Genomic DNA, 127,579 nt, shown 5'->3' on the forward strand with positions numbered 1-127,579 from the left:
TCAACAGCCAACTGTTGTACACAGTTACTTTATGTAATAATTGAGGAACTGGTAATACACTGGCTAAATGCTTCTCTAGTGCCGTAAATCTTTCAGTTTTGCCAAGCAGAAATGTGCAGTTCCTGTGACATAGCTGCATTACGTCTAAAACTCCACACTGGGGATTTCTTCAGATTGCATTTCTCTACTTCTTGCTAGAAATAAGACTTCGAATGTGGTAACACTGGTGGTTGTAAGAGTGTTGGGATGTGCTCATTTAGCTTTTTTGGGGGGGTGAAGGGGATTAATTTGAGGTTTGTTTTAGACCTGTGGCATGTATAGCAGTTCTTCTCATGTATTTGGTGTGTATGTTTTGAATGAAGGTTTGCACTTTTTGTACTCCCAGGAATAATCATCTAAGTTGTCACCTTACTAAGACAACTAATGCACAATGTGTTAAACTTCTACTAAAGTGCTATTTACAGTTGCATATAAACATGGTTTTGTTGATTAGTCTATTATAATTTTGAGCAACAATGTATGTAGAGTCCACAATTACACTAATAAATATTGCCTGTTGGTAACCATGAAATACTCCTATGTTGAACAATTTTTTAAAGTCTTAAAAGAAGTGGAGGAGAGAACAAGTTTGTGTGCTGAGATGGCAAAGTAGATACAGTATTGTTGTTACCTGAATTAATACTTCTCAAAAATACAAAACATTTCCAGGTGTTAGTGTATTCCAGCTTGAAAGGGCATAGAAACAGACAGAAAAAAATCAGTGAACTATGTACACAGGAGTGAGTAAATGCATAGACTTCTGTGAAACTTCACAATTCACCATTCTTGGGGGAAAAATTCTGGCAGGCAAGAAGAATATATTTTGGAGGCTTTTATGTACCAAAAAGTCACTGTGGTATGCTTTAATGCAGGGTAATGATTTTGACGAAGTAACTGTTGACATAAAAGTTTTTTAACTGGTAAGCCAGTTTGAGGGTGAGAGTTAAAGAGCATTCCTGGCCATTCCACTGCAGTGCTGTATCATGGCACTAATACACCATAGTGTACGATGTTTGTGGCGCACTTGGGGGTTTCTCTTAGACATAGTCTTTCTACTTCTCAGATTAGGTTTCCTTTTCCTGTTACGTGAAGATTCTGAATGATACAAGGTGAAGTAATAAATTCTGTAAAAATGTGAGAGGTTATTGGCACAATTGCATAGTCATGATGCTGGAAAGAGACAAATCCTTCCTTAGTCAGAAGCCTGGAAAGGCAACAGTTCCTTTTCTGCTGGAGCTCTTCCAGAACTTTGAGAAATCACTTGCTTGCATGACCAGATCAGTATCCCTGTTCCACCAGTTCTTGTAACTTTTTGAATGGCTCAAGAAGAACTTACTTAGAAGAACATTGGACAATATGCAAGTCATCTGCACAACAGATAACAGGACAAAATTAATAGGAACTATGAAATAAATAAGATGCAGGTAATGGGACTAATTTTTTATGTAAAAGAAACATTTTTGTTTGTTGAGTTTTTTTTAATAAGTCCTATATGTAGTAGGTTGCTACTACTTGATGTTGGATTTGGTTTTATTTTCTTTGTAATTATTATTCTCCCCCTTAATTTAAATCAGCACCTTTGGTACTGGAAGATATCTCCAGCTATACCATTCTTGTGGGTATACTGGCTGCATAGCTATTTATTAGTCAGATTTTTTATTAAGCTAAAATATTACAGTTTCTTCTTACAGAAGAATTCCATAGTTGTCTGATACCATAGAATCATAGAATCGATTGGGTTGGAAAAGACCTCCAAGATCATCGAGTCCAACCCTTGGTCCAACTCCAGTCCATTTACCAGATCATGGCACTCAGCGCCACGTCCAACCTGTGTTTAAAAATCTCCCGGGATGGTGAATCCACCACCCCTCTGGGCAGCCCATTCCAATGCCTGATTACTCTCTCTGCAAAGAATTTTTTTCTGATATCCAACTTAAATTTCCCCTGGCAGAACTTGAGCCCATCGTGCCCCCTTGTCCTATTGCTGAGTGCCTGGGAGTAATGGAGGAATAGGCACCCTGTGTGTGTATGTGCATGCATGTGTAATGCACATCTACACAAACCACTGTGGATCTGAGTACCCTTCCTGCATAACGGGAAAACCTAAACCAACCTCCCTCCCTCCCTCCCTCCCCCCTTCCCTTCCTCCCTCCCTGCCTTTCCTTTCTTTCCTGTCTTCCTTTCCTGTCTTCTTTTCCTTTTGTTTTTCCTTTTTCTTTTCCCTTTCCTTTCCTTTCCTTTCCTTTCCTTTCCTTTCCTTCCTTTCCTTTCCTTTCCTTTCCTTTCCTTTCCTTTCCTTTCCTTTCCTTTCCTTTCCTTTCCTTTCCTTTCCTTTCCTTTCCTTTCCTTTCCTTTCCTTTCTTTCCTTTCCTTTCTTTCCTTTCCTTTCCTTTCCTTTCCTTTCCTTTCCTTTCCTTTCCTTTCCTTTCCTTTCCTTTCCTTTCCTTTCCTTTCCTTTCCTTTCCTTTCCTTTCCTTTCCTTTCCTTTCCTTTCCTTTCCTTTCCTTTCCTTTCCTTTCCTTTCCTTTCCTTTCCTTTCCTTTCCTTTCCTTTCCTTTCCTTTCCTTTCCTTTCCTTTTTTCTTTTCAGTCTTCACTGACTCTTCAGTATTCCTCAGATGTAGAGCAGCTGGAGGTAAACATAAACCTTCAGAAAAACAATGTACATGTATTTCTTTGCAGGAAGACAGTGAATTGTGAATTATATAACAATAGTATGTCTTTTCCTATCCAATGTAATGCCCAGTCTAGAGAGTTTGGCTCAGCTAACTGCTGTCACAGATATCCCTGTGTCAGATATGGTCCTGAGAGTAGGTATGTTCTAGGTTAACCATCTCATTTAGCTAACCAGGTTTTGCTCTTCCCAGACTGAGGAACTCAAGTCTGTCCTTCATTTCCCATCCTTTATTTTCTAACTCTCCTTACTTTTGTGCATCCATCTCTCTCTGCTGTCTTCTACCCTTTTCCCAGACAAAGCCCTTTTCCTTGCTTCCAAATGCCCAGGGAAAAGCCACTCTCCCAGCTTCCTTTTTCTCAGGGTTATATTTGCAGCTCTATACCTCCCTTCTCTTCAATTCTCCTTTGACCCATGTGATCCTCCTATTTTATTACAAAATCCCTTAGTCCTCATTAAAAGTGAGATCTCTCTGCCTGACCCACAACCCTGTCTGCAAGCGTTAGCTACACCTTTGGTTTCCTTGGTTGACACTGCTAATCAACTCACTCTTACCTCATCAGAGACTCCCGTCTTTTGAGGTGCCCAGAACAGTCACAACCATCTCTTCAGGCTGTTAAGAAGGTGATCCATCACTGACAGCTGCCTGGTAACTGTGATCTTTATCTGTCTCCACCATGCAAATAAGTTATTCCTTGGAGATATGTACGACTGTTCAACCCAGCAATGAACAGTCATTTCACCAAGCATGGGTGTGGTCCTGCTGCACTGAATGGTGTTTCTGGAGATACCTGAGCAAAGAATGCTGAAGACGCCTTAGCTGTCACCACTAGCTGTTCTCGGAGAAATCCGACTGGATGACAGCTGTAGAAGAACTTCTCCAGAGAATTACTCTACAGCTGTAAAGCATTCTTCTCAGATGCATAAGAGATGTGGTAAAGAGCAGAGTGAAAAACCTCCCCTGGTTTCTACATTGCTCAGCTTTATTATATTTCCACATAGAGTCTGGCAGGTAGGTGAGGAAGTATTGCTTTGTGGTTTGTGGATTTTGCCAGTTTGTGAGTTTTTTTCTTTTTAATGATCAAATCTGAAACTCATCAAAGTTAATGAAAACCTCCAGGCTTCAGTGAACTTTGAGTTAGGACCATAAAGCATGAAATAGATCCTTCTGTCATAAGAAAGTGAGTATTCTGTCCATTTTCTGGTAATAGCTGTTCCTACTTTAGATTTTTAGTTTGAAAGGACACATAGTTTAATTCCCCAGACATGCCAACCCCCAGACATAAGAAGGAGCTTCATCTGAAAAACCATGCACAAAAGGGTTCTAGCTGCAGGAAAAGAATATAAATATGCAGTGGAAATTACAATTTTTAAAAAGGAGATTTCCATTCTGCCCAAAGGCAAGACTGTGCCTGAGCTCCTGCAGACTCTTACATCCCACCCTGATGCTGATGTACCACTGGAGAGCTCTTCCCTCATGAAGTGATCTACAGAGTCATAGGACAGACTATGTACCTCTGAATCCTTCTGCACATAAAAACACAGTCAAAATGTGAATCTTACCTCTGCTTAGATGAGTTCATACTGATGGAGTGGAATATATAACATAAATTAAGGCTTGTGTATATCTTTGCACAAATGTCTATAAAAAAGAGGAAACCAGTGCTTGTATTTCAGTGGTAGCACTAAACATTTGTTCACTGTCTGTAATTTGCAGGAAAGATTTCCTAGTATAAAACAAAGATTATGTAACTTCCAGGAGGTCAGCTTAGGCTGTTGCTATTAATGATGTTTAAAATTCAGACAAGTTAAGCTAAGCAAAGCTGTTTAGGAGTCTTTGGAGAAGTCCATGGGGAGAAAGGAAATGAGAATGAGGAAAACTCTCTACCCTGTGTTCTGTGTCAATGTTTTTATTCATGTAGTAGTTCTTACACTGAAGAATTTAATACAAATTACTTTTACGTCCTTGCTAAACTGAGTAGCTAAAAGTTATGTAGGAAAAATAGAGGCTATTTTTCAAAATCTTTAGTATCTACAACACTTATTGAGGAGCAATTGGAACTATTACCTATCACCAGTAGTTACATTTATGAACAGATGTGAGAGTCTAAAGTGGTGATTGTGATGTTCAGTGTTTAACTCTGAAGTACCTTATTCTACACAGGCTGTTGAAGCTGGCTCACTGCACTCTGCCTGTGCACTGCAGGGGAAGCCTTGCTGTCTAATGTGGGTCTTTGAATTGTGCTCTGCAGCAAGACTACTAAAATTTGTATCTTAAACCTCTCCCCTCTCTTCTCTCTTTTCCCCAAATCACTCTAGTGAAGTTTTCTTTAGGTCTCTGACATTTAAGTCTTACAAACACCATGTGGATTCTCCTGGAAAAAATAGAATCCATAAAAAAACCCTGGATTTTTCTGTCTTTTTATGTTTGCTGCTCTCTCTGAGAAAACAGTGCAGTCACAGTAGTTTCATTTGCTCTGTGTACTGTAACAGCTTGAGTTATTAGGAATGGCTGGGTCTCACCGGGTTATTTTTTTCTCACATCTGAAGCACAGCTTTACTGTGCAATTACCATGGAGGGAACAGCAGACCAGACTATTCGTGGTTTATATGTAAAACACAAAAATCCAAGGATATTTCTGACATTGGGAAGAAGTAGTCCGTTCCCACCAGAACTTTATAATTCTCGCTGAAACCACTCTTCATCATTATGATTTAAGAATAACATGCAGCAGTGGTATGATGCAGCTGGAGCTTCACTCTGGCCAGACAAAAGCAATGAAGCTGGTGGAGGGTCTGGAGCACAAGTCCTGTGAGGAGCAGCTGCAGTAGCTGAGGTTGTTCAGTCTGCAGAAGAGGAGGCTCAGGGGAAGACCTTATCACCCTCTACAACTACCTGAAACAAGGATGTAGCCAGGGAGGAGTGGCCTCTTCTTCTGGGCAGCTTAGGAACAAGACTAGAGGAAATGGCCTCTAGCTGTGCCAGAAGAGGTTCAAGTTGGACATCAGAAGGAATGTCTTCATGGGAGGGATTGTCAAACTTTGGGATGTGCTGCCCAGGAATGTGGTGGAGTCACTATCTCTGGCAGAGTTCAAGACTGGACATGGCACTTTGTGCTGTGGTCTAATTGACAAGGTAGTGATCAGTCAAAGCTTGTACTGGAGTATCTCAGAGGTCTTTTCCAGCCTAAATGATTCTGTAATTCTGTGGTTTTGTTATATGCTGGAATTATTATTTGCTTGCTACAGATTTGCTACAATGTCTATCAAGTTACAATATACAACAATTTGTCCTAATATGTAACAACTTTCTATTGTTTGTTGGTTTGTGTGACTTTCTTAGTCAGGCTGTGGCAGTTCTTCACCTGCATTCATGCACCAACTTAAAATCTCTGTGGGAGTTTCACTGGATGTCCCCAGACTTTCAGGAACAGGCAATTGCTGACTCAAAATGTGAGCATAAACAGGGCAGAGTAAGAGAAAGTTTCTAAACCTTTTACATGGCAATATTCTTTTATGTTTGTTTTCCCATTGTGTAAGTAAATATTCTTGTCTTGTTGGTTTTAGCTTTTTAATGCACTTGGCATTTTTTGCTATAGTATAGATGTTTCTGTTGCATTATATGCACAGTGCACATGCACACACTGGACAATTACCAGCTTATAGGCATTACAGCTACTCTGACAAACAAACACATGTGTGGAAACTTAAATATAGAGTCTCCTCTGCCAAGGTCACACAGACAAAGTGTTGCAGATGGAAATAATATTCAAGAACTATTGTCCTTAGTCTCTTCTATTGTACCTTGTAAATCACACATTGTCCCAAAGCAAATATGAATTATACTTCTCTTGATTGCAGAAGTCCCTTTGCATTGCCAAAGTAGCATGAACAGAACTGCATGTTAATGTCAGATTTCACAGTTATAAATTCTCTGTAGTGCAGGTGCAAGACCCTGGCTATGGTTTCTCAAGGCAGTGCAGGGAATAGACTCAAAGGTTGTAGGCTTTTGAAAAAAAAGCCTGAAGCTTGTCAGGAGTTGCAGATGTGGCACAAATTGCACCAAATATGATGAGATTTGCAAAAGGACAACTGCTAGGCCCTGCTTCAAATTGCTTCATGGGGTTGTCTTCTGGGTAGAGAAGGAGAATGACTAAATTTGAATGAAGACATCTCAAGACAGCCTGGATCCGCTTTCCCACCTGAAATGGCAATCGCTCAGACAGCAGAAATAGGAAAATGTTACAGGTCTATCTGGGAAGTCCCTGTTTATTCTGGGGCATTCCCCCCTCCCCCTCCCTGACAAGGTGGTCTTGTTATTAGAGAAATTTTGAAAATTTTGGGTTTTTGTGAGATAGCAGAGTAACACTGGCAGCATGAGTGGCACACAGATCATACCTAACAGTAGGTCTGCAGACTTGGAGCACTGCTGAGCAGCCATTGTAAGGGAAAAAAAGAAAAAAAATGAGAACATTTTTGTGTTCTTCCTGTGTCCTGGAATATTCTGGGGCAGATATGATTCTGTTGGCAGCAACGGCTTGGAAAATGTTTCTCAGGCCTGTGATTGGTTGTACATGCAGCCAATACCAGAGTTTTAAGGTTCATTTTCACACTATCAGGGAAGAGAAACAATGCAATTAGTCCCTGCTTATAGCTCCTTAGGCAGCAAGAGAGACAGTCTGTACTGAGCCATGCTTCATTGGGCTGTGACATTCTTGTTTGTAGTATATTATTTCAAATACATTATTTTTAGAGCCCTCAAGTCTATGAAGGCCTATGGATGCTGGACTAGGGCCAGGTCTGACTGCACTTCTAAAAGTGGTGGCCACAAAGAGCTATTCAGGGCAGAGCAGCAGGTGACATGCAGATCTAAAGCAGATCTGATCTATTTTGGGTTAACTGTGCTTTTCTGTGCTGCAGGGCTGCCAGCTCATGAAAGGTGCTGGTGTGCAGTTTATTGCTGGACTCAGGCAGTCCATGGCTGTCAGAGGAGTATTAATTTACATCAGGAAGTAGCCTTAGTGGGCCGTAAGCAGGCAAAAGGTAGCAAAGCCCCTACACATAGTTGTTTTTCAACTGTTGTAGTGGTTCCTCCTCCAAGATACAGCAACAGGATCACATCACTGTGCCATGTGTGATATATTTACCACTGCTGCTTCAAATAGTCTTTTGCTGTCTGTTTCCCATACAAATTCAACTACAGGATTACCACGGCTAGTATTGCACTTTTCACCACTGCTACTGTCTGTATTGGGCAGTCCTGTGGCGTAATGGGGAGCACTCTGGACTCTGAATCCCAAGGACCTGGGTTCGAGTCTCAGTGGGGACCATCCCCTGGGCAGTTCAATGCCTCCCTGCCATCCCATCCTGTCGGATCTCGGATGCTCAGCAGGGTCAGCCCCGGTTAGTACCGGGTGCTGTGACAGTCCTGAGGATTTCACTGTCACTGTCCAAGCTCACTTGGCTGTGACAGATGGACCTTAGGACTGAAACGGTGGGGCCAGTTCTGTGCACGCTGAGCCTCACCTAAAAAACCCACTGTGCAGGCTGGAAGGGCACGAGGGGGAGAGCCCTTCCCAAATCTTTGTTTGCAAAGTCTGGCCATACATACTGTCTGTATCATTAGTCTTCATGAAATAATTTAACCTTGTAGAGATATGATGGAACATAATAATAAACAGTACCTCTTCTCAAGGAAAACTGCAGGCACTGGTAAAGAGGACAGGTGCAGATGTGCACTAACCTCTGTCATCACAAGGAAGGTGGAAGAAGCAGGAGCAACAGATTATCAATAGTAAAGTCCACACCTTTCCAGCTTCCACTAGAATGAATCATTGTTCAGAAAGCAACAAAGCAATCCAAACAGAGCATTACGGAATGTAGAGGCTTTGATGGGGTCTTGCCACGAGGAGTATATATTTCCACAACAGCTCTGCTGGGTGCCACTGCAGTATCAAGGGAAGAAGTACAGATGAGATCCAAAAGAGGACAAGGATCAAAAAGAACTTGGGAGACAGCCAATTTTCACCAATTTACCGATACATATAGATACCCAAACTCTTATTTTTGCATACTTTAAAAAAAAAGGATCCAAAATTATATCTCATGGTTCTGATATGAAATGTCAGTCTTTCAGAGGCTTGAGTCACTTGAAAAGTAAAGTAGTATTGATATCCTTTGTGCAGAGGTGGTAACGACTTTGTGAACTCTTCAAAATCCAGCATCTTCTTTCCTGTCAATATGTCAACTCTTAAGCCAGGAAGTTCTAGAAACAAAGTAACAGTAATTCTTGTAGTGGTGATGACATATGATTCAAGTGTTGGCTTTTGGGTTGGGTTGGGGGATTTTTGTTTGTTTAGGGTTGAGTTTGTTGATTTGGTTTTTGGTTTAGTTTAGTTTTATTTTGTTTGTTTCTTTGTTTTCACAGCTGGTGTTGATAACCCTTGTAGATGTAAACTTTGGCACTTCACCTAGAAACAGAGTAAAGGAAGTTCCCAAAAGGCCTTATGCACTCTCCTCATGTACACACTCAGTTTTGGAAAGCCTTGTTTCCTAAGTTTTATGCTGTTCCAAGGTCTGGGGAGATTGTAACCATAGAAATATCATGCAGAAGTGTGATGTAGGTATGTGAATTAGGGTCAGCAGAAATGTAATAAACTATATTATTTGTTTACTAGTTTAGTATTTATTTATCTGTAGAAAGGGCAGATTTTTATGTTTGCCTAGAACAGGCTAGAGCCCACTGTTGTTTTCATGAACAGATGGTATTAGCATAGAGTAGTGGTTGAACAGCCTGAAAAACATTCTTTCACTGTACCTCATTCATTTCTACAGTATTTGTGCAGAAGATATCAGGCAGAAGAGTTTAGTCAGCACTGGAGTTTTCTTGACTTTAGATTGAGGATAAAATTTGGCAGTGGAACTATCAGTTGTCTGAAGACTGCTGTCAATCATCCTAATTTTGTCTCATCTCATTGTCAGAAGGAACATGAAGGATGTGTTCTGCTAACAGTAGCAAAGTGACCATGAAGGATGTAACTCATTGGTGTTCTTTTTCTGTAGAAAATTTTGAGCCATTGTTCACAATTTATGCAGGTTTTTTACAGATCAGCCTGTTGAGATCATGTTTGATACATGCATAAGTGTTCATGCTTTCAAGAAAACAAGTATAACTGAGAAAATACAACAGATACTCATACCACGTGTTGGCTACCATCTGGTGGCTATCATCTCCACACACTGTTTTGTTTGCTAAGTATTTCTGTCTCTTCAAATAACAGTGATGCAAAATTAATTTATTGTTAATGTGCCCATGTAGAGTAATAATTCTTGCAGGTTTGCAGTTGCAAAAGACTGTCACAGAGGCCGTGCCTAATATGAATCTTCAGAATTTGCTGTGGCACCCATGTTTCTGTGGTGCAAAAACTGCAAAGGCTGTTGATGTGACCTGTTTCAAAGGTGATGCCTTCTCATTCCTGCTGTTGTATTTGGAATTTAAAAACCCCATTTGCTCAGTTTCAGTGGGATCCTGTACATAACATCTTTGAACTCCTGACAAAAGAGGATTTGACTCATGTAGCCAGTGAGTTAATGCTGGCAGCAATCTCCAGTCCAAGTGTGGACAAATATCTAGCAGCCCCAGTGGAAATGCTTTGCTTTGTCTTGGTGCTAAATCACTGGTAAGGCTGTCACTCTCAATTAGCTCCCTGTTGTGACCCAGATCTGGTTCACACACAGACGCTTGTGCCGCTCAGGCATCAGTCCCAGAAAACACAGCATTACCTTCACATAAAATGCCATTGTATGAAACTTATGTTTTGACCCTCTGTGAATTCAAGAGAAAATACTTTTTCTTTTGCCTTACTACTACTGCATTTATAGGTAGACTGCCTTGCTGAATATTCCTTAGTTTCCCACCTTTCAAAGTACTTCTGGCAGTTCCCACGTAACTTTCATAATTGTTCCCCTTTTTTGCCCTGCACCTGCATATGTAGTACATATATTGTGTACAAGGTAGTGCAGAATTCCTGTAGAGAGGTATAAATCAGCCTGTGCTTTATAGACAGCAGAGCCCTTAGTGTACCAAGGTGCACCACTGGAGCTAAAACACTGCGGCTTTCACAGACAGTCTATCATTCATCACCATGTCCTGTTACCTAGTGTGAGCCTCGGCACTAAGAACTGATAAAACAATCCTTATATCTTCTACCTTCCTATAAGCGAAGTGAGACAAGTTAGCCAAAACTGTACTTGCTACCATGTCAGTTACTACTGCCCTTCCCTGCAGAACTGCAGTTTTGTGTCACTGGCAGTTTTTTTCTAGAAAGTATGGGCTGAGACCATTCTTTCCAGGGTAGATATTCAAGATCCAGTGAGAGATTTTTTTAACTTTTTAAGCCCTGGTCTATGTATTTATATTGGACTAGACATGTGCTGTCCCTAATAAATTAAGCCTCTCAGTGTTGTCATTGGGTGAAAACAGCTTTATTGTTCTGACTTACTGAAGACCAGAGAAGACTGATTTGTACAGTAACTGTACAACAGAGGTCAGGCTAGATCCTTCACTTTCTTAATTTCAGTCAAATAAGCCTAAGCTTTGCCAATATCAGTCCATGTTCTATGAAAAACAGATTCAGTCTGTGACCTGTGCATGTAACTCTGTATGTGTGCATAAGGTTGTAGCAAATGCTTGCAAATCTGGCATCCCTCTTTGCACACACAACTGGTCTCACAGAAAGCTGTCCATCAATATAACACCCACAGAAAATAATCTGTTCCTTTTGTCTTAACTGCTTTACACATATGGAAGCTAAAAAGGTTTGAAAATATAGGTCTCACTCTTTTATATATAATTTTGTAAGAGAAAAGAATGATTTAATTCTTGCCCAATGGGCATCCAAGCCCAACCATTGAGAATGAATACAGCCATTGCCTACAGGTAATATTTTTCCCAAGAAAATGGCATCAAGCAATATGGAAGAGTAACAACAATCAGTGAACCTTCTAAAGCAACCTTTAGAGGCATCCTGTGAAGGAAAAACCTATTTTCCAGACCGGGACAAGGTAGCTGCCAAAATACCAAAACCACAGATGTAATATGAAGAAAAGGAATTCAAGCAGTGAAGCTGACAGTTAATATGGTAGGGATTCTGGACAGGGATATCCAGCTCTCCAAGTCAACACACTCTCTTCTAAGGTGGGACTTTGCTGCTTTTACAGTAGATGTTCATTTTTTCTGAGCAAGACCAGCCTGCCTATCTGTAATTCTTGCAGCTACTCTGGATTTCCCATGAATCTGTATGTTCTCATATTAGAGCACACAGGGCATTTTCTCTAATTGAGGCAGTGAAATTAAGCAAGACAGATGACACTTTGAGGAAACTTCTACCAAGCTGAAGAAGGCAGAATGATGTTGCCATTTATAGAAGTTATGCCCAGGGACAGCATCCAGAGTTATTCAGAGAGAGTATACAAAAGCTGGGAAAGGAACAGAAAGTCTCTTACCATTGTCTGTGCTTCAGTGATGCAGGTCAGATTTCAGCTGACAGTTGCTCTGAATATCACCATAGATGAAAACCAGTGATTCCCTGCTTCCTAGTCATTGTTTGTTTTGTTTGTAAATGCATTATTTTGATTTAACTTGACAAAATGATCACCTAAATAGATAGTTTCTATCTCTGCAAACGTACAGATGAGTTGGAACCCAAATCAAGCTCTCAGAAGGTTTTCTTCTAAAATGGAAGTAGAAAATATCCCCTAACTCTAAATAAGCACATATTTACTTGCATTTCCCACTAGCAACAGAATTACAGCTCAAAACAAAGCACTGCACATAAACCCAGTTCTAAAAAGTAAGAGCATTAAAACTTGCACAATACTAGGCATGCTGCTTGACCTAAGTAGTGAATAGTGATGTCAATTCTTGCAGTATGTATTCTAGAATTTTCTCACTTCATAAGTGAATGTCAAAGCTTGTGCAGATTCATTAGTTTGTGAAAGGGTTAGTTTTTATTCATTGTTTCAGCCTGTACTCATTTTATTTGAAGATTTGTTGGATATATATTTTCAAGGACAAATGATATCACTAGGGTGTACATCCTGCAAAATACAGGCCATTGTTGGAAGAAATTTGAACTTAGAAGTTTTTGTGCACAGCCCAGGCCATGGAGAGGGAAACGGGGCCTCTGTATCCTTGAACCTGCTTCAAGAAGAGCAGTAAACAATAGAAAGAATGCGGCAGCTGCCAGGAGAAGCAGGTAAACACATTGATACAGAAAGGCATAGCTTTGAGAAAAGCACTAATCCAGCTGGTAGCACGCCCTGGCCATTGACCAATGATATTCCTGTACTATTCGTAGACTGAGAGAATATGTGATATGTGTGTGTGTGATGTAAACAATAAATCAGAACACTGATCATACTCCCATGGAGGTTACGTCTTTGATTCTCGCGCCAGAACCCGGGGAGCTCAAAAAACTGACATTTCTTACTTTAGGCCATAGTTCAGCATTCAGTAGGTGGATAGCCTGCAGGTCTTTTGATGAAAAATCAAACCCTGAATGCACATATAAGTCACTATGCAGTTGCTAACACTAACACATGCATGTGTGTTGTGCAGAAGAAAATAAATAATTCACATTCCTTTTTTTCTGCTATTGAGAAAGGTGTTGCCAATGTGCTCTTTCATACCCTGTAATATGCTCAGCACCTGTGAAGCATGTAGCATGGATTTAAGATGTCCCCCTTTGAGAGCAGGAGACAGAAGGCAGGGGAGATCATCCATCTTCCAGTGGTCATCTTCATCATCTCAGGCTCCTCTGGCTTTGGTGTTTAGTTCTTACTTAATGAACTTTTTAAATAAATAAGACAGTGTGCTTTCATGATAATTATTCCGAGTAATTTTGTAAGTCTTCTGGATGCTGTGAGACACTGGATCACTTGTTATTAGTGTTGTCATATGGATCCAAGTCAGCACACTGCCATGTGGCAGCCTCGGCCCACAGAAGACACATGGCAGAAGCTGTCAGTCGAAAGCCTCTGAAGCTGAATCACCCTGAAGCCTCTGAGTGGCTGAATCACCCCTTGCTCTGGCCTGGAGGGCACTGAGTGGTCAGTCATCCAAACGTGCCTCCTGGGAGGGGTGGACATGGAGGCCGATGCTATAAATACAGCAGCACAGGGGCTCTATCTTGCATTTTCTCCTGAGACCTATTGCTGAATTCTTTGGTGATAGCTATTTAATTCTTTATTATAATCTCTTCTTCCTTCTTTCTTTAGTCTTTCCTAATCTCTTTTGGGTAACTTAAAACCAAAGGCTTGTCTTTTACTAAGATATATACTGGGTGCTTTGTGCAACTTCAAAGACTTTGCAGAATTTCAGTGGGAACTTTGGAGCCATACCTATAAGTAATACTCCAAGTAAAGCTTGTGGCTTTGGGACTGAGGTGTTAGAGATGCCTAGACTACAAGAGTAAAAACCTTCATTTCATCCAGTCAGGCTGAACATTCAAGAGAATCACATCCTCGAAGGTGGGATACTCAAACTCTACAATGCATGACTTTGCATGGATAAGACTTGCCAAGAGTAGCCAGAGATGCCTGGCAATTTAAGTTAATGGTATATGGAAAAAAAAAGGAATGTGTTAATCACTGAACTTTATGGTGCACGGTGGGAAGTCAGACTTCTGTTGCTTGTGTTCTTTAAAAGTAATAGTATAGTAAAGCAGATGACTAATGCCTTTCTTGAATAGTTTGAGTTTTTTCGCCTCTGCTGTCTGATGCTGGTCTTCTGATACTACTTTAACTAGAAGTGTCCAGAGGATAACCTCGTAACCATGGAAGCCAGAAGGAGAGGTATTGTGCAGATCAATGTCTGGTTTCCTGGCTGGTGCCATTTGAGAGAGTTTTGGCTTTGATAGCAATGGGTTGTATTTTATTGACTGTGGCTTGTTAGGGAGGCACAGGATCCACCTGTTTAAGGGCAAGAGAATCTTTGGCAGCAGACTGACCAGTTTGGTGAGATAGGTTTTAAACTGAAGGACTTGTGAGCTAAGGTCCAAAGTGGTAATGTTTGTGCCATTGCATATTCCAGGGGAGTAGGCCATGCCAACCACTGCAATGGCAGACGTTCTTTGGCTGCCTCTCAAGAATAGTAGGGCTAACCATTCCAAAAGTGTTGTCTTAGTTTAGAAGGAAACTAAGATATTTATATGGACCACAAAAAGGGAGCCTCCTCCAAAAAAATCTCCACAATCTTTGAAATTAAGGAGTTTAATCACAAAATGTATAGAAAAGGATAAGAGTTCCTAACTACAAATATTTTATAGAGAGCGAGTTGGATGGCCCTGTGGTGCAGTTCTCCTTACGGACAGCAGGCGGCAGTGTCACACCCGGCTGCCCGGGGCGGTGGTTCCCCCTTTCCCGGAGAAGGGGAGGCAGAGGGCGGGAGGGACACCGGCTCTGGTGACGCGGGTGACAATGACGGCTGCAAAAGGCCACGGGGCAGGACTCTCTCCGGGCAGCGTAGACTCCTCCTTGTCCTCTCGAAGAAAGAAATGCAAGGAGTGGGAGGTGGCAGTTTTTTGTAACTCCTCCGCCGCTGAAGTGCTGCTCCAGAAGGTCTGCAGCCACTCCAAGGTGGGGAAGAGTGCTCTCTCTCTGGACAGCACTGCACTGGGCACGCAGAGCCAATGGGGGAAGCCTGAACTGAGGGAGCCCTGAATGCCTCCACCGATCCAGCAAAAATGGAGCTCTTATCCACACTGCAGCCGAAAAACCCTGCAGTGTCCCAACAAAACCTTGAAAAAAGAAAAAACTTTCTCCCCCTCCAACCCACTCCACCTCTACCCAGAGATCAAATTGGCATGCCCAGCAATTAACCACTCTATTGTTAGCTAAACTCCAAGAGTGAGTAGTGGGGAGCAGGGCCGCAGCTCCCAAAACCTTCTGTTGGTAAGGAGAGAAAAAAATTCCATGAAAGATTCCAAACCTATAACAAGTGTGAATGACTGATGGATCTTCTTGGGAACTTGCATACTTGATTGCCTCTCTGAAGTGCCTGTTCACAAACACACATATCATGGACAATAAATAAGAAGAACTACAAATCTATGTCTGGTCACAGATCTCATTGCATTTACAGTGACATGGTGGGATTGCTCACATGAGTAGAATGTTGTTATGGATGGCTGTGTGCTTCTTAGAAAGGACAGGTCAAGTGAGGTGAGGTGGTGGAGTTGCTCTTTATGTGAGAGAGCAACTGGAATGTTTCGAACTCTACTCAGGGACAGACAAAATTACTTGAGAGCTTATGGGTAATAATTAAGGGACAGGCTAATTTGATTGAAACTCTTGTGGGTGTTTACTACAGGCCACCTGATCAGGAGGAGGAAGTTGATGAGGCTTTCTGTGGACAACTGGAAGTAGCCATACGATCACAGGCCCTGGCACTCCTGAGGGACTTCAGTCACCCTTGTATTTGTTGTAGAGACAACATGAGTCAGCATACACAGTCCAGGGGGTTCTTGTAGATCACTGGTGATAACTTTTTGATAGCAAGTGGTGGAAGAGCCAGTAATGGGACGTGTGTTGCTAGACCTTGTACTAACAAACCAGGAGGGAGTCGTTGAAGATGTGAAGGTTGGGGGCAGCCTTGGCTCTAGTGACTGTGAGATGGTGGAATTCAGGATCTTGTGTGGAGCAAGAAAAACAGTAAGTAGGACTAGAACCCTGAACCTCCTGAGAGCTAACTTTGATCCCTTCAAAGACCTGCTTAGAGGAATCCCTTGGGTTGGGAGTCTAGAAGAGAAGGGGATCCAAGAAAACTGGTCAGTATTCAAGTATCATTTCCTCCAAGCTCAAAGCCAGTGTATCCTCATGAGCAAGAAATCAACCAAAGGAGGCAGGAGAGCTGCATGCATTAGCAGGGGTCTTCCAGAAAGAATTTCATGGGATGTGGAAAAAGGGGCAGGTCGCATGGAAGGAATATAAGAACATTGTCAGAGTATGCAAGGATATGACAGGGAAGGGCAGGACACACTTGGAATTGAATCTGACAAGGGATATCAAGGGCAACCAGAAGGACTTCTTAAAGTACATCAGCAGCAAAAGAAATATTAGGGAAAATGAGATGCTGCTGATGAATCAGATGGGTGTCCTGGTGATGGAAGTGACAGAGAGTGTGGAATAATTACTGAATGCCTCTTTTGCCTCTGTTATAACTGCTGAGGACAGCCCTCAGGAATCCTGGACCTCAGAGGTAAGACATGAAGGATGGAGAAAGGAAGACTTCTCTTTGGTTGGCAGTGTGCCCTTGCAGCCAGGAGGGCCAATGGTATCCTGATGTGCATCTAGAAGAGTGTGGCCAGCAGGCTGAAGGTGGTAATCCTGCCCTTCTAGGGCCTAGCGAGGTCATATCTCATGTATTGTATCCTGTTCTGGGCTCCTCAGTACAGGAAAGACAAGGAGCTACTGGAGAGAGTCCAGTACAAGGCCATAAAAATTATTTGGGTGTCTGGAGCATCTCTCTTATGAGAGAGTGTGGGAGCTGGGACTGTTTAGTCCAGAGAAGAGAAGGTTGAGAGGGGATCTCATCAATACATAGAAATACCTCAAAGGCAAGTGCCAAGAGGATGGTGCCCAGGGACAAGGACAAGGAGCAGTGGCCATAAACTAAGACACAAGAAGTCCCACCTCAACACTGACTTTGAGAGTGGCAGAGCACTGGAACAGGCTGCCCAGGGAGGCTGTGGAGTCTCCCTTTCTAGAGACATTCAAGACCCACATGGAAACATTGCTGTTTAACCTGCTTGAGGTGATGCTGTCTTGGCAGAAAGGTTGGACTAGATGATTTCCAGAGATCTCTTCCAACCATAATGATTCTGTGGTTCTGTGAATTGTTTTGACAGTCTTGTTCTACTGCAAAGATTTCAGTATCTTGAGGAAACAGAATGATGATGATTTAGATGAGGAGATTGAGTCCATCATCAGCAAATTTGCTGATGACACCAAGTTGGGAGGGAGTGTTGACCTGCTGGAAGGCAGAGGGCTCTGCAGAGGGATCTGGATAGACTTGAGAGATGGGCTGATTCCAATGGGATGAAGTTCAACAAGGCCAAGGGCTGGGTCCTGCCCTTTGGCCACAACAACCCCCTGCAGCGCTCCAGGCTGGGCACAGAGTGGCTGGAGAGCAGCCAGGCAGAAAGGGACCTGGGGGGACTAATTGACAGGAAGCTCAACATGAGCCAACTGTGTGCCCAGGTGGCCAAGAAGGCCAATGGGATCCTGGCCTGTATCAAAAATAGCGTGGCCAGCAGGACCAGGGAAGTGACCCTTCCCCTGGACTCTGCGTTGGTGAGGCCACACCTTGAGTGTTGTGTTCAGTTCTGGGCCCCTCAGTTCAGAAAGGATATTGAGGGGCTGGAGCGAGTCCAGAGAAGAGCAACAAGGCTGGTGAAGGGACTGGAGCACAAGGCCTGTGGGGAGAGGCTGAGGGAGCTGGGGGTGTTCAGCCTGGAGAAGAGGAGGCTCAGAGGTGACCTCAGCACTGTCTGGAACTCCCTGAAGGGAAGTTCTGGCCAGGTGGGGGGGTTGGTCTCTTCTCCCAGGCACTCAGCAATAGGACAAGGGGGCACGATGGGCTCAAGCTCTGCCAGGGGAAATTTAAGTTGGATATCAGGAAAAAATTCTTTACAGAGAAAGTGCTCAGGGATTGAAATAGGCTGCCCAGAGAGGTGGTGGATTCCCCATCCCTGGAGATTTTTAAACACAGATTAGCCGTGGCACTGAGTGCCATGATCTGGTAAATGGACTGGAGTTGGACCAAGGGTTGGACTTGGTGATCTCGGAGGTCTTTTCCAACCCAATCGATTCTATGATTCTGTGATTCTATGATATATTAGATTTTTCTAGTTAGTATATTTTTCTTAGTGAAAGGGTAATGAGAATTTGGGTTAGGTTATCATTTAGTAGAAAAACATGTTCTGGAATAAAAAATGGTTCAAGGCAATCTATTCTTTTCTGCAGGATTTTGAGAGCTGCCCCTTCTCTGTCAGACAGAAATTATGCATGAAATCCACCTCCAGAACCCTTCTGCAAATTTCTTTCTTGACCATGCTTTTCAGACACGGTATTTTGGCAGCAGAAAGTAACTAACACTCAGCCCCATTATGTAGTGTTTTAAGTACTGTAAAAGGACCAAACCCCCTGTCCTAGTTCAGCAGGAGGGACCAGCTAACCCTGTGTGGGGGTGATCAAAGCTGTGTATTCTACCCCCTCTATTCATTCCCAAGGTCAATGGGCCATTAGCAGCAGCTGCCCAGGGAGTCATTATCACCTTCACACCCAGCCTGAGGGGGCGGAGCTGCTAATGGGCCATCAACAGTTCAACACCCCCTGGCTCCCAGAGTTAATCACCCATTGTGTGAGTCCCCGCCCAGGGGGAGGGACTGGGTGCTCCCTGAGGGTACATAAGTGGTGGGTAAGAAGACCTCGGGAACCTCTTGTCGGATCCAGAGCAGCAGCAGGACCTTGACAGGAGGAGATCCCCGCTCTCACCCAGACCACAGCCCTCGCCTGCACCAACAGGTTTTTCTTTTCCTTTTGCTCTGGACTTGGGGGAGCCACAGGGGTCTCAGCACAAGGGCAAACAAACCCCCTTGGGTTTGTGCCCCAGGACACTGGGTTATACTGCTGGGGTTTTGTGAGTTGAAAGCAATTTCCCTTTGTGTCAGTGTTGTTATTGTAATATTATTATTAAATTTTAGCTCTGACTTATAATCTCTCTCGTGGTGAGTTCATTTCCCTGCTGGTTCACCTTCAAACCAGCACACCCCCTAGTATTGTGAAATTTCTAATTCTGCTCTGTAAAGTATTTGCATACCAAGTACACTTAATTCACAAAACATAGCATGAAGTGATGAGTCGCTTTGTTCTGGTACAAACTGTGTAGCCATTATTAGAGGCCAGTGTACCATGTATTAGGAGTCGTAAATTAAGGTAAGCTGGACACTTCAATAGGATGAAATAGTAAAGAGCCAAGATTTTGTACAGTTAAAACCAAGATGTTACAAGTTTGATAGGTAATGTCATTGAACAAAGAAAAGGCATAAATCCAACAGTGATGAAGATGCTTCAAGACCACCCAAGAGATGAAGTCAGGAGACCACCACCCAAATTTCAAACCGAAAGGAAAGCTCTGCCAAAGATTTTGCCTAGTCATTAATATGGAAATTAGAAGGTGTGACTATGAACCCAAAACTGTATAAATGGCTTATTTTACACAAACAAGGAAGGCAAGTTTTTGCCCAGTATGAACTGGCTTGCCTCCATCGTTGTTAATAAATACCTTTGCTGCTAAAAGAATAAAAAGTCTCTTAGAAGTGATTTATTTTGAGGCAGTTTTTGCTATCAAGTACAAATCTGTCTTCCTCTCAAAGACAGCTCCATCCTGGCTTAAGGGTCACACTGTCTTGTGAAGCCCACATAAAGAAGTATCTTTTTCAAAGTATATTGCTTCCAGTACTGGTCCCCAGAGATTGTGATGAGACCCTTAACTTTTCCTCAGTATAACATACGTAGATGCGCCCTTGTATTTTTTTTAGTTCTCTATTAAAATACAGGGCTATTTAAAAAAAATATATATAGACACCTTGTCATTAATGTTGCAGTTCCCCCTTGGGAAATCACTTAACTCCCTAACTAGTGGGACATGATCCAGCATGAACTTGTAAGAAATTTTCTGCTTCTGATCCAGACAAAGCTATAGTATGTGTTATTTTAAAAAAATAAATATATAATAATAAATGTATTTTTTCCCATGAGAAAGCTAAAATGCAGGTGTTACACCAATCAAATTTTAAAGGGTCTTCAGAGGTGGGAAGAAACCCTCATTTTCCGTGTTATTTTCTGATGTGGGAGATAATTTTTGTTAAGGTTTTACTCTTTGTTCTTTTAGAAATTTTGTGATTTTTTAAAAATCTACAATGTCATTAAAGAAACTGATCTCAAAATAGTAACTTCTACCAAAAGTTATTAAACTCTTTTGCATCTTTCATAGCCTGCAATTGCTTCTGCAGCACTTTTCTATTCTTCTTTCATTCTGTATTTTTAACTTCCACTTGCAAAAGCTAACATGCAGAAACAATATGCAGATCAGACTGAGAAAGCTGAGGCTGTTCGGCCAGAAGAGATGATTGTGTGAAGACTTCATAGCAAACTTCCAGTATCTCAAGGGGGCCTAGGGAAGCTGAAGAGAGACTCTTCCTCAGACACTGTAGTGGTAACACGAGGGGGAATGGCTTCAAGGTGAAAGAGAGGAAATTTAAGTTAGATATATGGAAGAAATTCTTTACTTTGAGGGTGATAAGGCACTGGAGCACATTGCCTGGAGAAGTTGTGGATGCCCCATCTCTGTCACTGTTCAAGCACCTAGATGATCTTTAAGGTCCCTTCCAGCCTATACGTTTGTATGATTCTATTCAGATGATGGAAAGCTTCTGGCTCAAGTTAATGACAACCATGGAAGAAACAGGCTGGCTTTTTATGTTTTTAATTTTGAACTAAGAAAACACCAGCATCATCCGTTGGGCTGTCAAATGCAAGTATTAGAATAGCATTCCTGAGTTTCACGTCGTTCCATCTCCGATGTTGGACACTCAGTTTCTTCTACAAGTTGCTTTCCAGAAACTCAAGCGCTTGTGGCCAGGACTGGAAGTTTGGAGCCCGGCTGCACCGCTGATGAAGGGCTCTGCTGATGGGGCGCCGAGCCGGGCTGGGGTTGAGCTGGGGCTGGGGCTGGGGTTGAGCTGGGGCTGGGGCTGGGGTTGAGCTGGGGCTGGGGCTGGGGTTGAGCTGGGGCTGGGGCTGGGGTTGAGCTGGGGCTGGGGCTGGGGCTGGGGTTGAGCTGGGGCTGGGGCTGGGGTTGAGCTGGGGCTGGGGCTGGGGCTGGGGCTGGGGCTGGGGTTGAGCCGGGGCTGGGGCTGGGCCGGGACCGGGCCAGACTGGGCGGGCGCTGCCCCCGCTCCGCCCCGCTGCGCTCCCGCTCGCGGCTCTGGCTCCGGGGCTGCAGCAGGCGCGGCAGGAACTCTCCCTGCGCGGCGGCACGGCCAGGTGAGGATGCCGGACCGGACCGGGCCGGGCCGGGCCGAGCGGGGGCGGGTCGGGGGTCCCCGGGCCGCGGCTCTGCCCCGCCGGCGGCGCCTCCGGGGCGGTGTGCGGGGCGATGTGCGGGGCGGCGCCGGCGCTGGGCCCCGCAAGGGGCGGCCCGGGCGGGCTCTGGCCCCGCCAAATTCGCGCTCGCCGCCGCTGTGCTCGCGGAATTGCCGAGCCCGCTGACCGGGGCTGGGCCGGCGTGCATACCTGACTTCGACAGCACTTAATATTACTGCATTTTCCTGTTTCTTCAGCCAGCCTTCCCTCTTCGGGTCTTTTGTATATAGAGAGGCGTCTCGCGCCAGAAGTACCTCTGAATGTTCGCCGCGGAGGTAGCAATAATATTGTTAGAAATCAGAAAGGCCGCAGCAGTGCAGGTGTGCTAGAATCTCCGCTCGACTGCCCTTCCCGGGAAGGGTGGGAGTAGCTGGCTTTCCGAGCTCGCTCCCAGCCGGGGCTGTGACCCGGGACTGTTCACCCTCCTCCTGCTCCCGAGGTCGCACGCGGCAGCTGCTCCCGGCTCTCCCTCCCGCGGGCAGGGCTGTGCACCGGGGCAGCCTGGGTTCCTGCTCCCCTCTTCCCCGGCTCCCCTCCTTCCCGGCTCCCCTCTTCCCCTGCTCCCCTCTTCCCCTGCTCCCCTCTTCCCCTGCTCCCCTCCTTCCCCTGCTCCCCTCCTTCCCCTGCTCCCCTCCTTCCCCTGCTCCCCTCCTTCCCCTGCTCCCCTCTTCCCCGGCTCCCCTCCTTCCCGGCTCCCCTCCTTCCCGGCTCCCCTCTTCCCCTGCTCCCCTCCTTCCCGGCTCCCCTCTTCCCCTGCTCCCCTCCTTCCCGGCTCCCCTCTTCCCCGGCTCCCCTCCTTCCCGGCTCCCCTCCTTCCCGGCTCCCCTCCTTCCCGGCTCCCCTCCTCCCCGGCTCCCCTCCTCCCCGGCTCCCCTCCTCCCCGGCTCCCCTCCTCCCCGGCTCCCCTCCTCCCCGGCTCCCCTCCTCCCCGGCTCCCCTCCTCCCCGGCTCCCCTCCTCCCCGGCTCCCCTCCTCCCCGGCTCCCCTCCTCCCCGGCTCCCCTCCTCCCCGGCTCCCCTCCTCCCCTGCTCCCCTCCTCCCCTGCTCCCCCCTTTCCCTCCCCCGAGCAGGGTTGTGCACCGGTACCCCTGCTCATGGGGACTGACGGCCTCTCACAAGTTCGTGCCTCCAGAGGCCTTCCTGCTTTTTCTTGGAACAGCATTACCCTCACCTCTTCAGAAACTTCGGTCTGGCTCTTGGGTACACAGACAAGACTTGGTTTGTCTCCTGCACCCAAGATGTTTGCCTTGCTGTGCTTTATCCTATTCTTTTGTCAGCTTGAAGATGGGAGGAGTTGATCAGGTTTTTAATTAATCTTGCTCTTGAGTTTCTTCTTTGTGAATGGCCTTTCATCTTACATCTTAACAGCACTTTGCACTAAAAGAACTGTTTGTAACGTTGAAATTTCCTTTCTACTGCGGGAAGGTGTACATGAAACCATACAGTGAAACTTTATGTGTAGTTTGGTGGTGGGGAAAGGGTAGCAATTTAGTGGCTTTCTTATCACATATCTAAAGTTACTGTACTCTGTTTCCCAGTCTTTGCTTAAGATAAGTGGATGGATGTCATATTAATTGTGGTACTAAGATCCTAAGATAGTTCATGTTGTATGGGAAAAAATACAAGCAATGAAATATTTTCCTTAAAAGAAATAAACAGTCTGACTAACTGTTGAGATTATTCTGGTGTATAAGTTTGGTTGTTTATTTTTGATTTCATACACAGTATTTTCAGGTAGTGGTACTGGTTTTTACAAGTACACATAGGCAGCATGTCCAGAAACTTTGTGCAGGTATTTTAGAAGATTTTGTCAAGTTATCTTTGATTACCTAATTTCTGTCAGCAGAATAGATACCTACCTTAAACTTTGACTATCTGTTTTGTCACACACCTGTTTGGGTATTCCCTTTAATCATATAAATGGCATTGAAGGTGTTTAGTTATTAGTTTCTTGTAAAGTAGTCATTTGAAAGAAGAGATACTTCTTGAGCTCAAAAATAATTAGTGGACAATTGGTAACAGTCACCCTCCCCTTGAACAGATAGCCCTTTTTTAGTGTTTTTGTGGTCTTCTGATATGTTACTGCTAGTTTAAAATCTATTAGAATAGGAAGACAAAAGATCTGAATTGATTATCAAATGGTTATTCCTGAGCAGGATGAAAGTGCAGTCGTGGAATGTGTTGTGAAAATGCCCTTCCCTTTCTGTTCCTGTTACTGATAATTTGGGTAAATAATGACTCAGTGACGTTCTGTGGCATCTGTGTTTAAATTTGAGGGTTTTTTGGTGGTTGTCACTAAGGTGACCCAGTCATACAAAGTATGGGAGTTTGAATAGTGGCTGTTGCTGAATGTTTCAGAGTGGCTTGTGTTTTGGTTTTTTTCTGCAGTTTGTAAATCCCTCTGAGAGTTTGTGATCAGCAGGCTTGAGTTCAGGGTACAAACTTTAAATCTCTCCTGGAAAAACAGTGTTGCTGCAGAAGATGGTAAGAAATCTGTATGGTGTGTTGTGACAGTGTACAGTTCCTGACCCATGTGTTCAGTTTGTGTAACCTTGAAAGCATAAGGGTTGCTGCTGGCTGCAACTGGTCTTCTCACCATGTGGCTGCAATTTGGGGTACTTGGGAGTAAGATCCCGCTGTGAGTGAGAACCAACAACTGGATTTCTCTTTCAAGGATAATCTCTACTGTGTATTAAACATTTATAAAACTAAAAGTGTAAGTTTTTGACTCATTTTTGTCACCACTCCATTTCCACCCACCTGCAGGCCATCATCTCTCTTTTGGGAGACGGGGCACACGAATGTTAGTTCTCCACTTTGCTTTTTAAAGAATTTTTTATTTTTTTCAGTTTTATTTAATTATTTTTTCCCTTAATGAAACCCAGTTTCTAGCACCTTTTAGCCTGATTTAGCCATGTCTGGGTATAATTCACTTATTAATGGAAGAAGTTTTGATTAGCTTGCTTGGTTAATTCAGTATATTTTTATTCAAACTGTCAGACATAGGAATTTCATGACAATATCTGAATAAAAAGGCAATTTCTTCTAAAATCTCGCTGGGTAATTGGAGAGAAATGTGTAAAAGGTGGGGATAGCACCGTTGTCTGTCTGGGGGGACCCTTAATGGGAGGAGATTTCCCTATTCTGGGCTGCTCTGGGTAGGATGGGGTCATGTGTCCTCTGTGCCATGCTTTAGCCCACAGGTCCTTGTTGTTTGGGTTTTCTTTTCCTGTGTTTTCTTTATTGCTTGTTTGGTTTGGTGTTTTTGTGGGTTTTGTTTTTGTTTGTTTATTTTGTTTTTGTTTTCCTCTGGTTCTGGCCCTGCCTTTCCAAAGACGTGTGCTTTGTCATTACTCAGAGTTCCAAGTACTCAGACCTCGAAGGTGTGCCTTCACTTTTCAGTGGCCACTTCAGCTGCACTTTACCTTTAGATGCTGCTCTGGCTTATGCTGGCTTTGTACCATGGAGTGGCTGGGTGGTGGAGGATGTGATTGGTAGGCAAATGTGCTGGCAGGGCATAAGGGACCCCTCTTGCTTTTTTGCCTGCTGTGTGCCTGTTGAATTTTTTCATCTTTTCTGGTTGTTCTGCTTGGCATGTCTTATGGAAGTACACAGAGCTGAACCCTGTGAGCAGAGAGACTTGCTTTTCCTCTGGGAGTCTGAAATACACCATTTTGCTCTGTCTTCAACTGTGAAGTCTTAGTTTTGAGACTTGTTCAGTAGAGTTGTGACTTACCTGTAGTGGAATACTGCTGGATACCAGGTATTCTACTTCACCTGAGTGAAGCAGAACGAATTGCTCAGACTGATAGTGTATTAGCATGAGAAGTAAAAGTATGTATGTTAATGTGCTTATCTTAGAGTCTAAAACAGAGCAGCACCACTAGGTTGGCAAAGCAGAAGGATGAAATCTCCTGTTCAGAAGTCAGGAATTTTATGTATGTGCTCATTTTTATATCTGTTGTGGACATTGGTGAAAGATGGATTCCTTCATGTTCAGTAAAATTACTTTCTTACTCATAAAATCAGAAACTTATTTTAATTTCAACACAAATAACTCTGCCAGACCAGATGTTTCCTGGAAAACAGTGTGTGCAAGCACATTTTCATGTGAATGTACTTACTGAGCTGATTTGCTTATCTCTTGTCTATAATTTCTGAGTGTATATCCGTAATAGAAAGCAAAACAGATTTTATTTTTAAACTGATGAGCGAGGAAACATCAGTATTGCAACTCAGGTATAGTGTTGGGTCTGTACTATTGGAATGGAAGATCCTTCTGTGTGTTTCATCTTTCTGCTGCTTCGTTTTGCCTTTCCTTCTGTTCAGTATAAAAATGTATTCCTAATTAACATTAATTATTTAAGGACAAACCACACTAGATTTGCTAGAAAGATCAAAGTCAAACGTGCTTTAGTGAAATCAGCACTTTCTTGCCTGTGTGTTTTTAATAGCTGAAAACAGCAGCAAAGATGCTGATGCTGCCAGAATTGTGTTCTCTCCAAGTGTATTGGCATTTCTTTAACATAGTTTTGTACCTGTGCTTTTAAGCTGCATGGTGAACTCATCTTTCTTCCTTTGAAAAATAGAGTCCTTTTACCTCTGAAAATTTTTAAGCTAAACAGGTAGTCCCATATTTATCCAATAGATAAATTCCAGTGCAAGTTGTTAACTACTGAGAACATGGACTACTTTCTCTATTTCTGACAGCAATAACAAACATACAAATTATTTTATTCAAGTAACACTTGGAATGATGCACTATGTGTTGCAGTGCTATGTTTAGGGTGTTTTCAAGTGTATCAGTAATACTCTTAGAGGAAAGAACAGGATATGAACTGACTTCTTAACAGGTTCCAATATTCCTTTTTTGAAATGTATTATTTTATTCCGGTTATGCAAAGGTAAATCAATTCTCTCATTCTTAGCTGATGTGGTGGTGCTGGTCATCTCCTTTTTCCACCTCTCATTTTTGCTGTTCTGGAGGTCTGCGATTTTTGGTTTTTAGGGATCCAGTGTAAGGCAAGGTGGCTCTGTACTTCTCAGGCTCTCCTCTTAGGATGTCACAGCAAGAGAATAGTCTGTGCAAGATGTGTGTGTTTCTACAGTTCTTGGCTTTCTGTGTGTATCTCTGTATGTGTGTTTTAGTCTACTGCATCTATAGTTTTTGCTTTTGTCTCGGTTTGAGGGAAAAAAAAACCAAAATGTTTTACCCACAAGCAGGGGAGGGGCCTCCTCCACGATAATCACACCACTCTTTATCAAATTTAAGAAAAGGAATTTTAATACAAGAAGGATAACTGCTATATATATATATATGTAAACAGACTAGTGCAACCCACTTCCCCAACACCACAAGAGAAAGAAAAAAAACAAAACAACAACAAAACCCAGTGTCCTAGTTCAGCTGGAGGGACCAGCTAACCCTGTGTGGTGGTGATCAAACCTGTGTATTCCACCCCCTCTATTCATTCCCCAAGGACAATGGGCCATTAGCAGCAGCTGCCCAGGGAGCCATTATCACTTCACACCCAGCCTGAGGGGGGCGGAGCTGCTAATGGGCCATCAACAGCTCAACAACCCCTGGCTCCCAGAGTTAATCAACCATTGTGTGAGTCCCCGCCCAGGGGGAGGGACTGAGAGCTCCCTGAGGGTACATAAGTGGTGGGTAAGAAGACCTCAGGACCTTCTCGTCGGATCTAGAGCAGCAGCAGGACCTCGACAGCAGGAGATCACCGCTCTCGCCCAGACCACAGCCCTCGCCTGCACCAACAGGTTTTTCTTTTCCTTTTGCTCTGGACTTGGGGGAGCCACAGGGGTCTCAGCACAAGGGCAAACAAACCCCCTTGGGTTTGTGCCCCAGGACACTGGGTTATACTGCTGGAGTATTGTGAGTTGAAAGCAATTTCCCTTGTGTATCAGTGTTGTTATTGTAATATTGTTATTAAATTTTAGGTCTGACTTATAATCTCTCTCGTGGTGAGTTCATTTCCCCTGCTGGTTCACCTTCAAACCAGCACATCTTTTGGCGCCCAACGTGGGGCACGAGAGAGAAGTCAGAACTACAATTTCATTTTGTGTATTTGGGTACAGAAACTCCCTGACTACCATGTTGCTTGATGTATTCATGTGGATGGTGTATCTGGGCCTGTTCATATTTCGACACATGGGGAACCATGTGCCTGTTTTGATGCTCTCTTTAATACCAGGGAGAAGGATCAAAATTGCTTTATTAATATACTATGTTTATGTTGTCATAACATCAGAAGCAATGAATTTCATTGTGAATGTATATTCAGTCTGGTCTGCCTGTCCTGGTTTGGGTTGTTACCTCTGGGGTCTCATTAAAAATAGCACCCAGACTGTGGGGAAAACAGGCGGAGATGGTTACTTCCACCTTTTCACCTCTGCTACAACAATCATTGAAAATATTGAGCTTCCTTTTGATGTTAGGGACAGCATAATCCTGCTGTTAGTGTTGCTTTGTCTCCTCTGTACTGTATACACCATGTTTAGGGTCAGAACTGGGCTCTCTAAGGAGACTTGCTGGAGGCCTACCCTGGGAGTGGATGATGTTGAGTGGCACGGGAAGTGGGAAGATATGGGCCAGTATTTGGAGACCTTCTCTCCTCAAATGATCTGGAAATTCACCCCGGAACAACTGCAGGACCCTGCCAAAATGCTAAGCTATGTGAAAGGAAGATGCTCTGGTAGTCCCAGAGATGTGCAGCTCACAGCAACCTGCTGGGCCCTGGCCACTGCCTACCGCACACTGCTTGGTGTGGTACAGCATCATCAGGAGGAGGAGAAAAGGAGCAAATCCACAGGCGCCATGTCCACCCAGACCATGACTGAGCCAGAGAGGAAGAGAGATACATCAACTAGCGCCATGTCCACCCAGACCATGACTGAGCCAGAGAGGAAGAGAGATACATCAACTAGCGCCATGTCCACCCAGACCATGACTGAGCCAGAGAGGAAGAGAGATACATCAACCAGCACCATGTCCACACAAACCATGGAGGAGCCAGAAGGACAACAGAAACCGATAGCAGTTGCCCCTGTCCAGAAAAGAAAATCAAAGACCAAATCAGTTCGTATAGTGCATGACGAGGAAGAGTCAGGACCTTCATCTCAAGCAGAAGAAATGGAGCCAGAAATAATCACCCGGTCCCTATCCCTGGGAGAGCTGCGTGAGCTCCGGAGAGAGTTCACACGACAGGCAAATGAGTCCATCTTGACCTGGCTACTTCGAATCTGGGATGCTGCAGCCAATGATACAATTCTAGATGGGAGTGAGGCAAGGCAGCTGGGATCCCTGTCTCGAGATGTTGTCATTGATCAGGGCATTGGAAAGAGACAGGAAACTCTCAGCCTCTGGCGGCGACTGTTGTCAAGCGTGAGGGAGAGATATCTCTGTAAGGAGGACCTCCACGTACAGCAAGGACAGTGGAACACGATGGAACAAGGTATCCGGTGCTTAAGGGAATTAGCCGTACTGGAGATAATCTTTTCAGAGGATGAGAGATTCCCTAAAAGTCCAGATGGTGTCCAGTGCACATCCCAGATGTGGTTAAAATTTGCACGACTTGGGCCAGAAATGTATTCTCGCTACCTTGCAACATTGCAGTGGAGAGAGGGAGAAGACAAGGTGGGTGCACTGGTCAGCAAACTCAGGATTTATGAAGACACTGTCACTGCTCCATTACGAGCCCATGTCTCAGCTGTGGAAACAAAACTGGCTGAACTGGAAGAGAAGATTAAGGAAGGACTCTTCCATATCTCTCCAGAACAAACAAGAGTCTCCGCCATCAGAAGCAGGCGTCTTCCAGCTAAGGAGAAAGGGTACACTCCACGCGGCAATCTGTGGTTTTACCTCCATGAGCATGGAGAAGATATGAGGAAGTGGGATGGGAAACCCACCTCTTCCTTAGCAGCTCGGGTACGTGAATTGCAAAGAGGCACAACTAACACAGGGAATTCTTCAAGGTTGAAGGCTGCTCCGGTCTCTCGTGGGCAAGGCTCCAGACAGTATAGGAATGATGATGTTATGCCCGATCCTCTTGAAGGAACCTCCCGGTCATATTCACAGGGAGAGCGCAGTGAATACCATGACCAGAACTAGGGGGGCCCTGCCTCTAGCCAGGTAGAGGAGAGGGACAATCGGGTTTATTGGACTGTGTGGATTCGGTGGCCTGGCTCATCAGACCCACAGAAATACAAAGCTTTAGTGGACACTGGCGCACAATGCACGTTGATGCCATCAGGATACGTCGGGGCAGAATCCATCTCTATTTCTGGGGTAACAGGGGGATCCCAACAGCTGACTGTACTGGAAGCTGAAGTCAGCTTGACTGGGAAGGAATGGCATAGACACCCCATTGTGACTGGTCCAGAAGCCCCATGTATCCTTGGCATAGACTACCTGAGGAATGGATATTTCAAAGACCCAAAGGGACTGCGTTGGGCCTTTGGCATAGCTGCTGTGGAGACAGAGGAAATCAGACAGCTGAGCACCTTGCCTGGCCTCTCAGAGGACCCTTCTGCTGTAGGACTGCTGAAAGTTGAAGAACAATTGGTACCGCTGGCCACAGCCACAGTGCACCGTCGGCAATACCGCACTGACCGAGACTCTGTGACCCCCATACACAAGATGATTCGTGAGCTGGAGAGCCAAGGGGTGGTCAGCAAGACTCACTCACCCTTTAATAGCCCCATATGGCCAGTACGAAAGTCCAGTGGAGAGTGGAGGCTGACGGTGGATTACCGTGGTCTCAATGAGGTCACACCCCCCCTGAGTGCCGCTGTGCCGGACATGCTGGAGCTTCAGTATGAGCTGGAGTCCAAGGCAGCCAAGTGGTATGCCACCATCGACATTGCCAATGCCTTTTTCTCCATTCCGTTGGCAGCAGAGTGCAGGCCGCAGTTTGCTTTCACCTGGAAGGGGGTGCAGTACACCTGGAATCGACTGCCCCAGGGGTGGAAACACAGTCCCACCATTTGCCATGGACTGATCCAGACTGCATTGGAAAAGGGTGAGGCTCCAGAACATCTACAGTACATCGATGACATCATTGTATGGGGGAACACAGCAGGGGAGGTTTATGAGAAAGGAAAGAAGATAATCCAGATTCTCCTAAGAGCTGGTTTTGCCATTAAACGAAGTAAGGTCAAGGGACCTGCTCAGGAAATTCAGTTCCTAGGAGTGAAGTGGCAAGACGGGCGTCGTCAGATTCCAACAGAGGTGATCAACAAAATAGCAGCTATGTCCCCACCGACCAGCAAGAAGGAAACTCAGGCTTTCCTAGGCGCCGTGGGCTTTTGGAGGATGCATATCCCTGAGTACAGTCAGATTGTAAGCCCTCTCTACCTTGTGACACGGAAGAAAAATGATTTCCAGTGGGGCCCTGAACAACAACAAGCCTTTGAGCAGATTAAACAGGAGATTACCCATGCAGTAGCCCTTGGGCCAGTCAGGACAGGACAGGATGTGAAGAATGTGCTCTACACTGCAGCCGGGGAGAATGGCCCATCCTGGAGCCTCTGGCAGAAAGTACCTGGGGAGACTCGAGGACGACCGCTGGGATTCTGGAGCCGGGGATACAAAGGATCTGAGGCCAGCTACACCCCAACTGAGAAAGAGATCCTGGCAGCGTATGAAGGAGTTCGAGCTGCCTCAGAAGTGATTGGCACTGAGGCACAGCTCATCCTGGCACCCCGACTACCAGTGTTGGGCTGGATGTTCAAAGGAAAAGCTCCTTCTACCCATCACGCCACTGATGCCACATGGAGTAAGTGGATCGCTCTGATCACGCAGCGAACCCGGATAGGGAATCCTAATCGCCCTGGGATTTTGGAAATCATCACCAACTGGCCGGAAGGTGAGAGTTTCGGATTGTCCTCTGAAGAAGAAGAGGAGCAGGTGACACGAGCTGAGGAGGCCCCACCATATAACCAGCTACCAGAAGAGGAGAAGCGATATGCTCTCTTCACAGATGGCTCCTGCCGCATTGTAGGGACAAGCCGGAAATGGAAAGCAGCTGTATGGAGTCCTACACGTCGAGTTGCAGAAGCGACTGAAGGACAAGGTGGATCAAGTCAGGTTGCAGAGCTGAAAGCTGTTCAGCTGGCTTTGGATATCGCCGAACGAGAGAAGTGGCCAAGACTCTACCTTTACACTGACTCGTGGATGGTGGCCAATGCTCTGTGGGGATGGCTGGAGCGCTGGAGAAAGGCCGGCTGGCAGCGCAAAGGGAAACCCATCTGGGCGGCTGAGATGTGGCAGGACATCGCTGCCCGGGTAGAGAAGCTGAGTGTGAAGGTCCGTCACGTAGATGCTCATGTACCCAAGAGCCGGGCTAATGAGGAGCATCGTAACAACGAGCAGGTGGATCGAGCTGCCAGGATTGAAGTCTCTCAGGTAGATCTGGATTGGCAGCATAAAGGTGAATTGTTTCTAGCCCGATGGGCCCATGATGCTTCTGGTCATCAAGGCAGAGATGCAACATACAGATGGGCTCGTGACCGAGGGGTGGATCTAACCATGGACAGTGTCTCACAGGTTATCCATGACTGTGACACATGTGCTGCCATCAAGCAGGCCAAGCGGGTGAAGCCTCTATGGTATGGTGGACGGTGGTCGAAATACAGGTATGGGGAAGCCTGGCAAGTTGACTACATCACACTTCCCCAAACACGCCAAAGCAAGCGCTATGTGCTGACCATGGTAGAGGCAACCACTGGATGGCTGGAGACATACCCCGTATCTCACGCCACTGCCCGGAATACCATCCTGGGCCTTGAGAAACAAGTCCTGTGGAGACACGGCACACCAGAAAGAATAGAGTCTGACAACGGCACCCACTTCAAGAACAGCCTCATAGACACCTGGGCCAGAGAGCACGGCATTGAGTGGGTGTATCATATCCCCTACCATGCTCCAGCTGCCGGGAAAGTTGAGCGATGTAATGGACTGCTGAAAACAACCTTGAAGGCGTTGGGTGGGGGAACTTTCAAACACTGGGAGCTGCATTTGGCAAAGGCCACCTGGTTGGTCAACACCCGGGGCTCCATCAATCGAGCTGGCCCTGCCCAATCAGAACTCTTGAATACTGTAGATGGAGATAAAGTCCCTGTGGTCCATATGAGAGGTATGTTAGGAAAGACTGTTTGGGTTAGTCCCACCTCAAACAAAGGCAAACCCATCCGAGGGATTGTCTTTGCTCAAGGACCTGGTTGCACTTGGTGGGTAATGCAAAAAGATGGAGAAACACGTTGTGTACCACAAGGGGACCTAATTTTGAGCGAGAAGAGTTTGTAATGTTTCATTGTATACATGTGTATATATATATGTATAGGTAAAAACGGGGTTAATTTGGGAATGACTAGATGGAGTGGAATAAGGGGTGGATAATGTCCTAGTTCAGCTGGAGGGACCAGCTAACCCTGTGTGGTGGTGATCAAACCTGTGTATTCCACCCCCTCTATTCATTCCCCAAGGACAGTGGGCCATTAGCAGCAGCTGCCCAGGGAGCCATTATCACTTCACACCCAGCCTGAGGGGGGCGGAGCTGCTAATGGGCCATCAACAGCTCAACAACCCCTGGCTCCCAGAGTTAATCAACCATTGTGTGAGTCCCCGCCCAGGGGGAGGGACTGAGAGCTCCCTGAGGGTACATAAGTGGTGGGTAAGAAGACCTCAGGACCTTCTCGTCGGATCTAGAGCAGCAGCAGGACCTCGACAGCAGGAGATCACCGCTCTCGCCCAGACCACAGCCCTCGCCTGCACCAACAGGTTTTTCTTTTCCTTTTGCTCTGGACTTGGGGGAGCCACAGGGGTCTCAGCACAAGGGCAAACAAACCCCCTTGGGTTTGTGCCCCAGGACACTGGGTTATACTGCTGGAGTATTGTGAGTTGAAAGCAATTTCCCTTGTGTATCAGTGTTGTTATTGTAATATTGTTATTAAATTTTAGGTCTGACTTATAATCTCTCTCGTGGTGAGTTCATTTCCCCTGCTGGTTCACCTTCAAACCAGCACACCCAGCAGGTTTTCCTCCGGGAGGAAAGGTTATACTCAAGTGTCCATGTCACAGCCCGGCTGGCTGCAGAGTGAGTTTCAGTCCCTCTCCAGCGAAACAGACGAGCAGTGAGCTTTCAGATGGACTCAGTCTCTTCCCCCTGTGTTCCCCGTCCAAGAAGCAGAAAGGTACGAGCAACCAGCAGCAAATCCAAGGCAGCAGCAGCAGCAGCGCAGCACGAAAAGTAGTCCGGGGTAGGCAGCAGCGAGACAGCCAGGAAAACCCCAGCAGTAACCAGCAGGGCAGCTGCCTCCTTGGAGCCCCCACTCCCCCGTTCCGCCGAGCCAAGACTGGGGAGAATATCCAAAAAAACCCAAAAGAGACAAACCTGCCCCCACCCCAGTTAACTGCTTCTTTTGTTAACCGCTGGCCTGGGCAGTTAAGTGGCAGGGGAGAGAATTTACATAATAATCCCAAACTACAACAGCTTTACAAAAAATAAAAAGTTGTTCCTCCCTATGCTTTGCTTTCTATTGTTGACCTTACTTCAGCTGTATGTGGCCCTGTGTGTGCCCACTGGAGCTGTGCTGCTCGTGTCTGTTAGTTCTTTAACTGAGTTTTCCTTAGGCAAGAAAATAAAGTCTTGTGTGTCAGATTTGTGCAGCTATGCATGCTTTTTTTGGATGTGGGGTGTGTTTGTGTGTGTATACAGAGAGGCAACATTTTCAGAAAGCTGCATTTTGCACTTACAACTCTCTTTACAGTCTATCTCCAAATACAACTTCACAGACTTGTCAAATGAACGCAGAGATTTCAAACTTTTGTGAGTCTGTCAATATTGTGCACTCCCTGCTGAGAAAAGAGAAGATAGATTGTATCTTGAATGGGAGAGGAATTTTCCAGGGGATCCACATGCATGCTTGGGTATAGGTGGACTTGTGAAGGACTTAAGTGGAAAAGTAAAATCAGCATTTCTAGTTTCTGGCATCACATTCTTCCTTTGTTTTTACAGTGTATGTCCACATGTAAAGCCTCTGAGAATCGCTGCCATTTAGTAACTTCTAAAACATTGCGACCTGTGCATTGCACCTTTAGGGAAGAAGTTGGTTTACTTAAGAGCATCACTTTGAGAGACTCTACAATATATTAATAGTAAATGTACCCATTTTATATTAAAGTAGCGCCTTGTGATGCATCTGTATTTGCTGCGTGTCTGATCTTCTGTGCTCAGTTTTGCTGGCTTTTGTCTGCTGGAGTACAGAAAGAAAAAAGTTAATCTTGGTTTACAAGGGAGCAAATTGCACCTGAGATAGCCAGTGGAGTTTGAGGGTTCACTGAGCTAGGTGCCATTATGCTTATTAAGACCAGATTTTACCATGTCATGAAATTAATATAGTCTGTCAGAATACAGAGAATTGCAATTGCCCTTTGCCCCTTCTTATCTTTTAAGATGGGATGTTTCATAGAAATAATGTAGCTTTCAATAGAAACCAGTAGTAGCATTGCTCATTTATTAAACTGGTTATTTATTTTTATTAAGTTTATTTATTTTCTGTTAGGAGTAGAGAAAGCAGCTGAGCATCAAAACAGAGAACACTTAATGCAATTTAGCATTGAAATCAATTCAGCATCTCCTAATGTGTTAATTTATTTGTTTTTATTTTTAGATTATCCTTAAAATAATCTAGTTCAATCTGACTTATTTATTTACAAGCTAGGAACTAAGAAGTTGCAATAGTGTTATCAGATGAAATAAGTTGAAACTGCAAATTATTCCTCAAACAGTGAGACTAAGTTCATTTTCTCACTAAGTAAGGTAAGAAGGAATATATCCTCTATCTATAGATGAGTGTTGTCTAATTAGCTATTTGAGTGGAATATACAGTAAAAGAATGTCTGGTTTCTTCTGTTTATTGCAGATTTTCATTATATTGTTAGGCTTATTCAAGACAAGCCCCTCAGGACCATGTTAAGCTTTATGTGCAGGCTAATAGTGCATGATGGCCTTTCTTTGTCTTTCAGGTGGAAATACCCAGGCAGAATACCTTCCTTGCTGTGTATATGCCCATCAGCTGAAAGCTGTTGCGTTATTGCTAAGAAAGTTTCATTATGTGTATAAAATTGCTGCAGTGGAAGATGTAACATAAAGTGTCCTTTGTAATTGACAGGTTTCCACACTGTTGTGGTCCTTTGGATTTGTTTGTTTTCATGAAATGGTAGGGCTAGGAAGCAGCTGCCGAGGGATGAAGTCTCCACCACTCCTCATGGCTGCACTCGTGGTGTGCATCATTGTTTTGGGTTTCAATTACTGGATTGCAAGTTCTCGCAGCATGGATCTGCAGGTAACTTTCCTTTTGCTCTGCATGTCACTTTGTACTTTTGTGTTAATAAACATAGTTCACAAGAAGGATGATTCCCTTGCATTTGGCAAGCCAGGAGCTTCAGCTTGTTTTAGGACCTTTCACAAATATGGCAGTAGGAGATAGAGATTGTAGCATGAGTGCCTGTTTGTAGGTGAGAGGGACAAAAACTGGAAGACCTGCATGTATGTTACGTCTGCTCACACAAAGCATTCTTGAAACAGCTGTCTTGTGCTATTTCAGTTTAAAGATGTGGTAAATGCCATCCCCTGATTTTTCCTCTTAACTGTATGTTGAGACTGGTGCTCCATTTTTATTCCAAATGAGCATTTGCAATTTGCTCATCTGTCATGGTTTCACCCAGCTGGTTAACCAAGCCCCTCACAGCCACTTGCTCGATCCTCCACCAGCAGGATCAGGGAGAGAATTGGAAGGGTATAAGCCAGAGAACTCATGGGTTGAGATTGATGCCGTGAGTGACTTCCCCCAGTGCAGGACTCTGAGCCACGTTAGTGTAGGGTAAGATAAAAAGTAAAGGTCCTTTAATATCACAGGGCCTACAGCCCACAGGAATACAGGATGACAGGCATGTGTGTCAGTTCTTGTTTCCATGGCTTTTATAATAAGATCCCCCCAATCATTGCTTTACACATTTCTCAGTCCAGCCCCAGTCCCACCCCTGGAATTGGGTCTGGGGTCGTCAAGACCCTCTGTCTTCATCAGCTCCTCTTCCTCAGGCACACAAAGGTCTCTTGGAGTTCATCCAGTTCTGACTTCTGGGTCACTCTGACCTGTGTTTATGTTTCATTCTGTAGGCCTTCTGATATCCTTCAACTCTACCTTGGAAAGGAGTCTAAACAAGATTAATTAACTAAAGGAATTTGAGCTCCCTGTTCTGGGACAGGGGTAGTGATAGAAAGGCATTAAACTTAAACTGTTAGAAATATTAACCCTCTAAAAATCTACAACTACCGTGTTCCTAAAATCTACAAAATGTGAAAATCAGAACAAAAACCCCTTTGGCATCAAGATAAAGACAGTTTAATAGGGAAAGTAAAATTCACACATGCAAGAGAAGCAAAACAAGGAATTTGTTCCTTGCTTCCCATGGGCAGACAAGTGTTGAGCCATCCCTAGGAGAGCAGGGACTCATCACACGTAACGGTCACTTGGGAAGTGAACACCGTCCTTCCCCATATCCCTACTCTTCCTTCTTCTTTCCCCCAGCTTTATATACTGAACATGACACCAATGGTCTGGAATATTGCTTTAGTAATTTGGGGTCACGTGTCCTGGCTGTGTCTCCTCCCAGCCTCACATGTACCCCCAACTTCCTTACCAGCATGGCTGTATGAAAAGCAGGAAAGGCCTTGGCTTTGTGTAAGCCCTGCTTGGCAATAAAAAAACCATCAATCCAACCCTGTGTTCAGTGCAAATCCAAAACATAGCCCCATACTAGCCACTGTGAAGAACATTAACTCTATCCCAGAGAAACCCAGCACACTCACCTCTCTAGATTTGTTTTCTTACATGACCAATAAAATTGTATGTATGCTTTCCCACCAAGTACAAGGAAACCTATGTGTTTCATTGTCTAAAAGTCTGTATTTCTGCTACTTAGTAATCTTTCTGAATGTGGACACACAGCTCATGTGGAGTAATCACCTTGTCTGCTATTTTTCTAATGGTAACTATAGTTTTTATGGCTGTTGAGCTTGGCTTGTAATTCTTCCTCGAGCATATATTCTGAAGCAGGGTATGTGAATCAAATTTCTGGTTTGTGACAATCTGTGCAGGATGGTTCCTTTTTTTTCTTCCTTCATTTTTAACAAGCAAACCTAAAATCTAACAACCTGGAGAACGTGGCTGATGAGAGCTCCTCCCATATTTTCCCAGTGAATTTGTATCCTCTTTGTAACTGAGCCAAATTTTAGTACTCAGTTGACAGCTGAAGGAATTAAACTCCTCTTTCACCTTGGAGTGGGCACTATTCAAACAGGACACTTGTTTCTGGACATGTGATTAAGTATATCTTGGCTTTCCATTGTTATGGATTCGGAAACCCTGGTCATTCCTTGCTTTGCCTGTAGTTAGTGGCCTCAGGATGGTGGCTACCAGCAGGTAGTGAGTCAGTACTGCTGAAGCTTTGCCATGAGGCAGCTGATAGTGAAAAAATATGCCACCATCCTAGTTAATCTTGGTCTCAAATAACCTGGTGGCATAAGGTCCTCTTTGATGTTACTGATGCACTGCACTGTCCTGTATGTTTCTCACAAAGTTAGCCTGAAAATCATTTCACTTCTATGTAGTCATGCACTCTGAATGAAATAAAACCATAGCTGAAGGCACAGAAGCTTCTAAAGCACTCTACCAACCCATTTGTTTGTTGGGAAGGCTTTGCAGCTAATATGACTGACATGGAATAAGTGCTTTTCTTTACTCTTCCATGTAAACTGGAAGTTTTTGTCCTTTCTCCTGTCCCTTCTCCTGTTTTCTGTGTCAGAGAAGCATGGTCTAGATAGGCCACAATATGGAACACACTGTGGTGTAAAATGATTTGGTCCATTTTCTTGGAGTCTTGGAACGTGCACAGTATCTATTATATCTAGTTTTTATTCCATCTGGAATTGTCAGACTCTTTTATTGGGTAGATTCTGGTGGTATCCTCACCCTCCCGCATGTTTGTGTACTCCTGGTTGCTGAAGAACAATTTTAACCCAAAATGTTTAGAAACAGTGTCCTGCATGACTAAATTGGTACTTAAAAAATAGAAGGAGGGAAGAAAAGAAGCTGTGATAATGTCAGACTTTATTTCTCCGTTTATGTTTCTGTGTTTGGATGTGCAGTATGTGATGCTGTTGAATTTTCTTCTGATTGTCACTGCTCTTTGAGCGGTCAAGAAGAGCGATGATTTTCTGTTTATAAATTGGGTGTTTCTCAGACATGTCTTTTGCCTAGTAGTCATAGGTCACTTGTTCATGTAACAGTTGGGCAGTGTTGTCCTCCCTCTGGTCTTTCCTAGGTCTTCCAGGTAAACAGATTGATTTGAGATGAGTTTTCACTCTGAATTGGTTTACAATCAACACTGGGAAGTGTAGAGATGTCAGAATTTTATGGGTTAAATTGAGAAAGTTGTTTGACCTTCTATTTCAGAAGGATTGTAGACTGTAGTCTTTTTTTGTTTCAGGTGGGATTTTTTTTTTAAGCTCAAGTACTGAGGCAGCTTTTCATTTTTATCTTTAACTGAAATTTTGACAAAATCTGCTGTATTGTTAATTTATGTAAAATTGGGAAATGTGTCTGTGTGTGTGACAAGTATCCCTGGCTGCATTGTTAGATCTGTGAAATTTGCTATTCCTTGAGTATACTGGAGAAGAGACTGGCAAGGGAGAAGAATTTCTATTTGCTTTGGCTAATGTACTTTTCCTCAGGGTCGAGTCATGGATCTGGAAGGCAAAGTTCGGAGGGCGGCAGCAGAGAGGAGTGCTGTGGAGCTCAAAAAGAATGAATTCCAAGGGGAGCTGGAGAAACAGCAACAGCAGATTGAGAAAATTCAGTCCTTACACAGCTTTCAGATGGAAAATGCCAACAGAGTACATCAAGAAGAGAAGGTAGTGCTTTTTCTAGCCACAGTTTTCTATGAGACTGGTTTACCAAGGATGCTCCCTGCAACAGAAAATGTTTTCCATGTGTTCCAGCTGATGGCCATACAGTCAGTGTTGGTGTGGCAAAACATTTATGTGTCATTGTATGGTATTTGGAAAATGGACATTGAATGTACGTTACAGCATTTGTTGTATAATATATTAAATACTGGATGCTGCAAGTAACACCACTTCTGACTAAAACCCCTTCCCACTGTGTACGTCATTGTTACCAGCCTTGGATTGGCCCCTGGCTCTCCTTCCTGCATACTAGTGTTTTAAAAATTTAAGAAAAGGGGAAGATGCACCAGGAAGTGTATTTGTATTCCCAAATATATTTGTAAGCATAAATGGCTGATGTTTATTTCTAAATGCATCTAAATTTTGTGGCACCTTGGCCTACTGCCTCCAAAACTCAATAGTGCTGGGAAGGCCTGAGCTTAGACTTTCATAGCAGTACTCCTGACAGTGCACCATTGCCAGAGGGGTGGAAGTCCTTTCCGAAGAATGTGAACATAGCTTCTTAACTAGCAGTGTGTACATTTGCTGCTGCATACCTTGCAAACTGTTTTGTTGTGTCCTTTCCTCATTGCTTATACTACTTTGAATGTGGTTGTTAGTCATTAATATCACTTTGCTTTCTGCTAGCAGAAATATTTAGTTGAGAGTATTCAATTGCTTCTTCTGTAGAGTCTTTTGACTGAAGTTTATAGAGATCAGCCTTCCAAGACTATTAAATTCAACATGCTGAATGGGCACAACACATGATCATAATAGGTGCTCTTCAGGTAGTCAGTTCACCATGGGAATGGTTTGCTGCTCAAAACTTGTGGTGCTTGAGCTAAATACCACCAGAATAATCTTTGAAGGATTTAGAGGAAGAAATGTTGAGTTAAAATGGAAGGTGGGATATGCACATCAGTCATATATATCTTTATTTTGAAATAGTTTTTACCAAAAGTCTTCAAGGAAATAGTAAACCAATTCTTTTTACCTCTTTTGAGGCAAACATGTTTCTTTGACAATTCCTCTCTCCTCTTTCGGTTCAGTCTTTGCATATACTTTAAAATAGATGAGGTGTAGTTTGTCTATTTATTTTTAATGCATGTATTTATTTAAAAGATATGCCAGGATAGCCAGGCAGCATTCAAGTAAGTATTTGATCTTGTTCTCACTTCTACCTCCTAATAGTATGTATTGGTACTGATTGCTGTGGTGGTTTCTTGCATTCTGGTGGTTTCTATTCAAAATTTGTTCTTGTTGCAGCATGTGAACAAATATCCTGCATGGGTGCTGTTTGTTTTCCAACTCTGATTTAAGAGTAGGGAAAGTTGCTTTACTGGGAACCCGTGCATTTGTCAGAAGATGCAGTTAGCCTAGTTTGCATGGATTCATCCACTGTATTTAGGAATGCCTCTGATATGGCGGCAGGGAAGAGAAAGCTTATTTGTCCTTGTAACAGCATTTATCTGAAGAAGCTGTCTAGGGTCAGAGGTTATTCCACAGAGGCATGTGGAATGTAAGAAGAGACTGTTTCTGATTGCTTTTCTGTATCTATATCTAACTACAGCCATGCCACCCTGATGCCCGATCTCATCTGATTGCTCAGCTGTGGCAGATGAACCTCAGGAGTTAAAGGGTGGGGCCAGTTCTGTGCACGCTGAGCCTCACCTAAAATCCACTGCTCAGGCTGGAAGGGCACACCCACGTGGGGAGAGCCCTGCCCAAATCTTCATTCATGAAGCCTGACCATGATGATGATGATCTGTGTGTGAATGTCTGTTGTATACTTATGTCTTATATCCAGGCAGATATCCTTGTTTTCAGCTCCATGGATTCCAGTGGAATCTGGAGTTTCTGGGAGACAAGTAATGAATTCACTCTTTCTCAAATGGGAAGCTTTCTCCTTGAACTGAACTTTATTTACTGCCTGAGAATTAGCAGCAAGTATTTACCTATTCAGGAAGAATGAGTGCAGATCGAGATCCTGAGTCACTCAACTAATTTTACAAGTAGTACAAACTGTTTAACTATCTAGAGAGATCTTTGAGTCATAAATTAGATTTTCTTTAGTTCCTGTTGTTCTTAAAGAAAAATGAAAATGTTTTCAGCAGATGTATAGGAATGAATGGGCTATCTCAAACCCTCTGTGTTTTCAGGGAGAAATTGTGGTTTTTTTGGTTATAGAAGAAATTTATATGTCAGCAAACTTTCACTTTGGACTTCTTAGCAAAAGCAACTATCAAGTAACTTTTGAGACCCACCTTAATTGCAGTCCATCTTTGCGTATTGTGTCTTAGAGAATAATTATGCCACTGATGTAGTTTCATACCAAACTGATACACTAGTGTGCTGTTTTAAAGGTGAACCATCAGGGGAAATGAACTCACCACGAGAGAGATTATAAGTCAGAGCTAAAATTTAATAATAATATTACAATAACAACACTAACACAAAAGGGAAATTGCTTTCAACTCACAAAACCCCAGCAGTATAACCCAGTGTCCTGGGGCACAAACCCAAGGGGGTTTGTTTGCCCTTGTGCTGAGACCCCTGTGGTTCCCCCAAGTCCAGAGCAAAAGGAAAAGAAAAACCTGTTGATGCAGGCGAGGGCTGTGGTGTGGGTGAGAGCGGGGATCTCCTCCTGTCAAGGTCCTGCTGCTCCTCTGGATCCGACGAGAGGTTCCCGAGGTCTTCTTGCCCACCACTTATGTACCCTCAGGGAGCACCCAGTCCCTCCCCCTGGGCGGGGACTCACACAATGGGTGATTAACTCTGGGAGCCAGGGGGTGTTGAACTGTTGATGGCCCATTGGCAGCTCCGCCCCCTCAGGCTGGGTGTGAAGGTGATAATGGCTCCCTGGGCAGCTGCTGCTAATGGCCCATTGACCTTGGGGAATGAACAGAGGGGGTAGAATACACAGCTTTGATCACCCCCACACAGGGTTAGCTGGTCCCTCCTGCTGAACTAGGACAACTAGTAAGATACTTGACCTGTTAAAGTCATTGTCGGTGGCAATGTGGTAATCACTTCGAGTTACATCTGCCTTCTTCATAGTAGAACTGTCTCTGGGCTACTTAAAGGGTTAGGACATGGAAAGTACAATGTAGTCTGAGCCTGAAATACCCTGTGGGCTCACCTTTCACCGAGGCAATGTAATTCTGGAAAACTGCAGTTGTAATTATTCTCTTAGGTCTGAGTGTGTATAAAACACTACTGTCACCAGTCTGATTTAAAAAAAGCCTGCTTGAATTTTTAAGGATAGTATGATTTAGAAAATGGCTTCTGGAAATCAATACAGAAATAGGATGAAGATATCAAGAAATCTTACACTAATACTTGGTAGCAACAGATGAGGAGTCAGGAATGCAAAAGGGCTGTTTCTAATCTGTAAACAATTTTCTAAAGAACAATGTTCTCTGTCATTATTCAGGACTCGTAGCTTCTGGGTTGTACTCAGCCACAGCTGTCCCTTTGAAGGGCGTATCAGGACAACAATATGTGTAATATCTCTTACCTTTAACTGAAAGAACATGCTTTTGCAGCTGGCAATTTTCATTGGAGTTACGTAATTCTTCCCCAATCCACATCTTGTTTTACTGAGGAGAGGGGCCAAGCTTTGTGTGTTGCATGTGAAGCATGTCACTGTCTAGTTGCTCAGTGTTTTTTAATACAGGCACGGCTGCTGTCCCCTCCCTCTGTGAAAATTGAAATTCCCAGCACAGTCTTCAGAAACAAAATACCTTTTGGTATGCGAGGAGTTGACTCCACTCAAAAGCAATTGCAGTAGTCAGCAGAGAGTGAGAAGAAAGCCTTCTGTGAAAAGGAAAAGGTGCCTGTGTGTTCTGGTTTTTGATTTTTTTTTTCAAACCAAACAATGTTGTATATTCTGGTTTTGGAAACGCTTTGAGGAAAGGAAGCACTGCCTCATGTTCCATACTTGCCATAGCATGATCTTATTAAATTAGCAAGAGAAATCAGTCTTCTTACTCAAAACTGGTACAGCAGAAGTCTAGAAGACCACGTCTGTTCAAAATATATCTTCACATGCTGAGGGGAAGGAAAAGGGTAGTCTGAGACTTACTGCACTGTAGGCACCCTTAGATTGGGATTTTACAGTATGTGTAGATTAAGAGTTAACTCCTGGAATGTTTCTACCTCTTTATAGCAAAATAAATGGACTAAAAGAAACACAGAAATTACCTTAGCTGTATGTGTGCACGTTTTAGATTGAGATTCTCATAAGATTTTGTTTTGCTTCCACTGCTTACTATTTGGGTTTTAGTTAAATATAACAATATCATGGAAGTCCTGTAGCTGCACAGGCTTATTTTCTCCAATTCACTTATGTCTTGGTTTGAGATAAGCAACTGCCAACCCTCCCAAGCACAGAGAGAAAAGCCTCCCTCCTAACACCAGGGAAAGGGAGGAAAAGAGAGGGGAAAGAAAAAAAACACTTCAAACCACGTTTATACTAAAACTACATATATTTTTACAGAAAGGAAGAGACAATTAGAAGAGAGTACAAATATACACTCACACAAGTCTGCAACACAGAACAAATTCCTCACTTCTTAACGGACACACAAACTTTACTGTCTTAACTACACATTACTTAAGAAGAAGCTTATTCCCCAGGGAGACAAACCCAAGCAGAAAGGAGAGACCCAGAACAACACATTTTACTTTCCTGAGGTACCCTGTGAGCCAGTGGTGGGCCTGGTCCTCTCCATCCCCCCTGGGACAGCATCATGTGTCCTCCCAAGAGGAGGCTGAGAAGCGACTGCCTTAACCACTCCCACACTGGTTCCTGCTTCCCTGGAGATGATGTCATAATGTGGTATGGAATACAAAGTTACTGGCTAGAAGAGGTCAGCTGTTAGCTCAGCCCAGCTCAAGTCAGCTGACAGCTTCGGCCTAGTCCAAACTCCAGAGCCCAAATCTAGGCCCACCTCGGTGAACCCATAGCAACTTACTATAAATTTAATTTCTTATTTGTATGTGTTAACTTCTGCTCTCTTCTACTGAGAGTGTAAGAGATTGTTAACTTTGCAGTTTTGGTGGTTTCACAGTTTTGAAGGCTGAACTGTAGTGTGTAATGGTGGACATGTCTTTGGTGACAAAAAAGAGAGTTTAGAGTGCTTTCAGCATAGAATGTGAAACGAAATTGAGTCTCTGACCTTTGCCAGGACCACTCTTTGGGGATTGAGCTGGTTTTTTGCATTTGGTTTTCTGTTCATTGAGTGGGTCGTTAATTTGTTTGTGTGGCTTTTTGTTTGTTTGGGATTTTTGTTGTTGCTTTGGTGGGATTTTTTGTTTATTGAAGATGAGAAAAAGTCTGCAGTTTTTGAATGGAATTCAAGTAATTTATATGAACAATGTGTCCTCCATTTTGGGCTGGAAATTTGTTTTAAGGCTTGCTTTAATTGATGTCCCTCCACTGAAGTATATGTGAATGTGCAGCACACAGATTAACCTAAAAGATAAATACTTCTTGGGAATCTTATTTATGAACTTTTCCCCCACATACTAATATATAGTTAGCCATTCATTTCATGGCCTAGAATGAAAAAGCCTTTTTGTGGGTAGTTTTCATGGTTTAACCCCAGCTGGCAACTGAATAGCATGCAGCCACTTCTTCAGTCCCCATGTCCCACTCAATTTTTGAAGAAAACTCATCGGTTGAGATAGGGACAGTTTAGTAACTGAATCAAAATAAAGTAACATTAGTAGTGGAAAGGAGAAAGGAATAAAACTCAAGAGAAACAAGAGATGCACAATACAGTTGCTCAGCACCAGCTGACCAATGTCCAGCCCATCCCTGAGCAGCGATCAGTGGCTCCCAGCCAGCTCCCCCTGGCTTATATACTGGGCACGACATTCTGTGGTGCAGAATATCCCTTTGACAAGTTTGGGTCAGCTGTGCTCCCTCATGACTTCTTGTACACCTGCTGACTGGCAGAGCATGGTGTCCTGGTTCAGCAGGAGGGACCAGCTAACCCTGTGTGGGGGTGATCAAAGCTGTGTATTCTACCCCCTCTATTCATTCCCCAAGGTCAATGGACCATTAGCAGCAGCTGCCCAGGGAGCCATTATCACCTTCACACCCAGCCTGAGGGGGGCGGAGCTGCTAATGGGCCATCAACAGTTCAACACCCCCTGGCTCCCAGAGTTAATCACCCATTGTGTGAGTCCCCGCCCAGGGGGAGGGACTGGGTGCTCCCTGAGGGTACATAAGTGGTGGGTAAGAAGACCTCGGGAACTTCTCATTGGATCCAGAGAAGCAGCAGGACCTTGACAGGAGGAGATCACCGCTCTCGCCCAGACCACAGCCCTCGCCTACACCAACAGGTTTTTCATTTCCTTTTGCTCTGGACTTGGGGGAACCACAGAGGTCTCAGCACAAGGGCAAACAAACCCCCTTGGGTTTGTGCCCCAGGACACTGGGTTATACTGCTGGGGTTTTGTGAGTTGAAAGCAATTTCCCTTGTGTGTCAGTGTTGTTATTGTAATATTATTATTAAATTTTAGGTCTGACTTATAATCTCTCTCGTGGTGAGTTCATTTCCCCTGCTGGTTCACCTTTAAACCAGCACACATGGGAAACTGGAAAGTCCTTGTCTTAGGATAAGCACTACTTGGGAACAACTGAAACGTCAGTGTGTTATAACGTTATTCTCCGGCTAATGCCAGCATGGTGCTGGGCAGGAGAGGGAGCATGCAAGACAGAACTGCTCTTTTCCTTTGCAGTAAGGACTTAAATCATTTTGAGCTAGTCATGCCCTGCTTCTCCATGATGAATTATAAATGCCTGTTTCTGCCTGTATAAATCTTACCCTCCTATCTTGTTTTATTCCCAGCTGGTTTTGTTCTTAGCAGCGAATTTACTGATCTGTGGCTCATCTTTGTCTCCTTTGTGCTATATTTGTAAATGCAAAGCCCCTTTTTTCTTAGGTGTTAGTTTTTAAATCAGTGCTCATCAAGGCCCCTCATCAAGGTCTTTGCTGTTTTAATTCCTTTTCCTGTTGCAGTATCTGATTGTGCTTCCATATACAGCACCTACAGTCAGTATTAGAAAGCATATATGTCAGTTCAGTGTTCTTGGGTTAGTTTGAGTCATGATTATAGCAAATGCTGAGTATAGTAATTCCTCCAAAAATATGTTTATGGAGAATTCTGTGTAAGGCATTAATCGGATCAAATGTATGTGTGTGGTTCAGACTATGTGCTCAAAACGTAGGCTTTAAAATTATTTATCTCAAAGCTTCCTCGCATCTCTATTGTATTTAGGTTTTTTTTAAACAGTAACTTTGTGTTTCTGTTAAAGGTTCAAACAAAAGTAGGGGGCGGCTGGGGAGAAATATTTCTCCCCCTCCCAACATAATGGTTTGGGAGTTGAAGTGGCAAGGCCGAGAACAAAGGTTGATGACTCTAGATTCCAACTTAATGGTGGGGTGGAGGTGAGGAACAGATGGCTTGTTTGCACTTCTTCCTTTCCAGTGTGGGGACTGCAAGCTAGTTTGCCAAACTTGTGAATGCTCCTTTTCCTAGCTTGTTTCTTCCTGCTTTTCCCCCTTGAACTTCTCCATGCAACCCTGGGCTTCGGAGAGAGAAAGTGCCTTTTGGATTTTGCTGAGGACTTCCTGAAGACAGATTTTCAGCTGTAAGGGGTTGCTGAGAACCACCATCCCCCTCTCCCTCAGCTCCCAGCACCTCCTGCTTCAGACAAAGGGACAAGCAGAGAGGGCCTACTCTGCCCTGAGAACAGTTCCATTCTCCCCCCCCCGTGTGACTGCCATTATTACCCTGTGAGTCCTTTGGAGGGGCCACACCTTTTAACCTTTATCTTACTGGAGGACTTTGCTGCCAGGTGGGGCATGGCAGCGACCCCTGCTGTCTGTGAATATAATTGCACCAAAGGACCAAAAGACAAAAGTCAGTTTAATTTAGAATTGTAGAATCGATTTGGTTGAAAAAGACCTCCGAGATCATCCAGTCCAACCCTTGGTCCAACTCCAGTCCATTTACCAGATCATGGCACTCAGCACCACATCCAGTCTGAGTTTAAAAATCTCCAGGGATGGTGAATCCACCACCACTCTGGGCAGCCCATTCCAATGCCTGATTACTCTCTCTGCACAGAATTTTTTCCTGATATCCAACTTAAATTTCCCCTGACAGAGCTTGAGCCCATCGTGCCCCCTTGTCCTATTGCTGAGTGCCTGGGAGAAGAGACCAGCCCCCACCTGGCTATAACTTCCTTTCAGGCAGTTCTAGACAGTGCTGAGGTCACCTCTGAGCCTCCTCTTCTCCAGGCTAAACACCCCCAGCTCCCTCAGCCTCTCCCCATAGGGCTTGTGCTCCAGTCCCTTCACCAGCCTTGTTGCTCTTCTCTGGACCCACTCCAGCACCTCAATATCCTTTCTGAACTGAGGGGCCCAGAACTGAACACAACACTCAAGGTGTGGACTCACTAACGCAGGGTCCAGGGGAAGGGTCACTGCCCTGGTCCTGCTGGCCATGCTATTTTTGATACAGGCCAGGATCCCATTGGCCTTCTTGGCCACCTGGGCACACAGTTGGCTCATGTTGAGCTTCCTGTCAATTAGTTGGGGTTGTTCTTTTCTTTGAGGGTACAGTGTAGCTGTTTGTTCTGTCCTAGTTTTGGTTATGTTTGTAGTTAAGAACTGTTATCCTCTGTTTTTATAATTTTTTCTGATAAGAGTCCTAAATTTCAATGCAGCGGTGATTCTTTGGGGGAAGCTCTTCTTTTCCTGGTCCATATAAATATTTTAGTCTCTTCCAAAGAAATACAGTTTCTTAAGTGGAATATGACTGATGTAGACACATTCTGTGGTGAATAATAATAACAAAATCCATTTGAGTTGTCATTAACTTTTGCTGTACATATGGAGCAAGATATTTTTCTCACAGATGGTAGAAGTGTGACTTTTGATTGTAGTTTCTGAAGTCCTCCTGCCCACAGTATTGTCTTCAGTTGGGAGTCTGATTTTTAATTCTGCGACAACAGTGGGGCCTTCTGTGTGAGACATGTTTGCAAATATAACTAATTTTATGTTACAGAGTTACTCTGTGACAGGGTTGATATTTTGATATGGTGGTATGGTGATTTTCCAAAAGCTGGATTTTCACTTCTAGGGATCATAGCTATTGTTTTATGGGCTGACTGAAGTCTGAAATATGAGTTTATTTCTAGAACTGAATATTGGCATGTGTCTACTCAGTGCTTCCCAGCAGTTTTCTTGCTTGACCTACATAAATATCCAAAAGAAAATAATGTTTGTTTGATTCGTAGCCATGGAATGAAGATTAGTTAACACTTGAATGACAGTTGGATTGGAAGCTGGCAGTTGCAGTACTGTCCTGTAAATTATTAAACAGGATTTCCTGGTCAAGTTAAACAGCTAACTAGATTTTTGTTATTGTTTTTTTCTTGGATCCTTGCCCACACACACATTCAGGGGGGTAGATGTGGCATTGCCAAAAGGAAGTTTTATATGCAATCCAGAAAGACCAAGGCACACTTTTTTCCCTGTTGTAATGCAAAGAGCAAATACGTGGCAAATAATTCTATTCACTTCAGCTAATCACAGTTGCTATTATCCAAATGCACAAAGTGTTAAACACTTTTTTGCTGTTTCATTGTCACGTAATTGCTCATGGTATTTCGGAGTTTCATTTTAAGGAAAAAACCCCACAACCAACAAAGCCTTCGCTCCCCAGTAAAACCCCAACCAACTGTCTTGGTTTGAGATAAGCAACTGCCAAACCCCCAAGCACAGAGAGAAAAGCCTCCCTCCTAACACCAGGGAAAGGGAGGAAAAGAGAGGGGAAAGAAAAAAACACTTCAAACCGCATTTATACTAAAAGTACATATATTTTCACAGAAAGAAAGAGACAATTAGAAGAGAGTACAAATATACACTCACACAAGTCTGCAACAACAAGTTCCCCACCACAACTTCATAACGAACACACAAATTCTACTGTCCTAACTACACATTACTTAAGAAGAAGCTTATTCCCCAGGGAGACAAGCTCAAGCAGAAAGGAGAGACCCAGAACAACACAATTTACTTTCCTGAGGTACCCTGTGAGCCAGTGGTGGGCCTGGTCCTCTCCATCCCCCCTGGGACAGCATCGTGCGTCCTCCCAAGAGGAGGCTGAGAAGTGACTGCCTTAACCACTCCCACACTGGTTCCTGCTTCCCTGGAGATGATGTCATAATGTGGTATGGAATACAAAGTTACTGGCTAGAAGAGGTCAGCTGTTAGCTCAGCCCAGCTCAAGTCAGCTGACAGCTTCAGCCTAGTCCAGACTTCAGAGCCCAAATCTAGGCCCACCTGGGTGAACCCATAACACCAACCAACCAGCAAAACTCCCAAAGCCCAGCAAACCAAAAGAATCAAACCACAACAAACTGTAGGAACATAAAATTGCTGAATTGTACTGATTTTTCTAGTCATTGACAGTTTCTAGTAATGGGCAGTTATGCTGAAGATGGTAATCATGGAACAGCCTGGCTACATTGTTCATGGATTAGCAAAACTTGGAATTTTCATTGAAACATTAACTTTCTTTCCCCAAGAAACCAATGGAAACAAATTCATTTTTTATTTACCTGTCCTGTGGGAAATGAGAGTGAGATACTGTAATGGTTTGCCCCATGGCTTCCTCAGTAACCATTGTATCTAAGGAAGTTACAAGTGTTCCACACGTGTCTTCCACGTACCAGTGGGGGAGTGGTTTTGGTTTTCCTTTCCTTCCTTGGCTGAGGAGCTGGAGGGAGGTGGTTGGAGTCTGGTCCCTCCGGTGCCTGGTGGTTCTCCTGTCCTGGGTGAGATTGTTTCATTCTTGTTCCCCTTCCTTGAGGTTTTTAATTGTGTTTGTTTTGATTCATTCGGTTTCTTTGGGTTGGGTTGGTGTCTTCCCTATTTTCTGGCTAATCAATCCCCTTTTCTCCCTTCCCCTCTCCCCTGGGGGGTGGGATCCTGTGTATTGTGTATACAGTGTGGTTTGTAAATGTTAGTAAATATAATTTATTCTTTTTATTCAGTTCAGTTTCTTTAGAGTGCGTTTCTTTTCAGTTTTTTTTCCCCTTTCCTTTGCTGGGAAGGTTCTGGGAGGGGGAAGGGGGGCCAGTCCAGGGTTGGCAACAGCCAGGCCAAACCTGCGACAGATACATTAAACAATCCTATGTATACGTTGTTATTAATGTTATTTAGTTTTCTTTTTCCTGTTTAACAAAGGAGCAAGACCTTTGGTCTTGTGGTTTCACAGTGTTGTACACAGACCAGCTGTACATACAGAATGGTGTAGAAATACTTCAGCAACAGGTAAATGACTGCCTCCTTTGATGGGGGACTCTTTAAAGCGTCAACCAAAGACAAATCTACCTCTCTGCTGGGTGCTAGTCCACACAGATTGATTGAATGCTGCAGTTTATCTGATCAACTCTTACTACAGTATGTGTGTGTGTGGCTCATCTTCACGAGCAAAGATTTGGGAAGGGCTGTCCCCACGTGCCCTTCCAGCCTGCACAGTGGATTTTAGGTGAGGCTCAGCGTGCGCAGAACTGGCCCCACCGTTTCAGTCCTGAGGTTCATCTGCCACGGCCGAGCGAGCTTGGACAGTGCCAGTGAAGTCCTCAGGACTAGAACCTACAGCACCCGGCATTTCCCAGGAGGTCTCCCATCCAAGTACTAATCCGGGGCTGACCCTGCTGGGCTTCCGAGATCTGACGGGATGGGATGTCAGGGAGGCATTTAACTGCCTCTTACTACAGTAGTCTGTGTGAAAAAAGGCACTGACGACATCAGTGTTTCAGGGTGACTGGGACAGACAAAATGGATGCTGTTATTTCGTTGCATTTAAGTTGTTTGGGCATACATACACATCAGTAGTAGAGCAGAAACTTTGGGACACTGGGGACTTGGTGTATCCTGATCTGAGACCCTTGAAAAACACTGAGGTTTCCCAGGAGAATAATGAGGAAATTGGCAGTGAAGCTTAAGAAATATATTTCTCTTCTAAGATTGGACTGTATAGTTTCTGAAGAGTCGGTGGATCTTGGTGTTTTTTTAAGTCTTAAGAACTCTTCTGCACTAGGCTTGCTAAATCTAAAATATGAATTTGAGTTATCCTGATATCTCGTTTACAGCAATTAATTAAATTTAGCCTTGACTTGGTTCTGTCAGTCTTTAGCTGTTTTGGGGCATGTGTGTATATGAAATGGTAGATGGAGATTGATGACAGAATGGACAAAACATGTTCCTGTGTCCACTGCTTCTTCAGATGAGAGAGAGAGATTGACAGAGAGCAAAAGTGAGGGAATGGAAGAAGACCACTTCAGCATGAAAGCAATGGAGAGAAAAGTTAGAAAAGGGATGCAATAGTGGGGCTTCACATTGCTTTTGTAAAGTTTCTTTTTGCTCCATGATTAATGCTTTCATAGCTCATCTTTGCATGCCTGAATGCAACTTTATTGATTACCAAGTGAGAGGGAAATTGATAGTGGGCAGGGCTGTGCTGTATTCTTCCTTCAAGAGATAAATACAGTGAATCTGACTGTGACTGCAAATGTGAAATTAAACTAGAATAAAGCAGCAAGCAATTTAAGTATCTTCAACATCCTTTAAATTCTTCCTGGTTTTGTTTGTGCAGTATGAAGTTCCCTCCACCCCCTGTGTAAGTGGGAAATCTGGGTTAAAATGAATGTTAAAATTGATACCATATTAGATCTCTAAAGCAAATTAAAGGGAGTTTTTTGACTGTAACACATCACAAAAAACAGATCTTGTTACAAATGCTTTGGTAGATGTTTATAATATTAATGGTAAAACAGGTCCTTTGCAATTAAAACACTGTTGTTTTGCTTCTTTCAGGCAGTGCTGCTGAGTAACATCACAGTAAATGAACGATTGATTCAGAGTCTACGAGGTGTGTTTTAATACCCCTATGCATCTCTTTCATATTTTTTTTTTAGGCCCTCTGTTTCTGGGTTCATCTGAGGATGCTGCCTTTCTTCAGGTCATGAGGGTGGTGCAGGAGCTGCAATGACTTAGATACTTCATTTGCATAGTTCCAGTTAAGTGAAGTATAAGGCTAAACTGCCTCAACAGTAGAAGGATTTGTCCATGCAGTGCTTGATGTAGTACTTCTGACTTACAATATAAAATAATACAGAATAAAACTATGTTAATATATTTATTCTCCATTCTGCCTTTTGCAGTATATTCTTGAATTCCTCTCTGGAGTGTTGTGTTGTGCCTTTTACAACCAGAGTAGTGCCCCAACTTCTATATTAAATAAGAAAACTCAGTCTAAGTCATTTCTATTCATGTTGGTGCTTCAAAATTGTTGTTAGCAATGTATTCCTGAGAAGGTCTGTGGAACAAATCCTAAGTCCTATGAACAAGTAAATATGTTGTGGTGTCTTCTTCTGGTACCTTCATACAGAGGTTTCTATCCAGAGAAAAACCCCAAATCATAGATGCCTCTGTTGTTTGTTTCTCATACAGGAACGTAGCTATAAATTGCATATTATTCAGGGAAGCATTGTAGGCTGGTCTTTAGATGCTGATAAACACGTACTGTTTCATGCTGTGTTTTGATGATTTCATAGATCTAAAGATTTTCTGGGCTGAAACCTAGCAGGGTTTGCAAATCAGAGTATTCCTTATGAGGAAAAGTAGGTGAAAAGATATGTTACACTAGTTTTGCTAATATACCATGCTGAAAGGCTATTCTTGCCCAGTCCTGTGCATCCTAGTTGAATAAATTCAAGAATCATCCATGCATTTGTATACAAAATGTACTTAGCATGACTGATGGATTAATTTAGCATGCTTACTATCAGTTTAGTGTTTGAGATTTCCATTGTAGTATATGAAGATATATGTTTGTTTAGGTGTATTTTAATATGTATCTTAATCCTGTTTTGATCAGAACATTTGAAAGAGTTACAGACAGAATATGGAAAACTACAACTGGATATTTACGGGTTTCAGAAGAACCAGACTAACCTTCAGAAGAAGTTCTCGTATGACCTGTAAGTATTTTCTTTATAAAACATGACTGCCCAAGTTGTAGGCGACTTGGTTGTAACCCAGAGTACTTTTGTCTCAGCTGTAGCACTGTTAGTAAATGTACATTTTTAAGAAGAAAGTGACATCTGACACATCTTCTAAAATTGCTCAGAGTTGATCTTAGAAAAGAGTGTAAACCTTGCAATGCTTGACATCTCAGTGTCCACAGGCTTCTCCCACACTTCTTGATGTTCCATCTATTGCAGGGGCATGAAGGTAGTAGTATTATCACTGAAGGGTTGGGGGGAAAACTAAAACATGAAGAGGCTAAACTCTGAAGATGTTTGAATTAAGAAAGGGGAATACCTGATGAGAAGCTCTACCTCATTATGCTGTCAGAGGTCTGTGGAAATTTCTGATACCATGCTGATCAGACCCATGTGTTCTGCATTACAGTTCATACCTGGCCTCGTGTTTTTCTTGAAATTTCCTACTGAATTATAAAGCATAGATAACTGAACAAAAGTACACGTCAGTATCCTTACCCTGAATATCAACATCATCATGGTCAGGCTTTGTGAACGCAGATTTGGGCAGGGCTCTCCCCACGTGGGTGGGCCCTTCCAGCCTGAGCAGTGGATTTTAGGTGAGGCTCAGCGTGCACAGAACTGGCCCCACCCTTTAACTCCTCAGGTTCATCTGCCACGGCCGAGAGAGCTTGGACAGTGACAGTGAAGTCCTCAGGACTAGAACCTACAGCTCATTGTATTCCCAGGAGGTCTCCCATCCAAGTACTAACTGGGGCTGACCCTGCTGAGCTTCCGAGATCTGATGGAATCAGGTGTCAGGGTGACATTTAACTGCCTACCCTGAATATGCATTTTCAGTATTTCTAGGAATGTCTCCTGGGTTCTTTCGGTTCAATAATATTCTTGTTCCCTCTACCTGCCTTCACATCCTATTGTATCTTCCCTCTGACTGCATGGACATAAAAAATCAATGTAATTTGCTGTTTGCATCTTCTCACGATTTTCCATCAAGAATATAGCTGTTGTAGTTACAGGTATTTTTCTTGCCAGATTTTGTTGGAATTATGAGTAAAAGCTGAACATGGCAATCAAAGAACTTAAATTCTCCTGGCTAAACTTGAAGTACCTATTTTCTTCTTTTTTTTTGCCCCTGCCTTAGAATGAAGAATTAATATTAGTTCTTTTGTGATGCTTACTGTTATAACCTTCTTTTTATTTGGTTATTACTCATTTAATAATGATAACCCAGATGGATTGTAGTAGTGGAGTTGTAATTTGAGACTTCTAACAGAAAAGTAGAAGAAGTTGGAAACTTTAGTTTGTACTAACCTTTCATTAAGCCATGTTGCTTTTGTGTCTGTTAAGGTGCTTTTTCCTCTCTATATTTGTTGTGTACCATGGTTGTTAAGCACCATCTGTTTGTTGTGTTGTTAAAGGACTGACCTGAGACTCATGGACCTCTGCTGATAGTTCTGTGGTAGTCAGTGAATCTGTTTGCTGGTGTCTTCCCTTAAGTCTGAGATCAGCAAGAATAAATGGATCTGTAGGTACATGTATGTGCTGTACAGGTGTGCTACAGATTAGAGGTAGATCTGTGAAGCACTGGATTGATATACATGTGCAGGGAAGTGATGAAAAGCAAACCTAGTGAGTCTGGATTCTGAAGAGGTATCTATTACCCATGTCTGGTGAAATGTTTTCAACGTTAGCTCTGTTGAGAAAATCACTGACTGCATCCCTGCTTGTCATAGTGTGGTGTTAAGGAATACCCCTTTGTTTGATGGAAGACAGTCAGTGCTGGCTCAAGGTGGGATCATGGTACAGTGATAAAGGTGAGCTTGCTTGTGTCAGGGTAGTTGTAGAGACAGGCATGATAAATCAGCCACGTGGTAGCTGCACAGGGACTCAGCTACCTGACCCTGAGACAGGTGCACCATTTCCTGCAGTGTCTCCATGGGAGTCCATAAAGGCAGTTACCTGGAGCTATGTTTTTTTCACTGGATCTGCTGAATAATACTTAAATGTTTGTTTTCTATTTCTAGATATTTATTGTGACTATACAAGTGAGGAAAATAAATTTTGCTCTCAAATTTTCGTGAGATAAGTTATGGCTTGGGTACTGTGCAGCATTCATACAGTTCTGTCAGGAACATATATAAATGTATTTTTAAAATGTTACTTGTTGTGTACCATTAGAGAGGATATTGGAATATTACTATTTCACTGTTGCGTTACATAACTAACTTTATATCATGTTCTGGTAGTTGTAGAAATGGATATTTGGTTGTACTTGGTTACATACATTCCTCTTTGCCAAAAGCTCAATTAATACTGTCACTTTAAAAGCTTAAAAACAACCTTTTTCCCAGTGTGATTATGGGCCTGGAACAATAAAAATCAATAGAAATACTCCAAATGTTATTTTTAGTCTATCTTCTTTCCTCCCCTCAGCATTAGGAATAAACCACCACGTTCCCTCTCTGTTCATCTGCCTTGCCAGACCCTATTATGTGCTTTTTCCTTTTTACCTGGATTTCTATGGATGAAGGTTTTGTACTTTATGTATCAAGTGCACTTTGCCCAGGGCCAAAATGAAGAAAGGGTATTATTTGTATAATAGAAAATGTTATAAAAAGGTAACAGAAGTCAAATGTCTTTTTTTTAACTGCATGTACTGTAAGTCACTTACCTTAAACATTCAGGTATTACTCTATAGAAGACAGTGGTAAAAACAGTTATGCATGTGGAATGCGTAAGAACAAAATCCATGGATTTAGGAAGAAAATTTATAGGAAAAATGAATTTAGAGGAAAAAAACATTAATTGTTTTTGATTCTACCCAAGTCTTGAAGTTTCATCTTAGTGATTTTTTGAGCAGGCTTAGTGTTTTCCATACAGAAGTCAGCAGGAGCTAGGTGAGATTACTGGTGTAATGGTTTGCCCCATGGCTTCCTCAGTAACCATTGTATCTAAGGAAGTTACAAGTGTTCCACACGTGTCTTCCACGTAGCAGGGGGGGAGTGCTTTTGTGTGGTTTTTTCCCTGTCCTGGGCTGAGGAGCTGGAGGGAGGTGCTGGAAGTCTGGTCCCTCCAGTCCCTGGTGTTTCTCCTGTCCTGGGTGAGATTGTTTCATTCTTGTTCCCCTTCCTTGAGGTTTTTAATTGTGTTTGTTTTGATTCATTCGGTTTCTTTGGGTTGGGTTGGTGTCTTCCCTATTTTCCAGCTAATCAATCCCCTTTTCTCCCTTCCCCTCTCCCCTGGGGGGTGGGATCCTGTGTATTGTGTATACAGTGTGGTTTGGAAATGTTAGTAAATATAATTTATTCTTTTTATTCAGTTCAGTTTCTTTAGAGTGCGTGTCTTCTCAGTTTTTTTTCCTTTTCCCTTTCCTTTGCTGGGAAGGTTCTGGGAGGGGGAAGGGGGGCCAGTCCAGGGTTGGCAACAGCCAGGCCAAACCTGTGACATATGTGCAAAAGGAGTGCACTTTCCTGAGCAGTTGACTTCATGAGGTACCCTTGGTGCATGCTCTGCCAAGTGCTGTCTGCTCACAGTAGAGCTTCTTCAGCAAAGGCTGACTGGCACACTGACCCTGCTCCCCTTCAGCAGCCAGAGGGAAACAGAAACCTCTGGACCAATCTTTTGAGTACAATTCAACATTCAGTTGCATTTTGATTCCCAAGAGTTTTGTTATATAGTTACTTCTTTGAAAAATTTGCTACGTGTGAAGAGTCTAATTACTTTGGTATTTGCAGACCTGACAAGTGCAAGAGTGGGAGTGTGTGAGTAATCTTTTTTGGCAGGAATGAAAGGAGCTGATGATATATGCTCTGGGAACAAAGGTACTCTGTTTGTCACACGGGGGTTGGCAGATCAGCAGCCCAGAAGGGGAAGAACTGCACATCTGTTTCTGTGCCTCCAGAGCACAACTTTCTGTGCCAGATATGCAGGTTAATGCAGACACATGAAGCATGAGCACAGACAACAGCAGCAGCTTCATCCTCCTCTGCTGAGAGTGGGTGTCCACTAGTGCAAAATGTCTTTGGGGATGGTCTGGATGGGCTCTCCCTTCTTCTGAATCTATAGTTTAGGGTCCCCACTGCTGTGCCTCTGTGCTTCTTTGGGCTCATTGAGGTGGGCCTTGGATGAGCTTATGGCTCTTGTGATGGTCCTGGGAGCAGCTGGAGAGGGTATTACCTGGGCTCCTTTGTGTGTGTAGGTGAGCTCTTCATCACAGAAATTTACTCTGTGTAATCCTGTGAGGAGGAAAACATGCCACAGAGGGTGAATTTAAGAGCATTGGTATTGCACATTTGAAATATGTCATATCGGATGAGGTGGAGAAAATAGTGCAGAAGTTGTATGCATGCGTAGAGTACTCAAATCTTCAGAAATGCTGTTTAAAGGAAGATAACAAGATAACAAATCACAGATAACAAATGTCACAGATAACAAATTTAAAACAGTGAGCACTTGTCACAGATGTTAATGAACTTTATGTGTGATGCAGGTGTGAAGGCATTTGGGGAAGGTTGCACTATTTCCAACTTAAGGTTGTCTGTACACTGCATCTCTCTCAAGCTTGAAAACAGGTGCAGATAATTCTGATGTCCTGTTATTTCGTAGAAATTAATGAATGTGTGCATAACTCAATCCTATGTTGTTTTATTGTCTCTAATGTTCACCAGCTTGAAAAGCACTGCATATTTTGGTAACTTTTCTATGTATTAGCATTATCAAAATCAGACTTCAGAATAATGTCAAGAAGAAATGGCAGTGAATGGAGCTGCATCCAGCTGGCGGCCGGTCACCAGTGGTGTTTCCCATGGGTCTGTGTTGGGTCCAATCCTGTTTAACATCTTTATTGATGATTTAGATGAGGGGATTGAGTCCATCATCAGCAAATTTGATGATGACACCAAGTTGGGAGGGAGTGTTGACCTACTGGAAGGCAGGAGGGCTCTGCAGAGGGATCTGGATAGACTTGAGAGATGGGCTGATTCCAATGGGATGAAGTTCAACAAGGCCAAGTTCTGGTCCTGCCCTTTGGCCACAACAACCCCCTGCAGCGCTCCAGGCTGGGCACAGAGTGGCTGGAGAGCAGCCAGGCAGAGGGACCTGGGGGGACTGAGGGACAGGAAGCTCAACATGAGCCAACAGTGTGCCCAGGTGGCCAAGAAGGCCAATGGGATCCTGGCCTGGATCAAGAATAGCGTGGCCAGCAGGCCCAGGGCAGTGACCCTTCCCCTGGACTCTGCGTTGGTGAGGCCACACCTTGAGTGTTGTGTTCAGTTCTGGGCCCCTCAGTTCAGAAAGGATATTGAGGTGCTGGAGCGAGTCCAGAGAAGAGCAACGAGGCTGGAGAAGGGACTGGAGCACAAGCCCTATGGGGAGAGGCTGAGGGAGCTGGGGTTGTTTAGCCTGGAGAAGAGGAGGCTCAGAGGTGACCTCAGCACTGTCTATAACTACCTGAAGGGAAGTTCTGGCCAGGTGGGGGCTGGTCTCTTCTCCCAGGCACTCAGCAATAGGACAAGGGGGCACGATGGGCTCAAGCTCTGCCAGGGGAAATTTCAGTTGGATATCAGAAAAAAAATTCTTTCCAGAGAGAGTAATCAGGCATTGGAATGGGCTGCCCAGAGAGGGGGTGGATTCACCATCCCGGGAGGTTTTTAAACTGAGATTGGACTTGGCACTGGGTGCCGTGATCTGGTAAATGGACTGGAGTTGGACCAAGGGTTGGACTTGATGATCTTGGAGGTCTTTTCCAACCCAATCTATTCTATGATTCTATCATAACTTGGACCACCTGCACTATGAATTAGGACTCAGGTTAACACGTCATTTTTCCCTCCTGACTACTCCAATGTAAGCCCAGATAATAGAGTTAAGGAAATAAAAAGATGGGAGAGAAAAAGGATCAAATAATTTTACAAAAGAGCCTTTTGGAAGAGTGTGGATGAAAGTTAACTTAAGTCTTATTCCTGTTTTCTCCAGGTCACAGTGTACCAACCAGATGAAAGAATTAAAAGAACAATATGAAGAAAGGATAAATGAACTTACAAAAAAGGGTATTGACATACCAGAAATCAAATTGAACAAAGATTTTTCAGAAGATTCAGAAAAATATAGCCAGGTATGGTTTGGATAATTTCTTGAAAATATTTTTCTTTGTAATTCTTAAGTATTTCTCCACCTTCCTGGTGTCTCCAGCTAACATTAGCCCATCTCATCCAGTTTTGCGCTGCTTCAACATTTGATGAATGTTTACAGTCAATGGGAAATGCTGTGGTTCCAAGGACACCCTTCTAGTGAAGGGATTTTTCTAATACCCAACTAACCTTCCCTGGTGCAACCTGGGGCCATTTCCTGTGGTCATGTCACTTGTTACCTGGGAGGAGAAGCTGACCCCCACCTTGGTGCAGCCTTCTTTCAGGGAGTTGTAGAGAGCAATGATGGCAGTGCAGAGAGATGATGATGATTGCAAGAGCACTCAGGCTCCCATGACCATGGAAGTAAGAAGATGTCAGTTTGGAGCAATCAACTATGGCTGCTTTGTCCTGCTGAAGTTACTGAAGCAGGGCTGCCAGGCAGGTAACCCTAAGCAGTCTTCATCATATCTAAGCCTAACTTTTGGTTTTCTTTTTCCTTCCTTTTCCTTTCAAGTCTTTATCTTTGTTCATTCTGTTAAATTCCTCTACAGACAGCCCAGCTCTGCTCTTTCCCCACTTGCCCTGTCTTTGCTGGCTTTGTACCTTCATTTGGTGTTTCTGAGATGACACTGGGGGAAGAACAACCCCATATATCAGGGCAAGTGGGGTCCTGACTGCTTGAGTAATGACTGTGAAGAGGAAGAGCCTGGGTGCTACAAGAGATGGCACATGAGCCAGTGATGAAAGGTCAGCTGTGTCTGGGGCTGCGTTAGGAGGACTGTGGCCACCCCAGCTTTTTAAACCTCTTCTCCCTCCACTCAACGCTATGAATGTGCTGTGGCTGGAGAATCACCATTCTCTCCAGGCAGCTCCAGATGCCCCTCCTAGAGGATGGGTGCTGTCAATGTGTGAAAGCCCTGCTGTTGAACATAGGTGCACTCATTTTCTTAATGGCATTCCCAAGCTCCCTGTTCCCTGTGCTGCAGATAGGGGGATTCACTGATGTAGACACCATCAGGCATAGTGCTGACAACCACCAGATCCAGGGATGGAAGGAGGCCTCAGATGTGCCAGCACACTAGCTGTGACATGCAGGGAGAACATGGCCATGTGAGGAAGGCCAGTGCCAACATAAATAAAAGTGGTACATAGAATTTTAATTGCCAGATTGGAAGATCTTCAAGATGGTGTATATCTTAGTCTTAACCTTTAAGTGGGTCAGATGCTGAGAACACTCCAGTACCAGAACTTATCACATTCTTATGCACGCTCCATCATGTTGAACAGGGGTACTATTGTCTAGTTGGTTAATTTACATTTTTCTTTTCTTAATCTTGCATTCAACAGTTAGAGATCAGTTCCGTACAAGCCTTACTTAACTGAAGTCTTACTATGCCCATCTCAGTTTTCCTGACCTGTAGGTTACTAATAGGAAGTAATGCCATCAGTTTTTTTTGCTCTGCTGACCCTGACACAGTAGCAGGGTAACAGTGGATAAATGTGTGGTGTTACAGTTTTGTGACACGCAGAGAACAACCAAGAGCAGTAACCTCATAGTTACCTGCAGTTAAAGAAGGTATGTCAGAGTTCTCTGGACATGTCATGCTGTTACATTGAAACATTCCTGTATATTCAAGATTGTATGCTACTTCCATCACCAACAAAAATTTCAGTCCAAATATTTCCGTGTTCTGAGATTTTTTTTCCCCTGCTGAATTCTTATCTGCGTTCCACTTCCCTTTCCAAATCCAGGAGCAGTTCCAAAGACCAGTGCTTATCTTGTGTGCATTCACTGTCTAGGTCAATATTCAGCCTCCAGCCTTGAAGCAAACAGAGTTCAAGCAGGCTGAATTGGAACAGCAGAAACCCAGTGAAGATGTACCTAAAGCAGAACCTACAGTAAGACAGACAGACCTGATGCAGGCTAAAGGTGAGATGGAAATTACTGTCTTACTAACAACTGGTTAAGAATAGTTGTAATTTAATTGAACATTTAAAAACATTTTAGTACACAAGATTAAGATGGAAAAAAGTGACACCAGCAGTCCAAACTTTGAGCAATTTTCCAGCTGTGGAAAGGCATATATACTGAAGCATTTTTATTGCTAGCATTTCTGCTGATGCTGTTTTATTGTAATTGACATGTTGCACGTAAAGGAAAATACAAATATTTACATTTCTGGAATCATGTTTCTCATTTAATATGGAGAAAATACCCTACACTTTTGGAAGACATTATTTTCAAGCACACTTAAAATCTGCTTTCTTCAGAAATTTGACACATCCAGCCTCTTACCCCTCCTTATGGAACAGCTGAAAGTTAGGATTAAAACCAACATACATCCATGATTCCCAATTGTCACTGAGCAAAATGCAAGTAAGGTTAGTTAACCTAATGGTTACTTTTGGCACTATACTTTAGAAACTTAATTTAATTGAGTGGATACACCCTTGTGTGTCCATCTTGCACAGTACTGTGTGTGATAGCAATTCAATTCCCTATTTAATTATTCTATGTTAAATTACAATCTTGTTAGCATGCAACTCTCATTTTAGAGAGCTGGCAACTGAAGACAACATCTACATACAGATCATTTGGGCAAATTTTCTGTTAGTTAAAAATGCAAATACATGGGAAAAAAGTTAATGTCTGCTAAAAATTATAGCACTCCTGCACTTCTTCATATTTAAAAATAAGAACAGCCATGGTTTATACTTGCATATCTTCTTATGTGAATACCAAATCAATTTTATTGTTCGTAACAAAATGTAACATACAGAAATCTGATGCTTTTATAGCATGAATCTATTGACAATAAACAAAATTTCCTCCTTTAGCTGTTCCCAGTAGAAAAAACATGAGTTATCTTCCTATTACCTTTGAAACTGAGGTGGTTGAAAGATATTATTTCAGAGGAAAACCAAGAATTGAATGAGAAATATAAAGCATTATTTATTATAATTTTTAACTTGTGCCACCACTGAAAGGCATTAGTTTTTTTCACTCAGAATAATTTTTCTTGTTTTCAGAAAGAATAGAAGGCCAAGCTGACAGCAGAAAACAGGAGTCTAAAGGAGAAGAAGAGCAGCTTTTTAGTCAATTGAAAAAACCACAAGATTCACCCAAGGCTGCTGCAGGTCACAAGGAGATGCTGCCTGAGTCAGAGAAGGAGCCAAATCCATCTGAAAATGGAAACCATGTAGCTGGACAAGATGCGTTTCAGCCAGCAGCAGAGCAGGCTGCCAGTGAGGAAATTGAGAGGGAACAGCTCCTAAATTACGATGCTAAGGAGGATGATTTGCACCAAGGAAAGGCTGGTTCGTAGCATGTCATGTGTTGTTTAGAGCAGTAAAGAAAGGAAAGTGTGGAATAGGGTGTCCTGGGTTGAGCTGGCAAAACACCAACTGTCCAGGACAGAGTGAAAAGGGTTCCTCCTCCCCCCAACCAGCCAAGGGGAAAAAGAAGAGGGAGAGGAAAAAACCCTCAGAACCAGGTTTATGCTGAAACTAACTACATGTATTTATACAGAGAAGAGAATATTAAGAGGAAACTACAATATAACACACACTTACACAAGTTACATATATAACAAGGAATAACTTCCCACTTCCCAGTAAACACAAATTCTACCATCTTAACTACAAATCATTCTAGAGAAGTCAATTCTTCAGAGACAGACTTAGGCAGAGAGAAAAGCTAAGAACAAACATTTTACTTCCCTCAGATAACATGATGTTAAGCCAGTGCTCTGGGCTTGGGCCTCCCCATCCCTCCTGGGACAGCAGAGTGTCTTGCTGGCACCACAGCTGTGAAGCAACTGAACCAAGCCACAAACACACACCAGCTCTTACCCCTTTGAGATGATGTAGTATGGTATGGAATACAATATTATTGGCTAGAAGAAGTCAGCTGTCAGCTCAGCCCAGCTTAAACCAGCTGACAATCCTAGGCCTAGCTGAACTTTAAAACCTAAGTTTAGGCCCACCTGGCTAAACCCATAACGTAGGGCATGATTTCTGCACCAGCAGCAGCAGCTGGCCAGACCTGAGTAGCAAATTTTCACAGAGGTCAGTGTGAGATGTGAAAGGTGTCAGTCCACAGCAGTCTTCTGCAGTCCATGGGTAAAGATGGAGGCTTCTGTTCGTGCAGCATGGAGCTACCAGGTTGGATTCCTCTGCATCTCCACAGAAGCCTTACTGGCTTTCTGTCCATTAAGCTGTACAAGGCATTAGCTGCAAAATATCTTGGTATTGTGGCTTCTTAAGAAAGTGATGCATTTGAAAAGGATGTTAACCATCCAGAGCACCAATGAGCAGAGTTACTCATGCGTGGATGTTTTGCAGTGAGTCTTTTTACAGTGTCAGTGCTAATGCTATTTACCCCTTTTTCAAAATAACTATGTGAGGAAAACCCTACCTAAGACTTCAGGTATCTGAAGTTTATTGTTGTGAGTCTGCAAAAACATGGATCAGATATTATAAGGTGCTGGTTTCTGTCATCTACTGTGTAGCCCTGAACCACTCCACAGCACTGAGCAGCAGAGTATTGATGCTGTCTAAATCTGACCAGTATATAGATATCCATCTTGTCTGTGCTGAGGGACTTGGTCTCAAGGGGATGGAGTAGCCCAGAGCAACCAAAAGGAAACGGCCCTCAGAGCAGGAGTCGATGCCCACAAAAAAATGCTGTTTATGGTTGTCTAGTAAAGACATTGTTAGAATCATGAGTTATGAATTGAGTTGCCTACTTAGCAGGCATAAATAATCACTGATAAATGAATTGCTTTGATAAACTACTATTTTTCCAACTGCTCCAAAAAGATGCTGTCCAGAGCAGGCTGCACCGCAAAGATATTTAATTAAAAGTTACCTAAACTGCTTCCATTTTAACAGAAATAAATAGCAAGAAGATTGGGTTAAAAATCATCTAATAATTAATGCAAGAAAAAGCTCTGCCATGCAGCCCATGAAAGGTCAGCATTTCTGTGAGTGAAAAAGACTTACCAGTATGTTCTTCAGGCTCGATTGTTTGACAGAAATGCCATAACTTACTGCATAAGTTCCTTGTAGCCACAGAAACCTAAGGTAGAAAGACTTCTTCAGTGTTCTCTAGGTATCCTCTGTCTTTCAAGAAGAGCTGCTTCTGAAAGTTTCAGAGATTTAGGTCTATAGTTACAAAAATCTATTTGTGGTGGTCTGAATATGGACAACATAAGGCTTAAAATTTAAATTTTCAAGCCTGTTTCTAAGCCACTTATAACTGGAGGGCTTGGCTTAGAAACATTTTAAACCATGAGCTCTGATCTGTCTTGAGTGGGGAGAAGCTGAGATATGTTTTGGTGGTAGTGGCAATACATTTAAAAGCAACATCACAGTCAAGTTTCCAGCATTGGCTTCAGGTTTTCCTCCTCCTTAGGCTGCCCTTTCATGTGTTCTGAAGTTTTTCAATTATTTTTCTTTCTGTCCATCTGAGTGCTGGCTGATTTTATCACACTTTCCAAGTCTCAAAAGATTCTGGCTTTTATCTAGTTCTTTAGACAAGATTTACAGCAAAAGGTGCTCTGAAATGTAACATTCAAAATGAAAAATAATACAAAACCCTACTCTGAGCAGCAGTTTATTCAACAGCAAAGTAAATTATGTGGAAGATGATTGTCACTGTTGCTGTGTGCAGATGACCTTATGGTAAAGCATAAAACTATTGAATTTTAAACTTTTTTCAGATAAACAGGAACATGAAGCAGTGAACCAGGACAAGGATGCTGATTACAATTTAGATGAGAATGAAGCTGAATCAGAAACAGACAAGCAAGCAGCACTTGCAGGGATTGAAAATGGTAAAAAAGAAGAAAACCCCCATTTTAACCCAAATACCACATGCCAAAAATTTTAAGATGGTATTTTACATAGTATCCTAGCTATTTTTTTTGGAGTTTTCCCTCATGTTGACAGTGTGATTATTTTCTGTACAGCATCACTGAAGCTACTCTTTAATGGGTGTGGGGGTGTGGTATCTGTACCTTTACTGTAGTATACAGTATTTAATAATCCTTACAAAATTTCTGGTTTTCTACAGTAGAACTTCTTGTATGCCTCTTAAAGAGACTTCTATACCTTTTTTTATCCTCATTAGTTCAAAACCCTGAAGATAAGAAGAACCAGTTATCGGACCGTGCTGAAGAATGACAGAAGTTGCGAACAAAGGAGGTTCATGATGCAACCTCTTCATCTAAATGCTGTAATGATGGAGCAAAAGTGATCTGAGACTGTTCTGATTACCTTCTCAAGGCTTAAATAAGGGCCCAAATGATACAGTATCTTCTTGTGAAGTTTTAGTACTGAAAAAAGAGATGGAATATCTCTGGAGGCTTGTTTCAAAGCAGCTTGACCTCTGCAACGACCTTCTCCTCCCTGCCGATTATAGAATTGAAATCAACAGTAATAAATGTAGTAACTTTGAAGCTGGCTAACTTACATAGTCATACTACAGTAACAGGATGTGTGGATTGGTAGTACATGAGGAACAGTCCTCTGCCAAGGATGGATCTCTTTCCTGAGCAATGTGCAGTTGAGAAATCCCCAGCCAAGTTTTAAGGACTCAAGAGGAGCTAAGTTACTGAACATGTGAAAGATGGAAAACAGTACCCTTGTGCCTGTTGTGGCACCTTTTTACAGCAACAAATACTCAGCACAATGGTGGTCCTCACATATTACGCAGAGTCCTGTATTTACCTGGGCATTCTAAATTATTACATTTCTAGTTTACACTATCTGAATGAGTTCTTAGATTCAAGGTTAAAAAAAAACCAAAAGGATTCTGACAATAGTGCCTTCTCATTAAAAGATTAGCCAGGAAGATTTTTCTGAAAGCTTTGTTGTACTCTTGTTCACCAGTTCAGTACCTACAGTATGGTTCAGTTACTACTAATTTGCACAAGTTTAGTGTAAAAATTGAAACTCATGAAATGTTTGTGACAGAAGCCCTCCGAAATGGTCTGCTATAATACACTTTACTCCACCCAGCCACTATCTTCTGCTAAAATGTAGGAATGTAAATACTTGCCTTGCAGAACATCTTGCAGTCATCTCCGCTGTTCACTAGAATATTCTTCTCTGCTGGACCTTTGAAGGAGGGAAACAGTGGACTATGCATTTAGAAGACATGGCAGTATCTCCCACAGGTGAAGTGGTAGTTGTTGGGAAGTCCTCTGTTACTCACAATGTATCTTCATGTTAGTGTTCTGTTGTCTTTGTCTTTTCTTTAACTTGTTCAATGTAAACTAGAAACTAGTTTACTTGCAGTAAACTAGCAATACCCTGTGCTTACCACTTGGGCACCTTTACTGTAGTCCAGCCTGCACATCTGTAGCCAGCTGTTTTAAAGAAGTTTTTGTATTTGTGTCTATTCTCAAGACCAACACTTGTGATTGGAACAATCTTTTTGAGCAACCTCTGTTGAGAGAGCAGACAGCCATGACTAACTTGCCAACCAGCAATTCCATTTAAGAAAGTACAGATTTGTTTTTGCTTTCCCTTAAGGCACTTCTTCACTTTTGCAGCTCCTGTTGTGATGTGTCATTCCTCAGTGTACTACTTTACAACTCCTGTACTTCAGGATATCTGAATATGCAAGTGAAGGTTGGCTCTTTTGTGTATGAAATGAGTATTAGTTGTCGTTGGATGAAGGTCAGAGCTTATGTCAAGTGGTGCCTTTTGAGCCTAAACAAGAAATAATTCACTGATAGGTTTTTCACCATCTAAATCAGATTTAACTAATCTGGGCTACTACAGTAAACACAGCAGGGAAAACAAATGCTTGTAAGCAGGAGAGAAGAGATATGAGCATCTATTCTGAAAAGGGTTGGGACATTTGGGATTACTGGGATTTTTTTTTCAAAAGATGGCATGTTTTAACATCAAAATGTTCACCCATATTCTAGGTAAAAACATTTACCTATCTTCTGGGCATTTTCCTAGGACTTTATCTGTAAACAATTACACATCTGAGATTAAGTTGATTAGGAACTTAATATTGTTAAAGAGCATATATTCTACCAGTATAAAATATACAGTGAAACACTGTATCAAGCTTTTAATTCACTTGAATAACGTTAACCCCAAAGAAACAAATTACTTAAAGTAATTAATAATGTATTTCCAGAGAGTTCTTTTTTAAAATTAATTGTATTTCTGTACATTTTTGGGCTTCTCTGAGACCCCTGGACACTGTCCTCCATAAATAAGACCTCCTTTGTACAAGGCACACTTGTAAACCTCTGAAAACCTGTGTAAAAGCAATGCTGAAAGGCAGGAAGGACTACCATTTTATTTGCAATGGTTTCAAGTGCTACAGGACTATAACTAGGGTGATTTCTAGTATACAAGGGGCCTGTATGTCTATTGTATAGGATTTTACAATTAAAGGACCTTTAGTTTAACAAAATGAGATTCATTTGGAAATGTGGTGAACAGTGTCCCTCACTAAAGTTTTCAGTTGTGTGAGGCATCACTTCTTTGCTATACTCATCTTGGTGTTACATTAACATATCATTGATAGTTTAGCTTAATCCCTTTTAAATAAGCATTTTTAAATTAATTTTCTCTAGTGTGTATTTGCCTTATGCTGTACAGTTAGAATCATAGAATCATAGAATCGATTGGGTTGGAAAAGACCTCCAAGATCATCGAGTCCAACCCTTGGTCCAACTCCAGTCCATTTACCAGATCATGGCACCCAGCGCCACGTCCAATCTCAGTTTAAAAACCTCCCGGGATGGTGAATCCACCACCTCTCTGGGCAGCCCATTCCAATGCCTGATTACTCTCTCTGCAAAGAATTTTTTTCTGATATCCAACTTAAATTTCCCCTGGCAGAGCTTGAGCCCATCGTGCCCCCTTGTCCTATTGCTGAGTGCCTGGGAGAAGAGACCAGCCCCCACCTGGCCAGAACTTCCCTTCAGGCAGTTCCAGACAGTGCTGAGGTCACCTCTGAGCCTCCTCTTCTCCAGGCTGAACACCCCCAGCTCCCTCAGCCTCTCCCCACAGCACTTGTGCTCCAGTCCCTTCACCAGCCTTGTTGCTCTTCTCTGGACTCGCTCCAGCCCCTCAATATCCTTTCTGAACTGAGGGGCCCAGAACTGAACACAGTACTCAAGGTGTGGCCTCACCAATGCAGAGTTCATCCATTTCTAATTTTAATGGAAATGGGAAAGATGATTATTGCTATTTTCTTAGTTCCATAAGTGATGTAAGATGGTATGGCTTCTCTTATACTTGCAGTCTGCTTTGGAGAAATGCCAAAGGCTGTCCTTGAGCTACTATCATGCAGTTCAAGATTTCTGTGACAAGAAAAATTTTTGTGACTTTTTACAAAAGCCAGATGAATTCTCATTTCCATTTTACATTCACATATTCTAGGCTTTTTATTCCTTTGGCAACTATAGAGAAGCAGTCATATGTATTAATCATGATGATAAGCAAACATGTAATGTGATATGCAGCCTTCCTCATAGAGAAACTGGGAAATCATGTCTTCAGGGCAGTACTTCTGCCTATTTCAAGAAGCTGCAAATTGCTGGAGGACAAGTGGGTGATCCACTTCAGAGGTTCCTCATGTTTTTAAGCTCTAGCTCAGCAGTGCTGTTGCTCAGGAGATGCAGCTGCAGTGATATTACTCAACAGTAAAATTAGGTGATTAGGTAAACACAAAAACGTGTCTTGCATGGTCAAGAAGGAGTTAAAAGCTCATCCTTACAGAGGAAGTAATTTTACACCAAAATGAAGAACAGTCCTGTCTACCAAAGGTCCTCTATTATTTTACATCTGAAAGCACAACAGGCACAACTAGTTCAGGAAGGAGCGTGGTGGTTTGGGGCTTGTCCTGTTTTAGGTATCTATCCACACTGCAGGATGCAGCAGCCCCACTCCCAGACAAAAGTGGGGAATAAAGCTCATTTAAGAGTTGAGTGATGTCCTTTGCATGGCAAGCAACATGACTGAAACAAAGTTGCAGAGTAAAAACACCCGCCTACAGGTCTGGTGCTATTGTGACTGACTATTGCTATTCTCCAGTACGAGAATCAAGACCAAAGAACAAACCAGCCAGGAATCACTGGGTTTCCTACTGTCTTCAAAGGCTTCTTCTACACTGAGATAAAAGAGCTCCTAGAAAACTGAATTCAGTAAAACAAACAAAGAATCACTGAATTAAGTGTAGTAGGAGCAAAATGACTAGTTTTTGTCTGCTCTTCATTTCTATAAAGCTTGAAGGATGTGGGGGGAAAAACCCCAAACCATTCTCGCTGCTTGCAAAGTGAGCAATTTTGACACAATTTATACAAAAATATAGAAATGCATAATCTAAGTGACTTTGTTCAGTGCAGAATTTCAGTGGCTCAGTTATGCCCATCAGACATGAGGCTCTATTGCATGGTTTTTATTCAGTCCCTAAACCACCATTTTCTGTCATAACACATTAATAAAGATTATTTATGTTTAAAATCTGCAATAAAATCGATTAAGGTATGACATTCTTCAACAATACAGTTGATTTAAATCAGCTTCACGCAAAAAACGCATTAAAAGTTTATACAAACTCGTTAAAAACAGCAGTTGTCATTCAGATCACATAAAGGCAGCAGACTGCAGCTACTCCATGTAACTGTACTTTATCCTGGAGCTCCCTCTGAGTGTGCAGCACTAGATAGTCTCTCTTACAGCTGGTATCTGCCACATAGGTATCTTCAGTATCCTTATAATAATCCCTTGTCCTTCAAACAAGCTTCACCACTGGAAAGTATTTATGAGGAGAGAAGTCAAATTCTGGAGGAACCTGGGGAAAAAAAAAAGATTTAAACCATGACACAGAAGTACTCCTCCATTTGATGCTCAGAGTACTCTGCTTCTAAAAAAATCAACAGCACAAGATTGAAAAGCAACTAATTCTAGCTCTTTAAATTATTATCTGAACCCAATTATCTGAAATTATCATCCAACCCATTTCTGGGTATGTCAGTCATTATTCAGCAGTGATGGCCACAAAGCTGTAAGATGCTGGTGTGCCTCTTCAGTGTGCTCCTTCATGCTTCTGTGCCTTGCTTTCAGAGGAAGGCTGAAACCCACCTCTTCCCTCTGACTCATGTGGCACCCACTAATCCCGACAGCCAGCACTCTCATGATTTTGTTCAGACAAGCTGCTGATACACTTGCTACCAAGTACCTGTTCCTGCTTTTCAAGAACATCCATATTTTTCTGTATGGTCCCATGTGCATATCCCAATTTTTTTTTCATCAACACATTCAGAGATTAAAGTTTTGCATGTTTAAATAACTAAAACAATTTCCAAGAGGAAAATGAATTAAGTTTCTTTTCCCTGTCCTTTAAAGAGTTAGAGTAACTATGGCTTGACTTTGCTCATTTGGCTCTCAAAAGATCTGTGGTGGCTTCTCATGGAATCACAGGGTCGTTAAGGTTGGAAAATACTTAATAGATCATCAAGTCTAACCTTGATGTATGGAATACTGTATTTTACATTCAGTTCAGCTGGCATTTCCTTACCTTGGAATCTTTCTTGTGGCCTCCTGCCAGCAGCTTCATGACCACAATATTGGGTTTTGCAACTTTTAGAATTCGATTGACCTGAACACAAAACCAGCAAGTTTTTCAATAAAAGCATATGACCTCAAAATTATTTCAAGGATAATACTCTAATGTTAAACACTACAGCAGTTCTCTTACAGGATCAGTTTAAGACACTGAGTGTTTTGGATTTGCTTTTAAGTACAAGAGCTGGAATCATTAAATTTGTGAAGGGCGCATTTATTTTAATAGTCACTTTGTATTAAATTGAGCAGACCACAGAAACCACTGCTTTAACAATTCTTGAACATAAACATAGAAACTATGGCAAGTTCTGTGGCACTCAGAAATAAAGGTATAGACAGACCCTAGGCATGTATCTTCAACATTGCAACACAAAGAGAAAGGTAAACTGAAGTATGAAACTGGTGGCTTTTTGCATGGGAGTGCTCTCAACATGCTCAAAATTACCTCTTCACTATCTCAGTTAGCTGCAATTAGATAGCTCATGTGTGAGTACCACCAGGATCCAGAGAACAGGAACTGATTTCTAAATTCTCAGGAGGACCTAATCCACTACCTATTCCTGACCTGCTCAGGTATGACAGAAAAAGCATCCTCCTTGCTCAAAAATAATCACAGACACTGAAACTTCCAGGATCTCGACAAAGGAAAAATTCTTACCCATCTTTATAGTTCTGATGAGAAAATTGCTCCAGGGAACACAGGCAAGACAATCCTCTTTTCATCCTGGTAATATTCAAACCTATTTTTCCCACCTCTCAGTAGTCCACCTGAATCACTAGATTCTAGTTAAGTGAGGCAGCCATGTATCACCTTCTTGTTAAAACTGCTTTCATAAAGCGGCTAGAAGGCAACATGCAAGAAGGAAATATGCTGCTATCCAGCATCTAAGATCCTCAGCTGGGAGAGGTTTTGGAACAGTGAGCACAACCCTGATTATGTTCTCTGATGTACTGAAACAGACCAAGGTGCAAGGTGCCACCACTCTCCTCTGCCCGCTTCTTCATCAAAGCACTCAGGTTTGTTCAGCATTTTCATGAAGCACATTTTCAATCTCAAGTAGGTCCAGCTAAAAACAAATACTCTACTGTGGTTCCCTTTCCCAGTATTTCAGTCTTACCTCATTGTCTGGATTTGGAATATTCTCAAGAATCATTTTAGCTTGCTGGTAGTGTTTGCTAGCTGCCATGTAGAGATCTGATGACTGAGGAGGTGGGCTGTACTTATTTAAATCAGACATTTCCTAGTGTGTTACAGAAATATATATATTAAAATCAGTTGCTAGAAAATTGTATATCACCCTAAATGAAAACTAATGACTATATTCAGGGAAAGAGTTAGGTCAACTAAATACTATTTTAAGAATATGTCGCAAGAAGAAAGAAGAAAAAAAAAAAAAACACTCCCCCCCTGCTACGTGGAAGACACGTGTGGAATACTTGTAACTTCCTTAGATACAATGGTTACTGGGGAAGCCATGGGTCAAACCATTACAGAATAAAAACTGAAGTTGAAAACATTTATATAAAATGGCAAAACCCAAGCAGCAACAACATAGTGCCAGTGACTACCTTCTAGTGCCACAAAATGTAATAAAATTCTCTGTTCTTTGCAAAACAACCTTTCCCTTGAACAATTGGTCATTCATTTGCTTTAATAGAGCCATGCAGCAGGGTGTGAAATTACAGGGAAAAAACGTGAGAAAAAAGTAAGTAAGTATATGATATTGTTTACTCAAATCTAGGTTACAACAAGTGAGGTGCTGAAACTGTTCAAAACTTCATTTTATGTAACTTTGATTCTTTCAACTTTTTTGTTTTTGACTAGGGATAAAAAAGAACCACCACCAAACTTCAGTGACAAGGAGGAAGCCATGACAGTCTTAATTTCCACTACAGCTGTTCATAACATTAAAACTGGGGAGTGACTGGCATACAAAATACCACCATTTCAGTTCAGACTAACCCCACAAATAAACAGAGGCTAATAACCAGCTGGGTGAGCAGCAGGGCCATTGCAAACACCAACCTGTGTGCAAGCCAACAAGGTGCTCTTACTACATGCCTCATATGGCAATACACAAGCAGGATTATGGCCAGCAGGATCAAGGAAGGTTATCACCCTATAGTCAATACTTTTGTTGTAGTATTTGAAATGCTGCATCCAGGACTGGATCCACTTGGTTCAAGGAAGATGCTGAGATGTGGAGGTGGCTGGGGTCTACAGCATATGAGCCACAAAGAGAGTAAATGGACCTGGATTTTTCATTAGGTAAGAAGGATGCTAATGGGTAATCTAATAGCAGCCTACAAGTACTTGAAAGACAGTTACAAAGTTGTCAGAAGACAAAGACCCCTCATTAATAGTGGCAGACAGTATAACATGAAAGGCCAGAGGTTGTGGCTTGGGTAATTCAAACTGGACATAAGGGAAAAAAGGAGTATAGTGCAACCCTCAATCAAATTATCCAAAAAGCTTGGAAATCTCCAGCCTTTGATTTTTTCAGACTTGGCTAGACAAAGATACAGCTTATGTGATCTATAATGGTACTTCAGGGATGAAACTGGAAAAAGCATGCCTCCACTGCTCCCTTTCAACCAACATTCAGTATTACTTTCAATTTTCCCATTTGGTTGCTGCATTAATAAAAACATGCTGCTATAATTAACCACAGCCAAAAAGTCTGTCAATAGACTTTGAAGAGATTTTATTTTCATGCAAACCAACACAAGCATCTCAAACTGCCACACTGGACCAATTTTGAAACATCTAAGTTCAGTAAGAATTCAAAGCAATGAATCTTCCTAGCACAAAACCAAAGTTAGAACACCTTGCCATTTGGACCTAGCTTCAGGATCAATTTTGAGACATTAAAGCTCCTTTTACAATGACAACAACGTCTAAAGCAGGTGAGTAAATGGCTTCTATGAAAGCACAGATAGCACCACGTTTTAAGATTACTCACTTTGAATTGTAGGTAGTGCACTGGGGGTGGTGTTATAACACTGTTGAATGGAGCAAACCTGTGCTCGTATCGAACTTGTTCACTATCCAGTTCAAACTTGGGTTTTCTTACTTTGCCATCCATGTCAAATGCGATCATTGTCTAAAAGAAAATGATAAATGTAATAAAACATGTTAGCTTTATGCTGTATTTTGCTGTGAGCAATATCAAAGCCATGATGTAGCTTCAACTGGAAGCATAGGAAAAAAGTAGAGAATTTACCATATCAAATTTTAAACTTGAACCTAATTTCCAGGTCCACTAAAAACAAAGACATGCAACACGTACATGATCCCTATTACAAAAAAACTGAACCAAACAGAACACAAGTAAGTTACCTTGTACATCCCAGCACACATATTTTGGTATGCTTGACTCATGGTGATCTCTCTGCTGAGAGGGCGAACTGCAAATTTCACATAAAAATCTGGTTTTTAGTTCAATGTAAGTACATATATTAATTTCAGATCAAAAAAGCTTTTTCAAATTTTCAGAAAGCTCAACTATATTTTAAAATAACTAAAGTGTTCAAAGCATGGACATGCATTTCTGCTCACCTTGCTCCTGTTACAGAAAATACCTCAAGACATACTTAACAGTCACATGAACACCACACTGCTGTCAGTGAGATAAACTGGTCAATGGTGTGACACTACACAACACTAAACAACAGCCACAAAATTACAGTCTGTAAGGCTGAGAGGCCTGTTTGCTTAGTACATTGATTTCTTCTACATTCCAAGACAAAAAAGGTAAAAGCATATTTTTATTGTAATAAGAATGACTTTTATCCTAATTATATTCTTCTAAGTTTCCTTTTAGCTTCTACTGTTTTAAGTGTTGCCAAACTGCCCAACATTTGGCACGTTAAGCATGAAGTACAGCAGAAATTTTCTGCATTTCAAGAGGGAATTTAGTGGATATGATCCTGAACTGTTCATATCCAACTCTCTGCTCCCCTTGGGAACCCCTTGGAAAGAAGGCAGGGAAAACAAACTCACCACTGTAAAATTATGAAACACATTTCAGGACCTTCTGAAGTCAAATAGAAATAACAGAAATACACCAAAAATTTAGTGTTTGAATCTACCTCCAGTCACAAAAAGCATAATACTGCAGGAACTATAGAAGGTGGAAAGGAAGTATTTTTCAAAGGTAATAGCTCAGAAACTGTTAATTACATTTCACGAGACCCATCACATAACACAGTTCATGAAGCTGTGAGTATAAGTGAGTTTCAGTTTTTCTGAAAGACCTATTTGAAAGTAAAGAAATGGGAAATTCTTATGCAACAACTGACTTCTCAACTAAAAACATTTTACATTCAGCCTTCAAACTTCACAACATGTTCCCTACACATATCAGTGTTGACTCCAGAAATTCTGAATTTTAATTCTACATGGCTGCATGAAAGGGAGAAAAAAAGGTCTTGAGTTACACTCTACACCTAAGTACCTTTCTTCTTTTTCTTTGTTTTCTTACTACTACGTCCTTTCTGTTGTTCCTCCATTATTCTCTCCTCTGCCATTTGAGCACTGTCCGCACGGCTCAGCGTTGACATCAGCCAGGCATAGAGGAACTCTGAGAGATACCTGCAGTGAAACAGTCCAGAGTGTTACGTTCTGCAGAGCAGAATGCACTCACAGTGCACACATCCCCCATGAATGCCAAGTCATTTGCTCAAAAAACACATGTAAAGAACATGTCCTACTAAAGGACAACTGTTAGGGCACTCAAAACTCTTTGTTTTGCATGGCTGAAATCAACAGATCAGTCTAGGTTCCTGTTCTGGTTTGTGTTTTTGTTCTGTTTTAAACAAGACTTTGTACACATTCAACCACAGACAGTTCAAGCTATGCAAGTTTCTCATAAATTTACGAAGTAAAGTCTAAGCTTCTTATTATTTCAAAATCCATTTAAGATAAAGTTTTTGTAGAACTCTTCCTTCCCCGGCAAATGAAGTATTTTTTAAAAGATACTATGTTAATGCTTTTTCTAGTTTTGTTACCAATTATTGTTTTAAGAAACAAGATTATTGATTTTTTTCAAGCATGAAAAAGCTATGAATTATTACATAAAGGGGCCAAACCCACACAACCACAACATCCATATGCAATTCTTCTGGACTTAAGAGATCTTTAAGAGCAATAGTGAAAACTGTTTCAATAAATATATTGATTGAATTCAAATCAAAAGGAATAAGGGGAAAAAACAGAGTAGAAAAAAAATCAGCTTTTACAGCAAAATGAAAAAGAAGCAATACTTCATAAGAAGTCATATTTCAGAAGAAAAATTACTGAGAAATTTGGGTTTCATTTCCATATTTCCCCTCAGAAATTGCTTTTGCTTTCTGTTCTTCACTTAGAGTAAGAAGATAAAGAAGCTGACATGATAATTCCAATTAAAATTGATTTTATTAAAATGGTAAAGGAAAATATAGGCAGGTAAAAAAACAACACTGTCTTACAGAAAATTGGCATTACTTATTGACGTACTACTTAAAGAAAACTGCTACCTTCTGATAACTATCTGGAATATTAGTTTTCTCAATTCACTACTGAAACATAGAAACACAATCGAATGCACTGAAGTTTATATGATTTGACCTATTCTCACTTCCCAATAAGAAGGCTTACATCTTACCTAGAAGTCTTTTGGCAGAGGAAGGTTCACAGATTTTTAATGCTGATTCAAAAATGAACCATCTACAAAGAATTTATCTTTTGGACCAAGCCAACAACTATGAAAAATAATTAATTTGTATGGAAGTGGAAAAATAAAAAGTATTTTGTCTCCACATAGTGCAATCATTTTCACTGAAGGCATATGTCTCTTCAAATGTACTCACAGAATAAGCTAGTCAACTTTCAAATGAGTCATAACTTGAAACTCTGCAGAACTTTTCAAAAATACTAGAGATCAAAAATACTGCTGATCTTGGTAAAGACAGAAAAATATAAAGGAAATTGCTTTTCGCCTGCATGCTTTTCTCTGCCAAAATCAGTGTATTTTTCATTCATTTATAGAAAACGCTATTTTTAAAAAGCTAAATAGAGAGTGAATTCCTATTTCAGAAAAATAAAACAACACTACTAAGTCTAGAAAAGAGACTAACAGATTTTTTTTCTCCACCTGTAATATTATAAATAGGGAAACCAAACACAGTGTTGAGAAAGCTTGAGATTATAAAATCATTTTTTAAATCCCTCCTTCAAATATTTACTATTGCAGCATCCCTCCTTGCACAGCTGTCAATAAAGCATCTTCTTACCAATATATGTAGTAATATTCATGCATACTGTAAAGTTCCAATTCAAAGCCACTGAGAAGATACTGTATCATAATACGAAGGTTATGATACAGGACCCAGGTGCCCAAGCAAGCCAAATGTTGCCTCTGTGGTTCCTGCTTCAGTAACATACTATGAAGCGCTGCATCTACTTTCTCTGCCTAATGATAAAAAGACAGCAAAGGAATAAGACAGGGGAGGAAGAATATTTGAAACAGCATCCAGGTTCTGCCAGAAATAAAATCTTAACAACATCTGAATCCAGCTTGGGTCAGCAAAGTCATGCTCCAGATTATAAGACTGATACGTATCTTTACAGATACTGCCACTTCTACACAACAGGTCTGCCAGAAAACTGGGAAGATACCCACCTAAGTAAATTCTGCTGCACAGAATAAAAATATTCAATATAGAGTAGTATAGTAAGAACAGTAAGTATTTTAAATTTACAAATTTTTAAATTATTTGTATCTAGATCATATTAGCAGTCACATGAGCATTGAAACTCAGAACCCATTACACACTGTTGTTGATTTTTCTATATTGGCAATAATTAATTCTCTTTTAAAAAAACCAAACTGCATGTAAACATTAAATTTACTTACAAGCTTAGTATGTAAGAGAAACACTGTGTCCCACCAGAGTAACTAAAATATTGCCAAGATCAATTTTGTCTTAAGTAATTGTATGGAAGACATGAGGTCTCCCACAGCTGGAACATTATCAGTAGTCCAAATCTAACAGAAATCCTACTGATTTCTTGGGCTAAATTTTAGGAATCCTTGTCCTAAAGATTTTAGGATAAACAATTGCTTCTTTTCTCTTGGATCTAATACCACATGCTTCACTCCTGTTGGAATATACCTGGAAAAAAACCTTGCTGGCCTGCTACCTAGGACATTACCTCATCCTGAAGGGTAGCAAACTCCTCAAGAATGTGACCCAGTTTATCTCTCTGACGAGCTCTATTGTGTCCATGGATTTGAATCAGGCTACAGAATGGCTGAAAGAAGCAAAGTGTGATTTTAAATTATCAACACAACTTTGAAAATACAGGCAGAGTACTATGATGTCTATTTAGGCACCTGCTCTAAACATCTCTATCAAGAGGTGTGTTACTTACTGCACACCTTGAGAGTGCAAGCCAGCATGAAAGCAAGCTCTCTGGAGGGATGCAAGAGCCCATTTCTCTTGAAGACAAGTCAGTGTGAGATTGAACATGACCAGAACAAAATGCCTGGAGTAAAAGAGGCACTTCTTATGACTAAATCCATATGCCCAGCTGGCCTAGGTGGCCAATGGCATCCTGGCTTCTATCAGAAATAGAGTGGCCAGCAGGACGAGGGAAGAGATTGTCGCTAGTGAGGCCACACCTCGAGTACTGTGTTCAGTTTTGGGCTCCTCACAACAGGGAAGACATTGAGGTGGTGAAGTATGTCCAGGGAAGGGCGATGGAGCTGGTGAAGGGTCTGGAGCACAAGTCCTGTGAGGAGTGGCTGAGGGAGCTGGGGTTGTTTACCCTGAAGGAAAGGAGGCTCAGGGAGGTGACCTTACTGTTCTCTACAACTACAAGAAAGAAGGGTGTAGCCAAGTGGGGGTTTGTCTCTTCTCAAAGATAACAAGTGACAGAACAAGAAGAAATGGCCTCAAGTTGTGGCAGGAAAAGTTTAGATTAAAGATTAAGAAAAATTTTTTCAAGAAAAAGCATTGGAACCAGCTTCACTGGAATGTGGTTGAATCACTGTTCCTGGAATTATTTAAAAAAATGTGTAGTCATGGCACTTAGGAACATGGTTCAGTGGTGGACTTGGCAGTGCTGGGTTGGACTTGATGATCTTAGATGTCTTTTCCAACCTAAATACTATGATTTTGAGATTTTCATTCTCATTCAACAACTGCATCTTCTGGAGCAATTCTAAAAAAAATTAAACTGGAGAGAAGATAAAAATAATTTCATTTTTTACTGCACTATGCATTTGTTTTGTGAGAGGAAACTACCCTGTAAAGAGGCAGTAGGTGCAAATTTCTAACAAAGTGAAATGTTACATCAAAATCTAGAAGCAAACACAGGAAAAAACAGCAAAAATTATAATCAGCTTTTCAAAAAGTGTAAGTGTTTTATGATGGCCAACTTGTGCAATTTTGCCTTCATGTCAGGAGTCTAAAGTAAGGGGTCTCATTTTGAAATGTATGCAAATCTTCAAACTGCTCATACAGATGTAAACATGCTGCAACAGGAGTGAACACTCACCCGAACACAATGTGTCACAAAGGAATCAATGTAGTCCTTCGCCTGGTGATTATTATAGAGGCAACATCTAAAAGGGAAATACACACACACATAGTTTTTATAAATGCCACTAGCCCATGTAGCACAAAATTAAAAGAGAAATATGAGCACAGCAACAGCAACTGACTCCTTCACACAAAACCACTAAGTACAAAATTAATGTGTTTTCTGTGCATTTGTCCTTGCTCTTAAAAGCAGAAATATTTTTTCATCAGACGTGTAATCATATGCAAGTAAACTCAAGTTCCACTTACTTTGGAGAAAGGACTGGAGGGCTGACAAAAGACCTTAAAGCATCTTTCACCATGTCTTGCATGAGGTGAGTGCCAAAAACCTTCTTGTTATCTACTAGGAAAGTTGTCTGAAAGTAAAAATGTGTTTTTAGAAACATGTTTTAAGTTAAAAGTAATGCTCTACGACTTACTAAGAGAAAGCTCTTACAATACATATTATATATAAGAAACTTGTAATATTCCTTTAAGAATTGACATGGTTCACTTAAGTCCAAGTTACAGATTCAGAAAGAGGCATAATGAGACCTCACACTTCCATGGTATTCCCAGGACACAAAATACAGCTGTACAGCATAAGATAATGCATGTACAATTATTTTATTTCTTGGACTTTGAAGATGATATATGAGACAGGTAGTTCTGAAGACTGTCATGAAATAGATTATGTGCCTTTTCTGGAGGCAGATAAAAATCTTCAGACTCCTGTATAGTTTTTTCTACCCCAATGGATACTACTTCTTTCATTGGTCATGTCTAATGCTCATTTAATTTCCCTCCATGAGTGCTTCTTAAATGGTTCTTCAGCAGTCAGAGAAAAATCTCTGCACCCACAGGTGCACAAACTTGTGTAATGGAAAGTCAGAACACACACACCATGAACATATTTTACTTGCCAATAGTTATATTCCATCAGCTCTTTATATGGCTTAATAGGGATCAAATGTAAAGAAGTTCCAGCATCCAGGGACACCCTATTAAAATCCAAACCACCTATAAGGAGTTATTTACTCAGAGTTAAGGAATGTATAATGCACTTTCAAGGTAAGTGAAGCAGTGAGAAGAAAAGTAGTAAGTCTGTTCTGCACTAATCATCAGGTTTTCTGTTGTAGCAACAGAGGCCATCCACACATGAAATTTTTCCAAACAGGGTGATGAATACAAACACCAATCCCAAACAGGGACAGCATATGGAGAAGAGCATAAAAATGTGTATACAGGCACAGGATTATGGCAGAGAAAAGTTCTAACGCCTTCTGTTTAAAATTAGCATGTACTAAAATGATCTAAGCAACAGTATTTAAAAATGTTTTAAAATGTTAGATCAGAACATAAGCCTTCATATACAGAATCAGAGAATGGTTTGATGGGGCATCCACAACTCTGGGTAACTTGTTTCAATGCCTCATCATCCTCACAGCAAAGAATTCCTTCCATAATACAAAATACTTAAGTATCACCAGGAAATCCGTATTTATAATGAATGCAGAAGTATTTTATTCAAAGACATAGATTAGGACTTGCCTGTAACAGGGATCTTGAAAGAACACATGGTGATTGCTCACTAAACTCGCAGAAAAAGTCCTAATTTATAGTTACAAAAAAAAAAGAAAGATAATTCAGGTTAATATGCCAATTTATCTACATGCATATATATACACACACACAGAGCCACATTTTTATACACACATATTTCATCTTTTATAAACACATATATAACTGTCAATACACTTACATTTCCTATAAAGGTGCACATGAAAACACAGCATAGCTTATATAATTTGTAAGCAAGTGACCATGGGTAATTTGAACACAACAGATTATGAAGATAAAATCCGGGGTTTTTTGCAACTACTTGTTATTTAACAGAACAAAAAGGCTTCTGAATTTTCTAATGCAACAACTGGAAGGATGATTATAGTACAGAAAAAAAATACTGTGAGATCATTGACATCTCGACAAAACCAAACCAGGTAATGAACAAAACTGTAATGTCTAATTGATACCAGATGCTTCATGTAAATACTCCTTTAATTAACAGGAAACAGGAAACAAAAGATTTTTGCTTGATTTTAACTGATCTACCTATGTCTCTTTTCTCAGTCAGTGAACACACATATATTAAAAGTATTTTGAGCATTTAAGTGTCTTATAATTGTAGGCAGTAATTAAGAGTAACATCACTTACTAAGGAGAGACCATAAGCAGATACTTGACTTTATGCCTATCTAGGAAATTGCATGCTTGAACAAAGATGTATTAAGTGAAAATATGCAGAATACTGAAATTAACAAATTAATCTGAAAAAATCAGACATATAGCGAAGAATTATGTTCTGATGCTGCAGATACAGCTCTTCAATCAAAGAAACTTGCCTGGCCTCTGTCACTAACATACGTAACTATTTTACAAATCACAGGAAAGGTGGGAGGTTTGAGATGTGAAAAGGTCTTTGTCAAAAAAAGAAACATATTAAGTATCAGGAAAGACAGTAAACTTTGAAATTGTACAGAACAGTAAGAAACACCAAATACATACATAATGCTCAGTTTTCTCTCCAGAGAGCAACAGCAGGTATATATAGAATGAATTTTTGCGAGTTATATTTTCAGATCTTACTTTTGGCAGTAAATAAGAAATATTCGTGCTTACCAGTATACAGTGCAAATTAGTTAAGTTGACTACTTCACATACAGTTTTTATTCTTTCTATTAGTTTGGAAAAATAATTGACCATTTCTTCCCGTTTAATTATTTTTGCATATCGAGGGAAAGTTGGTGGCAGCAACCTCTGATTAACAAGGGGCTCAAAGCCCATCATAATAGGATGATCTAATAAAGGACAAGAGAAACAGAGAAAAGCTCTGTGTAAGTCTTGTTTTCAGAACTTACTTCAAACTTGCAAGTATAATACACATCATTCAACTGGCCACAATGAATTTTTTAACTGACAGTTAATTACCAGAGACTAACTACTCAATTAAGTCAATCATTATTTTAAAAAACTCCAATGCTCAACACATACCTGTACAAACAGTGAGGTGCTGTTCCCTGTTTTAAAATAGTTATTACACTGATTTGAAGTGCAGTGCACTTAATGAAAAGTTCACATTATCTCTGGCTATGAAGTAACATTATTGCTTTCAGGGGAACCACCACTTATTGAAATAAAATTAAAATCAAGGAATGTAAATCTGTAACAACTTGTATAACAAGAATTATTACTTTAAAGAAAACAGTGATTTTAAGTTCCTTTAAATACACAAAGGTATTTATATTTATGAAGAAAGCATAGTTAAGAGAGTCAAAAATAGGGTAATTTGATACACACCTCCTTTAGTGGTATCATTCTGTGCCTGCATACCATGATGCAATGAATTGTGGATGGCAGAAAGCAAGTCAGCTGCCTGAGTCATTAGTTTCTGAGCTTCTGCAATTGCACTTGTCTGAAAGGCAGGAAACACTATGAACCAACACTTTGACTATATAACTAATGCTAGTATAAGAAAAAACAGTATTAGGTTCTGATGTTCTTACACAACCAGTTCTGAACAAAACCCACAACACTATATGAAAGACTACCCTGGGGGAACATGTGCTTCTATTCCTTTACCTTAAAACATGAAGTTCTTTCCCTCTCAGTAAATGGGAAATCTTATGTTCAAAAAACCAGACAAATTACACAGAACATGATTATATTCCTCTTCTCAGACCAAAGGTATTTAGATACAAGTTCAGTATCCCATGCAAGGAAAAGCTAAGTTCTTCAGAGACAGGCAAAATATTGCCCAATGTCAGGTAAATCCACAGGAGGGGACAGAAACCACTCAAGAAAACTTTTGCTCAAGTGCGTGACAAGCTAATTTGAAATCCATAAATATTTTTAAGTGTTTTGTAATGAATATTCTGTATTTCTGTGAGGTCATAATGATGTCAGCTACCAGCACTCCCTGCACGTGTATCAATTCAAATCTCCTCAATCTACAGCATAATTGCCTGATCTTAATGAAAAATTAGTATTTCACATGATCACAATGTGAACACAGAAACCCACATGAACATACCTCTTTTTTCGTAAATGCTATTAAAACAGTCAGCAGTACCCGGGTAAACTTGACTCTGCTGAACACAGCTAAACATTGCTGGTGCTGTAATAAAATTATACTGCTAATTACTAAGCAATAGCATTAAATCACAGAATCATAGAATATGCAAAATTGGAAGGGACTCATGGATTATCCAGCCCAACTCCTTGCCCTGCACAGGTCCACCCCAAGAATCACACCATGCACTTGAGTGGTGTCAAACCCTCCCAGAACTCTGCCAGGCTTAGTGCTGTGACAACAGCCCTAGGAAGCCTGTTCCAGTGCCTCTAAGCAAAAAGTAGTTTTCTAATATCCAGCCAAATCTTTCCTGGCACAGATTCATGCCATTCCCTCAGGACCTGTCACTGATCACCACAGAAAAGTGCCTGCCCTCCCCTTCCCCTCATGAGGACATTGTAGACTGCAATGAGGTCTCTCCTCAGCCTTGTTATCTCCAGGCTGAAGACATCAAGTGACCTCAGCCATTCCTCATACAGCTTCCCCTCAAGGCCCTTCACCATCCTCATGGCCCTCCTCTGGACAATCTCTGAGCACTTTATAACCTTCTTATACTGTGGCAGCCAAACTTCACACAGTACTCCTGCCCTCCCTGTGTGAACTGCCACACAAACTGCCTCAGCATGCCCTGGCTGACATGCCCTACTCTGTTTGCCAGCTCTTCACCACACTACTGGTGAATCACACTCCCCAGGCTGCTTTTTATATGCATGGGTGTGGAGTATACCCCATTTAAATCCCATTAACAGCCAATAAATTCAGGGAAAAAAGCAAACAATTCTTTACTTCAAGTTCAACTTCTGGATCTCTCTCTTCTCCTTGTCGACTTCGAGTGCTCTAGAAGAAAAAGAAATGTCAAATCATTTATTAAAAATTGCAAAGGGAAGCTGCTGATAAAACCCCTTTACCCTCCAGAACATACATCTAATTGGTAAATAAGCCCAAAAATCAGTTCTCAAGTTCAAAATTTCTTAATACATAATCCAGGTATTTGAAGAAGAGCCATTCTACAGTAATGAGATGTACTTCAGTAAACTGAAATAAGCAAGCAAAGTGCATGCACATTTCACACTGCAAAGGAAAACTGAGTAACTTCTTTAACATTACATACATCTGCCTAAAGCCTAGAAGTTAAATACCTACTTTCTGTGCCCCAGCCCAGTGTTATCTCCTATATCATGACTTCACCTGCTACTAAAGAAGCAACTATTAAAGTATAGAAAAGTCTGAAGACTTCACCACCTTAAGCCAGAAGGCAAACTAAAAGCACGTTACACAAACCATTATGGCAGTTCTTCAAAAACCCCACCATTTAATGACACAAACCTCCTGCATTCATCATAATCCAACTCCCTCCCTCAAACCTGTGTTAACTACACTTGAAATATAATTGACAAGGCAAATGTGAAAACAATACCTTCACTCGTCTTTGCATGTCATCTTCTACATCTTTCAGCATACCTGGAAAAAATCATAGCACAATTGAAAGCTGAGAAGCATTCCCAGGTACACCTACACCACTCAGGGGAAAAAACAGGTTTCAGGGGAAAGTCAGTTTTAGGAGTGCTTTTCACTACCCAGAGACTAGACAAAAAGTGATCTTGTAGGGATGACAGGAATGTTGTGCAACAACTGAACAATCAGTATAGACTGACTGATCCAAAGCTAAAGCATTTACAAACTTTTCAAAAATCAACAGAAAGCTAAAGGATATATAAAAATATTGCATCAAAAGACTAGCATAAATACTTATGTATGTATCTAATAATATATGTATTCACAGATGTAGAACTACTAGGTTGCATGTTCTTCTACAGCAAGCTCTTTTGAAGACAACAAATTTTAAAGCCAAAAAGCAGAATTCAAGCAGTGCACTTTCCAGCCACCTGTATCTATCCACGATGAGCTCATGCCCAGCCACCTTGTTGGCACATCTGAAAGCACTTCTGTTTCTCATAACAACTAGACAGCTGAACCTTTTTTACCAAGGAAAAAAAAATTGATCTCTCTTTTTATGAAGTCAGCAATTTCCACAAGACTAATAAAAAAACTTAACAGCTGAGACTTGTGCCAATTGATCAAGTATGGCTGAAAGTAAACACGTGCTCAAAAGAGAAAGCAACTGATGGCCAAATAAACAGAAAGCACAAACTGTACCTGTAACTCTAAGATCTGTCACACTGTTGGCCATTTTAAATCCGTAAGTCATTGACTGAAAATCTTCCTAAAAAAAAAATCAAGGAAAATATGTAATGAAATATAAAAAGCTGAAGTTACATGTACAGGTTGGGGTTTGGCTTGACTTTTTGGTTTGTGGGCTTTTTGCTGGTTTTTCTTTTTTGGGGGTGGGGCTGTGCACAGGGTGTGCTTTTGCTTAGCTCCATTGAGTATAAATGCCCAGTTTTATTCTACACAGCTGAATACACTCAATGGTTTGGGTGACTCCCCTGGCGAAATCCAGCCTGAGTTAATTATTTTCTGTATAAATACCTAATACCAATATCCCCTTCATATTTTCATCAAGTGACACCCTATCATAATGTTTACATATTTAACCACACGAGATACTGAAACACATACCTCCTCAAAAACAGCTGCTTTGTTAACCTTTTCTCTGGCAATATCACAGATTTTTAGGATCCCAAGGGCAAAAGCTTTCATAGCAGGATCTTCTATGAAGTCTGGATTATGAATATAAAGGCAAGTGAATACTGTCTGTGCCAAGGAATGCCCTTCTAACCACGTTATCTAGAGAAAAGAAAATTAAACATTTCACTTGTGACAGTCAAGTCTTTGTTTTTATAGATCCATTATTTTTTTCATCTCACTGTGCTTCAAAGAGTCATTAAGGAACTCCTTAGCATGGCAACCTTCCATCTATCAAAAAAGAGCAAGTGAAGGTTCTTTCAGCCTTTGTCCATCTGCTGGCTTGTGGCAGACAGTAAGTTACTAAAGCCTATAACAAGCCTAGAATTCTGGGGTTGGATAAACCTCTTCTATAATGTTCAGGTCTAATCTCTGTGCCCTAGATATGACAATAAGAGACCATCAGATTTCCAACCTTTTTCTGTACAAATACTGACTAAAAAATGCAAGTGCCAATGAAACAACTCACCAATATTCTGCATGTTCTTTTACTTCTGTCACTTAAAAGCTTCTTTTCACAATCCCCCCTCTCTCTACTTTCATGTTGCTTTAAGCTACAGGGAAAGCTTCAATAACTTAAATTTCTATCTTGAAATAGCATAAAACAAAGTAAGACCATTACTTTTGACTGCCACCCCTTTAGAAAAAACGTCAGCATTTGGGGGCCAGGGCAGAAGACAAATTATGTTACACCTTATCAGATATACAGTAATCTTTACATGTCTTTTTGACTGAACTGATTTGTTTTAAAAAACAAAGTAATGCTATTGATGTAATTTTAAAGAGTAATTGAAGATTAGTATCATTTACTGAGGAAATTAAAGCATACGCATAGGAGAAAAAAAAATCACAATTACCAAGTAAGTGATACTTATTTTTTCTAAATGGATTTATTTTCTTTCTTCAAAATGTCCCTGTGAGCTCAGTCAGCTCTGGTCATACAGAAAGGAGCAACAGAGTGCTACAGGTTACTGCACACTCAGCTTCCAGCACAGTCAAACATCAATACACAGCAGGCAATCAGATAACAATCATTCGTAAAACCAGAAACCATAAAACCTTTTTAAATCATTCAAAAATGCTACCAGTTACCTTCCACATTTCCTAGAGGAAAGTAATAAAAAACCCCCAATATTGTGACTTTTATAATAGCCAATGCAAACAACTAAGTGGAAATTAAAATACAATATATGTATTTTCTAAGCCAAACCATCAAACTTTAAGAGCAGAGAAATGCTTACCAAACAGCAAAAACATGTATCCATTATTCCTACCAGCTCAGGTGAAGTGAGATCCTTTATTTTAATGGTGCCATCCTTAGAAAACAAGGAAAAAACCCTCTTAAACACTATGCAAGCATATAGGGAAAACACAACTTATTTGTACAGTTGGAAATTGAAATTTGTTTAAGACTTCAGAGTAACTGTATGCCTCTAGAGCTTTAGTGATCAGATACACAATGTGTCTCAAATTTTGAAAAGCTCTGCCTTCCCACATTGTGCTGAACACTGACCAAACATAAAGCTACTCAAAGAGAATGCTGAAGTAACAGTTTTGATACCTGAATCAACAATGGAAGTTTAAAACCTGTTAAGTGTCAACACTAAAATCAGTATGTACAACCATAATAAAGACAGAACAAGGAACAATATGCAGGGCCAATTCTTTGAAAACTGCCTTTCAAACTGAAGATACCTGTACAGCTTTACTGCCTTCAAGGTCAGGACCAAAAAGGCTGCAGATCTACTCTGACCATTTTATTTGTCCATGTAATGGTTTGCCCCATGGCTTCCTCAGTAACCATTGTATCTAAGGAAGTTACAAGTGTTCCACACGTGTCTTCCACGTAGCAGGGGGGGAGTGGTTTTTTGTTGTTGCTTCCCGGTCCTTGCCGGAGGAGCTGGAGGGAGGTGGTTGGAGTCTGGTCCCTCCGGTGCCTGGTGGTTCTCCTGTCCTGGGTGAGATTGTTTCATTCTTGTTCCCCTTCCTTGAGGTTTTTAATTGTGTTTGTTTTGATTCATTCGGTTTCTTTGGGTTGGGTTGGTGTCTTCCCTATTTTCTGGCTAATCAATCCCCTTTTCTCCCTTCCCCTCTCCCCTGGGAGGTGGGATCCTGTGTATTGTGTATACAGTGTGGTTTGTAAATGTTAGTAAATATAATTTATTCTTTTTATTCAGTTCAGTTTCTTTAGAGTGCGTTTCTTTTCAGGTTTCTTTCCTTTCCTTTGCTGGGAAGGCTCTGGGAGGGGGAAGGGGGGCCAGTCCATGGTTGGCAACAGCCAGGCCAAACCTGTGACAGTCCAATGTATGCAGTTCTGCATATATTCTATATGATTTTGGCCAATATTTTGCAGAGATCTCTTAGTACATTTGAAACAAAGCTCACTATAAAAAAAACTTTTGCCTATGAATGCATTCTTTTTTCCAAAATAACAGAAAGTCTCTCAATCTCCCTAAACAAATTTACCTTGATCATAAATCCAAAATTCATCATCACTGTCCATGTTGTTAAATTAGCCAGCTTCTGTTCAATGCTAATAAACTGACAGTATCATAAATGTTCATTTCTGGCTTGTGTAAGGAAGTTGGTTTCCATTCAGGTTAAACGGGGGCTAACAAATACTCACACAAGAGACACCTTTTGGGGAAGCACAAGGTGACTTGCAAAACCATTTCTGAAATATATTTACATGACATATCAATATCAAATAATTTCACAGTACTTTTCACTGAACAGTAAGTATCATTGTGAATTTGCAGGTAATAAAAGTAAAAAAAAAGTAAACACCCCAAGCTATTTCTTAGTTAACTATCCAAAATAAAAAAAGAAAAAAATTCAGGTAAACACTTAAAACATTAATTATGCTGAATTGTGCTTAACTGTAATTTGATAAAACTGTAGGACATTTTTACAGACAGTGTAAGCAAAACCAGGAAATTCACACAAACCTTAATAGCTTGCTCAAAGTTAAGAACCTTTCTGTTAACTTGGTTTCCAATCATACCAGCATCCATCTTCGGATCCATCATTTCAATGGCAGACATGGCTTCAAAGAGACCAAAACTAAGAACACAGAGAAAAAAGAAAAACATGCAGAAGGTAATTTTTTTATACACAACAGTCTTCACAAACTAATGTAGAAACGTAGGATGACAAACTGAGTAAACTGAATTCTGACTACAGACAATAAGGTACATCCACATTAGTACTGATCTTCAGAGATCAAGGTTTTCAGGAATCTGAGGATGGCTCAGCAACTTAGTAGGAAAATAGATGGCTAAAAGCAGAAGAAAACTATTAGCCCTTTTTTAAAGCTGAAGAACACTCTTGAGCTAAATAGCACATTACTAAATCTATGCACACTTGTTCCTATACACCTCATAATGACATAGCATTTTTTAAAGATGATATAATCAACTGATATTAATTGAACAAGCTGTTCTTTATTTCACCACATCCAAAAAAACAAGTAAGATATGTCCCCACAAACTAATGACAATATACATGACACAAGCTAATATATACTGAAATTGCAGTCAGGGTATAAAAGTTTGCAGAAGAATCACACTAAATGAAGACTCAACTATAGAAGAAGGAATGTAATGCCTCACTGCTGGTACATTTGACATTCATCAGAACAGTTGCATTGGTCTTTATATTATAAAGAGATTATTTCATGTGTCACACTTATAAATTCTGAAAAGTCTATTTGCTCTGAAATGCTCTTATGCATAAAACTAAACCTGAAAACACGTTTTGATTCTACAGAGTAACTGCTTGGTGACATCCTTGCATACATTTTTAAACAGGTTTTAATTTAATAGTGTGCTCCTGTTTTCTGAGCCATTAGACTCAAATAAGCACATTTATTCTTCATGCAAATGAACAGACTTGTGCAGTTAAACAATTTAATCTTTAAAAGATTTAAATTCTTTAAATTCATCCTTCTTTAACCAATGCAGAAAGTCTTTCACCCGTTTTTAAAATATACTTTTCCTCAATCTGCAGATCTCTCACTTTCTGTTTTAGCACGTCATTTAAGTTACATTAAAGCATAGAGATTGTGTGTCCTAAACTTGATAATTAATATTTGAGGCAACCAAATTTAAAGTTTTAAAGTCGTTCTGGCATTTTTGTATAAAAGCATGTCCACATAAAATAGTTCAGTGTGTTCAGTAGTGTTCTCACCACTGACTGTGAGATGTGTTACGAACTTCTAAAACACATTGATCACTGAAAATGCAACGTTCAGCACTCACACAGGTGCAGCTGAGGATGAATGACATTCTAAACACTTCAACTATCTCTTTTAAAGTAAAAATTTTTATTAGGAAACATTAACATGTTTGCACTAATCCTATTTAAAAACAAGAACTATCCCACATGCATACTTACAGCTTGTCATGAAGTAGTTCCCCTAACTTCAGTTCTACAAAGAAACAGGACAGAAGAAATAATTACAATCATCCTACTAGCACAACTTTTCCAGCATAGTCTTGTCACTCACCAAACTGTGTTACACTAACAGACAATGTGTGGGAAGCAGATCAGACATTTCTACTCCACTTTTGTTTGTTTTTACTTACAAAGCACTTGCAAGACTGAAAGACTAAAAAAAGCCTCAGGGGTTCACAGTCTTCCCTAATTCCTCTGTTATTCCAATAGTTAATCAGGTTTCAGAACTACTAAACACCCAGTGCACTCACAGCCCAGAGCCAATATCCTGGGCTGCATCAGAAACAGTGTGGCCAGCATGGCCAGGGAAGGGATTCTGCCCTTCTAATCTCTGCTGATGAGACCCTACCCAGAGTGCTGCACCCAGCCCTGGGGTCCCCAGCACAGAACATGGTTCTGCTGGAGTGAGTTCACATGAGGGCAACAAGAATGACTGGATGGCTGGAGCACCTTTCCTATGAAGACAGGCTGAAAGAGTTGGGGGTGTTCAGCCTGGAGAACAGAAGGCTCCAGGGAGATGTTCTAGCAGCTTTCCAATACCTACAGGGGAGCTACAACAGAGCTGTGGAGGGACTCTTTACAAGGGCCTGCAATCATAGGACAAGGGGGAAACACTGTTGAACTGAAAGAGGGATTTACACTGGAACAGGTTGTCCAGAGAAGGTCTGGATGCCCCATCCCTGCAAGTGTTTAAGACAAGGCTGGATGGAATTCTGAACAACGTGGCCTAGTAGAAGATGTCCCTGTCCATGGAAGAGGAGTTGGAATAAGATGGTCTTCAAGGTCCCATCCAACACAAATCATTCTATGATGATTACTCTATGAAACAGTAGCATCAGCTGTTTCCTGTGCTCCTTTGTCCAGATGTCTTAATCTGTCCAGGGAAGATTACTGAAAGGCTTGCTTTTCCTCATTACTTTTAAAGAAGTCTTTAGATAGATTTGATGGGCACACAGATATAATTAATACATAGAAACTATTTGATGGCATACAGGAATTGTGATTACCATCCTGTAACATGGTGAGTGGTAAGCTACAGTTTTATATTTATTTTTCACTAATGTCATCATAAAGTCAATTGGAAAAATTGTAAACTAGCAGTAATCTAACAACAATAAAGGCACTATTTAAATGGAAGCAACTGCTTCCCTGTTACTGGGACACCACAACATCAGTTCAGAATTTCAGCCTTGTTTCAGAAATGAAAAATGATGCATTGATGAATTAAATTAATTCTTGGACCCTAGAAATCCAAAAATATACAGGAGTTAAAAATGTGCATGAATGGCATTTCCACTTGGCAGAAGAGACAGGAAGAAATCTTTCCAAAGGAAAAAAACAGGTGCAAAAGTGCACAAGACAAAAAACATGAATTAAAACTACATAATCTGGAAGAAGCAGGGTGGGGTGATGCTGGCTCACAGTTAACAAAGAATCAATGTAGCTCACTCATCTAAAGCTTGAACCTGGGTCAAACCATTGCTCAGACCTCAAATAACTATTCTTAGTCCCCCAAAGGATTCCAGATTTTCTCAGAACACAAGGACTACAACTCACCTCTACAAGCTTCTTCAAAATCCTGGGTTATATCTATCCAGCTTGTATTACTCTTTTCCATCTTGTCAGGCATACCGAGTTCCCATCCTGAATCATCATCTTCTACTGAAGCTTTCATAACCATGATGTTGCACCTTTAAATCCCTATCACAGACACCATATATGTGCACAAATTAGAGAAAGTCCTTCATGGCAATATTTTTTTTTCTTTTCAAGAACTGGGTGAGAAAGAGATACTTATTAACCTGATTTTATTTAAACAGCTATTGTTACATAAAACCAACAAACCCAACCTTATTAATAAAAACTATTTAAAAAAATGTTTTCTTACTCATCATTACTCTAAAACTAATTTTTAGGCTGTGAAACCTCAAAAACTAAGGACAGAGATTCACAATAGCATACTGTCAAATTAGAAATATAATGGGAAGTATAAAGAAGTCATCCCTTAAAACATAAGCAGATACCACTTCTTTTTTTGTTTTTTATACTATTAGGCTATATATCCTTTTACTGTTCTGCAAAAAGAATTAAAAAGAGGGAACTGTAAAACTGATCACAAGCGAGCCTGTTATTCATGTGACGTGTATTGAAATTAATTCGTGAAAGGGGACTTACTTTCTCTGATTTCTTCAGCAGAAAGCAGTATCAAAATTACGGCGCAAATGTTAAGCAACTTCAGACTGGAATTAAGTCTCAACCTCCACCGACCAGTTATTTCGAACTGGTTTTGTGCTTTCTCAACCTCTCAACACGGGGTCCGCCCTGAGGCATTCCAGGCTCTCTCGGCCAGCCTGTGAGAGGCCAGCACCGACCCCCCTCCCGTCCCTCGCAGGAGACAGCTGCGAGCTCGGCGAGCCCTGAGCAGCTTCATCACAGCCGCTGCGAGCAAAGGGTCCCGTGGCAGGAGACCGGCATCAGGAATAAACAAAAACAAATGGGGACATCCAAAGGCTTCTGAACGCCACAGCCCGGGGGTCCCCTCGGCCCATCTCCCCGTCAGGATGGCGTCCGGATGGCACCAGCTCGCAAGCGATCGCAGGCGCTGCAGGCTCAGTGGGCTGGGATGACGAATTACATAAAAAACCCCAATTAAATTAAATTCCCTTCCGGATTTCGGGAAATTTAGGCCTCGCGGGTTCTCCTCTTCCTGCAGGTTATCCAACTCTGGCCGCTGCCAGGTCCGCGCAGCTCAGCGGGGGCACGGCAGCCTGCCCGCACGGCCCCTGCGCCCCGCCGCAGGGCAAGGGCCAGCGCGCTGCGGGGCACGGGCACCGCCGCCACGGACTGCCCCTCTCCCTCCTTCCGCCATCCCTCCTTCCCTCTGTTCCGCTACGGAGCTGGCTCTGCCCGCAACCCCACCCGCACCTTCCCCGACCTCACCCGCCGGCTCCGCCGCCGCTGCCGCCGCTGCCACCGCGCCTGCTGGGCCTGGGCCTGGGCCTGAGGCTGCGCCGCCGCACACGCGCAGTGCCCGCGGCCCGGCCCGCGCAGCCGCACACCGGAGCCCCCGCCCCGCCGCGGGCGCGCCTGCGCCGCCGTCGCCCCGAGAGCGGCGGGAGCGGAGCCGGGGTCGGGATGGCGACGGCGATGGGCTCCACCGTTTCTGCCTCTGGGCGCAGGGCCGAGGCGAGCGGAGCGGCGGTGGCGATGGGCTGCCCAGCGCGGGGCTGGCGCGGGCGCCCTGAGCCCCCGGGCGCGGCGGGAGAGGCCGGGAAGGGGTGTGAGGGTGCGCCGGGGCCGCCGGCGGGCGCTGCCGGTCCGCCCTTCAGCGAGGGGAGAGCCTCCCTGCCCAGGTCCTGTTGCGAACGCTGCATAAATATGGGAGAGGGGGAGGAATCGAGGTTGGAGCCAGGTTCTTCTCTGATAAGAAATTGTATAAATAAGACACTTTGGCTTAATTTTTATATATATATATTTAGTATAACTTTGGTTACAAGGACTTCCTGAAACAACACCTCAGCCTTGGCCATATTGACTGCCTCCAGTGGTCCACTCTGGCCTCCAATCGGGATTCATGGAGACACACCATTCACGACGCTGCTGCTTCCTTTGAGAATACACGGAGAGTCAGTCTGGAGGAGAAAAGACAATGCAGAAAGAACCGTTCCTTGCCAATGTCACCCAGGGAGACTGTTGTAGTTTGGGATTATTATGTAAATTCTCTCCCCTGCCACTTAACTGCCCAGGCCAGCGGTTAACAAAAGAAGCAGTTAACTGTTGGTCGCTGGGGTGGGGGCAGGTTTGTCTCTTTTGGGTTTTTTTGGATATTCTCCCCAGCCTTGGCTCGGTGGAACGGGGGAGTGGGGGCTCCAAGGAGGCAGCTGCCCTGCTGGTAACTGCTGGGGTTTTTTCCTGGCTGTCTCGCTGCTGCCTACCCCTGACTGCTTTTCGTGCCGCGCTGCTGCTGCTGCCTGCCTTGGATTTGCTGCTGGTTGCTCGTACCTGTCTGCTTCTTGGACGGGGAACACAGGGGGAAGAGACTGAGTCCATCTGAAAGCTCACTGCTCGTCTGTCTCGCTGGAGAGGGACTGAAACTCACTCTGCAGCCAGCCGGGCTGTGACATGGACACTTAAGTATAACCTTTCCTCCCGGAGGAAAACCTGCTGGGTTTTGTTGTTGTTTTGTTTTTTTTTCTTTCTCTTGTGGTGTTGGGGAAGTGGGTTGCACTAGTCTGTTTACATATATATATATATATAGCAGTTATCCTTCTTGTATTAAAATTCCTTTTCTTAAATTTGATAAAGAGTGGTGTGATTATCGTGGAGGAGGCCCCTCCCCTGCTTGTGGGTAAAAACATTTTGGTTTTTTCCCCTCAAACCGAGACAGAGATGTTCCCCTGTGCCTTCTGTGACCGGACCTGCCTATCCCGTATTGCCCTTTTTAGCCATCAACAGCTTGCAGCAAGCGTGGGTAGTGCCCTTCTCAAATCTTCGTTCACGAAGCCTGGCCATGATGATGATGATGATGACTTTGGGGATTTTAGTTACGAGATTTTAAGTTTTGGTTGGAGGGGAGCTTTCTGATTGTACATGTGAGAAAAGTTACAAGCTATGGAATTCACTAGCTGAAAATGTATCTTTCCAGATGGTACCAGCAGAAGCTAAAATAGAACTTAATCCAAGGTTATCCAATCAAAATTCAGCTAAAGCAGCTGGAGAACTGAGGAAACAAGCTAGGGCTTTCCGTTGATGCCAAAGGGGTTTTTGTTCTGATTTTCACATTTTGTAGATTTTAGGAACACAGTAGTTGTAGATTTTTAGAGGGTTAATATTTCTAACAGTTTAAGTTTAATGCCTTTCTATCACTACCCCTGTCCCAGAACAGGGAGCTCAAATTCCTTTAGTTAATTAATCTTGTTTAGACTCCTTTCCAAGGTAGAGCTGAAGGATATCAGAAGGGCCACAGAATGAAACATAAACACAGGTCAGAGTGACCCAAAAGCCAGAACTGGATGAGCTCCAAGAGACCTTTGTGTGCCTGAGGAAGAAGAGCTGATGAAGACAGAGGGTCTTGACGACCCCAGACCCAATTCCAGGGGTTGGTCCAGGGGTGGGACTGGGGCTGGACTGAGAAATGTGTAAAGCAATGATTGGAGGGATCTTATTATAAAAGCCATGGAAACAAGAACTGGGGCACATGCCTGTCATCCTGTATTCCTGTGGGCTGTAGGCCCTGTGATATTAAAGGACCTTCACTTTTTATCTTACCCTGCACTAACGTGGCTCGAAGTCCTTTTTTGGGGGGAAGGGTCACTCACGGCATCACCGGGGAAAACAACGGAGCAGAGCATGCATCCAGCAGAGAGGTTAAAAGTTTAAGCGAGGAAGAAGCCCTGACATGAGCACCTGTGAGGCAGAAGAGCGAGACCCCTACTCAAGAATTCAAAGCGCCACCCCAGTTACGCCCAGCTGTGCAGATGTGTGAAGAGTTCTCGCTTACTTCATGCGTATGTATTGCATTCCTCAGTCCATTGCTTTGCATATGTAGTAGAGCAGTGTATAAAGCGTGTAAGCTGACACCGCACGGGGCGAGGAGTGGGTCATCCACTGCTAACCTCTGTCTCCCCACTGGCGTTAATAAAACAAATGCCTGCTGCTTCACAGAGCAAAACCGTTGCAGCAGTTCTTTATCGACCGGAATTTACCAGGAATTTTGGCATCATCTCGGTGGTGCCAGCCAACAGGACGAGAGGCAGTGGGGCCGAGGCCGTGCGGGGGCTGGGGCGGTGCTGGGGCCGGGGCGGGGCTGGGGCTGGGGCGGGTCGGGGCTAAGGCTGGGACTGGGGCTGGGCCGGGGCCGTGCGGGGGCCGGGGCGGTGCTGGGGACGGGCGGCGCTGGGGCTGGGGCAGGGCCGGGCCGGGTCCGTGTTGGGCCGGGGCGGTGCTGGGGCAGGGCCGGGCCGGGTCCGTGTTGGGCCGGGGCGGTGCTGGGGCAGGGCCGGGCCGGGTCCGTGTTGGGCCGGGGCGGTGCTGGGGCAGGGCCGGGCCGGGTCCGTGTTGGGCCGGGGCGGTGCGGGGGCCGGGGCGGGGCCGGGGTGGGGCTGGAACGGGGTGGGGCCGGGGCTGGCGCTGGGGCGGGGCCAGAGCCCGGGCCGGGTCCATGTTGGGCCGGGGCGGGGCCGGGGCTGGGGCTGGGCGGGGTTGGGGCGAGGCCGGGCCGGGTCCGTGTTGGGCCGGGGCGGTGCTGGGGACGGGCGGGGCTGGGGTTGGGACTGGGCGGGGTTGGGGCGAGGCCGGGGCGGTGCTGGGGCGGGGCCGGGCCGGGCCGGGTCCGTGTTGGGCCGGGGCGGTGCTGGGGCGGGGCCGGGGCCGGGCCGGGTCCGTGTTGGGCCGGGGCGGTGCTGGGGCCGGGCCGGGTCCGTGTTGGGCCGGGGCGGTGCTGGGGACGGGCGGTGCTGGGGCTGGGGCAGGGCCGGGCCGGGTCCGTGTTGGGCCGGGGCGGTGCTGGGCACGTGCGGCGCTGGGGCTGGGGCAGGGCCGGGCCGGGGCGGCGGTGGGGCTTGGGCCATACTGGGGCCGGGGCGGAGCGCAGGGCGCGGAGCAGCTGTACGTGTAGCATTCCTGCAGTTTCCTGAACTGGAAGCAGACTTGGAGAGTTTTGTTGTTGTTTTGGTTGGTTGGTTTTTTCTGTGTCTGACGTTCCCTCCCCTTTCTTTTTACCTCTCCGTTGTCATGAAACGTCGTCTGCTAGAGGTTACCTGCGTGTTTTCTCAGGGTTTACGGAGACGTGCTGTTTATCTCTGTAGGTGGGAGGGAAGTCAGATGACCTAAGATGATGCCTTAGGGAACTGCGGTTTTAGAGCACAGACTGCATGCTTACAGATTTTCTGGACAAGATCACCGATATAAAAGACAGTAGCGAATGTGCTTTACTTACCAAGTACACCTACCTTAAGTAGATTTTGTTTCCAGTGTTTTGTGAAACCATTTAGATTTTAAAATAAAAACACCAGCTGTATCCGTCACCGTTCATTTTCACCAGGCATAAGCAGAGCATTTGTACTTAGCAGAAAGCATGAGGAAAAATCTTAGTGAGAGCTCCTGTTAAACTAATGACAGCACCTACTCTTATCTGAAAGAATTGTCCTTACTTCAGTGTCTGTCTCATGGTTCACAGCTGCACTGTACTTACATGTAATTCCAGGGGTGGCATGCAACTCTATATAAATAAAGACATCTTGTAGTGATCTTAATGTTAGAGTAGTAGAGAACAAATTATTATTATTATTATTGAACCTAATGGTGGTTAGGATATCTGTAAGTGAAAGTTAGCTATCTTTGGTAGAGAAGACAGAGATACCTTGACCAGCACTCTGTTCTGTAGAAAGATAGTTGGTTTTCTTGTGCATTCCACTTTTAATTTCAAGAGAGAAGGACTGTAAGTCTATATACTCTCTAATAATCATTTAACTATTATAGTTTTTTAGAAAGACCAATATTTTACAAAAATTACATTCTGAAAAAGTAGTTTGTTTGAAGTTTGTCACAGATGTTTCCATTAAAAACGATCTATTCCTGGCTCTGCAGAGACTGGTAGCAATTATAAGCTGCTTCTTGTGAAGTAATCATGGCAATGGATCCATTGTAAATAAATATAAGGAATTATCACTTCTCTTGGCAAAAATACCAGACATTAAAAAAATGAACAGCTGGTTGCTTATGTGTGTGTGAAATTCCTGTAGTGGTTAAAAAACTTAACACGTGTTCACTGCAATAACCCCTAACCTGAGATGCTTTCCTTTGAGGACATCAAAGCATTTCAAGCTGAAACAATACAATGAAGTGCTTTGGCAGAATTCTGTGAAGGACAGATTTAACTTCTGGTACATGTGATATGGGGCCAGTTCTGCACACGCTGAGCCTCACCTAAAAAATCCACTGCACAGGCTGGAAGGGCACACCCACATGGGGACAGCCCTTCCCAAATCTGCATCCACAAAGTTTGGCCATACATATACATACATGTGATATGCATATTGGAACATCCAGAGAAACAAAATCACTTTTTATTCATTTTTAGATTGCACACAGAATTACTTCTTTTTTATGGAGGTAGTTTACAAAAGTCACTAGTATTTAAAATGCCTTGGAGTTTATTACAGAAATATCCCTTGTTTTCTTAGTCAAGCACATGTGTGTGGGATCCACAAAGTAGTCCTCGATTGTAAAAGTCTAAAAACTGATGATCCCAGATATGGGGGTAAAAACTGGAATGCTTTATTGAAGATGTGACATGCAATTTAAGGGTCTCACAGGCAGTACATGCTAATAAGGAGGACAGATTATGGTAACATGTTAACTAGGGGATTATACAAATTTTGGCTAAATTGCACAATTAGTTAATATTATCAATAACAGGGATTTACATGGGGGGAAGAACACATGAATTGATAACATTCATCTTAAAGTCTACCTCTATGTTGGAGCCAAAGACAGCTAATCCAACATGGTTGAACATCAACAGGCTTTGTGCAGTCCCCGGTGATGGGATTTGTCTCAGCCTCTGTTGACCATGGTTTTCTGCTTAAGCCCATCAGGCTCCTCACTGCTGCAAGCTGAACTTCAATCCCTACTCTCAGTGTTAAGTGAAACAGAAGAGCAACCTCCAGATAATTCTTGGTGGTTGTGTCCAAAATGTGTTTTGTGCTTCCTTCTTGGTGAAGTGGGAGTAGATTAAGAATTATGAGGAACTTGCTTCAGTATTATTTATGGAGTACCTTTGTTCCTATAATACAGTAAGAAAACACAATTATATATTGACTTAAATAGGTTGCTTTGTTTAGGAAAACTTCAGCTAACCATGTACCAGTTTGGGGTGTAGTCAGTTGACTACCTGCTATTTTTGTCTTTCCAGAATGACGTTACATTAATGTTGAAGCTGGTGATACATTTTGTATGAGTTTGTGATACAGAGTGTCTATTTACACTGCAGAAACTTATACTAAAGCATGATTTTTTAAGAATACTTAAGAAATGAGCAATCTTGTCACATACTGTGTGGCTTAGAAAAAAAAATCCTGTAAAAGGAATTTTGACTGGCATAAGCAAAGAGACATCTGCAGCCTTTGAAGTACTGTTTGCACAAAGGTCAATTAAATCAAATGGAAATGCATGATTCACCAGTAACTTCTGTTAACAATGTAGTCTTTTCATGCTGTGGATGCTATTAAAGCATATTAACTAAATGGAAGCAGATGGAAGAGATGTCTCCGTAGTCTGATCTAAAGATCAAGAATCTGAAATGTGTAATATTACTTACTGACCTGTTGGTACAAAATTATATCGTTTGCTTATCATTTTCTGAATAGCACAGAGAACCCTGCTCTCCCTCAGGAATTGCTCTAAGTCCACTGTGGAAATGGTCATCTGCTGCAAGATATCTTCATAGCTTTCCCTCAAGAAGAAATTTCATAGTCATTTCTGAAGCTTTATCTTTTACCTTGCTTAAAATACCACTGATTTTTCAGGAACTTACCATTGCTTTGGATGTTCATGTTAATGAAGTAATTGGTGCAGGGAGAAAAGGAAAAGGGAGATTTCTTGAAGTATGCAAATACTTTCCTAAATAGAAAGAAAGTGACCTTCAGATAGGCTGAGAATGATACGTATAAATTCCTTTTTTCTTTACACTGTGAGTATGGAGGTTCTTGTTTGACGGAAATAGATGAGATTCACTTTTGGTTTTGTTGGGTCATGGTGGGAGGATTTGTGTTAATATCCTGCATATATATATTAAATGTCATTATCAGGAGGCATGTGGAAAAAAAGTGGCTGACTTGGTATGAAGCTGTGAAACACAGTGCATCACTTTTAGAAACCTGTCCCCTTTCTGCACTGAAAAATGGCACTCACTTCTTCCAACTCCCAGTCTCCAGAACATTTGGATGAACATTATCCATCAAGATATGAATCTAAACATTCTGAATTCTGTGTGTAGAATATTGATGGGTTATTTAATTCCCAGTGTTACAAAAGCAAAAGTAGCTAAGTGAAGCACAGATGTGAAGTTGAACTCAAATTCTTTTATGCATGGCAGTACACCTGTAACAGGAAACAAAGATCTTCTCAAAGGTGAAAATGAGCAGAGGCAATGTTGGAGAAATACGGAATGTTGTAATTGTTAGCAAGATATGTATGACACATCTAGAGATAAAGAACCAGAAACAAATTCCTCAGCAAGTATGTAGTCAAGTGCTGAAGGAGTGATTGTTTTTCAGAGTTAAGGAGAGCTGTGTTCATTATCTGGAACAGATGGGATATGTTCAGTACACAGGAGTATGGTAACAGGCAAGGCAGATTTAACTAATAGAGGTTAAGCTTTAATAGAAAAAAAATTACTAATCTGTTGATAATTACAAAGGATCAGGATAGGATCTAATAATGCTTAATGCTGCAACCCATTTGTAAAGCAAAATATTTGCAGGTATTCCCCCAAAGAACAGCAAGCAGTGGAAAAGATTCAAAAGGTTTATTTCAGAGGCGAGAACACTGAAAATTCATAGATTCTAACAGCACTGTAGGGCAGCACTGGGCCTCAGAGTAAAAGGCCAAGGCCAGGCTTTTGTTCGTTCCTTGACTTCATCATAATTTCTCACTGCCTTGGCTTCCCATGAACTGCCGAGGCCTTGCAGCATATCTGTGAGTGTTATCTCTCTTGTGCCCAGGGAATGCATGCAGAGAAACATCCCAAAACTGTGTCTGGATAGATGCCTTGTTCCAGGCAGGAAAGCTTCCTTAGTGAAAGATAACTGCCTCCTCGATAGTAATATCTTCTGGAAAAGAGCTATTTACCCTACACCATTTAATTATTTTGAAGAGCTTTTTCTTATTCTCCTTTCTTTTATAATAGAATCAGAGAATTGTTAAATCTGGGAAAGTCCTTCAAGTCCAGCCATCAACTAACCTAGCACCATCGCCATGCTCACCATTACATCATGTCCTTAAAAGTGCCATATTTGAACACTTACTGAGATGATGTCTCCACTACTTCCCCAGGCAGTCTGTTCTAATGCTTTACAAGCCTTGTCTGCTCCCAGAGGGGTGAACATTAACTTCTAAAATTACTTGTGAGTATTTTAGCTGTGTGTCTGATCCTGTAAGTTATATTATACTGCTTAGTTAGTAACTTAGTAGTAAATATTTTGGGGTTTTTAACAGATTATAAATATGCAGATGGGAGTGAGGAGCCTGGTTTTGTCTGAAAACTTGTGTCTCTGCAAAATGTTGGTAACCTGTCACTCAGTTCATTGCTTGGCTCATGTTCAGCTGGCTGTCAACAAGCATCTCCTTTTCCACTGGAACATTTTCTAGCCACTCTGCCCCAAGCCTGTAGTGTTGTTGTGACTCCAGGGCAGGACCCAGCACTTGGCCTTGATCCAGACCATTGATCCAACCTGTCCAGATGCATCTGCAAAGTCTTTCTTGCCCTCCTGCAGATCAACACTCCCACCCAAATTGGTGTCATCTGCAAACTGAGGGGGCACTCCATACTCTCATCCAAATAATTGGTAAAGATATTAAACAGGACTGGCCCAGCACTGAGCCCTGGGAAACCCCCCTAACGACTGGCCACCTTCTGGATGTCACTCCATTCACCACCACTCTCAGCCCTGCCATCCAGTCACTTTTTAACCCAGCAAACTGCACCCATGCACTCAATGAGCAGCCAGTTTGTTCAGGGGAATGCTGTGGCAGAGAGTATCAAGGGCTTTACTGTAGCCCACATCCACAGCCTTTCCCTCATCCACTAGGTGGGTCACTTGGTCAAACCTAGAAACTTAATTTTGTGTGAAATTCCACTCCACAAGACAATATTACTGTTGCTGTTATTTTCAGAGATGCATGCCTGGCTCCCCATTAAACATTTACTTAATGGCTGTATAATTTCCTATCACCATTTTTTTTCAAAACACCACAGATTTATGATCTGCTCTGGTTGAGTAAAATGTGAATTGTTTGCCAAGGTGTTATATGACTATTAAAAATTTTACTTGAAATATTACAAAATTTTGTGAAATCAAAGGAATACTGAACTGTTATATTAACTACATAGAATCAGATAAATGTTTGGAATTGGATTTGGGTTAACATTATTAACTCTATAAAAGATTCAAGGAATAAACAATTCAATTTTGCACACAGTGTTGTGTTTGAAAACAAATAATGATAGATTCTTGCAATCTCATGTCAGTAAAAGGCATCTGAATTGGCGAGAATTGTTAAGAGAACAGCAATGGCCTGCTACTGCATTTACACATCAGGCATGTTTTTTAAAGGTAAACTTGTTCTGCACAAATAAATCCTAAACTTGAAATCAATTTATGTGCCAAAAACCCCCCAAACTCTAGGTTCAATTATTCAATGACCTTTAGCCTTTCAAAACCAAATCTTTAGGTAGTAAAAATAGTTCTGCATGGAACAAGCTTTCAGGTGGAATAATCAAGATAAATGCAGCCTCCCTGTCCAATCACATTCTGCATTCTTTGTGTCCTAGTTCAGCAGGTGGGACCAGCTAACCCTGTGTGGGGGTGATCAAAGCTGTGTATTCTACCCCCTCTATTCATTCCCCAAGGTCAATGGGCCATTAGCAGCAGCTGCCCAGGGAGCCATTATCACCTTCACACCCAGCCTGAGGGGGGCGGAGCTGCTAATGGGCCATCAACAGTTCAACACCCCCTGGCTCCCAGAGTTAATCACCCATTGTGTGAGTCCCCGCCCAGGGGGAGGGACTGGGTGCTCCCTGAGGGTACATAAGTGGTGGGTAAGAAGACCTCGAGAACTTCTCGTCGGATCCAGAGCAGCAGCAGGACCTCGACAGCAGGAGATCACCGCTCTCACCCAGACCACAGCCCTCACCTGCACCAACAGGTTTTTCTTTTCCTTTTGCTCTGGACTTGGGGGAACCACAGGGGTCTCAGCACAAGGGCAAACAAACCCCCTTGGGTTTGTGCCCCAGGACACTGGGTTATACTGCTGGGGTTTTGTGAGTTGAAAGCAATTTCCCTTGTGTGTCAGTGTTGTTATTGTAATATTATTATTAAATGTTAGCTCTGACTTATAATCTCTCTTGTGGTGAGTTCATTTCCCCTGCTGGTTCGCCTTTAAACCAGCACACTTTGTTTACATTAACAATCAGAAAATTTAATGGGTTTCAGTAACTAATACAAATATTTTAATTGGGCCCATTACTAGAATTCATTTTCTTCTTAAATGAAATCACATTTTTTGGCAGTGTTAAAATAATTGGAGGTACAACTTTCTCCTCTTTATTCAGTAAAAAATTCTCATATTTTTTAGTGGATTTATTTCTGTCATGTGTCAGGACACACACAGAGCTGTTTAAAAACATTGTTTTCATAACTAACTTAAGTAAGTGTACTCTGACCTCAACTTCAAAAAACGATCAAGAGATTTTTATCTACACACCCCTTATTTGCTCTTTACTTGCCAGAGCATAGTTGGTGCTATTTTTGTCTTTGCCTCAGTCATACTTGAGTTTATTCCATGTCTTCTGCTTTGCTTTAGACAGAGCTATGAATTTAAAATAATTCTATTAATGGCATTCACAGACAACTTGTAGCTGTGTTGATTTCTGTTTTAAGTATTTTCCCTTGATAATTGCCCAGTGTTACAGAACAAGTGAGGCTGTTCCTACATGTTGCCAATGTACTGGTGAAGTCCTGCATTCTGATAACTTGCATTCTCCTCATTCACACCAGATAACTGGAGAAACTTGTAAGAGAGGCAGAAATCTCCTTGTCTTGTGATCATAACCCGTAGTTTTACAACTTCTAGGAAATATAATTAATATTGAATTATTTGATGGAGAAAGACTAAATGAATAACAGAATAAATGGACAACTGACTACCAATTTTTCTTAAGATGGTGGGATGGAGACTTGAGAAAATTTATTCAAGCACTTACACATGAACACAACATAGGAGGACCAGGATCTCCTGTCTGTCATATCTACACAAAAATAGTCCACTGCTCCTCACTTCGGTTTCAGTTTCTTCTGACTTGCCAGGAAAGCAGCTTTGTTCTGTGTCCATAAGTTATAGTGTATGTTTTCTGCACAGATCATCTGTGGACCACTGCAGGGACAATAAACAGAACTTACATTTCTAATACTGTAACACCACCCAAGCTAAAGGACTCATAAACAGTAACTATAAAAATTTCTTCAGGTGAATCAGCACTATGGAAGAGTTGCAAACTGTCACACAAAACACATAGCTACTTCCTAGACAGTAGCAAAGTCTGGGTTATCTTTGCATTTGCCTTTGTGAGTGAAATGAATGGTGTGTGTAGGACAGGAGTCGCACGTGCAATAGCCAGGTATATGTACTTTGAAAAGGAAGAGGAATAAAACTGTGTACAGTTTAAAAGATTTTAAATCTGCTTTTAATGGAACAAGAATAAGAATAGATACACAACATTATTGGGAAATAAACTTCGCTCATTTCTGTTAGGGATTTTGCTTTTATCTTTGGCTATTATTGGTGCAATATTTGAACTGGCTTTCAGTTTTACCAGCCTTCCCTAAAGGGCTGCTTCTGCCATGTAAGTTTTGTAAACTATCAATATATGGATTTTACCTTGGAATTCTAAGCATTTTCTTCATTTGAGGAACTTCATGAGAAACGAAATACTGTTCTTGGTTGTCCCAGTTTAACAAGTGTCAGAGATGGAGGTTAAATTGCCCGCTGCTAGAAGCTGCCAGTGATACTGTGGTACTAAACCAGGTGCCAGGCATGTGAAGGTTAATTTGCCATAAAATGTTTTGAAGTGTATGAAATATTGTTTCTCTTTTGCAAAGATTTGAAGGGGGAAAAGTGTGTGAGTGGGAAATTAAGTCTCTGACTGTTACAAATCACTGTGAGTTTTCTTCCTTGCTCCCATGATTTCTCAGTGCCCTGAGCAGTGGAATTCTTTGTTTTCAGTGTGGTTGTAGGTATTTACCTGCACGTGTAGGTTGGGCTGGGGGGAAGCACTCAGTGGAGTCACGGAATCTAAAGCCACAGAATCTATTGGGTTGGAAGAGATCACAGTGAGCCATCAGGTCATCAACCTCCCTGCTCAAAGCAGGGCTGCCACAGAGCACGTGGCACAAGCTTGTGTCCAGGCAGCTCTTCGGTGTCTCAGAGAATATTCTGAGTTGGAAGGGACCTATAAGGACCAAGAACAGAATCACACTCAGAGTGAAATAAAAATGGAAATGGAAGCTGGGGAGATGACTTGGTTTTGCAACGTGAACCAACAGGTAAGTATGAAATAAGGGGAAGAGGAATAGTCGCTACCACCAACTAGCACAAAGAAGCCTTATTTACTAGCTGTTCATTAAGCAGGTTTGTGAGAATTTTTCAAGATTGCAAAGTTAAATTTGAAGAAAGCAAACATCTGCTAGGCCCAGAGGGCAACCAACTCTCTGATAATTTTAGGTTTTGTTACATATCTGGATTCCTATTTATCCTGGTCTAGATATTCCCCAGATTCATAATTAAGACCACACTGAATCATTGAATAAGAGCAATGAGTAGGCCTATCAGTCTCTTATATCAGTAGCCTTATTCTTATCGCCTTGGTTTTCATCTCAAAACTGCAAAATTCAGTTTGTCTTTGCTGCCCAGGAATGCATAAAGACAGCAGGAACATGGAATGTTAATGTATAGACCCCTAAACATACTGCACAGAGTGTAAGAATTGTTCTGAAGGCCACTAAATTCTACCAACTAATTTTTTTACCATGTCCTTCTTTTTCACCTGTTGCATACACTTTTCAGGTGACTCATTCTGTATTTTTCTTCTCAGTATTCAAGATGTGGGTAGGACAAAGCACACAAAACACCTCTTGAATCCCAAGCGTGATCCTGTAACCCTTCCCTAAAACCCTGAAACACATGACAGCTCAACAACAACACAGCAATAGTCACATGAAAACTTTCTTCACTTGTGGTTTCCTCAAACACCACATAAAAGACCACCATCTACTGTTGAGATCACTGAAATATTTTAGTATGTATTTTGAATGCTAACAGGCAATACTAATTTTCATCAGCACTGAAAGAGTGAAGACTTACCGCGCCTCCGTTCCATGAAATCCATCTGAAGGATAAAATCACTACAGCTGTGCCCACAGCCTAAAGCAGGGGTCTGTAAGAGGTGGATTCCCCCCAGTTCTAACATGCCATGGCGTGTATACCTTAATGGTTATGTAATCTGCCAGACCCGTTCAATTATTTCTGCTTAAAAGTTAGTCACTTTGCCTGAGACAATGCTCTGTTTTGTTCTCTCTTTACAGTTGCACCTACCTTCTGTCTTCTCTCTCTTGCATGGCCGCCTCTTATGATCCCTGTGGGGAGAAAGTGTCAATGTAGTCAGGTTGCAGAGGAAAGGGAAACCAGACTTTGAATATAGCTAGTCCTTAGGGAAGTAAATGCCACCAGGGGCCCTGAACAGGACATTCCCTACAGACTGAGACATTGCAGTGGAGCCACTAGACCACAACAAACAGCAGGAACTGCAGCTGTTTCCTTCTATCTCCCATCACTTGCCTACTGCCTCCCAGCTACAGTGCAGGGAGCATCAGTGCAACTGGAAGAGAGTTACTGAGTGCTGTATTTGCTGCTGGCCCAGGGAAGCCAGAGGCAACAGTTTTAAAGACAGGAGTACTTACCACACTGACCTGCTGTGTGAGGAAGAGACTGGATTAAAGCACCAGTTTCCTGGTGTACTCAGTCAGTGAAGCCGTATCAGAACCCAGCTATGCAATTTTGACATCTTTGAGGCTTATTAAAAATAAACAGGATCAGTGGGTCCCGGCAGAGAGTTGAAATTTGTTACTGGACTATGTCAATCCCATGTGACATATTTAGATCCTACTATGGTGCCTGTTACCGATTTCACACAGACAAGATTCTATGTAGCTGTACCTGGTTCCAATTAAAGTGGAAGTGAACAGAGCATTGTGATGAGTTCCACATGAAGCAAGTAAGTGTCTGAAAAAAAATGGAAGTGATTAGGGATTACTCTAATTAAACTCCTCATGCATTCACTCTAGGCAAGTTAGATCACTTGCAACTAAGCAGTAGGGCTTGTTTTTTAGAAAATGCTTCAGTAAGTCACCTAATAACCACAAATTAAAACACAAATCATAAATTTATAAACCACATGATCTAAACCAACAGCCTTAGGTTAGGTTGTCACTGTATTGTGCTGTTATCTGAGAAATAAAACCCTAACATTCCTGCTTATTTCAAGGTGTGTGGGAGAAGAAAAACACTACACATGCTCTCCCATCTGTGAAACATAAAAAATTGGTTCAGATAAACCTTAAGAACTCCTTGAAGAATCACAGTATATGAGTGTACAATTAATGACCACCTCAGAAATCATGCTTCTGGTGCAAAGCACAAATTTAATGGCAAGTGCCAGAAGATGTTTTTTCATGACTTCAAAGCAGCCTATGATTGACAAAAAACTTATAAATAAATATTATCAGGATTAAGAGCTGCATTTAATTTTTATTGAGCTTTGACAAACACTGCTAGGAAACATTCTCTGTCTCACAGCTGTCATAATCAGAAACATTCCACAGAAGAAGTGCATGATGATACCACACACTCAATAAAATCCATGAGTTGATTTCAGCCTCCATTTTCCTGGTAACAATATTTAACTGTTTTCAAAATCTAGCATTAAAACAGGGATTCACTATTGATTTTCAGGGATCTCATTACAGGATATTAACTTGCTGGGAAGAGGGGCATATTTTCCTCAGGATTCTTGGGTTTTTGTTGGTTTTTCTAAGTACAGAGTGTTGTCTGGTAGCAGATCTTTCCTGGGTGTGAGCACTGTAATGGAAAAAAAATGAGTAAGATTATAATCTTATGGAAAATACTACTTCACAGTTGTTTTTACATAAAGAAACAAAAAATCAGGATCTTATGAGGATCATGAGGACCTGAACTTCAGGTTTATGATGAGGATCTGAATGGAGATTTGAACTTCTGGTAAGTGTACAAGTGGCATCATGATTTCTACCTCAGAAAAAGTTATGCTAAGATTTTTACCTTCACCTGGTCACACAAATGCCTTCCCATTTTTTCTTTTAAGAGCACTGAAAATTGTAATAGCCATAAGAGCCACCAAAAAAGGCAAAGTCTTGCAGCAACTTTCATCAGGAAAGTGAATGGTGATTTTATGAAACCTAAGCCATGTTTACTTCAACAGTTTCAAAAATTAGGACTGAATTTGACTTAGCCTGTTCCCCCAAGTCCTGGGATCTGATCTATAATATTTACCTTGTCACACCTGTTTTAAAGGCCAACAGGAAAAGAAAGCATCTCATGAAAGTTATTGCCAGCATGTTGTCACAAAACTGACTGTCCCAGAGGTACACTGTATTGTGTGTGGCTCGGCTTCACGAACGCAGATTTGGGCAGGGCTGTCCCCATGTGGGTGTGCCCTTCCAGCCTGCACAGTGGATTTCAGGTGAGGCTCAGCGTGCACAGAACTGGCCCCACCGTTTCAGTCCTGAGGTCCATCTGCCACGGCCGAGCGAGCTTGGACAGTGACAGTGAAGTCCTCAGGACTAGAACCTACAGTCCCCGGTATTCCCAGGAGGTCTCCCATCCAAGTACTAATCCGGGGCTGACCCTGCTGAGCTTCCGAGATCTGACGGGATGGGATGTCAGGGAGGCTTGAACTGCCTGGTACACTGTATTAGGGTTTGCCTAATTATACACCATTTTAAACACTTCCTTATGCCTGAATTCTTGCCATTAAGCTTTTCAGAAATCAGCTCCTCTTTACTTCATAAAGTAGTTGTGTCATGTTAGATTTGCTCCAGCAGAAATAACTAAACCACAAGCACATGAAGTCACAATGCTGTACTTTGACTAAGCCAGACAGTAGGACTGTGAAGACACAGAAAATCTGTAAAACCATGTGTTTTGTGCACACAATGAGTAACAAGCTGTCCAAAGTGCACTGTTATCCCTTATCTTACAAGAAAGAAAACTTATTTTCTCAGCTGTATGGGTTTTTTGCATCTAAGTACTGATACTGATGCATTGAATATATTTCTAAGAGCTCTAAATAAAATTTCAATTACATTTCTCTTGGATTAAATAAATGGGATTAGTTAGGACAAAACATACTGACCTATTGCTTAGATTAAATACAAAAAGAAGAAATACACACACACATACCCACTCACTCACCACCCCACCACCACCCCCCACCCCAAACTGGATATAAAATATATAAAATACAGAAAAAGTACAAACAAATACAAATTTTTAACCTTCCTTCTCAGAGTTAAGTTTTGAGCATGCATTTTCAACACACCAAATCAAAATCAGAACATATTTTATGTGTGATATATTACTGAAATGTAAGCTCTACTTGCCTCAACTTAATCAGAAATTAAAGCAAAACAAAATGAACAAGACATTTGTATACTACTCAGTAATGTAACTGAAAAACTTAAATAACCCAGAAAAATTGTCTAATATGACTAAGAAGCTCCTAATTGAAATTGTTTTCTCTTCAGTAAGAAAATCTCAGCCTATTGTTTTTCTCAAAGATTTACTAGTGCATCTCAACATGACTGTACACCATTGTGTCTCAACTTCTTTTTAGGGAATAACATCACCCTATAAACCACTTCTATGGCAGCACAATAATTTAACTGTAGTAGGGAAGATGTTCCCCTTTGGGTCTTTTTGGTCTCACTAAGACAAGTCTTCAGCTTTTTTCCTTCTGTGAAGAAGACACTGGTCTAGACCTTATCCCTGGCCTCGATCATAATTGCTGTTTTAGCTAAATGCCTAAGCCTCAAAATTGTTACAAAACTTTACAGACAATACTAAACAGAAGTGAAAGGAAACAATGTACACAGCTGAAGATTTCCTCTGTTCTCTACCACACAGTTGTTTGCTCAACCTACTACATCTCTAGTGCTTGATTGTAAAACAAAAGAACTTAACCAGGAATCAAAATTTCAGAATTGGATAGACTTTGCATCAAGGCCATCATTGTCACACAAATCTTCTACAGCATAATCTGACACTGAAATTGTGGGAAAAAGGTTTTGGAAAAGAACACTCAATCCTCAAAGATCTCTTCTATAGACAGTGTGCTTACTGCACCTATTTGGTAGAGCAAGCACCTAGGGATAGATACATTTAGACATAAACTGACTAAACTGACTGACTAGCCTGTACTTGCATGCTGACTTGCTACCTAATTTCTGTGCCTCCAACAGTTATAGCTAGTTAAATACTCAGAGCTTCTTTCTCTCAATAAGGGCATTAAAAGTAGTCACTGCCTCTTTTCTACCAGCCTCCACATTTCAAAATATTTGTACAGAAACTTCTTACCTTTAAAACCTTCACCTGTCCTAGGCAGTGACATTACTCAACAGCTTACATTAATGGTTTGGAGAGAGAATAACAGATGGACTATTTGTCTCTCTATTCCTTTATTTATTTTCAGTCTGTATTTATTTACACAACTACAGCATTTTTATACATTAGCATGTAGATTTACTCACCTATTTTGCCAGAATCTGTGTGAACTGCCTGAATAACAGAAGTTCTGAGAATCACTTCAACATCTGAAGCTATTTTCAGAAGCTGGCAGGAGGCACAAAACCCACAACAGAGTAATTATATTAAATTACATGTGCTTATTCCTGAGTATATTTTCTATACTAGACAACTATTCAAATAATAAAGTCAGTCAGTTCTATCATTAAGTTAGTTATAAACTATCTATATGTAGCTTTTGCCTTGGGGATCCTGGAATAACTTACGGATTGATACATAAACTACTTTGTCATACAGAAGAGAGAAGGAAACTTCAGTTCAGTAACATACAGCAGTATATACATCTATACACCCAATTAAACCTCAAATGAATAAGGTAAAATGCAACTATAGAACTTATTAACTAGTTTCCAATGATCAAAGACATTTGTGAATGCCTCAATAACATTTGCCCTAGTGAAAAGGCAATCTCATTCTTTAAACACTATTGCTCTTGAAGTAAAGACACAAAAACAATAGCAAAACATGACAAGAATTAAGAATAGAGATTTCACAGAAAAGCAGTACAAGAACAAGGCACTACCTAAGATTGGCAGTGGCATTAGCATTTGGCAAAAAGGCCAGATTTCCTTCCCTCACTAAGATGATAAGCTAAAGTCCCCTTGCTAGTTGTTTGTTTGTTTTTTTTTCTGAGCCATTAAGAGAAGCCTAATGCTTGTTTTCAAGATACTTGTGCCAGAAAGAAATGAAATTGCACAAGTAAGACACTTCAGGAGACATACTTACACTAGAAAGTACTGTGTACCAACAGAAGTGGATCTTTGCAAAGGTGAGAGCTCAAGACTTGACATCTACGCTGCATCTCTCCTCATATCTTTCCTCTTTAAGAGTTTGGAGAAGGTATCCTTCAGTTCTCCCTACCGAAAGCCCATTAGCAGCCAAGCTGCATGGTCCTGAAGCACACTTTCCCCTTCAGATTGATCTCAAAGGAATTCTGCCATTTGCTCTGACGTTGCTTTGCAAAGCAATTCAAATCACAGGAAGTGAAGATAACCAAGGTAACTTCAGAAGTGCCCTTTGGATCTGAACTGAAACCACTTCATCAGATTCAGTTGCCATCTCTCACATTCTCATACTATAACAGAGTTACTTTCATCTCTGTAAGATCACTGCATACTTGATAGGTACAAGTATGTACAAATAAAAGTACTGGATGTCATATTAGAATACACTGCAGCTTTCTATACTAGCAAAGTAATGCATATTTGAATCATCAATACTAGTGTTTTCAGCTGCTGTCCAAAGCAGAACAATTACAGTACTATGTTTATGTAAACAAGGGGCCAAACTTTCACAAGTCCTGCATATAATTTGATTTAGTTCTTTGGCAACCCAGTCTATTAATACACATATATATCCTAGAATCATAGAATCATAGAATCAATTGAGTTGGAAAATACCTCTGAGATCATCAAGTCCAACCCTTGGTCCAACTCCAATCCATTTACCAGATCATGGCACTCAGTGCCACATCCAATCTCAGTTTAAAAATCTCTAGGGATGGTGAATCCACCCCCTCTCTGGGCAGCCCATTCCAATGCCTGAGCACTCTCTCCATAAAGCATTTTTTTCTGATATCCAACTTAAATTTCCCCTGGCAGAGCTTAAGCCCATCGTGCCCCCTTGTCCTATTGCTGAGTGCCTGGGAGAAGAGACCAACCCCCACCTGGCTAGAACTTCCCTTCAGGTAGTTCTAGACAGTGCTGAGGTCACCTCTGAGCCACCTCTTCTCCAGACTAAACACCCCCAGCTCCCTCAGCCTCTCCCCATAGGACTTGTGCTCCAGTCCCTTCACCAGCCTTGTTGCTCTTCTCTGGACCTGCTCCAGCCCCTCAATATCCTTTCTGAACTGAGGGGCCCAGAACTGAACACAACACTCAAGTTGTGGCCTCACCAATGCAGAGTACAGGGGAAGGGTCACTGCCCTGGGCCTGCTGGCCCCGCTATTTTTGATACAGGACAGGATCCCATTGGCCTTCTTGGCCACCTGGGCACACCGTTGGCTCATGTTGAGCTTCCTGTCAATTAGTACTCCAAGGTCCCTTTCTCCTCTCCAGCCACTCTGTGCCCAGCCTGGAGCGCTGCAGGGGGTTGTTGTGGCCAAAGTGCAGGACCTGCACTTGGCCTTGTTGAACTTCATCCCATTGGAATCAGCCCATCTCTCAAGTCTATCCAGATCCCTCTGCAGAGCCCTCCTGCCTTCCAGCAGGTCGACACTCCCTCCCAACTTGGTGTCATCAGCAAATTCGCTGATGATGGACTCAATCCCCTCATCTAAATCATCAATAAAGATGTTAAACAGGACTGGACCCAACACAGACCCCTGGGGAACACCACTGGTGACCGGCCACCAGCTGGATGCAGCTCCATTCACCAGCACTCTCTGGGCCCGACCCTCCAGCCAGCTCCTAATCCAGGAGAGGGTACACTTGTCCAGGCCATGGGCTACCAGCTTTTCCAGGAGTATATTATGGGAGACAGTGTCAAAGGCCTTGCTGAAGTCCAGATAGACACACCCACAGCCTTCCCCTCATCCACCAGGTGGGTCACCTGATCGTAGAAAGAGATCAGGTTGGTCAGACAGGACCTGCCCCTCCTAAACCCCTGCTGGCTGGGTCTGAGCCCTTGTCCATCCTGAAGGTGCTGTGTGATTGCACTCAGGATGAACTGCTCCATAATCCTGCCAGGCACCGAGGTCAGGCTGACAGGCCTGTAGTTGCCAGGGTCCTGCTTGCAGCCCTTTTTGTGGATTGGGGTGACATTCACCAACCTCCAATCATCTGGGACCTCCCCAGAGAGCCAGGACTGTTGGAAGATGATGGAGAGCGGTTTGGCAAGCTCTTCTGCCAGCTCCTTCATCACCCTGGGACGGATCCCGTCTGGTCCCATAGACTTGTTAGGATCCAGCTGGCTCAGTAAGTCAGTCACTATTTCCTCCTGGAATACAGGAGGGCTATTCAGCTCCCTCTCCCTGTCCACCAGCTCCAGAGGCCAGTTGTCTTGAGGGCCACCTGTCTTACTGGTAAAAACTGAGGCAAAGTAGGTGTTAAGCACCTCAGCCTTCTCCTCCTCTTTGTTAACTGTATTTCCCTTCAAGTCCAACAGAGAATGAAGATTTTCCTTGCCCCTCCTTTTGTTATTAATGTATTTATAGAAGGACTTTTTGTTATCCCTAACAGAACTGGTCAAATTATCTTCAAACTGCTCTTTTCTTTCCCTGATTTTTTTCCTGCATGACCTAGCTATCTTCATAAATTCTTCATAAGTAGCCAGCCTTTTTTTCTACAGTCTGTAAACTTTCATTTGATCCCTGATTTCTTTCAGGATCTCCCTATTTAACCAAGCTGGCTGTCTTCCCCTCCGACTGGTCTTTCAGCACACTGGTATAGCCTGTTGCTGTGCACTCAAAATTTCCTGCTTGAAACATGTCCATCCCTCCTGGACCCCCTTGTTTTTAAGGGTTGTTTCCCAGGCTATGCTCTGAATTAGATTTTTGAATAGGCCAGAATCTGCCCTCTGGAAGTCCAGTGTAGAGGTTTTAATGGTGGCTCTCCTTGCATCCCTGAGTATTGAAAATTCTATTATTTCATGGTCACTGTGCCCCAGGTGGCCTCCAACCACTACATCATCCACCAGCCCCTCTCTGTTTGTAAACAGCAGGTCTAGCAGGGCCTTACCCCTGATAGTCTCATTTACCATTTGATGAAGGAAATTGTCCTCTATACACTCCAGGAACCTCCTTGACTGCCTCTTCTCTGCAGTATGAAGCTCCCAGCAGATATCTGGCAGGTTAAAGTCACCCACAAGAACAAGGGCTGGAGATTTTGAGACATCTGCCAGCTGCTTGTAGAACAATTCATCTCCTTCATCATCCTGGTTGGGTGGTCTGTAACAGACACCCACAAGGGTGTCAGCCTTGTTGGCCTTGCCCCTGATTCTGGCCCACAGGCACTCAACCTTGTCACTGCTGACCTCAACTTCAACAGAGTCAAGAGACTCTCTAACATACAAAGCCATCCCTCCACCTCTCCTACCCTGCCTGTCCTTTCTGTATATATATACACACACAAACACACACACATACACATATATCTATGTCCATATAATAAATACAACAGCTTCTGTGATGCTCTCAGAGTGTGTAGTTGGAATCAAAATCTGGCATTTCTTCCACTGACACATTTAATAAATTATCAACTAACCCATATTAAAAAGTTAACATGTATTTTGTAGGTTGTCAATCCTAACAAATTCAGATTTCAAAATTACAGGAAGTATTCTTCCTGAACATCTATTAAAAAACCCCCCGAATCACATAACTGAGCTAATCAGACACTGGGAAAACAAACACAGAGTATTACTATAGGGAGCTGATAACAAACAGAAATGCATGAAGTCCTAACTAAATGGTCCAAACTACTTATGTGTCTGTCCAGTGGCTGGTAAGAGAATGAAATTTACATTTCCTTCTGCAATGGAGGAATAGAAGCATTTTCTTCCAATCTGTGACTGATGAAAATCTAAGTACAGTGTGATAAAAGGCTGAATGACAAAGACCGAGTTATTCACTCTGTATGGATGCTGAGGACTAAAATAATGTAAAATACAGAAGTTTCATTTCAGGCCTCAGTAAGTTTTAGAAAAATGAGTCAGTAAAAAAAAATGAATTGAAGCTCCATCTTTACTCATGTTGGAAAAAACACAGAATTTCTACAATATGATTTTTTGAAAGTATCTAAAAATTCCAGATAATTTTCACTATGAAATGCAGTTTTTAATTATAGTTTGTAGTATGAGAAATTTATACAAGTGAGGAATTTTGTGTCAACTATTACAAAAATGTCTTTTTTTTTTTAAGGATGCAGAACAAAACATTTCTTTGATTGCTCAAAGCCCTAAGTGTATCCTTTAAGCATATGCAATGACTTATGTTGCATCTTAGTTTGATAGCTTACATTCAGCAACACCTCAACTGAATCTTTCCCATGGAGTAAAATATGTTTGATAACAACTCCACCTCTTTCTCATCCTTGAAGATATACAATCCCTAAAGAATGCTTTAGGTATTTCAGCTTTTAAAGAGCAGGAAGCATGAGTCAGACATTCTTTGTTCTGGTTTATTTTTCTGCTGAAAGGAACAAAGGTTTCATTGATAGGACAAATGTCAGTAGACCCTTGGGTGCCTTTGATGGAGTCAAAATTTTTCAATTGTTTTCAACCTGATCTGCACATAAGAAGCAACTACAAACAGTAAGATGCAGAGCTTTGTAGTTGAAAAGTTGCCTGGCCTCCAGGGATGTGAAGGAAAGTGAGTTACTCATCAGTCTTTCTAAAACATGTCAGGGACTGGTGAATCATTTGGCTGACAAGCTTAAATTGAGATGAAAATATTGTCCCAATGAACACTTGTGCCTAGAGCTTGAGCAGAAAAATAAGGAATAGGGAAGTTCTTTTTATTTGTTGAGTGAAGTGGTTAATACTAGTATGCTAATTTCTTCCTTAATACAATGTTTTGTATTTAAAGCCAAAACGGTTTTATTGCTCACTACTCTGCATTAATCTGACACTCTCATCCATTGCCAACAGGAATTTCAGCTGTTGTAACTGCTGTCTCTTCAGAGTATTATCCCAAGCAATCCACAGCACTGTGTTTACAAAATAAATATCTAACTGTGTGTTTGTCTATTTCTACGGGTGTATCCAGTTAAACAGTGAAGGTAAATAATTTGTGAACAGTGAAGCTAAATGAGATGTGGTGGTCTTTGCATATCTTCACTCATTGCAGATGCTTGGTAGGAGAAACAGTTGCTGCACTGTGCTATGTGCTTTGTGTTGTGTTACAACCTACCTTTCAGCAATACTTCCTAGACCTACCTTCTGTTTTCAATAGAGCATGGTTAAGTTTACAATTTCTTGCTTCTCTCCATGTCTCTTTCAGGAACTTCAAGAGCACTGTATATTTTGTTAGAATCTTGCAAACTTTTTATTCTCTGTGGCCTAGAACAAGGATTTGACATGATGCCAGTTGCAGTCCCATTCTCAGTAGTCATATAGAAAGAAACTGTGGTGTATGAACCTTTGGATGGATTACAGTGCTACATTACAGATAAAAAACACCAGGCTATTTTAAGAAGGTGGAGTCATAACAGGGTTAGAACATTTTATTTCTGTATAGTCACTTTGCCTGTAAATGCTTTTCTTGCTTTGCTGATTTTGTTTAATTCATAAAAATAAATAAACTACTGTAAAAAGTTTCTGGTCCTAAAGTTAAATCAGTGTATTTTTCTTTTTCCCTTGGAATATTCCTAGTATGTTTGTATCTCAACTCTAGTCTGTAAAGACCTACATCTATTTTCTTATTTCTTTAAAAAAACATGTACTAGTTAGAAATTATCATGTACTAGTAATATGTCTGCCAGGTATCACAGAAGTAATTTGCTGGTTTTTATGACTAGAATACTTGTAATGGTTTGCCCCACGGCTTCCTCAGTAACCACTGTATCTAAGGAAGTTACAAGTATTCCACACGTGTCTTCCACGTAGCAGGGGGGGAGTGGTTTTAGTTCCTGTTTCCCTTCCTTGGCTGAGGAGCTGGAGGGAGGTGGTTGGAGTCTGGTCCCTCCGGTCCCTGGTGTTTCTCCTGTCCTGGGTGAGATTGTTTCATTCTTGTTCCCCTTCCTTGAGGTTTTTAATTGTGTTTGTTTTGATTCATTCGGTTTCTTTGGGTTGGGTTGGTGTCTTCCCTATTTTCCGGCTAATCAATCCCCTTTTCTCCCTTCCCCTCTCCCCTGGGGGGTGGGATCCTGTGTATTGTGTATACAGTGTGGTTTGTAAATGTTAGTAAATATAATTTATTCTTTTTATTCAGTTCAGTTTCTTTACAGTGCGTGTCTTTTCTTTTTTTTTTTTTCCTTTCCTTTGCTGGGAAGGTTCTGGGAGGGGGAAGGGGAGACATCACACAATCTATTTTCAATCTATTTTCACACACAATCTATTTTCACACACAATCTATTTTCAACTTCAATTCAGCAACCAGTCTGAGATTCTTTTCCAGCTGTTTGAGGTTCCTAGTGATGGTATCTGACACAATTCCATTGGTTTACAGCCACAATCCATGATTTTCCAGAGGCTTACAAACAACCTTCATCTACAAAAGGAAATGTCAATCAGTATCTGATCAGGGTCAACTTTAGTCAAGCATCTCTACCAAAAGAACAGTTTCTATCAAATATAGTAAACAGGGTAAACAGTGAGTTCAAAATCTGTAACCACACTTGTGTGGTTTCCTTATCCTGACCTCTAAGACTATGCATGAGGAGAGGCTTGCCTCTTCCTAACCTGTGACTTGTGAAAATTCCTAAGATCACTGGAGTAAAGTGAATTTGTTTTTCTGTGAACAAAGGGAGAAACAGAGACATACCTTTTCAGCTTCCATAAAACTTGAGTGAGACAGTGATTATTGATCACATATATGTTTTCCAAAGTAAGCCCAGAACACAAACACAGTTATCAGAAGATTAAATCTCCTTCTGCATAAGTTAATAAGTGTTACACATATTATGGTATTGCCTACAGCAATATATTTGGGGGACACTAAATCATATCACACAGCATAGATAAAGTCTGAACTAACACAGATATTGGGCTAAACTGCTATCATTTATTATAAATATCCAAACTTTATCTCATCATCTTTCCCTTAATCATCCAGTCATGGCCCAATACTAAAACAAAAAAGTTTAATAAGATTAATTGTGGTATTCTGTGCTTGTAGTTTGTTTGTTGGTTTGTCTAAACGTCTTCTAACTGATTCCAGAAAAAGTAAAATGTATTTCCAGAAAAATTAATTCTAACAGACAAAAAAGCTAATTCAAATCTGTGAAGATGTATATAAACACTTTCAAGTGGTAACTATGATAGTGGATTGCATCCTAACAGTGTTCCTTGAAATTGAGTTTCTTCTTAATATCCTTGGCAACATCATTCCAATTAAAAGCAGATCTTTACCATGACAGGCAGTAAGAGTGTCTTATTACACAAAATTTTTGTAAATCTAATTAATTTCTTACTCTTAGAAGAGTGACTCTATGTGATTTTAATCTCCTGACACCATGTAAACTAAATTGCCTTTTGTGTAGTTCATACTTCACTTCCTATAAGGATGTGTGGACTGAATGATTAAGTTTCTTCTGCAATTACAGCAAATAATCATTCATATTTTCTATTGTATTTCTCCCTGCCTCTGTGATAAAGATAGTTCTTTGCACTGAGAGCTATCTACATTATAAATAACAGATATTAAAATAAAAAAGAATAAAGAAATGAAATATTTATTAAAACCTTACTTACAACAAAACAAAAAAAGATAAAATCACATTGAGAAGCACCTCTCAGCAGTAAATCTGGTTATTAGCTATCTCAGGAGATATCTGGTTATCTCCAAAGGCTGATTTACCTTAGATAACACTAAGTTGCTGGTGAGAGGTGTCCTAGTTCAGCAGGAGGGACCAGCTAACCCTGTGTGGGGGTGATCAAAGCTGTGTATTCTACCCCCTCTATTCATTCCCCAAGGTCAATGGGCCATTAGCAGCAGCTGCCCAGGGAGCCATTATCACCTTCACACCCAGCCTGAGGGGGCGGAGCTGCCAATGGGCCATCAACAGTTCAACACCCCCTGGCTCCCAGAGTTAATCACCCATTGTGTGAGTCCCCGCCCAGGGGGAGGGACTGGGTGCTCCCTGAGGGTACATAAGTGGTGGGTAAGAAGACCTCGGAAACTTCTCATTGGATCCAGAGGAGCAGCAGGACCTTGACAGGAGGAGATCCCCGCTCTTGCCCAGACCACAGCCCTCCCCTGCACCAACAGGTTTTTCATTTCCTTTTGCTCTGGACTTGGGGGAACCACAGGGGTCTCAGCACAAGGGCAAACAAACCCCCTTGGGTTTGTGCCCCAGGACACTGGGTTATACTGCTGGGGTTTTGTGAGTTGAAAGCAATTTCCCTTGTGTGTCAGTGTTGTTATTGTAATATTATTATTAAATTTTAGCTCTGACTTATAATCTCTCTCGTGGTGAGTTCATTTCCCCTGCTGGTTCACCTTTAAACCAGCACAAGAGGTCATCTAAGGAGTAGAGAAGCACCTACAGCTTCCTTAGAGCTTAGTAGGAGAGATGAATACCATATGTGATAATCAGGCCATTATTATGTTGACAGGTATTTAGAGATTTGGCACGAATTTAAAAAGTTATATTTGCATATGCTGGTATTTTCCCTTTGAAGGTTTGTGGCATACTGTAAGAGCTGCAAATCACCTAAATCAGAGATCTCATGCCACTGAGGACTGTTTACTGAGCAGTTCAAGGTATGGGCTGCCTGTTGGTACTAATCATATCCAGCATTTTTGATTCTCTTGAGTTTAAGAAACAGGAAGCATACAGTACTACAGTGGAACATCTGTCAGGAAACAAAAAAAAAAGTCTTTAGTAGAATACAAGCAAATTGAGTTAGGATGATTCACTAGAGACCGGAGATGCACAGAGTAAGGGAGACCCTCTCAGTAAGCCACTGGGTTCAGAGTGGGACACCTTGCTTACTAAACCCCTTCTAGATCCTACAGATTGCTGGGTCCAATCATAGTGTTGGATTTGGCCTGTTGTTTATGCCCAATGGAATAATCTATACAAACTTTATAATCCTGTTAAACAGCTCCATGGATTAGTAACATTTAATGACTATTAGCGTTTTCCCGTATTATTATCATAATATTAACCTGCTATCAGCATTTTTTCAGTCACTTACAAAGGATCTGTCACAAGTAAGGAATGTCTCCACCTTAGGTAAGGAAGGATCTCCTAGTCTTGGGTAAGGAATTTCAAACCTCTTGAGGCATCTCTGCTGAAAGGGAGAGTCACTTGGCATGCAGCCCAACTGCAGTTCAGGGAGAGCTCAAACTGGGCCAATCCTGATGGTAATGTTTATAGAGTGAAGCAGTTGGCTGCTAGTCAGTAGTATAGACAAGTTGGATGTCTTCATTTTAGAGGTACTATCTTGTTCTGTACTTTAATTATCTTGTAATTTTGGGTTTCAAAAGCACCTCTGGAAATATTTTTCTGAGGCACTTGCACTTCTTTGTGTGTGAGCCAGGAGCTTAGAAGCTTACAGGTTCACCACAGGGCACGGGGCCTGTTGCTCCTTAGTCACTCTGAACAAAGTTATGATGCCTGTCACAGTCATAAGACCAGTGCTTATCTTATATAATATTTACAGTGATTTTGTTTATTGCACTTCAATGGACTTGATATTTTTCTCTCATATTGACTTAGAGGTAAAGTATTGTAAAAGTTCATGTTTGCTTGCAGAAAATAGGTTGGAATAAGATGAATTTCTATGATTTTGTGGAATTTTTCCATTAAAATAATTTGGGTTTTATAAAAACTGAAGTAAATATTTAGAATTTTAAATCTGCAGTGTGAATATATCACATATATGTAGTGAGATCATGTTTTCACTCAATTCTAATGCTTTTATGAATTTACACACAACTAACAAAAAAGACTGTTGAGTTTTCATTTTAGAAGGTAATCATTTCTGTTCAAGCTATCTGCTGAATCCAAATGCATACTGCATTTTTTCAAGCATTTGGAGACCTGCCCAATATACAAGACAGAGATGTTTTCATTGTCTATTTGTCAGTCTGCCTTTTTGACCATCTGCCCTTCCTGAGCAAACTAATTGTTAGCAAACTATGCTGTGCACTGATCTGGGGTAGCTCTACTTAGACACAAGCTAAAGGCTAAAGTTTCTTGGTACATTTGATCACAGAAGCAAGGAACAGTATTCTGGTCCATAAGCAGAGTGGCAAACAGAAGAAAACATCTGAGGAGTTTTTGTCACTCCCCAAGAAGCAGAAGTGCAATACTGCACTCTTTAAATGTACCAGATGGCAGAATCAGGGAATAAAAAAGGTCAATGAAGCCATTTGCACTCCTATATTACATGGCAAGCTCAAGAACTGTAAATCAGAGAGACATGTTACATTGGAATTGGCCTTGTTTGACATTATTACAGCTGACAAACAGCAGATGGGGCAACATAAGACTAACCCTGAGGACATGCTGTTATTAAATAATAACCAAAATGTCAGTTCTACATATATAACCTCCCCAGCAAAATTCTGTTTACCTTCTAACAGAGGGCTGGTAATTTCCTTACCTAGCTGAGCAGAAGATGTTAATTACTCTCTTTTTAATTTCTTACTAACATATGAGAGAGAAGCAGAAAATAATTTCTAGTTGCTCTGTGTGATCTTTTTGCCAGGCATTCATAATGTATTAATCATCAGAGTAATAATATTAATAAAATCTATAACTTTACCTTAAAGGAAAAATCTACAAGCCATAGAATTATGAGATACAGCTGCAGTTACAGATACAGGGCTGTGGTAGGTAGCAGGACAAGGTTCAGCCCTATAGAGTCATGTGTGATGTCTGTATTTATGTTCTCTTTCCAGTCAAGTACTGCAAATAATGTGGAACACTTTTCAAGCACACCAAAAAGAGGTAGAGAAAAACATTATGAATGGAAAGAGGACAGGTGCTAAAAACCATTTGATAATAATGTCTGATGTTTCCGTCTAATTACAATCCATATATGTAAAGAAAATACTGCTCATTAGTTTTCTACTAACACATCTTAGGACTGCTTGAAAAGTAAACTATCCAGTCAAAGGCCCTATTTCCCATGATTTCCAATCCAATTTCTGTGATACTAACTTTTACACTAAAAAAAAATGAGGGAGGAGGAGAACATGATACACAAATTAGATGGGATTTGATTCAGTTATGCGCTTCCCAAAAACTTTAACTGAATACAACTAATTTTTATAGCTTCTCATTCTTACCAGTCTCCCACACTAGCTGGGCGCAGTACTCAGAACGGCATATAAATAAAAATGTAGAAATTCCTGTGAGAAATTCCTGGAGGGTCACTGTTATGGGTTCACCCAGGTGGGCCTAGATTTGGTCTCTGAAGTTTGGATTAGGCCGAAGCTGTCAGCTGACTTGAGCTGGGCTGAGCTAACAGCTGACCTCTTCTAGCCAGTAATTTTGTATTCCATCCCACATTATGGCATCATCTCCAGGGCAGTAGGAACCAGTGTGGGAGTGGTTAAGGCAGTCGCTTCTCAGCCTCCTCTTGGGAGGACACACGATGCTGTCCCAGGGGGGATGGAGAGGACCAGGCCCACCACTGGCTCACAGGGTACCTCAGGAAAGTAAAATGTGTTGTTCTGGGTCTCTCCTTTCTGCCTGGGTTTGTCTCCCTGGGGAATAAGCTTCTTCTTAAGTAATGTGTAGTTAGGACAGTAGAATTTGTGTGTTCGTTAAGAAGTTGAGGTGGGGAACTTGTTGTTGTAGACTTGTGTGAGTGAATATTTGTACTCTCTTCTAATGGTCTCTTTCTTTCTGTGAAAAATATATGTAGATTTAGTATAAATGCAGTTTGAAGTGTTTTTTTTTTCCTTTCCCCTCTCTTTTCCTCCCTTTCCCTGGTGTTAGGAGGGAGGCTTTCCTCTCTGTGCTTGGGGGTGTTGGCAGTTGCTTATCTCAAACCAAGACAGTCACCAAAGTCCAGTTCTCAGCTATAAAAGGCAATCATGTTACTAAATTACTTCCCTTTCTATGAAGAAGAAAAAAATATCTGCAGGAAAGTATGGGTGAAGTCTATTTCTTTTATCTGTATTTTTATTTCAATTAATATTATTATTATTCTTTGAAACTAATACTTTTTATACCAAAAATCTTATATACAATATACTTACTTAATTTACTATTTATAGAATTTTAAGTGCTGAAATTGACCTTAAAGGTCCTCTACTCCCAACATCCCCTGGCTATGGCCAGAGACACCTCCTACTAGACCAGGTTCCTCAAGACCTTGAACACTCTCAGAGTTGGGGCAGCCACAACCTCCCTGGGTAACCTGTTCCAGTATCTCACCACCTTCACAGTAAAGATTTTTTTCCTGATATCTAAACTAAATTTCCTCTCTTTCAATTTTTACCCATCACTCTTTGTCCTACCGCTACAGTTCCTGATGAGGAGTCTCTCTCTGGCTGCCCTGTAGGCCTCACAGACTGAAAGCCCCAAGTCCTTTTCTGCAGGGCTGCTCTCCATCACTTCTCCACCCAGCCTATGGGCAAGCCTGGGATTGCTGGGACTCAGGTGTAGGACCTTGTACGGAAAAATAATTAGTCTACCTTTCACCTCTGATATTTCAGAAATGTTTTGCCTTTTCACTGTGAAATCATAACAATAAAAGAAGGAAATTTCAGTGTTTCCTATTAAAAAATATTCTCTTTCTCCCACCATTCTTCTATTAGAATGACAGCAGGTAGAGTATTTTGATTACAGCAACACATATGCCATGTCAGTTTTGTAACTACGTAAGGATCATTCCTTCATGACACCAACCACATACCAGTCTGGAAAAGTCGTAGATAAATGTATCAGATTACAATGAGACAGGATTTTCTTTGTGTTTTTTATTAAATTAAAAGAAAAATTTAGGCACTATTATAATTACTGGAAAATGAATGCCAATTAAAGACATAATTGCTATTCCATGCTTTGAATTAAGCAAGTTTATGCTCAGACCTGAGTAACTCATAGATAATAACCATCTGGACTCAGGATGTTAAGCTCTGGTATCCCAAATAATCATGTTTTATTGAGTCAGTGTAAAAGACAAAGTAGCAATTCAAAGGGAATGTAATTTCATGAATGAAAAAGCAATAAATTGCTTAACACGTTGAAGGGTTTTGCGAATTGCAGTCTTAAATATAAACATATCTATTCTTTCCTGTTCATTTTGGTGGCAAGAGTTATTCCTCAAAGCTGAATTCAGTCATTCGAGACTCACACATATGTTTTTCCAGCAGCAGGAAGGTCTGTACCATGAATCTCTACACTGCTCCAGAATCCAGCCTCACTCTAAAGTCCTCTCAAAATTTCCTTTGTCGCAGACACCAAGCAGTTTCACAAGCCCAGCCTCTGCTGCTGTGCTACTGGGCATGTGATCTGTCATCCTGACAGTGGCCTGTGAGTTGAAGTGCTGTTGAGGAGAAGAAAGTTGTAGTGTGGATTCAGACCATGCCTTCCCTTTACCCATGCTGGTTTACCCTGGTGCTAGAGCACAGCAGATCTCCTCTCTGTTCTCTTGTTTACCCTCACCTGCTACATCTTGGCCTGCTGCAACTCTTCTGATTAAAGATCAACTCCAGTTTGAGTAGGTGAATGGTACACAGTCAACACATTCTTTTTGGTTAGGGAAAAAGGTGGAACCTGAGCTTCATTGTAGGGTTCAAAATGATACTTTATAGATATATTTATAGTCTTCTAAGACAGCATCAAGTGACAAACCTGAACTAAGCACTTCAATATGTGTACTTGAATATCTGTTCTTGAAGTCTGGTGGTCAAGTATGATGGGCTCTGTAAAGGTGTATTCTGCAAAAGAACAGCCTAGAAATTAACTGAATTTGAAACTCCTCAGGTAGACAAAGTGTAAGTTAGAGCCAGGCCATCAGCTGATGTAAATTACAGCAAACCTCTGGTCCTATTCACATTACATTTCTACCGACTTTACAATAACAAACCTGAATCATAGTCTTCTCTCAGGAATTGTCTGTTACTGAGAGAAGAGGAAGAGACTTTGCTTACTTAACCTCATTCTCTACAGAGCAATTTGAAAAGATTATGAAATTTCTCACATCTCTTGTCCCAGTAGTTGCCACTAGTGTATTTCAGAATTACCTATATATATATAATTACTTGCTCAGTCTCTGAGTCTGAACTGCAGTGTCTCCTTCAGCCTGCAGTGTCTCCTTCAGCTTTTCAGAGGAATGTTTATGGGTTGCTGCGTTAATTTCCTGAAGTCTCTTTAATTGAGCTACCCCTCAATTCCCTGAAATTGATCAAGGCAGTTTAAATGTTTCTCATCATGCAAAATGTCCTGTGTTTCTGTTCTAATTCTCTGCTGACAATCTCATTTTAATGAAATTTTCATTTCTAATATTTGACCAGTGAAAATTGGTCATTGATAAATTATGAAGGTGAATTATTCTGATATTTTTCTTGAGAAGTGCACAGGTTGGCTCCTGTAAAGTACTGCTTCTTCTTCATTATCGTATTGAAAAAGTAATTAGGTATTCTGAGCCTGATGTGAACAAAGGTTAAAAGGAGTAGAGATTTTGTTTTTTCAATCCTTTCAGTAAATCTAGGAGCTGTTTATGAGTTTCCAAATTACCACTTCCACACATTCCAACAATGTAATGTGAAATCCTTTAA

General features: G+C 41.9%; 3 protein-coding genes across 6 annotated transcripts; 1 reads left to right on the forward strand and 2 right to left on the reverse strand.

Moving 5' to 3' along the window:
* The first annotated feature begins 21,768 nt into the window (after positions 1-21,768).
* On the forward strand, positions 21,769-72,554 carry GOLM1 (golgi membrane protein 1). Of its 3 annotated transcripts, none has more exons than XM_071581518.1 (10): positions 21,769-21,819; positions 36,106-36,279; positions 39,729-39,908; positions 52,847-52,901; positions 53,910-54,012; positions 60,010-60,148; positions 61,965-62,094; positions 63,195-63,482; positions 65,888-66,001; positions 66,298-72,554. In XM_071581518.1, exons 2-10 carry the CDS (start codon positions 36,151-36,153, stop codon positions 66,348-66,350), a joined length of 1,191 nt encoding a protein of 396 aa, XP_071437619.1. In that variant the 5' UTR covers positions 21,769-21,819; positions 36,106-36,150; the 3' UTR covers positions 66,351-72,554. The 3 variants fall into 3 exon arrangements, with proteins under 3 accessions (XP_071437619.1, XP_071437617.1, XP_071437618.1); XM_071581516.1 differs by lacking the exon at positions 21,769-21,819 and adding an exon at positions 22,160-22,238; XM_071581517.1 differs by lacking the exon at positions 21,769-21,819 and adding an exon at positions 23,165-23,220.
* On the reverse strand, positions 70,585-94,608 carry NAA35 (N-alpha-acetyltransferase 35, NatC auxiliary subunit). 2 transcript variants are annotated; one of them, XM_071581514.1, is made up of 23 exons: positions 94,504-94,608; positions 93,121-93,264; positions 91,504-91,537; positions 90,057-90,171; positions 88,350-88,424; positions 87,043-87,210; positions 86,620-86,686; positions 85,880-85,923; positions 85,249-85,299; positions 84,424-84,507; positions 83,691-83,805; positions 83,013-83,191; positions 81,885-81,944; positions 80,604-80,710; positions 80,311-80,377; positions 78,964-79,062; positions 78,042-78,220; positions 76,226-76,362; positions 75,109-75,176; positions 74,732-74,872; positions 72,887-73,009; positions 71,722-71,802; positions 70,585-70,995 (listed from the first exon to the last, which is right to left on the reverse strand). In XM_071581514.1, the coding sequence occupies exons 2-23, from the start codon at positions 93,242-93,244 to the stop codon at positions 70,936-70,938; spliced, it is 2,178 nt and encodes a 725-aa protein (XP_071437615.1). In that variant the 5' UTR covers positions 93,245-93,264; positions 94,504-94,608; the 3' UTR covers positions 70,585-70,935. The 2 variants fall into 2 exon arrangements, with proteins under 2 accessions (XP_071437615.1, XP_071437616.1); XM_071581515.1 differs by lacking the exon at positions 84,424-84,507.
* A 2,783-nt stretch (positions 94,609-97,391) lies between these two features.
* On the reverse strand, positions 97,392-98,132 carry LOC139685063 (basic proline-rich protein-like). Its single transcript, XM_071581582.1, has one exon. The coding sequence runs from the start codon at positions 98,130-98,132 to the stop codon at positions 97,392-97,394; it is 741 nt and encodes a 246-aa protein (XP_071437683.1).
* Between the last annotated feature and the right edge of the window lie 29,447 nt (positions 98,133-127,579).

This window comes from Pithys albifrons, chromosome Z (genome assembly GCF_047495875.1).
Source record: "Pithys albifrons albifrons isolate INPA30051 chromosome Z, PitAlb_v1, whole genome shotgun sequence".
Taxonomy (NCBI): Eukaryota; Metazoa; Chordata; class Aves; order Passeriformes; family Thamnophilidae; genus Pithys; species Pithys albifrons.

Bases quoted from the DNA above. Each gene is read 5' to 3' on its own strand.
- GOLM1 (XM_071581516.1), top strand. From the start codon at position 22,179: ATGTTCGCCGCGGAGGTAGCAATAATATTGTTAGAAATCAGAAAGGCC. The intron at 22,239-36,105 runs GTGTGCTAGAAT...TGTAATTGACAG, and splicing joins GAAAGGCCGCAGCAGTGCAG to GTTTCCACACTGTTGTGGTC. The intron at 60,149-61,964 runs GTATGGTTTGGA...TTCACTGTCTAG, and splicing joins ATTCAGAAAAATATAGCCAG to GTCAATATTCAGCCTCCAGC.
- NAA35 (XM_071581514.1), bottom strand. From the start codon at position 93,244: ATGGTTATGAAAGCTTCAGTAGAAGATGATGATTCAGGATGGGAACTC. The intron at 80,378-80,603 runs GTAAGTGGAACT...TTTCCCTTTTAG, and splicing joins CCTCCAGTCCTTTCTCCAAA to ATGTTGCCTCTATAATAATC. The intron at 79,063-80,310 runs GTGAGTGTTCAC...TGCTTCTTTCAG, and splicing joins TTGTGACACATTGTGTTCGG to CCATTCTGTAGCCTGATTCA.
- LOC139685063 (XM_071581582.1), bottom strand. From the start codon at position 98,132: ATGGCCCAAGCCCCACCGCCGCCCCGGCCCGGCCCTGCCCCAGCCCCA.